Here is a 144179-nt window from a genome sequence, read left to right on the forward strand (position 1 = left end):
CAGTGGCTTATATGCACGCTCTAAAGATGATGCAGGAAAAATATAGCTTTATGAAGGTAAAAATGCCCATGAAAGGTAAAAATCTATTTCAATATATTGCAAAATATTAATTTCTATCACTGCTGTGAACTGTCCACCACACAGAATATAAAGAATATCAAAACTGTAGAAGTCAGCAGTCCTTAAGACACCAGAATAATAACAGTAAGTCACTGATAAAAAAAATTGTCAATATCGCACATCCCTCCACAATACCACTCCAAAATCAGATGCAATGCCCCAAAAGCAGTGTGATATATTCGGTGTGATTATGCAGTGGCCCGGGGGTGATGGAGCCCTCTGACCCGCAGCGCCGGGCCTCTGACAGCCCTTAATGACCGCCCCGCGGGCGAACTGAGGGCCAGAGGAGATCCAGCAGAGCTTTTATTCAGCTTAACCAACACTACAATCTGAGTAAACACTTAACTGTTTTCAGCTGAACAATGACGGTTCACTCTTGTCTTTTTTAGACCTGATTCACATCAACACTGAACTCTGTTTGAGTCAAGCATTATTTTCCTGTTTTTTAAAGTGAGGCTACTATGAAACGGTCTGTACTGTATACGGCACTATAGTTATAAATGTTACTGACTATCAAACAAGATCAAAATCTGAAGCATCACATATTTGAATCGATTTTCAACCAGCTCGCGGTTAATAGTTACATCCCTACAAGAGACAATCAGACGTGGCATGTTTCCAGAATAAAACTGACTGATGATGCATCAGTTTCTGTAGTTCATATATTGGAAATTTTAAACTTTAAACTCCAGGTAATGGTGTCAATTTAAACACATAATTAAACGCATCAATGTGGCACTCCACTGCTCAGTTTGAGAGACTATAGTGAGCCTGATTCTTCCTTAGTATCCATTATCATGAATTATTACAGGCTTCATCATTCAATTCCCACCAAAACCGAATGTAAAAAAGCCTCAGAAATGTCTGAACTCCAGCCAGACGCTACAGGACCACGATCCTGAGCCCAAACCCAAGCCACAGATACTGCTTTTCACCCTAAATCCAGGATCCAGAAGATCCGAGCAGTGATTTGTTGGTCTCGTGAGACACATATATGCTCATACATGCACAATGGATTGATAAAACATCTTGAAGAAAATACAGAACGGCGTGTTTGCAATATTTCACTGATCCGATCCGATCACAAACCTCAATCAATCACAGCCGTATTGACAGAAATGGCCACCGGCAAAACACATTACTGAACCAATCTATATTAATTCCATAAAACTGTTCTTCAATTATTCATTATGAGTCATGCATTATATCATAAAAAATTATAAATCTGCTTTGACTAACAAGATGCCTGTTTACAACTTACAAAAAATGCTACTTCCTGATTGTTTTAAAATAAATAAAATGCATATGTATGTGTCTTTAGAAATTATGCTTAGCCCAAAAAAAAACCACTAAAAATTATTATGAAATATAATATAATGAACCGTAAATAAAAAATCCTGTCGTGTAATGCACAAAATATTGCACAAATATTAGATTTGCATGATGTTTGTTTCTTTATATTTTAAAAAGGATGACTAATGAAAACATTAACCCAATACTTATTTATCAAAAAAAAAACATCATATGACCTGAATAACAGAGATTAAATTCTCATCTATTCCTTTACTCTGCTTTATGACAGTCTTCTAGTAAAAGTGTGACAGTAATGAGAGTGTGAACAGTCATTAACTAATTACTCTGCTGTCATTATGATTAAAGTGAGCTGATCTCATCTGGTCTGTGGGTTTGCATCAGTCTGATGAAGGATCTCAGTTCTCTTTAATAGCAGGTTATTAACGCTTGAACAACTTAAGGCCCCAGTGCTTTCGTCTCCTTGCTCAACAGCAATTGCTCCCCAATTAGGGAGGATAAATGGTCTTTAAAAATGAGCACACATGGACGGAGCTCATTACAGCTGCGATCACGTCCACACACAGGTCACTCACTGCCACATTAAAACACTTACTGAGACACCAGGATTCACTCACATTTAAAAAAGCTCACGGCTAATAAGACGGACAAAAAGATACAGTGTCAAACTCTACAAACTCTCAAACACTACAGTAAACTCACAATATGAATCAGTCTAATGTCTACAGTGTGAACAGTAAAGTGAGGTTCATGAACAAATGACTCTCTAACCGATTCCTTTGTAGTGAACAAATGACTAACTGATTCCTTGTAATGAATCAGCAAAAAAAGATTCAGAAACAGTGTCAAACTCACAATATGAATCAGTCTAATGTCTACAGTGTGAACAGTAAAGTCTGGATCACGAACAAATGACTCTCTAACCGATTCCTTTGTAGTGAACAAATGACTAACTGATTCCTTGTAATGAATCAGCAAAAAAGATTCAGAAACAGTGTCAAACTCACAATATGAATCAGTCTAATGTCTACAGTGTGAACAGTAAAGTCTGGATCACGAACAAATGACTCTCTAACCGATTCCTTTGTAGTGAACAAATGACTAACTGATTCCTTGTAATGAATCAGCAAAAAAAGATTCAGAAACAGTGTCAAACTCACAATATGAATCAGTCTAATGTCTACAGTGTGAACAGTAAAGTCTGGATCACGAACAAATGACTCTCTAACCGATTCCTTTGTAGTGAACAAATGACTAACTGATTCCTTGTAATGAATCAGCAAAAAAAGATTCAGAAACAGTGTCAAACTCACAATATGAATCAGTCCAATGTCTACATTGTGAACAGTTAAGTGAGGTTCACGAACAAATGACTCTCTAACCGATTCCTTTGTTGTGAACAAATGACTAACTGATTCCTTGTAATGAATAAGCAAAAAAGATTCACAAACTGCGTCAAACTCACAATATGAATCAGTCTAATGTCTACAGTGTGAACAGTAAAGTCTGGTTCACGAACAAATGACTCTCTAACCGATTCCTTTGTAGTGAACAAATGACTAACTGATTCCTTGTAATGAATCAGCAAAAAAGATTCAGAAACAGTGTCAAACTCACAATATGAATCAGTCTTATGTCTACAGTGTGAACAGTAACGTGAGGTTCATGAACAAATGACTCTCTAACCGATTCCTTTGTAGTGAACAAATGACTAACTGATTCCTTGTAATGAATCAGCAAAAAAGATTCAGAAACAGTGTCAAACTCACAATATGAATCAGTCTAATGGCTACGTACAGTGTGAACAATGGAGTCTGACACATTGACAAATGACTCTCCTTGTAATGAATCAGTCAAAAAGACTCACAAACAGTCTAAAATGCATAATTTGAATCAATTGTTTGACTATGGACTACTATTCCCTAACCAATTCCTTGCAACGAATCAGTAAAAAAAGACTCATGAAAATTTTAATGAACAAATGACTGTCTAACTATTCCATTTAATGAATCTTTCAGATTCACAAACAGTCTAAATTGCACAATTTGAATCAGTCTAATGACCGCAATGTGAAAAGTGGAGTTTTATTCATGAACAAATGACTCTCTAACGATTCCTAGTAATGAATCAGTCAATTAAATTTGATCAGTACAAATGAATACATTTAGATCAGTGGAGTCTGACTCATGCACAAATGACTCTCTAACTGATTCCTTTTAATGAATCATTCAAAAAGATTCACAAACAGTCTCAAACAGACAATCTTGACCCTAGTGTTAAAGGAATCATTTCTCCACACACAGAAGCTGGTTTACCATCTAATATCCTATTTTAGAAACACTATCAGCTTCTGCAGATCTTATGAACTCATGAAACACAAACTCCAGATCTCATTGAATCACTTCAGCGATGGACATCTGACATCAGGCATTCTCATGAGCAGATCGGGGGCTCGAGGGCCTGGAGGAGAGCCAGGTTCACGTCTAGACGCTCTAATTCATGCCATGAGAAGGGCTTTTATTGGCAGGAGGGCGGCTGGGGATCGTTCGCACTCACCAAATGGGAACGTGACGTTTCAAAAGCGAGACACAAAGAACAAGGGTGAAAACATGAGCAGAAGAGAAGAGATTTGGCAGCGGCCATGTCTTTACTGTCAGAGCGCTGTGAAAGGACGGCGCAGCTGCGATGTACATTGAGGAATGGGTCAATGAATGCTGACATGTCTGAGGAAAACCCTGAAGCTTCAAAAGACTCCGGCACACAACGGCCAACCCTTGAAAACACAAATAATGCGGCAAGAGAACGTCTGAAACCACTGGATATTACACATGAAAAATATGAAGAAACCCTATGTGAAGCTACATAAGCAAGTAACAGATTTCATTTAATGGTAACATTGAAATATGAAGATATTTACTTTTAAAAAGTACTCCAGCGATCTTTATTTTACTTGAACTAGTCTAAATATAATGCATCACTCTTTCAGTAGAGGATTAAAAGAATACACTACATTTGCTGAAGGAGAAATCCATGTTTGGTTTAGATAAATACATTTTTATATATTTTTTAAGTTATTAACATTATGTTAATGCAACTGAAATTCAGTATGCCAATATAATGGTGACATCATTGCTGAAGTCAAGAGACAATAGATTTTAAACTTTACTGTTAAATTGACATTTTTACATTTAAAAGTTTCTTGTTTTTAAATATTTGAATAGAAAAACTTTAATCTTGATTTTTTTTTCTATTAAATCTGAAAATTAAAAGTACCATGTTTTTTATTATTATTTTTATTTGGGATATAGTCAAATAAATGTTTCTAAACTTCAATCCTAAATGTAAAGTTTTAAAATTAAACGTAATAATAATTATTACTATTATTATTAGATAGTTTCTTACAAAATAAAATAATTGTATAAAACACACTGAATGACAACTGAAGTCCACTAAAGAATTTAAACTTTAATATTAAAAGCAACAAGTTTAAAAAAAGAAAAATTAAGACAAAAGAAGATTTTCAAACTTTAATCTTCAAATTAAATTCAAAAGTATCAAATTTTTATAAAAACTGAAATCCTGAGTCAACAGAAGATTTTCCAAATTAAACACCTAATACTTAATTTAAATTTATATTCAAACTTCAATCTTAAATCTAAATGTTTGAAATTAAATCTTAAATTTGAAAAAGGATCATTTTAATAAATAAAAAAATGCATGCATACTGAATAGAAGATTTTTAAACTTTAATCTTAAAGTTACCACTTAAAGATGATATAAAAATTTTTTAATGTTTATCTTATTACATAGTAAAATGAAACTGGGATAGAAATTAACAGATTTTAATTTGATGCTGCTCAGAGCTGCAATAAGATCAATGTGGGTGAAGATGAACGAGGTGGACTCACACACTCAGCTTTCATTTAATGAGCTGCTGAAGAATACAAACTCATCTGATCGTTCACAATGGCTGATTTGAAATCAGTCTTATATATTTCTACCTGGATGTATTACTGAATCAACATCTAGACTCATATTTGAACTGCAGGTTATTGTTTTGATTTCATGAAGCATCACTGACATGTTTGTTTTTATAATTACATTTTAAAAGTGTCAATTTAACAAGAGTATCAAATCTCAAAAGTATCCAGTTTAAAACAGAAATTGAACACCGAGTCAACAGACGATTTTTAAACTTTAAATTTAAATTTAAAAGTGTCAATATTTTTTAAAGCTTGGAATGTGGAATGAACGGGATTTTCAAACTGTAATTATACATTTAAATGTATCACATAAAAAAAGATGGAATACTGAGTCAATGTAACAGATTTCAAAATGTTTTAAATAACATCTAACAATGATACACTTTCTAATAATTAGACAATTTATAACAAAATAAAATAAATATAATAGTATCATGTAAAAAAAAAAAAAAAACGGATTGCCCATAAACACACACATAAGAGCAAATACATATAATGTGTGTCCTGCAGCACAGAAGCAGCATCAGTGTCACAGACGTATATTTGTAGAAATAGACAACAATACATTGTATGAGTCACAATTATACATTTCTCTTTTATGACAAAAATCATTAGGATATTAAGTAAAGATCATGTTTAATGAAGATATTTAGTAAATCTGCTACTGTAAATATATCAAAACTACATTTTTGATTAGTAATATGCATTGCTAAGAACTACATTTGAACAACTTTAAAGATGATTTTCTCAATATTTTTGCTTCCTCAGATTCCAGATTTCAAAATTGACACTTTAGACTGGTTTTGTGGTCCAGGATCACATATATAGCAGGAGAAGTCACCGCGTTAACCAGTTTTTACAGTTAAACTCACAGTGCACGCCACAGAAGCATCTGTTAAAGGAAGGAATCCAGAAGATGTGCCTGGAGGAGGCAGATATATTATTAAGCAGCTTTTCTGCTGATTTGAGCAGCATCTCCTGTGAGGAGCAGGAGGAGATCTTCAGCCGGCTCAGAGGACCTGATTTATTTACAGCACATTATTAATGGAGCGGGGTTAAGACTTTGATACGGCCCCTGTGTCCGCTTTGATGCTACACACACACACACACACACACACACACACACACTCGCGGCTCAGTGCTTTGTTAAAACAGCACACGTCTGTACAGCTTGCATTCGCTGGAGCTCCAGACTGACAGCGTGTTTTTGTTTATCCTTCAGGAAGGCATCTAGAGGCATCATGTGAGCAGAACAGCAGGAGAACAGACACAAATATCCCTGAAAATCATCTGTGGGGCCTGGATCTCAGAGCACTCGATATTCAGAGATACGTCAGAAACCTCAGATTTACTCCTTTAACACGAGCATCACCAGAGAACTCGTTAAAGAACTAGAAAACATTCACTATTCCATATGTATGCGTGGAATGGTGCGCTGTGATTGGTTGTTACCGTTTACAGTGCATGTAATGGTGCGCTGTGATTGGTTGTTACCGTTTACAGTGCATGTAATGGTGCGATATGATTGGTTGTTACCGTTTACAGTGCATGTAATGGTGCGCTGTGATTGGTTGTTACCGTTTACAGTGCATGTAATGGTGCGATATGATTGGTTGTTACCGTTTACAGTGCATGTAATGGTGCGATATGATTGGTTGTTACCGTTTACAGTGCATGTAATGGTGCGCTGTGATTGGTTGTTACCGTTTAAAGTGCATGTAATGGTGCGCTGTGATTGGTTGTTACCGTTTACAGTGCATGTAATGGTGCGATATGATTGGTTGTTACCGTTTACAGTGCATGTAATGGTGCGCTGTGATTGGTTGTTACCGTTTATAGTGCATGTAATGGTGCGATATGATTGGTTGTTACCGTTTACAGTGCATGTAATGGTGCGATATGATTGGTTGTTACCGTTTACAGTGCATGTAATGGTGCGCTGTGATTGGTTGTTACCGTTTACAGTGCATGTAATGGTGCGCTGTGATTGGTTGTTACCGTTTACAGTGCATGTAATGGTGCGATACGATTGGTTGTTAGCGTTTACAGTGCATGTAATGGTGCGCTGTGATTGGTTGAGCGGATATATCGCATTATATAAAAAAAAGGGAGATTGCTGTTCGTCGCTGTTTTGAAAAAAAAGGGTACCAGATGCAATACTAAAAATGGCATTTTTTCGCATTTTGAAACCAAACTCTTCTTATTTTATATATAAATATACAGTGTGCGTGTGTGGTTGTGTTGTACGTGTGTATATCTGTATTTAATAGTATTCAGAGTGTGGATGGAGGAAAAGAGAAAAGGGAAATGCATATTTAAGAAAAGATGCATTTCATGAGATGTGCAGAATGCTGCTCATTTAAGCAACATCTGTAGAGATGATCAGCAATGAGACATGATTTATACTACAATATCTTTCATATCAGACAACACAAACATACCGAGTCTGTCACTGGATACTCTAGTGTGCACTAGTTCGGTCATAAGAGCCCTGTTTGCAGGAGATCAGATGTGGATTTAGACGAAAGCACCTGCGAACACACAGTTTTATCTCCACTCCTCTCAATGCCACAGGCTGCTTCTGCTTTTACTCCGGTCGGTTTCTCCGATCCCAATTGCATTACGCACAGATACAGATCGATACTGAGCCGCAGCAGACCTGATGCCTTCAGGAGCTGCTTAACAAACACAGAACGAGAGAAAAACACAGGAGGACGAGCGGCACACCTCTGCGTCTCACAACACACTTCAAATAAACACCAAAGCCTGACAGCGTTCACAACAAACCCCATGCATGCAATACATTTTTTATATATTCTGTATGCAAGCTACTATTCAAAAGTTTTGGACTTGTTGATGACAGAAGCTGCATTTATTTGATAAAAAATACAGTAAAAAATTTTTATATTATTAGAGTTTTAAACAGCTGTTTTCTGTGTGAATTAAAGTGTAATTTATTTCTGTGATGCTCCGCTGTATTTTCAGCATCATTCCTCCAGTCTTCAGTGTCACATGATCTTCAGAAATCATGAAAATATGATGATTTACTGCTCAAGAAACATGAAGATTATTATCAGTGTTGAACACAGTTGTGCTGCATGATATTTTTGCGGAAACTGTGATAATAATTTGTTTTTCTCAGGATTCACAGATGAATAAAAACAGTTCAAAAGAACAGCATTTGTTCGATGCAATGGGAATCTTCTGTAACATTATCAATGTCTTTACAGACACTTTTGACCAGTTTCATGCGTCCTTGAAAAATAAAAGTATTCGTTTCTTCAAAATGTGATGAAAGGTTCACGATTAACACCAAAAAACATGAATTAAGGAAGCAGAGTGACTCAATATCAGCACATTAAGTTCATGAAGTCAAACTCAAGTGTTCATGTCATGTCATGAGAAAGAAAACGCAAGCGATCGATATATTGTCCTTATTATATCATATCTATTGTCTGCTACGAGCTTGAGCATGTAGGCTTTAAATATTAATCACTTTGGGGATGAATTATTAATGGAAAAGCAAACAGAACGGGGATTGAAATGACTTTGGGGAGGTGAAACTACTAAAGGACTAATGAAGCAGACACTGAAGAAAACTGCTGCACTGAAGCAACCAGCAACTGATGGAAAACTAGAGGGATTTCATACAAAAACTGAAAATATATGTCTTAGAAATCACAAGCTCAACTCAGACATCCAATAACTTTACAAACTATATAAAATAGATTTAACAATTATATATTTTTTCTTCTTTAAGACAAAGAAACATTCAATCAAGTTGAAAAGTGGATAGATTATCTATCTATCTATCTATCTATCTATCTATCTATCTATCTATCTATCTATCTATCTATCTATCTATCTATCTATCCATCCATCCATCCATCCATGCATCCCTCCATCCATCCATCCATCCATCCATGCATCCATGCATCCATCCATCCATCCATCTATCTATCTATCCATCCATCCATCCATCCATGCATCCATCCATCCATCCATCCATGCAACCATGCAGCAGTGAATCCATCCATGCATGCAACCATGCATCCCTCCATCCCTCCATCCATCCATCCATGCATCCATCCATGCATCCCTCGATCCATCCATCCATCCATCTATCCATCCATCCATCCATCCATGCATCCATCCATGCATCCCTCCATCCATCCATGCATCCATCCATCTATCCATCCATCCATCCCTCCATCCATCCCTCCATCCATCCCTCAATCCATCCATCCATCCATTCATCCATGCAACCATGCATCCCTCCATCCATCCATCCATCCATCCATTCATGCATCCCTCCACCATACATCCATCTATCCATCCATGCAACCATGCAGCAGTGAATCCATCCATGCATGCAACCATGCATCCATCTATGCATCCATCCATGCATCCCTCCATCCATCCATCCATGCATCCATCCCTACATCCATGCATCCATCCATCCATCCATCCATGCATCCATCCATCTATCCATCCATCCATGCATCCCTCCATCCCTCCATCCATCCATGCATCCATCCATCCATCCATGCATCCATCCATCTATCCATCCATCCATCTATCCATCCATGCAACCATGCAGCAGTGAATCCATCCATGCATGCATCCATCCATCCATCCATCCATCCATCCATGCATCCCTCCATCCATCCATTCATCCATCCATCCATTCATGCATCCCTCCATCCATCCATGCATCCATCGATCCATGCATCCATCCATGCATCCCTCCATCCATCCATCCATCCCTCCATCCATGCATCCCTCCATCCATCCATCCCTCCATCCATCCATCCCTCCATCCATCCATCCATCCATCCATCCATGAATCCATCCTTCCATCCATCTATCCATCCCTCCATCCATCTATCCATCCATGCAACCATGCAGCATTGCATCCATCCATGCATGCATCCATCCATCCATTCATGCAACCATGCATCCCTCCATCCATCCATCCATCCATCCATGCATCCCTCCACCATCCATCCATTCATCCATGCATCCATCCATGCATCCCTCCATGCATCCCTCCATGCATCCATGCATCCCTCCCTCCATCCATCCATGCATCCATCCATCCATCCCTCTATGCATCCCTCCATCCCTCCATCCATCCATGCATCCATCCATGCATCCATCCATCCATCCATGCATCCATCCATCCATCCATCCATGCATCCATCCATCCATCCCTCCATCCATGCATCCCTCCCTCCATCCATCCATGAATCCATCCTTCCATCCATCTATCCATCCCTCCATCCATCTATCCATCCATGCAACCATGCAGCAGTGCATCCATCCATGCATGCATCCATCCATCCATCCATGCAACCATGCATCCCTCCATCCATCCATCCATCCATGCATCCCTCCATCAATCCATCCATCCATGCATCCCTCCACCATCAATCCATCCATCCATGCATCCATCCATCCATCCATCCATCCATCCCTCTATGCATCCCTCCATCCATCCCTCCATCCCTCCATCCATCCATCCATGCATCCATCCATCCATCAATGCATCCCTCCATCCATCCATGCATCCATCCATCCATCCATTCATGCATCCCTCCATCCATCAATCCATGCATCCATTCATCCACACAGAAAATATTTTCAAATAACATTTTAAACCACATTTTTATCAGAAATTTACATGCCATTTTCTATGAGTTATAAACTTTTTCTTCTATTAGACTTTATTTAAAAACCCAGTCACCGAAGTTGCAATCAAATAAAAGGCAAAAGGTAAACAAAACTTTTTTTCTGAACTGTACGCTGAAAAATAAATAACTATATTTGGTCCCAAAATAACTAATTACAGCTCAAATCTGGCAACATTGTTACTCAGTCTGCCAATCAAAGATCTATTTTATTGTAAAGATCGCTGATAAAAACAAAAACAAAAACAAATAATATATTTGAAAAGATTTTGACATTTTGAATTGGACCAACTGCAGGTAAAGCACCGATAAGTCATTAAAGAAATTGCATTTAGTTTGTTTTAATTACTTTCATGATTTCATGTTTATTTTAATAAAATATATATTTTATTTTAATGTTCACGGATAAAAAAAAACAAAAAAAAAAACACGAAACTTTTTATTTTATTTTTTTTATTTAACTATTATTTTGAGATTTTGAATGGATAAACTAAAAGTGAAGCATCAAAAAAATGCATTAAGTTTATTTGAGTTATTTCCATAATTCCAATTATATATGTAAATAAACCAATTTTTGAATGCATTTAGAAATGAATTTTAAAATAAATGCAATAAAATAAAATAGTTTCAGTGTGAGGGATGAAGGACATCAGCACGTAATTATCAGCGCTGATATATGATTATCAGCGCGACACGCAGCTCGTTCAGAAAGAGTTAATCATCGCCTAGTGCTGAGATCAGACCGCTAAAGCTTCTCCTGCTGAGAAAAGAGAAAGATGCATTAAAAGAGAGAGGAATTAGCCCTGTAAGCTCATGAGTGACAAGGGCATTTCCCAGCTCCGCTGCATTAATCACTCGCTCCGAACTTAATAAAACCTGAGCAGGTAACAGACACCAGGAGAAAAGATGAAGCTCAAACACAAAACTCTCACTTCACTGCTGCACCAAACCAACACAAACCAATACGACACTGGATTTATACAAAATACAAATATACACTGTGTGTTTCAGAGTGAAGTGTGCCACTGTGTTCATTTATACACCTCAAAATAAAAGTGTGCTGGTTTAACATTTAAAAATGCAGAAATGTATAGTCTTATTTTAATTTTTGTAACAAAATTGCATAATGTTTGTAAACTTGTATTTCATAAATGTTAAATTATTATATTATTTAAATGAATAATTATTATAATTTTTAAAAATGCAAATAAAATAAATATTTTGATTTTAAAAACTTCACTTTTTAAAATCATTTTAAATGCCAATTTTATCATGCAAAATTTGATTTTCCCCCACAATTTTCATACAGCGTTTACCAATTAGCAATTTTCTTTTAGTTGTTTAATTAGTGACACATATAAGTATATATATAATAATAATAATAATAATAATAATAATAATCCAGAAAATTCCCAAACTAACTAGATGAGGATTGGATATTTTATTGTATTTCCTTTTCTGCAGGCGAATCTAAAACATGCTAATTATTACTGACACGTATTCATTCAGCCGCTCTTTATTCTCTCCTATTGAAACGATTCGGATCAAAGCCACAGAAACACAGGAAGAGCAGTAAAAGAGCAGGAAGGAGTGGATGAAACAACAGCAGCTAATCAATGAGCTCCGTATCAGCGTCTAACCTTTATAATAGCTCCATTAAAAATTGAGGCCAAAGTGCTGCGAGCGACGCTGCAGGCGAGACGCATGAATTTTTAACATGAGACGAACAGAAGCTGACTTCAGACGGAGAGATTAGCCTTCAGCTCTCAGGTGAGACGAGAGATCCAGCTCCAGAGAACCTCGCTCTTAATCACGAGAAACACCTCGCTTCATGAGAGAACCACATGAGATTAACAGGAAACAGATCCCTTATAAAACCATTCAGTGACGAATGATTTCTGAAGATCATGTGACACTGAAGACTGGAGGAATGATGCTGGAAATACAGCGGAGCATCACAGAAATAAATTACACTTTAACACACATTCACACAGAAAACAGCTGTTAGAAATCAGAATAATATTTCACAATTTTACAATATTTTGTATTAAAAAAATGAAGCCTTCCTGGGCACAAGAGTCTTCTTTAAAAATAATAATAATAATTCAATTAAAATCTCACTGATGCTTCGATTACTAAGCTTCAGGACCTGGAGAATTACTTTAATAATAATATCTAATAAATAAATGCACTAGGATAAATAATTAGTACAATTGTGTCATTTTTTATCACACTGGTAAATAATTACAGTTCAGCGTTTATAATTTAAATGGAAAAATCCAGACTGGTAAATGGTTTCCAAGGTTTATAACGTTTAGTAATAACTATAGATATATAACACCATAAATAACTCCTACCTGAGACACATTGTTTTTCTTAAAGTTTAAATAAAGTAAGAAGTATTTCAGCGATTGAAGGATCTTCTCCATTGACTTCCATTCGAAATCTGTCAAGACGGTGGCTATTAATCATGCTAAATTAATTTTTTTCAGTTTTAATATTTCCACGTCTAAATTGACCAGAATCCATGTGTGTTTTAAAAAATTAACAGTGTTTTAGACTCCATTAGCAAACAGATGCATCTGAGTGCAGCATGAAATAATGTGGTCTTTCACCGCGGTAAAGAACGGTGTCTGCTTTTCCTATTAGACTAAAACTCATTGAGATGGTTTGCATTTTTGCATTCATCCCCAAAGACAAACACAGACCTTCAACCAAACCACAGCCATAGCTACACATAAATAATCTCATAAAATAAATATCAGTTTTATAAATAATTATAATGGAAAATAAATATATTAATTAATAATCAGTCAAAAATTTTTCATCAAATTAATGTTAAAAAATGATAAATGAAAACTATTTTCATATTTTTTTTTTTTGCTTTTTAGTATGCATTTACTTGTTGTTTTTGTTTAAAAATAATTAATTAGAAATCAAATCAAATATAATATTTAATTATTTATTTGTTTGCTATTGATTATAAATGTTTTAGTATTTATTTGAACATTTTTGTTTTGTTCATTAAATAATAATAAAAAAATTAATAAAACAAAATAAATAGTAAAAAAAAAAAATTAATCAATAATCAGTTTATTTGGTATTTTTGACACTGTGTGCATCAAATACTGTGACTTATAAGAAAAATTCTTATGGCATTCTTCATTTGTCACTCTGGATAAAAGCATATGCTAAATTAATTATTGTCAATATAAATGTTGTATATATCTACAATATCTGCTATTATTTTCGTTACTGGTCATTAAAAAAAATGAAAAAATAATCAGCTATTAATGTCAAACGTATTATCTGTGCTTTACTTTAGATTTATGCATATATTAGATGTTTATTTTTTTATCCAAAGACATGTATATTGTCCCAGTCAGAGTAAAAGTAAGTGGTACTATAGTAAAACCACAACAAAGCACATTTATCTGTGAAAACAAAGCGCTTATTGGACAGAAAAACAATGAGAAGCCTCATAGAGTCTACAAGCACCTTATGGAAATCTAGAAGGCTATTATTATTACTATTATTATGAGAGGTAAAGGTTTGCAGAGAAAGTTGTGCTGAATTATTCATGCATATAAAACCTCCTCACTCCTGAGAACCATTGAGGAAAGTGCTGAATAAAAGTGCATTAAAATCCCCTGGATTTGCTGACACAAAGCAAGCGTCCCATCAGGTACATTAGCCCGGATGCACAGCATCGAGCCCATAAATACTGCACTAAATGTTAACAAATTCATCCACATGATTAAAAGAGCCATATGCAAAAGAGAATGAGCGAGTGCAATGAAGAAAAAAACAAGCTGTCTAAATATAAAGCTTCTGTTGAGTGACACCAATGTATGAGTGTTCACATCTGACACTGGCAGAGAAGAGAGTGAAAAAGTGCAAGCGTTCACAGACGGTGGCTCAGACCGGGTGAAGTTTGAAGTAATTGAGCACAGCACGAACAAAAACACAAAAAAATGAGGTTAAACAGGGTGTGCTGTATAATGTGAGCATCTGATGACTGATAGTTAATGAGAAACTTGACCTCTTCCAGGTTCAGTAAAGTGAGGCTTTTAATTTAGTCAGTGTGTCCCGCGAGAATCAATCAGCCGCTGTATTAATGCATGCAAAATCAAGAGAGGAACATCGGATTTGTCTTTTCATGTAGGCTAGCTTTTACACATCCCATCATGCATCATGCATGTTACAATGATTTCAATGCACCTCTATCTTGTAAATAGTTATCAACCGATACTGATATATTTCTGGGTGATGCCGATATCTTAGGAGCAGGATGATGATATATTGATATATATATCATGTTTACATCTGTTTGTGTGTGTGTGTGTAAGTATATACACATTAGCAATATATATGATATTAAAATAAAACATCAGCCAAACTTTTTTTTTTTATGGCAAATATCGGCCGATATATCGGTTGACTAATGCTTTAGATCCTCTGAAAAATCAGTTTATAATGTCATTTTTTGAGTGATTCTTATTTAACTGTTTCTGTACAAAAAAGGAATTTAAAGATATACATTGAAAATTATTTTATTTTCTCCTAATTTCAAGTAATAAATTTTTGTAAATATACAAAATAAAATAAAAAATTATGTAATATACAAAATAAAAAAGGTATTTGTGACTTTTTGTCCCACAATTCTTTTTCCTCTCATTTGCACATTTATATCTTACAATTCAGACTTTTTATTGAGAAGAGTCATATCCTGCAGTCCTGTGTTTATATATCATAGTTGCAAGTTATAAACTCAGAATTGTCAAATGTTAACTCACAATAAAAAAATAACTTTTTTGTATGTAATATAACAAATCATGGAGTTAAAGAATAAATAGTGCAGGACAAATACTACGAAAAAATGTAACAATGTATCAAATAATTCCGATAAAACCAAAAGTCAGAATTTCAGGCAACACTCTCTCTCTCTCACATACTCGCTGTTAATGTCTTGAAAATAATTTTCATATGATTTACAGATGGGAATTATTTTCCATTTATACTCCAGAAAGCAGAGTATGAATGCAGCTCTGGATTCATGAATTCACACCAGAAATACACACGGATCCAGATTCATCAAGAATGACTGAAGATCATGAAAAGATCTTGAATTATGTGTTTGAGCTGAGCACAAAACCAACATGATCACAAGCGCTCAATGCAATAAACAAACAAAGCTGCAGGAGCAGAAACTGCCAGAACAACAACAACAACAACAACAACAACACGCATCTCATGAATATTCAGCCGTCTGGATTCTAATTCAAATCACAGAACAGTACAGAAAGAGCAACATAATTTATGCAATTTGAAATAGTGTATGCTGATATTTACGATTGGATGAAAACATTAAGAATAGATATGTGAACACAGACTGTAAGACTGCATCCAGACGAACAATGATGCTTGAGATCAGACTGAACTGACGTGCCCACACACCAACACATCGCTATTTATTCCATTTTTGTGTAGACATTTTATCTTGAATTAAACTATACGACCATAAAAAATTCAATGATTGGCTGGTGTAGTGTTCAGGCTGATTTATCTGTCACGTTATCTAACTAACAACCAAATAACAATTGTACAGTCTTTCAAATATGGAAGAGTAAAATAGTACAATGCAGTACAATATAATATAAAATAATGTAATGTAATAGCCACCCTGTTATTTAGATATAAGTATCAGCCATTAAATAAATAAATAAATAAATCTCCAAGTCTTATCAGTAAATAATAAAACTTGTTTTATTTGGGGCAATTCTGAACAAATACTAAATATAAAAATGTTAATCTAAACTATTCTAATCTAATAAAAAAAAATGTTTTTGGACTAAAATTATTAACTTTTGAATGATTGTATAATATAATATAATATAATATAATATAATATAATATAATATAATATAATTTAATTTAATATAATATAATATAATATAATATAAGAGTTTCTCTCTAAATCTTCCTTGTATCAGGTGCCTGCTGTCTAGATAGCAGTTTCAGCTATTATAAATAAATAAATAAAAAGTCTGGAGACGGATGCGCTTGGAAACAGCCGCGAGCCAAACTCTCTGTATACACACACACACACACACACACACACACACACAGAAGCGGCTTCTCTCATCGAGTGTGTTCATCTCAGGAAGGTAAATGTCAGTGCTGTGTGTGTGTTTGGTGTTCAGGGATGAGAAACACCCCTCAGCAATCAGCGTCCCGCATCAAACTCTATTGAATTTCAGTTCACCGCGTCTGCATTTCCATACGGCCCACATTTAACACAGGGTAAACAATTTAACACACTTCAAACAGCCACTTACACCTTATCTACATAACCTAAGTGACTGTTTGCCCACTTCTCAATTTTCAAGAATATAAGAATTAATCCCAAAATCAACTGAGAGGCTTGCTTTAACTATTCAGGAAAAACGAGGAACACACACACACACACACACACACACATATATATATATATATATATATATATATATAAAATCAGATTTAACTTTACCGTCATGTCTTACAAAAAGAGAAACTTCAGGACAAATAAACAAAATAAAAGTTTAGTTTAACTTGGAGAAATTGTGATATATAAATATTACTATTTTACAGAGTGATCTCTCTATGTAAATATTAATTAATAAATTAATTTAATAAATTCAATCATTAATAATAATTAGTATTGTTATTATTAACAATTATCTGAACTCTAACCCTGCCAACAAAATACAAAATAAAATAAATTTGCCTCCATTGATAACCACTGTTTTTGATAATAAATTTATAAGAATTCTTTACAAAAAACATTAAAAATCTTACTGTCTAAAAATTTTGACTGGTAGTTTAAATCCAGTAAATAAATAATTATTTTTTTTATAAATTATTAGGTTTTAAAGTTTCAACTTAATTAGACATGCTTTTTGATTATGAAAAATTTTATAAAACATTAAAATTGAATCAAAAAATTAAAACAGTAACACAACTTGGAAAATAAAAACATGAAACCATTTCATAGGGCCTAAAAACAAGATTTAAAAATAACTTTTATTATTGCAATCGATTAGACGTTTTTTTTTTTTTTTTTTTGTAATACTGCAAATATTTTATTTAACCATTAATTTTATGTCCAAAAAAATAAAAAATGAATGGAAATTTTTATTTGGGAAGCAATACCAGATGTCACAAGAACTTAACTATTCAGCTCAATTCAGATTCAATGTTGATTCAGTTTGGTTCAATAACAGTGTTAACGTTGCAATATTCATCAGTTATGAAACAAATTAAATTGCAGCTCTACAGAAGACAACAGTGTTTTCTTATTCAGATCAATTCAGTTCAAGTTCTCTTCTCATCCGATAACGTCACTGCATTCAAATCAATAACATTACAGAATATTAAATGCCTTTTAAAACCAAATGCAAGAATGCAAACACTTCAAGAACTCAATTTTGAGTCTCAAGACCACGATTCATGGCACGAGAGTTTCCCGCAGCTGCTCAATCAGTCTGAAGAGAGTCGTAACGAGCTGCATTGTGTTAGTCGAGCGTCACACACTTACACACAACGTCTGAACCCTCGGCTCGTACCTGCGCTCTATTAAGGGCTCCACTCGAGCGTGAACCAGTCATTTCAATAACGCCTCGGGTTGCAACACTCCTTGTTTAATTAGCTCGTTAATGGGACGGCAATTACAGAAATCCATTTCATTCTCACTCTTCCGTGGAGGAAAAGAGTGATGCAGGAACTGCTAGAAATCACCACTTCAACAGTAAAGTGCAAGAAAAACAGTAGTGATGAAAACGCACTGGTAACCAGCATCAGACGTCTGATTCATACAAATACTCTCATAGATCAACAACTTTTCCTATTATATTTTATTATATATTTCATACATTAAAATAAAATAAAAACTGTATTAAAATGAATGAATTAATAATTTATAAAATATTTATATAATATGTAAAAATTATAAATTACAATAAATAATTGTAATAATATATTTTGTTATATATTTTATACATACAAATAAGATTTAATTAAATTACTGAATTATAAATAAATTATATGAGATTTATATAAAATAAATTAATGAATCACTTATAAAATATTTATATTATACTGTATATATGTTATAAATTACAATAATTTTACTAATATATATCATGTATTTGATACATACAAATAAAATGTAATTAAAAATGAAATAATTATTAGATTTATATTAAATAAATTATAAAAATATAACATTAATTAACAATTATTTCGATTAGATATTTTATTGTATATTTTATACATTAGTGAATAAGTAAACTGCATTAAATATAATAATTTGACTTAAATGTAATTTTAAATTTTGCTATATTATATATGTACTTAATATATAAAAATAAAAATAAATTGAAATTAATGAATACATTATATAACTAAATATATATATATATATATATATATATATATATATATATATATATATATATATATATATATATATATATATATTTACTTTTAATTCATAAAAAACAATAATAATTTAAAAAAATATATTAATGTTTTTAATAATAAATAATTTATAATTTATAATAATAATAATAATAAAAATAATAATAATAATAATTAAATATTATAATAATTTCTATAACATATTTGATTCTATATTTACATATAAAACTAGATGAATTAATAAATAAATAACTATTTTACTGAATATTTTATAGAAATATATTTTGCGCCAACGTGAACAGCTTTTCTTACCTTTGAGATTCAGAGCAGCTGATCTCCCTCGTATAAAACTAAATGTTTGTCTGATTCTGGAGTTTGTGTTCAGATCAAATCAAGTCCAGTCTTTGTGCTCTTGAAGTGGACGAGTAACTCTCTGCTCTGCTATCATCAGGACAGCAGGAGGCTGGACATCTATCCCTGAACCTTTGACTAAACTCTCATTTAAACACATGATGACTGGGATTCAGGCCACAGTTTCTACAAGTCAATAAACACCGGCTAAAGAAGGCAACAGCGTCCTAGCAGCTCAGTTATATATATACAGTACAGACCCAAAGTTTGGAAACATTACTATTTTTAATGTTTTTGAAAGAAGTTTCTTCTGCTCATCAAGCCTGCATTTATTTGATCAAAATACAGAAAAAAAAAAGTAATATTCTGAAATATTATTACAACTTAAAATAATTGTTTTTAAATGTATTATACTTTAAATGATCATTTATTTCTGTGCTGCAGAGCTGAATTTTTAGGATCATTATCACATGATCCTTTAGAAATCATTCTAATATGATGATTCATTATCAAAGTTGGAAACTGTTCTGCTGCTTAATATTTCTTCAGAACATAAGAAAATAATAAGAAAAAAGAAGCTATGTTTTTAAATATAAATATTTTGTAATAACAATAATATACACTACTGGTCAGTAATTTGGGGTCAGTAATTTTTTTTTCTTTTTTTTTAAATAAAATCAATACTTTTATTCAGCAAGGATGTGTTAAATTGATAAAAAGTGATAGTAAAGAAAATATATTATTAGATTTTTTATTTTTGTTTTGAATAAATGCAGTTCTTTTGAACCTTTTATTCATCAAATACAATAGACAACATTAAAAATAGTAATGTTTCCAAACTTTTGGTCTGTACTATATATATATATATATGACTAATAAATTATAGGAATGACAAATAATATAAGACAAATTATAAGACAAAATATATTACAAATAAATTATATTTTTTTCTGCTTATATATTTTGTTTTATTTATTTATTTAAATAATTACAATTTAAACAAAAAACTTGAATGAATGACTAAACAAAAGAAAAAGCATCAATTCTGAATAATTTATAACACATTGAAATAAAATAAAATAAAATAAAATAAATTAAATGGTTTATTTACTGATAATGAGAAAACATTTATAATTTGTTTTCCTTGCTGATTTTTTTTTTGATCTGATTCCTCTCAATGAACAAAACATCCAGAACAAATATAAAAACAAAATGCAGAATTATTTATACATTTTATGAACACATTTGAGATGTATTTCTCTAGCCATCTAACCCAGCTGTGCTTCAAACCCAACACTTGAAGAAAGTCTCCGAACACAAAGCGTCGGTCTTCTTTGTCCTGTAAATCTGCGCGGGGTTTGATCAGCGCTGATCTGACACCTGGATCCAGGAGGAGAGCGGTTCACATCCGCGCTGTCAGCCGGGATAAAGCCTATTGTTCAGGGATTAGAGCACTGCCAGCTCGTCTGGAGCGTCGCGACCCTTATAACCTCTCCTCACCCGACACACACTACAATAGAGGAAAACACAGCGACTGGCAAGCGCTCAAATCAGACGCTCGTATCCCTTTATCCCAGCGAAACAAAAGCCCACGCAGACTTTTAGCAGATTCCAGCTACACTTTTTCCAAAGCTGCTCGGGCAAAAGAATCAAGTCTTTTGTGTGTGGAGGGTTACAGAGACGCTGCCAGACACGGATCAGACCAGAGGGCTTGTTAGGTCAAAACATTAACCGTCAATGAGACGTTTCTCACCAGAAACACTGTGATGATGAACCTCAACAACTGCATACGAACTCAGATATATCTACCAAATTATTACTGATCCCATATCACTCACTAATGCAGGAATGATTAGAACATGTAATATATCTGAAGTATGGAAATATACGCCAGAATCTGGAGACACGGATACCACGCAATCAGTTGAGCGTTGATATGTAAAGAGTTAAACTCACTAATCGACCCAAAATCAGTCTCCACTGCCTGTGTTTAAAAATAAAAAACAATTTTATTTAAAATTATTTGATTTTATCTGAAATAAAATAGAAAATTAACTTAAAATTAAATTAACAATTATTTTACTTTATCGTAAGTAAAAAATAAAAAGGTTAGTTAAAATAATATATTAACCTTATAAAATAAAATTAATTTAATTAAAAATTAAACAAGATTTTAGTTTTATTTAAAAATAAAATGAAATACATTTTCTTTTACTTTATCGCAAGTGAAATAAAATACAATAGTGAAATAAATTAATGTATACAAAATAAAATTGTATATTTATTTCTACTTTATCTTAAATAAATTTAATTAAAATATAAAAATAAAATTGAATTAATTTAAAAGTATTCAAATTGTATTATGTACTCATCAGTCAACAAAACGTAAAGCTTTGATCGGGTGTATTTCAAGTCAACAAATATAATCAATCAAAAGTGCTGGAAAGTTAGAAAAAATATAAGATGTCTAAATATATATAAGTATATAAATCATTATAATATGAAGATTTACTGCTCAAGAAACATTTCTGATTATTATCAGTGTTGACTGTTGACTTTACGGTCACTTTTGATCAGTTTAATCCATCTTTAATAAATAAAAGTATTCATTTCTCATGGATGATCAAACTTTTAGACTATTTTTACACTGTTTGACAGAAAAGCAAGGCAAACTAATGCCAGATATCCACTGCGTATGCTTGCATTCTTGAAATATGACACAGATATGCTGCGACTTTCCCTAAAGTACGAGTTCAGAAAGTTCGAAACTCTTCCCTCACATAAGTCCATCCAATCAGAGCCGCGCCGACGACACACATCACGTCTAATAAAGCAGTCTGGCTTTCTAATAAATGATCTCTGTAATATTTTGTGTCAGCAGAGCTGTGGATTCCCAGTGCAGTAATACAGAGACGCTGTCCTGAACCGATGTCTTCATGTAATGAAGGAAGTGTTCAATCAGCCGTGCATGTGTTAGGTTTGAGCAGCGATCCCGCAGGACAGATCTACTCCGGCTTTATGATCCCTGCGTCTCGCTGACACCATAACAAGCCCAGCTGGGAGATCCAGACGGCTGTATATCTACAGGAACGAGCGTTTCACTGAGATCAAACAACGACCCAGAGTTTGAGACACTCAGTAAAGCTGGATATGATCAAACCTGCACACAACTGAACAACACACTACTGACTGACACGCCATTAACAATAATTACAGTAAGAAAACAAAATTTTTTAAACCTTTATTTTTTTGTTGGTTTGTTCATTCAACAAACTTCAATTTTAGTAGATAAAAATATAAATGTAATTATTTAAATGAAATGTAAAAAAAAAAAAAATTGAAAGTGAAATTTAAATAATATTTAATATGCTTCTTTTTATTAATATTTATATGCGTGACCCTGGAGCACAAACCCAGTAATAAGGGTCAAATTTTTTGGAAACTGAGATTTATAAATCATCTGAAAGCTGAATAAATAATCTTTCCATTGATGTATGGTTTGTTAGGAGGACAATATTTGAAAACTCACTTTAAAGTTGCTCAAATTAAGTTCTTAGCAATGTATATTACTAATCAAAATTGAAGTTTAATAATTGAAGTATATATATATATATAAATAATTTGACTCATACAATGTATTGTTGTCTATTGTTACAAATATACCCCAGAGACTTAAGACTGCTTTTGTGCTCCAGAGTCACATATATTTGATATATTTTACTTTCATGAATTATTATGATTACTATGATTAATATTATTGTATAGGCATATTTACTAGAGCCCGACCGATATGGGTTTTTTGGGGGCCGATGCCGATATTAGGAAGTAAAAAAAAAGGCTGATACCGATATATCGACCGATATTCTTTATGTATAGGCTATATTATAGTACAGTTAAAAGTTTGGACACACTTCTCATTAGTTTTTTTGCAAGGATAACTCAAATGTTATGATACAAAAACTTATCACATTTTTATATTATTATTATAATGATGTGACAAATATATGCCTATGTAGTGGAGGCAGGGTATATAACAATTATTCAAAATGAGTCTGACATCAGTGCACTTAACAGTAAACATATTATAAATAACTTAACACAAATACAACAAAATATATAAAACTTGATTTAAGAAATGAAACAAGGTTACTGTGTAGGGCAAGCAAGCTACTGCCAAACCAACAGGGGCAGGTTTATCCAGGAAGCACAGCTTTTACAAATGTAAATTAATAAATAATAATAATAATTAATAAATAAAAAATTCACAAACTCTGTGTTGTGTACTTTCTGGTAATCCAATGAACATGCAGAACATTCATATTTAAACCATCTTGACATTGACCTGTTTTTTATTTATTCATCAAAAATAAGACAAATTCCATGAAATTCAGCGCTACACAGTAAATTCTGTTTTTATGACTGGATTCCATGATTCCATCCATGTTTTCTGCATCGTGGAAATCATATGGCCCTACTAATGTAGCAAATTAATATAAGCTCATTGTGAGAGTAAAAGATGGGGACATTGTTGACACTGTGTCTGCATCTCAACAGAACACGACAAAGCGGGCCTTGAGAATCATGTGAACTTCTGTCAGCACGTCATAAATAGAACGAAGCATCGGTTTACTGCATCCAGAGTAGACAACATCACTGGTTATTATGGGTTCTATTGGCTTCCAGTTTGTTCAGAAGCATTTCATGTGCATTATATGTTCGGTAAAAAATAAATTCATATCGGTGGCATATTCGCAGATACCGATATATCGGTGACAGGCTCATATCAACCGATAATATCGGCTAAACCATATATCAGTCGGGCTGTAATAATTACATTAATTGCATTTTAATAATTTTTAGCAGTTAAAAAAAGTAATCATTTAAATTAATCTCTATAACTCTACAGAGTTTATTCTAAGTATAAATAAAGTAACAAATCTACAGTGAAACTAAAGCTCAAAGAGCAGTACTGTGCTGTGATTTTCACTTTTTCTGTGTTTTGTGATTATGACACTGTAGGCTCGTCCAGCTAACCTTTACCTGTCAATTCATAATATTAATGACCTTTTCGAGAACGAGTGCCAGTTCACATCTGCTGTCCTGCTTAGAAATCAATCACTCGAAGACGAGCGGGTTTCCTGAAATACAATCACAGGAGGGGAACACTCACAATCCAGCAGGATTCGATAGTTCACACATACAGCCCGGCGCGGTTATGAATTGCTCACTCTATGATATTTATTCAGTAATCCAGTTGGAACCGAGAGCAGGACTGTGGAGCTGCTCCATTCAACTACAGCAACACGTGCAAAACACCTTTACTAACTTATCAGCAAAAGAAAAGCTTTAAAAGCTTGCATATATTCAGCTACACAGGTCTCTTGCTCTCAGTTGTGCTATTTCTACCAACCATTTATTGCTTTAGATATGAAATGCAGAGAGACGTATAAACCACGCCCTCTTCTGGAGACAGGGCGGGAATATGCAGCCCATTTGCATTTAAAGAGATAGATAAACAGCTCTTTAAAAGACACAGCCCAAAAATTAAATTTTCCGGTTTTTATAATAAATAATCTGTGGGGTATTTTGGGCTGAAACTTATTATTATATTCTTTATAAAATAAATATTATAAATAAATATTATTTATAAAGTAAAACGACAATAGTGATATTCTTATTTTGCTTTTAGTAATTTATTTAGTTAATTTTTTATATTTTATTTATTTGTAGTAGCTCATTATCATTATTCATAATCATTATTTTTATTATTATTATTATAATCACAAATATTTGGCCAACTTGTGCATCCCAACAAACAAACAGCAAACATGGATTTTTTTGTTGTTGTTGTTGTACTTTAAATACAAATAGAAATTAGTTATAAAAACAAATAAATATTTTTTAGAAATAATTATATAACAATTTTATATATATATATATATATATATATATATATATATATAAAAAGATTCTCCAGACAAACTTTAAGCTAAACCAAAAAGTTTGTATGAAAGTATGAAAACGCATTTATTAAGATCTTATTTTATGTATTATTATTATTACTACTAATGCTACAATTTTTATCAAAAATGTAAAAAAAAAATTATTCTGCACCCCCCACACATATCTTATGGACAGCATTTTATGTGCATCTCTGACAGATTATTAAATGGTAGTCATTGTTTTAAGTGAACTAATTTCATCCAAATCACAATGAGTTCAATCCGATAATGCATTAAAGCTCTGAGGAGAAATGCAAATATTGCATACATTTAATGCCATATCCCTCTAAATAAAAAATACTAGAAATAGATAAATGTTCATGAATTACTGCATAAAAATTGCATGAGGAGCACTAAAGTAGTGCAGTCACTGGTGAGGGTCTGTTTCAGTTCATAATGCTGTCTTATAAGTGTGTGCGTGTGTGTGTGTGTGTGTGTGTGTGTGTGTGTGTGTGTGTGTGTTGGTGATAATAATTCACAATTTTATAGTTTTTACTGTATTTTTGTTCAAATAAATGCAGTCTTGTTTAGGAGAAGTTTATACATTTAAAAAATGATTTTCTACAGTATAATGTGCAGGGATGAACCAATTATGAAAGCAGAAACAAATGGTTAATGGATTTCATGTTGATTTTAAACTTTAGACTACCAAAAACTACCAAAAGTACCACGGTATGAATACGGTAGTCATTCAGTTCTACTGTATTAACAGCCCTGCAGATTTAAAGTACAGTCTAGTGTCCAAAAGAGCCTCAACATTAATGATTTGATCTCAAACAGACAGAGCCAGTGAAGCAGTAAATGCACGATGATATCCAGGAGAGAACTCAAGTGTTCATCTTCTTCTCTTTACGCGAGGTTTGGGCTCAGAAACAAGAGCGCTGATGAGTCTGTGTGAATCTGTGCTAATGGAGGCTATTCCTCATGACCAACTAACGATGGAGAAACCAGTCCACGGCCATCACACCGCAGGGACAGACTTATGAGCGTATGAGACATAATAAAATACAGGCATAAACCGCACAAGCAGCATTACTGATACGCCACCAGAGAGCGGCTTGAAGACGGAAAACTTTCCTGATGCAACTTCACAGCAACGTTTAAAAGGGACTATTAGAAGTTCTCTTCATATTTAACATTTTATTTTCATGCACTATAAAATTATATGATCAGTAAGTCACGCTAATTCATCGAAAAAGTCGAGCAATGTAATATTTTTTTTTTACCTTGAAAGTTTACTTTTATAAAATTACTGATTTTAGACATATTTATTAATGTTAACCCTTATGTGTTGTTGGGGACGTTTTCGTCCACTAGGAGGTAAAGTTGAGTCTTATTTTGGTCACAACTTTCTCTGTGTTTGAGCTAATGGAATGATTTTTGGTGACAAATCTTATTTTATACTCCATAAAACTCCATATACAAGCCAGAAACTAAGCCTTTTTTGCAAAGGCATATCTAAAGGGTTAATAGTCCCACCTAGTGATCAACTGTAAAAATAACAAATTTTACCTCTTCCCAAAAGGGAAAACCACAAACAATCAAGAATGCATGATTATATGGTGTCATGGCTTTGCAATCAAAAAATGTCGTTATAATGGAAGTCAATGAGGCAAAAACAGCCACCAACAACAAATGAGGGAGAAACAAATTAAATCTAATGCTCCACAAAAACTAACAATGCATCAAAGCCAATGTTGCTACTAATCTTTGACATGCCCAAGACTGTTATAAAAAGTAAAAAACAAATCCAGTTACAATTACTTTTATATTGAAAATAAGTCCTTTTGTGTGTTTCCCCCCCCCAAATCAGTGACATCATTTATGAACTTGGAAATTAAAGAGTTAAAATGTTGGATTTTTTTAAAAACATTTGGTAGTTTTGATCAGGACTAAAGTTGAAAAAAAAACAATAGACAAAAAAATATGAATTTGATATATTTTTACAGCAGTTTAATTGAGTGGATGTTTTATAACGAAAGGGTAGTGAATTTGAACAATGCACAAGGGTTAATAAAAATGCTAAAAAGTAATACTTTCTAATTAATAACAAATATAATACTTTTTATATTTATACATCAAAAATATATTTATATATAGATAAATATACATATTTTAAATTGGTCAAATAAAAAGGAGTTGCAGTGACTAAACATTAAATGGTAACATTTTACAGTTTTTAATAAAGGGAATGTTGCTTGGATCATGTCATAATTGTGTTTTAAAGTAAAAAGTCATGATCTTGTCTTGATATTCGTCTTTCATTCTCTACATATTCACGTCACCAGCTGCTCATAACAAACAATTCAGTCAAAATATAATGCAATATATAATAATTATGACTAAATAAATTATATATTTATATATATTTTTTTTTTTCTTCATGACATTTTGAAATCACAATTTTTCTCCAAATGGTGCATCCAAACACTACTAAAAGACTGGAGCACTCATTAGTGACCTGTCTCTACTCAAACCAAAGAGTCGAGGTTATTCACCGAGATCAAGAGGCATCTGAGGTCAAGTTTTATCTCTGATGCGTCCCGTTTCTCTGTTAATTACTCTGCCTGAGTGCACCATTAATCGATTAGACATCTCTATGCAATATCTCATATCGTCCTGAACGCTGCTGGAGGAAATATGAGGCTTTTCTCAGCCACAGACTCGGTTTACGCTCACCTTTCCATCTGAATGACAAGCGTTGGATAATACACCTGTGAAAGGGTCAGGACGCTCTGAGATCAAGCCCTCGTCTTCAGCTGTTAGACGGAGGAACGACGGGGACGACCTCGTTAACTTCTCCAGGCTGGGTGTCTGTCACACCTTCATTAACCACATCGACCCACGCGCTTATTAAAGCCATGCATTATTCCTGCAATCGAGCGCTGCTAATGAGCTTTAGAGAGCAGAAGACACTGCTAATGCAGAACTAGCAGTGTACAGTAATGAGTGATGATAAAACTAAAATCTGACTATGAGATATACATACAAACAGTATATATAAGGTTCAAATGTATGAGAATTTATTACTAGCATGTTGTTAGCATGATTAGCAAGTGACTAGCGTGTCACTAGCATGTTGTTAGCATGATTAACACGCGACCAGCATGTTGCTAGCATGATTAGCAAGTGACTAGCATGTCATTAGCATATTTCCAGCAAGACTGGCAAGTGACTAGCATGTCATTAGCATGATTAGCAAGTGACTAGCATGTTGTTAACATGCCTAGCAAGTCACTAGCAATGTCATTAGCATGATTAGCAAGTCACTAGCATGTCATTAACAAGTTTCAAGCATGTTACTAACATTATTAGCAAGTGACTAGCATGTTGTTAGCATGATTAACAAGTTGCTATACATGAGATATACATACAAACAGTATATATAAGGTTCAAATCTATGAGAACAGCAGTTTAAAAAGGCTTCTAGTGAACATTTTCTGTTTTCTGTGTGAATCTGTGTTAAAGTGTAATGTATTTCTGTGATGCTCCGCTGTATTTTCAGCATCATTCCTCCAGTCTTCAGTGTCACATGATCTTCAGAAATCATGAAAATATGATGATTTACTGCTCAAGAAACATGTCTGATTATTAGCAATGTTGTGCTGCACAATATTTTGCCCAATACACACACAAGGAGTGCAAACTGACAAACACGACAATAAACATCTTCAAGAGAGCAAAAATATATGAAAAAGGCATCATGAATCAATTATGATGATGTCATTTCCTCCAGTCATTTCAAATCAAAGCACTTCCTGTCCATCCCAAAAGCCAGCGTGAAAACACTTTTACTCCTCCAGAAAGCACTCGCATCCCTTCAGCTCATTCAATTACTGAAGAATATATTCTTTACGATGCATGGCAGGCCACTATATGACCAATTCCTGGAAATGAGCACTCACCGCATTAAATAAGAGCATGTACACGGTTACACACACACACTCAGAAGTGCACACTAATACACAGAGAATCTCTTAAGGTTACAGTAACAATTATCAAATCAAACTACTGATATTACTAAAGCAGAGCTGCATATCAATGAGTCGTCATTTTTTTATCTGTAGAAGCAGAGAGAATTTCATCTGATGCTGTCAAAAAACACAACTTTCATTTAACGTCACATCTTCAACGTCACACCACAATCTTTACTTAATATCCTATGGAAGCCCGTTTCTGCATGCATCATTATCAAGTGACTAGCCTGTCACTAGCATGTTGTTAGCATGATTAGCAAGTGACTAGCCTGTCACTAGCATGTTGTTAGCATGATTAGCAAGTGACTAGCATGTCACTATCATGTTGTTGGCATGATTAGCAAGTGACCAGCATGTTGCTAGCATGACTAGTAAGTTACTAGCATGTTGTTAGCATATTTCCAGCATAACTAGCAAGTGACTAGCATGTCAGCATGATTAGCAAGTTACTAGCATGTCACTAGCACGTTTCTAGCATGATTAACAAGCAACTAGCATGTCATTAACAAGTTTCAAGCATGTTACTAACATCATTAGCAAGAGACTAGCATGTCGTTAGCATGTTGTTAGCATTATTAACAAGTTACTAGCATGTTTATTACATGATTAACAAGTGACAAGCATGTCGTTAACATGATTAGCAAGTGACTAGCATGTTGTTGGCATGATAAGCTAGTAACTAGCATGACGTTAGCACTATTCTACTATTTAGAAACATCAGTGTTACTTTAGCTTCAGTGAGATACTATTATATTATGAATTTGATTTAATTCTTATTCTGCTTTTATCTTAGTTTTAAAGTTTTAGTCTTTTTTTTTCATTTTATTAGTTTTTGTTGTTTTTAAATTATAGTTTAAATTTCAATTTAATAATTTTTTATTTCAGTTAAATATGTTTAAACTGCTTATTCACACAAAGTGACAGCCTATTCTAGCCTTTTAATTTGTTAATTTAAAGTATTTTTGTTGCGTTTTTTTTATATATATATATCTATATAGTTTTGGGTTGTAGTTAAGATATGGTTATTTTAGAACTTCGACTTAAACTTTTATCTTAGCTCCAGTTTTTTTTTTTTTTTTCTTTTTTTCTATATCAGTTGATGTTTATTTTATTTCAAGTAATTAATTTATTAGAATTTATTATGGGCTTAGTTAACAATAATAACTTATCCAGTGAAAAAGTGCATTTCCTCCAGTCTCTCAGAGATTAGTTTAGATCTGTTTAAACGCTGCTTGATCTGTGCAGATTTCTCTCCTGATTCAGACCAGAACACTTTTTCACTGGAGGAAGTGTTATTCTGGATTATAGACTCTATGTGTTTGAGTTAAAATCATCTTAATGCTGGATGTGTTTCAGGTTTCGTCTTCTCCAGATGTTCACTGATGGACTGGAGTGCTGTGGATTATTGTGATGTTTTTATCAGACTCTCATTCTGACGGCACCCATTCACTGCAGAGCATCCACTGATGAGACACTGATGCAGTGCTACGTTTCTACAAACCTGATGAAGAAACAAACTCAAACTGATCTCTGAGAATTAACACATTTAGATTTTGAATGAACTCCTTTAAGGCCATTTATATAAGGAGTAATGCAACTCCTAAAATAGTTCCTAAAACCAGGTACTGTTTTATCCAGGTGCTAAGTGGGATGCTCTCGTCTTTCGTCACATTCAATGAAAAAGCAGAATCTGTGAGAATTGACAGCAGTCATTACATCCTCCGCTCTCGTTGCCTCAATTTAATGCAAAACTTTTCACCGCTCTGTTCCTTATTATTCCTTAGATGCCACTTCAAAAAGCCAAATAATCCCATGAAGTGATACGTGATATTTAATCATCGACCAGTGATGCTGTCGGCACATCTGACATCCCGCACACACGTAATTAAAGGCAAATTGAGGGCTCTCTAATCTATTTTAGGTCATCAACAATTCCATTTACAGTAGACATTTAGGCTAATTAAAAATCAAGCTAATCAGATGGACGTGTGCATGATCGGGGACATGTGCACATCTCTAAAGAGTTTCTGGCAGATCAGAGAACATTACAATCCTGCACTTCCAGGAAAGATTCGGGCAAAAAGAAGAGAACAAGCCTTTCATGCAAAATTAGGATTAAATTAATAAACTTCTGCTGGCAAAAAAAAAAAAAAAAAAAAAAGCAAAGCAAAAAAAAAAACAAAAAAAAAAAAAAAAACTTGATATTAAATAGATTAAATTACACATTATTTAAAAAGTATTTTTTTTTAAATGCTGATAAATAATGAAAATTTAGCTTTGCAACAGAAAGGGGTTACATTTTACAAAATATTCACAGAGAAAGCATTTATTTTAAATTGTAATAATATTTCATAATATTAAGATTTTTTCTGTATTATTTGTCAAATAAGTGCTGCATTGTTATGCATAAGAGACTTTAATTTTATAAATGTAATTTATTATTTAAAAAAAAAAAATTAAACCTTACACAACCAAAACATTTCAAACGTAGTTCATAGATTTTTTATTAATTTATTATTTCTGTTTTTTTTTATCAATAATACAGCTGTGTGATATGGTTCTGATGATGTTATTCCAGATCTACCTCCTGGAAGACATTAGCGAGACCCGTCTGCTAGCACTCACAACCACTGACAAAAACAACACAGGAACACAGAAAATATTACAGAGAATTGTGTGGTTCTTGGATGCTCTGATGCGATCAAAGGCAGCGCTTGTCCTGAAAGCTGTGAGAAGCGCTCATCTAAAGTTACACTGAATAAAACGACTCCCACAAGCTGGCATTCAGCTCGGAGACATTCAAAGAGCTGGACTCCCGCAGTTCACCGGTTCAGACCTGACAACGAGACAAGTGGCCAATCTACGAGAAACCCTGGCCTTAAAACTACAGATTCGATTTGGAAGCCATCATGGGCCGGGAAAGAGACTAAATGTGCTGCATGACTGCTTTTAGTTCTCTGGCTACTCGGCTTTAAAATGTGGAGAGCCGGATCATTAAAGATGAAGATAATCACAGAAAACACAATGCAACTGGTTCTCTGGAGCACAAAAGCAGATATAAGTAGCACAGCTGTATTTGAAGCAATTGCTAACAATATTTTTTGTTATAGATCATGTTCTGTGAATGCATTTAGTAAATCTTCAACTGTAAATATATCAAAACGTAATATGCATTGCTTAGAGCTTCATTTAAACAACTTTAAAGATGATTTTCTCAATATTTAGTTATTTTGCACTCTCAGATTCCAGATTTTTTAACAGTTGCATCAAATATTGTCCTCGTGCATCAATGGAAGGATTATTTATTCAGCTTCAGATGATGCATTAATCTCAGTTTCCAAAAAATGTACCTTATGAGTGGTTTTGTGATCTTCTTTTAAATTCAAAACTGTTTGATATTAAGGCTGGATTTTTACCTTTTGTGTTTGAAGTGATACAATTAAAATGTTTAAGATCAAATGTTTCAGAACAAGTTAAATAAAAACATCTTTAATGCATTTCTATCCAGTTTTAATCTGTATTTGTGTCTCGTTTTAAGCATAAACCTAAAAAGACAATATATTCTTTATTAAGATACAATGCTGTATGTTTAGACTTGGTTTTAGATAACATATATTGAAGTATTTACATTGTCAGCATAATCTATCAACATTTGAATCATGTTTATGCTTAAAAAGAAACAAATAAAGATTAAAACAGGAGAGAAATTAATTGTTCAATGGAAAGGAGCATAAAAGCGTCTTAAAGAAACAGTACACACAAATATTAAAATCGCTGCGTCAAACAAAAGGGTAAAAATCCTGCCTGAAAACTGCTTATTATCTGTCAACACATGTCTGTGGTTCATGCATAAATAGACACAAATATACTCTAAAAGATGACAGAAATGCAATTTAAAAAAATAAGTTGATGCATTTATGTAACCTGAACAGAATAGAGTCTTAAAGAAACAGTTCACCTAAACTAAAAAATAAAATATACACTGAAATGTATTGCAAAAGAGTTAATCGATTGCATCTTTAAAGCATAAACGATGACAAATACAGATTAACAGGATATAAATCCTAAATATGATATGCATCTAAAAAAACAATCATTCAGCTTTCTTTAAAACAAGATAAATCTGCTCCTCCTTGATTTAGTATATGATCTAAAACAGTCTATTCTTAAACTTTTATTAATGTTTATGCTTTTAAAAGTCACAAACAGAGTTTAAAAGAGAATGCAAATGCAACTCAAAACATGCATTAAAGCATCTTAAAGAAACAGTGCGTGCTAATTTAAAATTAGCATCAACAAAAAAAATAAAAAGGTAAAAATATGAGGTTAGGTTTGAAATGGCCAGCATTAGAAGAGTCCAGTGTTTAAAGGAGAAGCTCCGAATGCACAGCGTTTTAATTCCTCAATTATCCGAGCGAGGACGAGTGGATCAGCCCTATTCATCATTGATTGGGAGAGACAGACGCGGGATCGTTTTAATCCATTAGCAGCGGGGCCCTTTATTCTGAATGAGGCACGATTGTGCGATCTGTCACCGAAAGCATCGGATCCGTCAGGAGAGAGAGGACTCAGATGTCATCAGGAGACGGAGCGGAGCCAAAGACAAGTTTACGGTTTCTGACCATCACATTACAGCGAGGAAACACCAAAGAGACAATACTGATATATACTTCAGATTTCACTCAAGACACGCTCTCGTAGTTTGATCGGTGCTTGGTTTATAACTTCAGTCATCGCTTGAACGGTTTCAGATCTATTCATCTGGATTTTCACTTCATGAGAAGGTCTCGGTTTCTCACACTTGAATTATTTCGATCGTTCAGTCCCTAAAGTGTGTTAATCTGAAAACACAAAACCACTCCACAACCAACATTAAATGCTTTATCCTCTAAGATACAAGTCTTTAAAAGAAAGAAATTTGGTTTATCAAATCAAAAATTGGGGAAGGTTATAGAGATATTGTGTTAAAATTGTATGTAGTGCTTTTTTAATTTATGTATTTTATCTATATATTGTTTTATTTGTTTGTTTATTTATTTCTGCCCTGGGACTACAGATAAAATAACACACTGCCTAAATCTGCCAAGTTTTTTTTTACTTTATTTTTTTTACACTTTTAAATATTTTTATAAATATGTAAAAAAATATATATAGTTTTTTACATTTATTTACATATTTTTATGTATTTATTTTTAGGTTTTATCTTTAAAATGCATTGTTTTTTTATGTATTTATTTTGTTAATATTGTAATTTTTTTTTACTTTTAATTACAAATAAACACACAAATACTCTGAATATTTTCTTAGGGTATATTCAAACCAGGAAAGTCTGCTAGTTGACTTGCTTTGGTCCAGACCAAATACAATGTTGAGATATATATATTTTGTGTGTGTACAGCTTTATTGAATAACTAATTTCACTCAGAAGTACATCAGATCACAAAGTAAAAAAGGCTGAGCACTCAAAATAACAACACATCATCAGTTCCCCACTAATATTCACACATCTGGAAAAGCCTGACATACTGAAATCTGATTTACAATTAGAGAAATCGATAATTATTAGTTATTTGGAGTCCTTTTGTTCTTGAAGTGGCTGGAAAACTCTCTGAATCTCAGTCTGCTGCTCATCTGACAACATCGGGGTCTAAGACACATCAAGCCTGCGTCTCGTTACAAATAATGTCCAAAGGTGTGTTTTAAAGCACCTTTTCTCATTAGAGGAACAACAGTGACCTCCAGCGGCTGCAGACAGACATTCACCAACACTGTTCAACAGCTTTAAAACAAACGCTTCCTTGAAAAGCAGATTTGTGCATGCAATATAAATATATATAGAAGTGCTGTCAAATGATTAATTGTGATTCATCACATCCAGAATAAAAGTTTCTGTTTACATAATACATGAGTGTGTACTGTGTATATGAAGTATGTATGCACAATTCTAAAATAAACTAGTTCCTATGTAATTATTCATATGGGAATGTAATATATGACATACAAGATAAAGCCCTATATTGAGAGGTAATGCCTTATGTGTTAATTGTAAGGCCATGATTTAATGGCCGAAGGCCGAAGTTTATAATGTATCCAAATTTGATTATGGTAATTTTATATGATTATGTACATATAATGATGATTACTTTATATGTTATTTTATGCATGCAGCAACCATATATGCCAATATATATATATATATATATATATATATATATATATATATATATATATATATATGCAACTTTATTAAATCAACATACAGTATTTACATAAATCTGTATGTTTATGCATATTTATCTTTTTTTTTTTTTTTTTTTTTTTTTGCATGACTCAGTCTATAAGATATGGGGGCAGAAATGTATATTTTGATGCCACTTCAGATAGTCAATCAATTTTTTTCTCCAAAAATGGAAATTATTACAAAAAGAGATGTTGCTTTTTTTTTTTACAACAGCTCAATTAGTTAATTAAGAGACTTGTGTTTTAGACACAATATTTCCCATTTAAACAACAAAAACAATTCCTAACAAACACAGTCACATCGCTGTTTTGAGTCTCTGAGCAACATGAAGGTGATTCGTTGGAATGAAACAACCGTTTAAAATGATTCGGTTCAGTCGCAATGACTCACTTATGAACACTGACGTGCTGCCACCTACTGGCGGTTCTAATTCTACATTAAAGTATCTATTCAGTGTTTACGAATAACACGTGTCCCATGAGCACAGAAGCCGTCATCAGTGTCACAGACGTATATTTGTAGAAATAGACATCAATACATTGTATGAGTCATAATTATACATTTCTCTTTTATGACAGATCATGTTCCATGAAGATATTTAGTGAATCTGCTACTGTAAATATATCAAAATTTTATTTTTGATTAGTAATATTCATTGCTAAGAACTTCATCTGAACAACTTTAAAGATGATTTTCTCAATATTTAATTTTTTGTGATCCCTCAGATTCCAGATTTTCAAATATTGTCCTCCTAACAAACCAGACATCACTGGAGAGATGATTTATTCAGGTGATGTATAAATCTAAATGTCCAAAATTGATCTTATGACTAGTTTTGTGCCCCAGGGTCACATATATGAAAACATTATTAATGCATTTGTAACTGCAGGTTAAATGCATTCATGTCTAACATCTAAATGCCTCTTCAGACGCAGCTTCTGTGTTTCCTCTGCGCTGCAAAGATTCATTTATGGTTGCATTTGCTCAGTAATAGCCCAAACGTTTTATCATTCTAATTCACAGATTAAATGTAAGAATTTGATTCAAAACATAATGCACACTTTCAGAATGTAAAAAAATGCCCATAAATGGTCAAAATCGATTCAAACATATTTAAAGATGAATTTGTAACAGTGTGAACCGACCTCGACACAGAATACATAAAGAATATCAGAAACTGTAGGAGTACAGCTAAATATCATCTAATTTAATTCTATCTGCCAGTCTCTCAGACTCTTCGGTCGATGCACGTACCAGTTTGTTCTCCTGCATGTAGATCCTCTGTAGTTTACTGCATCCCTGCGCCAGCGCCACCAGACCCTCGTCACTGATGCTGTAGCACTGGCCGAAATGCACATCCTTCAGCTCTTTACAGTGTTCCCCCAACTGCACACGACACACAAACATGCATTCGCTTCAGAACAGACATATGACTGCATGCAGAAGAGATGCACAGAGCCCAACCCCTTCCAGATACAGTACTAGATCAAATCAGTCCTGCTGTCAATCGATTAATATATAATAATTATGCAATATATATGTGTGTGTGTGTGTGTGTGTGCACTGTGTATATTGATTATGTATATATAAATATACAATCATACAGAATATATTTTAAAAAAATTGACATCCTTATATTTATATTTGTATCATTTATATGATATATTCATACATGTATACATGCATGTGTGTGTATTTATATATTCATAATTCATATACACAGTACACACACACACACACACACACACACACGTGACCCTGGACAACAAAATCATCTTTAAAGTCATTCAGATGTAGTTCTTAGCAATGCATATTACTAATCAGTAATTAAGTTTTCATATATTTACAGTAGCAGATTTACTAAATATCTTAAAGGAACATGATCTTTACTTAATATCCTAATGATTTTTGGCATAAAAAATGTTTGATAATTTTGACCAATACAATGTATCGTTGGCTTTTAATTTTATTTTTTAATAAAATTATAAGCATTTAGCAACACATTGGTATTTTGGTTCTGTTACACCTTTGCCAAAGTCAAATTCAAGTATAAATGCATATTCTTCTCCACATTAAATCAGATGTTACTTATGCAGATCTGCAGTTTTGCTCAGATATATATCTTTTTTTGTAAATATACATTATGCAATATTAATTACTAATGATGATATAATATAGAGATTATTCTGGATTCTATTGTAAGCTTTCTGTAATTACAGCCAAGATATATAAAGCGCAAGCATCCTAACCATATTATCTTGTTATCTAAAACACACACTGTTTAGTCAGAGAATTGAATTTTTAGAATGAAAGCAATGAAATTACAATTTCAATCACTTTAGCAAAAAATCTAGAGTTTTTCAAAACTTTAATACATGGAAATGCACGAATTTTCAAGAATTTCCAGCTCCTGTATGAACCCTGGTCAGATAATAATTACATGTGGGTAAACATATAAAATATTTATTTTGAGTGATTTATTTTGTTTTGATTTTTTATATTTGTAAAATATTTTCAACCTATTTTTCTATATATTTTTTAAATATTTTATTTTTAGAACTGTATTTTTATTTAAAATATTTTATTATTTTATTTTCTATTTTAAATATTTAAAAAAACTATTTTTACTCTTATTTAAATATTGTTATTTTATTTTCAAGTTACAGTTTTATTATAAAAATTTAAGTTTTATTTTTATTTACTAATTTAAAACATCTGTTAAATAAATAGAATTAATAACAATTTTATCACAATATCCCAAAATTTCCATTAGAAACAAAAGTGATTTTATATCCATAGAAAGCACATTAAATGCAAGAAAAGTGTCTACTTTTAATATTTCAAATTAGCTTTTTTAGGATTAAGTTTCAAAATTAGTTTATTCAGTATAACAAAATATTTAAGTAAAGATTCAAACAACATGCTTATTCATTATTGTACACATCGATATAAATAAAATAATAAAGCAGCAATATTTTACAAATGTAAAATTACACATTATTAGTATTTGGGGTGAAAGTAAGTATTATTTTAATATGTCATAAATTGATTTTTGTAGTAAATATGCCTGACAAGACCATTACACTAGTGGGTGTCTTCTGTAAATCATATTTGATTTTTGCACAGAAAAACAAAATTGCAATTAATGAAATTAAATGGAAAACTTTGAACATCTCTTTTGGGAAAACAACAACAATTTTTTTTTCAATGCTTAAACCCTTTTTTGTCTTTGACTCATATTTCTCTCATGCACGCATCAGGTGAGTGTAGTCTCACCAGTCTGAGCGCGTGGTCAGTGAGTTTGTCCTGGTTCCCGGCGTGCACTTTCTGCAGCAGCGGGCAGTGGATGGCCACGGTGCACAGAGACACATCGCTGAGCTGCTTACAGCGGTACGCCGTGTATTTGATCAGACCGGGACAGCTGGACGCCAGAGAGCAAACGCCGTGGTCCTGAACGTTACGACAGTCGGAGATGTTGATCTCAGTCACGTTCTGCCTCCGGGACGCGATCTTCACCAGGAGATCATCTGTAACCTGCTCTCACACAGACAGAAATCTCACTTTAACATCATTATACACTACTGAATCCCACCAGTCACTAGAGAGACCCTTCATTTATAAAGCTCTGATAGAAAACGATTGGGCTTTTAGAGCATTTTCTGCAAATATGAGCAGTTTTCCGTGCTTTGTGCAAACTGTTTTATGGATGAATTGGATCAAGCACAAACCTGCTGGAGGCCGCTGAGGTCGATCTGTTTCCAGAACTGGAAGTCTAAGCAGAGATCGCGCCAGTATTTACAGACCAGAGACGCACCCAGACATCTCTCCTTCACCGACAGGTGAGAAAACACCTGAGAACACAGCACACATGGCTTCATCGACTCATCATCACTTTATACATGAATCTAGATTATAATCCAGAATAACACTTCCTCCAGTCTCTCACAGATTAGTTTAGATCTGTTTAAACGCTGCTTGATCTGTGCAGATTTCTCTCCTGATTCAGACCAGAACACTTTTTCACTGGAGGAAGTGTTATTCTGGATTATAGACTCTATGTGTTTGAGTTAAAATCATCTTAATGCTGGATGTGTTTCAGGTTTTGTCTTCTCCAGATGTTCACTGATGGACTGGAGTGCTGTGGATTATTGGGATGTTTTTATCAGACTCTCATTCTGACGGCACCCATTCACTGCAGAGCATCCACTGATGAGACACTTCTACAAATAAGGGCTCATATTCACAAAACATCTCCTAAACAGCAGTAAAAGAGTTTTCTCTTTAAATGTGTTCACAAAGCTGCTGAGACACAGTAATAGAGAGAAGAGGAAGGGGGCGGGGCTGAGCTCGTGGCTGTGGATGATGTCATCATGCTTCTGATTGGCTGATAGTCTCTGTCAGAGATTCATTCATAGAAATATTGTATTATACTGCCATATTCAAATAAAGGTTTTAAAGGTATAAAGTGATGCCTTTATAAATGTCAAATCTGTCTCAGATGTTGTCGTTCAGAGGCAGATTCCCAGCAAACAGCTGGTTTAGGAGACTCCTCTTCACTGCTCCTCACCTTTCACACATTTAGGAGCTAGTTTAGAGCCCAAACACCTCTCAGAGCAAACATTTAGAGCAATATTTTTAAGAGTTGTGAGCTACTTTTAGCCTGAAGATGTTTTGTGAATAATCTCGGAGGAGCACATCTTGGTTTGAGTACAGACCTTGAGCAGTATAGAGGACGGCAGCTGGTTGATGTCTGTGTTTTCAGCGCTCTTCGTCTCCTCCGAGCTCTCGTTTCGAGACGACTGACAGCAGCAGGAGGAGGAAGAAGTCGAGGCGCTGCCTGCATCTGTGTGCCGTCCCGCGCCGGAGCCGTCCTCCTCCGAAGGAGAGGAAGAGGAGGAGGATGAAGGCAGTGAGGGAAGGAGGCAGCGGCGGTCTCCTCGCTCCTCTCCGTTCTCCATGTCCTCCTGGAAGGCACAGCGAGGCTGTTTGCGGGGCGTACACCGCTGCAGCTCTGCACACTTACGCTTGCACACCATTTCCGAATCGTCCGCGGCACAGAAGCGCGCCGGGGGCCCGATCAGCTTGGAGAGCAGACTGCGACCCTGAGCCTCCCAAACGGCCCGCTCTCCCGGAGAGAGGAGGAACCTGGCGCACTCCTCGGGCGAGTTCAGCGAGACGAGTTTGGACACCGCCGCGCTCTCGAAGGGCCAGTCGTCCTCGACGCTCCCGAGGAAGCACAGCATGCAGGGACCCTGAAGGAAGCAGTTCCTCCTTTTCTTCTTCTTGCGCAGCTTCCGTGATTTCGTCTTCAGGCCGTCACCATTTCTTGAGAGAAAATGGCCCATATAGATGATTCACGGTGACTCTGGGGAACGAGAGAGCGACAGAGGAAAATGAGAGCGTATATAGAGTGAGCTGGGGGCGGGGCTATCTGTTTGAGTGACCAATAGCAGACGGGAGGCGTGTTTGGGAAACACGTTTGACAACAGTCATTATATACTTATAATATATTTAGGGTACTGCCAAGTCATAAGTTTTCATATTATATGTAGTTAGTGCTTGATAGTATTTGTTTCTTTTTGTGTTGTTGTCCAAAAAAAGAGAGATAAAAAGAAGTGACAGACGAATCGTCTTTTGCTGAACAATAAATATGCGCTTAAAATAGATTTTGACTCACTTGCATCTACACAAAACCATATCAGATTATATTGATGGCTGTTGCATTGTGGATTAGTTACTCCAGGTGTCTCAAAATCACTGTGACATACCAAAAATTATAAAAACACATTCTTCGGATGTTAAACTAACTAGACACTTGATCACACAGAAGTCTTACCAATGGTTTTATAAAGTGCACAAGCATGAGGCATAGCAAGATCAATATTGAAGTTAACAAATACTACTACTAAGTTAACAAATATATGAACATGCAATCCATTCGCACTACAGTCTATATATCTATAGCATAACTGAGCCAAGGTATCCCCACAGTACTATATGCAATGGGAAATAAGTATTTAGGACAGCATGGCTGCATTATATGTCTCAGATATCATGTGTGATGTGTTAGTTAGGCTCTGTGCTGCTGTTACGTGTCAGAAGGGACCGTATAAACATTCCCAAACACTGCTGTCACTGTTCACACACTCGTCGAGGAGTGTTGTTGTGTTTCATTGAGTGATAGCGGCGGACGACGCCATTAAAGTCCCTCGCGAGAAAAGAAGCAACAGCGAATATGTGTCATAATAAAACCTGCCCATCCTCACCAGCTCACGCGGCCCTCGGCGCCTCCTTCCCGCGCTCTCATCCTCCGCGCGACACACAAACAGAAGCGAACGCACCGCAAACGCGCGCTCGCTGTGTCAAGCTGCTACAATCTTTCAAAACACTTCCGGATTTCGAATAACAGCGGAAATCCCGCCCAAGGCTCGAGATGAGAGCGGGCGTTCATTGGCTAGATCAACTGTCTGTGAGGACACGTGGCCAATCATTGGTGATTTAAAGGGAACTCTTTGTAAACACGCTTAAAGCGAATGCATAAATAGTTGCACTGCAACAGGACGGACTCTATATCGTACCTCACTTTGTTAACCGTCAACACTTAAGAATCGTGAAAGCGGTTTTGTTTTGAAACTTTCGCAAACGAGTGTTTATGAATCTGTACAAGTCATCTACACATATTCCAGCCAAAAAAAAACAAAAAAACACACGCGTTCTTCATTGTTTGCAGCGTCGTGAGTTACGATTCATTCTAGTGAGTCGGTTCGGATGATTCATTCCAATAACGCGCGATTCAATGTGCATGAAGAATCATATTAATCTTTCCCAGTTTTGTAATCACCTCGCACTTGTGAAGAAAAAGTCAAGTCAGAATTACTTCTACATGTGCACCTCAAAAAAGGTCTTTATTTTATTATATTTTCGTATATCTTAGATTCATTGCACACGATCAATTACAATTAAAATCACGATCAAATTATTTTATGACGTCAGTCAAGCGTAAAGATAAAAAAATATATATATGTAAAAGGTGTAATAATTTTAATAAGGCACAATATTGTTACCACCTCACTGTCACTATTTACAAGTAAAGTACATTTTTTGAATGGTGCTTTCTTTCCTTTTTCTCGTTTTAGCGAGTCGGTTCATATGATTCATTCCAATGAACCGCTATACAGTTCTTTAAGGCGTCGTTCAAACATAGGCTAAACATGAAATTTTATAATGTTACCAGTGTCATACAGCAATTAGCTTAATTATTTATCATTATTTTACCACCTAGCAACTATACTAGTGGAAAATGTTAGCTTCCTGAAAGTCAAGTCAAATTTGCTTTTTTTGTTTGTTTGTGCTCGGTCATTTTAGACTCGGTTCGTATGGTTCATTCATTCCATGAAACCGCGAAACAATTGTCATTATCCATGAATAGCCTAATAATAATTATAATTACCATCTGACAGTTTGCCTGCGAAAAAAATCATGAAAAAAGTCACGAGTCAACGAGTCGGTTCGGAAGATTCATTCCAATGAACCACGATATAATTATTTTTAAGCGACACTCTAACATAACAAATAATACAGTTTATTATTACTATGTTACCAGTGTCCACGGATAATATTATTAGCCACCTATTCTCTATCAGAAATGAAGTCGTAAATCCCTGTGTATTGGTGGATTGGCTGGCTCGTGATCCCGCAGGAATGGGCGGAAACTTCCTAAAATAACTCGTCTTGGAAAAGTGCACGCAATGGCTGGCGTTCTCCCGATAACGCGCCAGATCGCGCGCTCCGTCCAGGAGAACAAACGCGCTTCACACGATCTGTGCGTGTCTGAGGTCAGCGACTGTCTGATATTTGATCGACACGGTGTCTGTAAAACCTTCAGCAGTTTGTTTCAACACAACAAAGCCATCATTGTCTTCGTGAGGGTAAGAGAGCTTCTCCAGCAGATCTTGCTTGACTTTGTTTAACTTTTTTTTTGCCATAACATTTGTCACAGAGATTCTGTGACCTTTTTATATCTAGCTAACGCTTCATGATTTTTCATTTATTTTTGTTTTGTTTTTCATTCTTTTCTTGTGCACTGCATAATAAGGCTATGTCTATTCCACAAAATAATATTGTTTTATGGTTTATTTATATTTATGCATGTGTATTTTGTTCACATTTTATTGTTTTTATCGGTGTGGTGTTGTTGTCTGTGTGCACAGGAAGCTTCTGACACTTAAACGAGTTCCTTGTATGTGAAAAAAAACATACTTGGCAATGAAGCTCTTTCTGACTTCTAATATTTTACAGAACTTCTTGTGCTACACATGCAAAGAATATGTGGAGGATTTGGGAAAAATACCTCAGCAAATGTTGCAGGTAAAAGAATGATATTAATATAAAATCAGCATATGTTCAATGAATGTGAAGAAAAGAAAACATTTTTCCCCCTTCTCATAAATGTAGGAATCGAATGTCAGATTAGTGGTGATTGGACAGTCATCGTGGCGTCATATAGAGGTAGGATGAGTTTATTAATATACAGTTAAAATACAAAAGGCTTGAAAACTTCGAGTCAAAGAGAAACTGTGGCTTATGGAAGTCTGTTTTGTTTTTTCTTGATGAATCAAAAAATTTTAAAAGTTAACTGCAACTTTTTACACAAAGTTTCAGAATTTAAGTGGTTCGTTATATTTAATATGAGATATATAATGATCTTAAAAATGAATTTGAAGCATAATTTCAAAAAGATATTTTGTAGTGCATGTTTGACCTGAGTTTGTGTTGTAGTAACACAGTTCTGACAGCAGGCGTCGCCAGTGTGTGGCGTTCCGAACGCTTCGAAGCAGTGAGTCATGTTGATTCAATTGATTCAAAGCTTCGAAAAGAGTCGTTTCTGCCAGCACTACTGTTAATCTCGCAATTCCTGTTTGCATCTCAAAAATTATCTAGTCCAATCAAGTTTGAGTAAAGTTGATTGAGAACATTTTCAATGTTTTTTGTGCAATGTAAAACTACTCAAGGTTGTCTTATCTCTGCGATCTCTTCTTGTTTTAGGCTTTCTGCTCCCTGACAGGCTACTCTCATGAAATATATGTTGATCCGGAGAGACAAATTTACAAAAAACTTGGGATGAGAAGAGGAGAGACATTCATGGAGACACGTATTGTGCTTGATTTAGTCACTTCTTGTGTGTTACATTTACATTACATTTATTCATTTAGCTGACGCTTTTATCCAAAGCGACTTACAATTGCTATATATATCAGAGGTCGCACGCCTCTGGAGCAACTAGGGGTTAAGTGTCTTGCTCAGGGACACATTGGTGCCTCACAGTGGATTCGAACCCGGGTCTCTCACACCAAAGGCATGCGTCTTATCCACTGCGCCAACACCACCCGTGTTAAATGTCAAAAATAGCTGCTCTGTTGAAGAGTTCACTAATGTTTTAATCATAAATTGACTGCCTGAAATAGATGCATAGCTTATTTTGTCATTGTATACACACATCTCCATGCTTTAGAGTGATGTGTCTGACTGAATGTGCCTGTACTCTTTATGTGCAGCGTCCAGCAGTCCTCATGTGAAGTCTGGGCTCGTGATCGGGAATCTGCGGAGCGTGTGGCGTGCCGTGAACAGCCCTGCGTTTGACTTCCAGGGAGATCCGCTGCAGCAAGGAGGCGCTCTCATCGTAGGCCCAGGTCACACACACATTCTGATTCTGCTTTCATCTCTGTATCTTGACTTGATCTAAACATTCAGTGTTTTATTTCTCAGCTCCAGAGGTTCATTTTGCTCATTTTGACATGAACCGGTTGGACCACATGCCCATCAACTGGTTGCTTCAGTTAGCAGGCCTTCAAACGCTGGACTTCAGCGGTTCACACAAAATCATTCACATCTGAAGGGAAAGGGAGCTTTTAAGAGTTAGACATGATGGAAAGGCGCTCGATGCTTTATAATGCAATGCTGGTCTTTGTTTGAACTATGTAAGGGTTCACAATTGTTGTTTTTTTATATTTATCATTTGTGTTTAATAGGAGCAAGCCATTCCACTGCTAGGGACCCTTGATTATATTTGATACATTACACACACACAAAAATATCTGTCTATCTGTCTGTCTATCTATCTATCTATCTATCTATATGTACGTATATACACAGGTCATATTGTGGTATAAAACACTTGTTTCAGTGTAAATCTCATATAAATATGTCCAAGTTGTGTTTAATTCTCAAGAAATGGATTTACCTAAAGGAAATTATAGGACAATTATTATTATTATTTTTACATTGTGCATTGTTTAAATTATTCTCATTATCATTGGAGTCTACAAAACAATAAAAAACATTTTAAATAAATATTTATATAAAAGACTATACAAAAAATGTTGCCATCATGTGTAAATGCTTTACAATTATTTTTCTATTTATTTTATTATTATTATTATTATTATTTTGTTTTTGCATTATAGCATGTAAAAAAAAACAACAGCATTATAATTGAGAAATACTAGTACTTATTTGATTGTGGATCCCATATAATCATTTAACATTAACATTTTAACCTATGCACATTGTGCATTGTTTACTTACTGAAGTATTACTAACTTCTGCACAAATTACATTTAAGTCATTTAGCACGATTACCATAATGCAGAAATAATATACGGTTTAAATAATATATTTTACATTGCATTTATGTGACAGTGTTTTAAACATGAAAACATAATGCAAATAATCTTAAAACCGATTTAAGTCTCGATTTTTGTGGATTTCGGGAGCATTGGTTAGAATTCCCGCAGGTGCCCGGATGTTGTGGCGCAGTGACGTCACTCGCCAAGCTTTTAGAAACTTGCTCTCTCTACGTCACTGGCAGGACAACTGCCTCGAATATACTTTGGTCTGCAGCATATGGAGTCGTTTAAAGCCAGACTATGCAAACTAAAGCGCAGATCCTGCTTCTATCGCACCTTCGCGTCTGAAACGCCATTTTCTCGCGCGTAAGAAAGCATGAAGCGCAAGAGCGAGCGTCGGAGCGAGTCGAGGAAGAGACTGTGCGCGTCTCTGAGGGAGCAGACGGAGTCCAAGCGCGAGATTTACCTTCGAATCACAGGTAAACAAACCACAGACGGAGTCCAAGAGCAATCTAAAGGGTCATACGAGTCCTGTCAGGGGTGTGTTTGGCGGTCTATATACACGAAACCACATACTAAGTGTTGTTTATGTCGAGATTAGCGCTGAGTATACGTCAGGATGACTCTTAAATTGCATTATTAACAACTAAAATTGTCTTTCTGGAGACGAAACTGTTTTCTTTGTTCTGTTTAACGGCTGTAAATCACCGAGAATGGATCAAAGGGTTCAGTCAGAGCTAAATGAGATTCTATTGGCTGATCGGTACTTCTCTCCTAGCAACGGCTTGGGCAGCGTGCCAATTAGAGTGGAGTATTGGCTGCTGCTCGATTTAAATCCTGTAGGGAGGGGCTTAGTGTGATTGACGTGCCACCGTCAGCCAATCAGACGGCTGGGAAAGGTTTCAACGTCGCGTTTGATTTTAAACTCCGCTGGACTTAAATTTTGGAGGGAGGGGCTTAGTGTGATTGACGTGTCAGTGTTGCGACCGTCAGCCAATCAGGTGGTGGGAAAGGGTAATTTAACGTCGCGTTGGATTTAAACCAGACTGAACTTTATTCAGACTTCAGGCGAGAATAATAAGATCGCTTGTGTTTTGTGGCCTTTAATTATTTACAAAATTTAATCAGAGGGATAATTCTAATCCATAATTTTTAAATACAGGTTTTACTGTATAAAATAGGTTCGACAAGGGGAAAAAATATTTTGCTTTTTTTTGTAGTTCGATGCATTTCTTGAACTTGATTTCTTCATAAACTGTCGAGGGAAGTTAGTTAGCTTTGGTTGAATGTGTAAACGTGTGTTGACTTTAGATTTAGTGTTACGTCTTTTTATTATTAAGCTATCCTAAATCAAGATTAAAGCATGTTCCGGAACGACGTTGCAATAGAAACGTGCGATCTGTCGAACTGCATCGAGTTCATTAAAGGTGAGTGTCATACTTCTGTGTTTTCTTCTTAATTATTATACACATGTTTTGTTGTCTCGCGGTTTGTCTGAGAACTCACTTCCGGTTCGCGGATTCAAATCTGTTGATTCAAACCATGCAGACTCTGCAGGAAGTGCGGTCATTACTTTATAATTTTGTTTCTTGTGTTTTTCAGATCAGCTGTACTTTGCTCTTCTTCATCAGAAGGTGAAGAGCACTCCTGACAGACACTGTTTCTGCATCGATGAAGAGCTTTCCTATGAGAAGTGAGCATCTAATTGTGCTTTCCTTCTCAAATACTGATATCAGCCTTTTTTTTTTGGTTTAGATGTTCAGTATTAAGAGTTTTCTTCCATGCATATGGTTTTTATGGATTGCACCAGGCTTTTATCAATAATCTCTTCGATTTTTATATTTGAACAGCTTCTATGCGGACTTTGGCCCGCTCAACCTGGCCATGTTTTATCGCTTCTGTTGCAAACTCAACAAAAAGCTGAAGGTAATGATGTTCTAATAAATACAGCGTTTGCATGCAAGCATCTTATGCTTGTTTTTATAATATTTCAATGTTTAATTGTATGTTCTGTTCTAACTCAACAGTCTTGTGCCCTTGCAAAGAAGACGATTGTGTTTTATACCTGTGGTGACCGAAAGAAACAAGCCAATGCTGCGTATTTGATCGGCTCTTATGCTGTAAGTTTTCCCTTCCATCTATAGACTTTGCTTTTATGAAAGTTCAGCCTGTTGCAATGCTCAAATATATATCTTTTAATGGTTTTGCATGAACTTTGCATCTAGTTAGGTGTGAAATAGTCACTTGTTTGTCCTCTTTTGTAGGTAATGCATCTACAGAAAACACCAGAAGAAGCGTACAGCCTTCTAGTCTCGCAAAATGCATCTTATTTACCTTTTCGGTAATTTTAATCTAACCCCTACATGCATTTTTGATTAGATGCATGTTTAAATCAGAAGCATTTTTTTTTTCATTTCTAGATTTCATCTTTGACTTTATTTATTGCATTCAACAGAGATGCATCTTTTGGAGCGTGCATGTACAATCTGAATATCCTCGACTGTCTGCTGGCCGTTCACAAGGTGATCAGGAGTCTCTCTGGAGCTTTATCTGATGTGTTTGCCGGTCCTATATTCCTGCTGATCGCATGTTGTGTGTTTCAGGCTCTACAGTTCGGCTGGCTGGATTTCTCAAAGTTTAATGTGGAGGAATATGAACATTATGAGGTGGGTTTTTGCCTTAAAATGGGTGTGGACATTTGCAAATTCCGATATAACACATTATACGTTTTAAGATCTGTCCGTGCAAGATTTCAGCCGCACACTGACCGACTCAACGATGCTTTAATATCTTTTCCAGCGTGCAGAAAATGGAGATTTCAACTGGATAATTCCAGGGAAGTTTTTGGCTTTCAGCGGCCCTCATCCAAAGAGTAAAATTGAGAATGGTGCGTATGTTCACCCATTAAACCAATGGTTTCCAAAAATGGGATTCTGTATAGATTTTTATACACTTTCCTCTTTCAGGATACCCTCTTCATGCCCCTGAAGCGTATTTCCCCTACTTCAGGAAGCACAACATCACCACCATCATCCGGCTCAACAAGAAAATGTACGACGCCAAGCGTTTCACAGACATGGGCTTCAAGCACCACGACCTGTTCTTCGTCGATGGCAGTACGCCCAACGACGCCATCGTCACCAAGTTCCTGAACATCTGCGAGAACGCTGACGGAGGCATTGCTGTCCACTGCAAAGGTTGGGGGTTTTCAAGCCTTAATAGACGTCATATTACTTAATATTTCCTGTGTTGTAGTATATTGGACCCTGGAGCACAAAACCAGATTTATACATCATCAATAAATAATCTTTCTATTAATGTATGGTTTGTTAGGATCGGACAATATTTGGCCGAGATGCAAATGTTTGAAAATATGAGGGTGCAAAAAAAAAATCTAAATATTGAGAAATAACAATAAAGTTGTTCAAATGAAGTTCCTAGCAATACATATTACTAATCAAAAATAATATTTTGATATATTTACGGTAGGAGATTTACTAAATATCTTCATGGAACATGATCTTTACTTAATATCCTAATGATTTTTGGCATAAAAGAGAAATGTATAATTTTGACCCATACAATGTATTGTTGTCAATTTCTAAAAATATACCTGTGATTTTGTGCCCCAGGGTCATATTTATTCATTTAGCAGATGCATTTCTCTAGAAGGGACTTATGCTGAGAAATGAATTACCCACAAAAGATCATTTAAAGTCATTGTTGTCGTGTTGGATGAGAAAAGCATTCAATAGACATTTATAAAGAGCCTGAAAGAAAGCCTTTGATTCTACATTTCGATTTTAACCAAGAGTACTGAAATATTAAATTAATACTTTAAAAAAAGAAAAAGGTGGAATAGTTATTCCAACTGATTTGTTCAGAAGCAAGTGACTCTTTGAGTGAGTCACTGAATCATTGACTCACTTGATTCATTCAGTTACAAATCGCCGCTGTTTTTTGATTGGTTAGAGACGCTCTACAGTTCTGCAGTTGCTTTGGAAACATTTACATCTGCAAAATTAAGCAAAAATGAACAATGTTGACTATTGTTTAAAATTTAACCGTATTCTTGTTTATTGAACTGCTGTATAGAATCAATATCACCGTTGCATTCATGCAGATTTGGGGATAAACTGCACTCTTGCTAGTGTGATATTGCTAAATTATATAATGTGATATGATTTGTTTTGCACCCATATCTTGAATGTTAGGCTTGTATAACTGCATTTCTAATATGCTTCTTGCAATCAGAAATTCTGTGTAAACAACCTTATAATTGTTTTTATTGCCTGATTCAGCAAACCCACCTCAGTTCATCTGTGGACATGAGTCTTCCGGGTTTAGTTTTTCAGTGTCATGAAGTAGAGTTGTTAACGGACCAATCACGGTGTGTTTCAGCCGGTCTGGGCCGAACAGGGACACTGATTGGCTGTTATATGATGAAACACTTCAGACTGACTTCAGCTGAAGCCATCGCATGGATCAGGATCTGCAGACCCGGTTCAGTCATCGGACCTCAGCAGAACTTCATCGAGGAGTGAGTCTTCGATATGAGCTTCAAAACATCACGATAATTCCTGGGATTCACTGTGATAATGCTATTTCTTTAGAGAGAAGTATTATCTTTGCTGTGTTTAGTGTGTTGTGTGCATTACGGAGTACACGTGATGTTTAATTCATCCAGGACACCAGAGGGCGCTCTCACACAGAAACACCACATGCATCACAGAAGTAATAACACTGAAGACACTCCCGAATATGGACATATCCAGTTATCATTGAAAAAACGCATATTAGAAATAGAGAAATTTGAACTGATGAAACATGAAGACAGTAAACATAAAAATATATGGTCTGTCTTTGTTCTTTCAATCATTCTTGGCTATTTTTTTTTAGGAAGGTATATTTATAATGCAATACTGTATATAATCTGTAATATAAAACCATGTCTGGACACACAAATAAGTTGATTCATACACTCGACTGTGATATAAACTTAATTAGGAGATAAAGCATATAAATGCTAATGCTAATGCATGCTCTGATGTAACAGGAAGCAAGCGAGTCTGTGGACCGAAGGCGATCTGTACCGCCAAAGAATAAACGAGCAGGAAAACGGCTCGAGTAAATCGGCAGTGGCTGGAATCCTGTCCGGAGTGGAAGATATCTCCATTAATGGGACAAACAAGAACATTTCACACAGGAAAACAGCCTCTGATATGGTGAGTGAATCTATTTGTTCTGGAACATCCCGTGCTTGAGAGTAACAGCAACAGAGTTACATGGGTCACAAAGATGCTGTTGTTTTTCTGATTGTTAACCAGGTTGTGTTTCTCATTGGTTAGCACACGGAGGAAGAGGAAGAGGAGTGCGGAGGACTCACACAAGGTGATAAACTAAGAGCGCTGAAGAGTAAGAGGCAGTCCAGAGCATCCACGGGCTCCGTATCGTAAGTGTTTCTCTTTCTACACGTAGCCATCGAAGAAGAAATCTGCTCCTGACGCTTCAGTACAGTCTGTGATCGGGTTCAGTACACTGCTAATAAAATATGATTTTTATCACCATTTCAGAATTTCATTTATTTTTGCAATGATTTCAGAAAAATGCTTACTAGCCTTTATTCTACATTCCCATGTTTAAATAGTATTTTTATTTAAATCTCAGTCGTCCAATAAGTGTTATATCACTGCAGTTATTCTGCTGTTTACTTGATAAAAAGCGTTTGTACAGTTACACTAAACGTCTAAACTATCAATCAGACGACAGAAGTGTGGATTCGATTGTGTGCAACAGGGAAGTTTTAATCATGTTGATTAATTTAAAAGCTGTATAGGGTTTAGAGCTATATAGGCAGCACTTTATAATAAACTTTTCACACAATTTGAATCATTAATACAGTAAACGTGTGAAGAGCATCTCGCACGTGGATGGTTTTTGATGTAGGTTCATGTGTTTGCTGTCAGAAGATCAAGGTTTCTCTCTCTCCATCCAATCGTCTATTAAAGTGTTTCTGCCTCGTGTGGCTCGTTTGATGATGTGAAGAGTGTGTGAACATGTGATTGATATCCTGTGTAACAGAGAGATGGCGAATCATTCTGTGGCTTCTCTCTCTGCATGTGTGACGCAGGACACCGATGCATCTTATCTCTGTGCTTTCTTTTGTTGTTGTTGTTGTCCTTTTGCATGTTTTCATCGCACTGAACTTTTTGTTTTTTCTTTTATCTGCAGGTTAGAAGAAAATGCAATACACTCCAAATCAACATCAAGGTCATTAAGGTAACTTACTTTTTTTTTTTTTTTTTTTTTTAATGCATAAAGGTAACTTTTTTTTTTTTTGTTTCATGCATTTATTTTATTTTATCATAATTTGTGTATTTTTCATAAAATGCATTTTATATTGTGCATGTTTATATAATTGATATAGTAATGATTATATTTCATTATAATGCATGTTTATTTTATATATATATATATATATAAAAAAAAATTGGTATATTTTTCAAATAAGTTATTTTATATTTAAAAAAATCTATTATGCATAATGTATATTAATGTTTTTATTTTTATGATTTTTTTTTTTTCTTTTTTTTAACTGTTATAGTTGTTCGACGAAAGAGATTATTTATAAATTAATGGGTATATATATATATATATATATATATATATATATATATATATATATATATATATATATATATTTATTTATTATTATTATTATTATATTTTTTTTACTGAATTATTCAGCAATTATTTGTGCAGGATTGTAAATCTATCAACAGTCAGTCTTCATATAATCTGTAAAATATGTTCCATGCAGCTCAGACAAAAGGAGAAGGACTCGGGCTTCCCTTGGATCCATCAGAGCCACGAGGTAAGCATCTCACTGAGCTTTTAACCCTTTTGCATTAAACTCGCTAAAGCGACTTTGCTCAAGTCTGACGTTCATATTCACGGTTGACGTTTTCCTTTCACAGCCCTTTACATTCAAGGCTCGCTAAATCTTTAGGCAGCTTGCACGTAACGGCCTGTGAAAAGGATCCGGTGTTTTCTGTTAGCGCTGGCTCAGTGGCCAACAGTAATTTCATCAAGCAGTCGAGCTTAAGGCACTTAAGTCCAGTGAACGGTCAGAGATCACTGCAGCTGTATGGCCTCGGCTCAGTAAGTGTACAGCGGCCCTCGTGACCCGGCGTCTCTCGTCTCTGCTTGCACACTTTCCTCTGCTGATGATGATTCATGTCAAACGACTCTCACAGAAATCACAAGCGCTCTCGGTCTGCGAGTGTGACTCTGAGCCGTTTACATCTGGATGTAACGAGCGTCTCGTATTCATCAGATAGATGAAGGATTTCAAAGCTGAGAAGTTTCAAATCCTAGTTTCAGCATCGAAGTTTGGAATTATATATGCTCAGGAAAGCTGCATTTATTTAATCATAAATGCAGTAAAAATGTGATATATTATTATAATTTAAAATATCAGTTTTCTGTGTGAGTATCAGTTAAAGTGTAATGTATTTCTGTGATGCTCCGCTGTATTTTCAGCATCATTCCTCCAGTCTTCAGTGTCACATGATCTTCAGATTTATTTATTTATTTTTCCTCTGGATGCGTTCAAAAATAGAAAGCTCAAAAGAACAGCATTTATTTCAAATATAAATATTTTGTTACATTTATAAATGTCATGTTTGATTACATTTAATGCATTTTTTTACTGTTCAACTGCTAATAATCAGAAATGTTTCAGTAAATCATCATATTTTCATGATTTCTGAAGATCATGTGACACTGAAGACTGGAGGAATGATGCTGAAAATACAGCGGAGCATCACAGAAATACATTACACTTTAACACAGATTCACACAGAACACAAATATTTTAAATCACAATATTTTACTGTATTTCTGGTGAAGTAAATGCATGCTCGGTGAGCAGAAGAGACTTAAGAAACGAGACGTGTGAGTGCCAGCTGTGAACGTGCCTCTATTCTGAATCCGTAACAGAATCAGAGATTAGTTTTAACGGCTTTTTATCTTTTCACTGCCTTGACCATCTCTGTCCCGAAGAAGGAAAGTGCTTCACACAATGCCATCGGTGCGCTTTCACAGACCATGGTATCAGATTTCCTCCTTTAACTTCTTTCTGCTTGGTATTCATAAAGCGTTTCTGAGCGTCTGTCTGAGTTTAGAGCATGTGCATGATCGCTGCTCGTCGTTCTTCTCGCATGGCTTCGGTCTGTAATGTATTTGTTGTTTTACAGTAACTCGATGTCCAAAGCTCGAGCTCCTCTTCTCCGCTGAACCTGGATCCAGTGAAGATCACTCCAGTTTTACTGCTTCATGGTTTCGTCGAAGTGATCTACTACTATAAACCAGAGTCACACTGTTTTTTGGGAAATCAGCAGATGTTAAGCATTTTTATTTGATCAAGAGAAAGCAATGAATTTTATTTTTAAATCTGAGAGCTTTAAGCATATGTGAAGTTTGACTTTTTATGCCATTGTAAATATCATGAGTGTCGGAAGCTGCCTTTGTCATCATGCATTGTTACTAAAAATGTATTTTTTTTTTTTTTTTTTTTTTAAATACTGTATCTAGTACTTTTATTAATACTTGTGCTAAGCATGACTGAAAGCTGTATATAGCCTGGAGATTTTTTTTTTTAATACTGTAAATACAGCATACCTTTTTAATTTTGATCAAATTTAAATCATGATTATTTCACATGTCTATATATACATATATATATATATAATAGGAAAGGATTTGAGTCATATCCCTTTTAATAAATCCTTTCTGCTATTGCACATGTAGTTGTTGAATGAACATTATTATATATTTCTATTTACTCACATTTAAAAAAAAAAAAAAATCATTTAACTTAAAATGCGAAATCCTTTATTCAAATGTATAAATTGTGTAGGTTAACTTGACTATACACACAAAATTAATAAAACGGTTAATTAAAATTGAAGATGATTTTTTTTTTAAATATTAATAAAAACATAATCATTTATTTACATTTATATTTTCATGTAGGTTAACTTGTACTAAAATAACTAAAAATTAAACTGAAATATGTTAATAAAACCATACGTAGACTAAAAAACTACTAAAAAATGGTAAAGCTAAAATGAAAACTACAAAAATATGTGTAATTGTTCAAGTTAAGCTAATCTAATAAACTTATTTGACTAGAAATTTCTTTATGACTGCAATCTCCGAAATTAAAAGTTCTATATTTAATATTAGTTTTGGGTGGAACAGCTCTTATGGCAATTAATTTAATTTGAATTCTTACAAAAAAAAATTAAGCATGTATGTCTCACAAAAAAAAATGCAATTCTATATGAAATACTTAATAAAGGTATTTTATTCTTCATTTCCTGAAAAAAAAAGAACCATCCATAAATGGCACACATTAAACAAAATAGAAATGTGGAAATGATTCTGAAGTCTTGGGACCTGAACTCGAGGTCCTGAGAGAAATGCAGCAGATGTTACTGAAACACTGTTTCACGCGGGAGGCTTTATCTTAAACCGAATCAAATAATGCGGGTTTTCTGTATGAGACAGCTGCTGAAACAATGAAACAAAAGACGGTTTGATGACGTAACTTTCGCGCCACCGTCACCGCCCGCCTTTCCCTTTAAATCGATGTGAATGTAAACATTATGCGCGGGAGACGTTAAACTGCAAGAAAGAACGCACGCGAACCCACTTCCTGTACAGCAGGGTTGCCAGGTTTAGACAACAAACCCCGCCCATCTGCGTTTCCTTGTGTGTCTCCCAATTTAAAGAGTAAAATCTTTTTTTTTTTTTTTTTTGGCGGGGTTCCTCTGGTAACATTCTCATTTTAGGTGATAAATATCACGTTATTGGGGTCGGCAGCAACAGTGTAAAAGTATCCCAGTTCCCGCGGGAAAACCGCGAACTTGGCAACACTGCTGTACAGTAAAACAACGAGCCATGTGATTGGACGGCCGTTGTGTCCGTCAGAAAGAGCGCGCTCTGCCATGTTTAAAAAGTGACCCTGCGTCGAGCCACGATTTGCGATTTGTGATTGGCCGCGCGGAAGTCACAGCGTCAGTCATTGGTTCGTTCTCTAAGCTCAGTGACATCCTCTTCGCTGATTGGTTGGGCGCCGCGCTCGGGCGCGATTTCCAACGCGGGAAAGTACCGATTGAGCTCGGATCACTGTATCAGCTCCTGCCAGTGAGAGGAACGGAATCAAAGGCGCCGCGGTCTGGAACATTGATACATGTAACATCGGGAATGACTGCCTTTATTACACAGCGACTAACGGCACGTTAACGGCGGGATATTCCTCCAACTGCACTTATTTTCACACATTTATTTTTAACTAAACGGTTTTAAACTTCATTTTAACGGAACGTTATTAGCGATGGCTGACAGCAAGCATCAAGTGATATTCTGTAACGACTCGCCGAAGAGAGTTCTGGTGTCCGTGATCAAGACGACTCCCGTTAAACCGAGAGCGGACTCTCTGGTGCCCGCCAGCCCCGGATTCAGTGACTTCATGGTGTATCCGTGGCGCTGGGGTGAGAACGCGCACAATGTGACTCTGAGCCCCGGGTCTGGCAGCGGAGCCGCCTCACCGACCGGAAACAGCGGCTCTCCCGCCGAATCAGACGTCAATTCGTGCCCTGAACACCTCCAGGTGAGAGTCTGTACCAGTAATAGTTAAGCACACTGTATTATATCACACACGTGCACTGATATATTTTTATTAGCACGTGTTATTGCAGAACGAAGTGATTTTGAGGTTCAGCACGTATATAATCGTTACATTAACACACCGTTAGTAAAAGGCGCGCTTTGAATGGGATTTTAAATTCTCCTCCTGGAAGTTAGGCGTGACGTCACACGTGCGCGCCAAAATGTGAGCGATTATGCTTCTAGAAAACTCCAAACGTTCCCTCAAACTGACTGTTAACACGATGATATAAACGTGTTTTGTTAAGAGTGTCCTGCTTTAAATGATACGTTTTAACTCAAAACGTACATTAATATTTATTTATTTATTTTTGTGGACGTTTTACCGTGGGAAAATGTAACGTTTTTTATTTAATCAAGTATCAGTTTGATATATTGGGTATAATTGTTATTTTGAATTAACTTATATATTTATAGGTACAGTTATGTGTTATAGTCAGTGAAGTATTACAATTGATAATATTTTAAGTTTTATTTTTGAGTTTGGCCTCAAGTATGGCGTAAAATTATAAATAAATATATCACATTTAACTAATTATGACTATCCATATGATGTTGAATTTTATATTATCATTAAAATATTAATAACAAAGTGTGGTGTTATTTTAGTATGTGGTAACCCTATTTTAAGGTGTTTTTGTTAGACTTTACATGTAACGTTACTTACTATTGTAATAACAAATAAATTCTGCATAATTAAATACAAGTAACCCTAACCATATAGTAGGTACATGTAATTAATTAATATTACTCAGTCCTTAAATGTATTATTACTATGTAACCACAATGGTTTATTTGTTTATTACATATAGCACATTTCATTATTGGATCATTGTCATTATTTGTATTTAATATGTAATTTTTAATAAAAAAGACACTTGTCTTATTCAGTGTTTCTTTGTCTGAAGTAAAACAAATTTATTGTGTTTTCACTTATTTCATTTTATTGATGTATTTTGTATTGCAATGTGTTTTTACTTTTTGCAGAACGCTTTGAGATGCAACTTTTAATGGAGCTATAAAAATAAAGTTAATAGTTATAAGTAAAGCAATGTTACACAATACAGATTGTTTCAAAGCAGTGTTACAGTATCAAACAAGAAATAAGTAACATTTTAAATGTTGCAAAATGTATCAATGATAAAAAACAATCTGAATTAGAATTTTGAACTTTCCGTTGATGTCTGGTTTGTTAGGAGAACGATATTTGGAAATATTTACGCTAGGAAACGTACTTAATGGAACATGATCTTTACTTAATATCCTAATGATTTTTGCCATGAAAGAGAAATGTATAATTGTGACTCATACAATGTATTGTTGTCTGTTTCTACAAATATACGTCTGTGACACTGATGACTGCTTCTGTGCTGCAGGGACACATGTGTAGCGTTCTGTCTAACATGTTCCCGCGGTCTTATTTCAGGATGGTATTCGGCGTGGACGCCCGCGGGCAGACACCGTCCGAGAGCTGATCAACGAGGGCGAGAACTCCAGCAGCCGCATCCGCTGCAACATCTGCAACCGCGTCTTTCCCCGCGAGAAATCTCTACAGGCGCACAAACGCACGCACACAGGTCAGCGCTGCTACAGTGAGCCGTGTTTGTGTCCAGATGTCAGAACGAGAGCGCTAATGTTCCTCTTCTCGTCTCAGGTGAAAGACCGTACCTGTGTGATTATCCGGACTGCGGGAAAGCGTTCGTCCAGAGCGGACAGCTGAAGACCCATCAGCGCCTCCACACCGGAGAAAAACCCTTCGTCTGTTCGGAGAAAGGTGAGCATTAGCGCTGTCACGGATTCGGCCCTGAATAAATGTCTAAAAGTCTAGATTGGATCATCACTATAAATAATTCTACATGATAAAAAGAAAGCTTTAAAAAGATGGGTATCTGTGATCGGCCTCAAAAATCCTGATCAGAGCACGTCTAGTGTAAACCTTAATCATAATATTGTCTTATTCAGAATACACAGGTAATAAAAAACCAAACAAATGAAACGTAATCAGTGATGCTCAGAAACACTGGTTGGTTGGTGTGTGTTTCAAAGCTCTGTTTTTCTCCTCGTGTGTGTGTGTGTGTGTGTGTTGTAGGTTGCAGCAGTCGATTCACGCACGCTAACCGTCACTGTCCCAAACACCCGTACGCCCGTCTGAAGCGTGAGGAGCCCGTGGGGGGCCCCGGGAGATCACAGGGGGCCGACAACAAGGCTGTGGCTGAATGGCTGGCAAAGTGAGTACAACATCGACACACTCAAAGTACTGGCGAAAAAAAAAAAAAAAAATTAATTTCAAATATTGGTAGAAATTAAACCCTTTTTTTTTTTTTTTTTTTTACCAGACATTTTCAAAAGATGTGTCATTAGTCACTCGTTGAAATAAACATTTATAATTTTTTGGAAAAGTGTGTGGAAAACCCCCCACAACCGATATTTCTGCAGTCAAATTTTTTTTATATGTGACCCTGGACCACAAAAATACCCTGGCCTATTTTTTGAGCTTGCGATTTATACGTCATAAACAATCTCTCCACTGATGTATGGTTTGTGAGGAGGACAGTACAATCTGTCATTTTAAAGAAATTATAATAATTTAGTTTTTCTTTTAGAAATATAGATTTGTCTCTTTTTTTTTGTTTGTTTTTTTTTGTTTATTTGATATAGTTTAGCTTTTTTATATTTTATATATTTTATTTTTGAAACTAAAATTATAAAGAGTAGGTACTCTTAAACTAGTTTATTTTTCAAATGTTTCTTTATACTTTTTTTATTAGTGATTAATCGCGATTAATAGCATCTAAAAACGTTTTTGTTAATGTGTATATTTATAAAGACACACACATACTGTAAATATTTATAAAATATTTACATGTATATTTTATATATATATATTTAATTTATAGACATAACATTTTTCTTAAATTCTGTGTAAATTTCTATGTATTTATATATGAACATAATAAATACACAGTACACAAACAAAACTTTTATTTGGGATGCGATTGATCGAGTTACTCATTAAAACAGAGAGTTCAGTCCTTGATTCTGATTGGCTGAGCCGTGTTCAAAGCTGTTCTAAATGACTCTACAATGTAACAAACACCTTTGTTTACTTCTATGTGTTGCTCGGCAACTACTTTGTAGCAACCACAACTGTTTCTGAGGAGCTACATTGTTTGGTGGAAGAATAGTGTTGTTATTAATATCATTACACTTTATTTTCTCTGTTTTATTTTGTGTAACCTTACTACGTGTATGGAATAACCGGTTTATAACAGCAGTAAGCCCCGTGAAGCCGTGGTTTACAGTGAATTTATATCAGCTAACAGTGTTTCAGTCAGCCTCTTGTGGCTTACTGCTTTATTTCATAGGTTTAGTTTTTCAATAATGAGCCTGAAGGACCAGAGTGACGGTGTGTGTGTGTGTGTTGTCAGATACTGGCAGACGAGGGAGCAGCGGACGCCCGCGCAGACTAAAGCTAAGACACTGAGTAACACTGCTATAGAGGACCAGGAGCAGCAGGATCCTCTGGACTTCCTGCCGTCTGACGAAGGTGAAGAAGAGGAGCAGGACGAAGAGAAGAGCGGCGGCAGGCGTCTCCAAGAGCAGCGCGAGCGTCTTCACGGCGCACTAGCGCTCATCGAGCTAGCTAACAATCTCTCCGCATGAGCGACTTCCCTCGCGTCCAGACCCTCCCGGGCTTATATAAGCTACAAGCACCTTACTTTGCTTCCTGTTGTACCTTTAGGCTGCTATGATGGTAGTGATATCATTATATGAAGAATGTGGTCGTTTTCTCAGCTTGTTAAGGAGATGATGAGACGTCTCGTGTTTGTTCCGTCGTGCACTTTTGTTGGAAAGAGTGTGTGTGATGTGATATCAGTGTGTGTGTGTGTGTGTGTGTGTGTGAAACAGGGTGCGGTGACCGACCTGCTAAAGATGAAGACTTACTGACGGCAGATGGCATAGCGCTTTTATACATTAGTCCGGTTGGCTTCGTACGCCGTCGTCCATCACATCGGTCATGTTTAATCATGTATTTATTCTCTATTTAAAGCCACCGGCTCAGGCTTCGCAATAACGTTGATCAAACTAACCAGCTTTAAAGATGCCGCATTGGTACACGCTTCTAAACTAGTGTATGAAGCACTTACCATATTAATCTACGACTGTACTTCCAAAGATCAAAATGAGATTCTGGATCCTAAAAAAAAAAGCACTTCGGTGTCGATCCGTAACACTACGTTTTATTTCTCTCTTCGTGTGCTTCAATCGATTCGTTTCGGATTACGATGTTTCATGGATTCGTTTGGAAACTGGAAGATGTTCGTCATTGAAAAAAAACTCATTTTATAATAACACCCCCCCCCTCCTGAAATCCTTGGGAAAGCCGTGCACGAGCCGATCCGGTCTCGACAGCAGAATGTAATCGAGCGTTTTATTCTGAGATGTTGTTCGCTGTGCTCAAAAGACTTTGTACAGATGTGTGAACGGGCTTTTCCTCATTAGTTTTAGCACTTCAAGTCTTCATTAAATGATATGAATCCTTCCTGGTTGATGCATTTGTGTTTATTTATTAAAAGAAGTACACAAGAGAAACTGAAGTAACGTGAAACTCCTGGTTTTCCGAGCAGCGAGGGATTTTTAAAATAATGCATTCGATAGGCAGAGCATCACGTTTTCTCCTCCAGATGACTCTCTGTGACGTGAACGCTCGGGGGATCTTCTGCCGCTTTGACGTTCGACTCGGAGCCGCTGTGAAACGTGATGTAGGAGTAAATCAGAGCAGCCGAGATGCTGAAAACAGGAGGAACGCAGCGTTAGAAACACAATAATGCACTGGAGACTGTTCTAGAAAATCAAGTTTCCTACCATATGTTCAGACCAAGGAAGTTCGTCCATGAGAAGATGTAGTCTCCACCGATGAACATGCCAATATACATCACAGCCACGTTCTGAGAGAAACACAAAGCGCTCTATAAGCACAGGACGTTACGTTTCTCAAAGTGAGGTGTATTGCATGTTCTGTACGATTAGTTATAACTTCACTTTATTATATACAGGGTTTCTGCAGGTTAATGAAGGCAGAAGAAGAGCAAGAAAATAAGGAATAATTCAATGCCTAAAAGTTTTCAAATACATATTATAATCAAACTTTGTTACTTTTTTTTTTTAACAAATTTTGCAAAAAAAAAAATTTTTTTTTACTTTGATCACTGCAAAAAAGAAATGGTCTTGAACCTTTTAAACAATGATTTACTGGAGGAAAAAAAAGACTTGAATATTAAGTCTAGTTCAAATACCTCAGAATAAATTGAGTTTAGACAAGTATCTCAATTCAAATGAGTATTTAATCCTCTCTGACAAATACATGAACCTAAATATTTAGTTTTAGATTTTGCTTCGCAAATAAACGTCTTGATTTAATGATGTTTAGATATTTGTATTATTATTTTGCAACACTTAATGACACGACTTTATGAATTCAAGACCTTCTGCTCTTATTTTAGTCCTTTTAAGGCCTTCGTTTGTAGGACATCAAGACTTTGAGAACCACAGAAACTCTTTATAATACAATATATTATAGTACAAAAAATACTGTATATTTAGTTAAGATACTTTAATTGCCCCAACGACTGTGGTAGTTAGTGCTGTGTTGTAGAAACTGCAGAGGATGATGGAATACATCAAAATAAACCTGAAATGAGAAAATACTGGAGTTATATATACACACACACACACACACACACACTATCAGTCAAAAGATTGGGATCGTTCAGACTTCAAAAGAGGTCTCTTCTGCTCATCAAGTCTGCGTTTATTTGATTAAAAATACTGAAAAAATACAGTAATCTTCCAAAATGTTATTACTATATAAAATAATGGTTTCTGTTTTAATATCTTATAAAATATAATTTATTTCTGTGATGCAAAGCTGAATTTCCATCATCATAACTCCAGGATAAAGTGTCACACAATCTTCAGAAATCATGAAAAATAATGATTTATACTGTCAAATAATGATACTTTTTTCAGGATTCTTTGATGAATAAAAAGCTACAAAATAACAGCATTTTTCCAAAATATAAATCTTTGCTATCACTTCTTAACAATTTAACACATCGTTGCTGAATAAACATTTTTATTTCTTTTAAAAAAAGAAAGAATAAAAATGTACCGACCCCAAACTTTTAAACTGTTGTGTATATTGTTCGAAAATATTATATTTTAATTAAATGCTCTTTTTATTCATCAAAGAATCCTGAAAAAAGTATCAAGTGTGTGTAAAAAAATATTAAGCAGCAGTTTCAGCTCTGATAAAAAATTCAGTATGTTAGAACATAATATTTTGACAATATATACATTTTGTAACTGTATTTTTGATCAAATAAATGCAGCTTTGAGCAGATGAAACTCTTGTAAAAACATTAAAGATCATTATGATCCCAAACTTATTATATACATTTAAGAACCATAAATTGCATGATAATAAAATACTAAGAAGGCACGAGTTGGACTCACCCCATGACACAAGACAATAAAAAATGAAATATGAACGTAACAGACATCCATCCTTCGAAACTCAGAGCCTGAACACAAGAAAACATGAGATGAAGTTCTGATTTCTACAGTTGAATCTTCTTCATCTCTGTCCTCGCTCACCTTCTGTAGATCTCCGGTGTAAGCGCTCGCCAGCACCGTTGGGATGATAATGATAAAAGCGTTATAAAACAAAACCCCATATTTACCAAGACCCTGAAACCACAGACAGCGAAAGCTGAGGAGATCACACCTAATGACTATCAAGAGTATCTTCAACCATAAACACAATGAATCTGTGTCATCTGAGTCCCACAGATATCTGACGGATGCCTCATCATTAATCAAACACAGATGTACCTCCATCCCCAGCTTCTTCTTGGTGTAGACTCCGCTGGCGGCCGTGAAGACGTCGTTGAGCAGAACAAACGTGTATCCTTCTGCATTGAAGGACAGGTCCGAGCTGAAGCGGTCGGGTCAGAGTTATTAAACACCTGAGTCTGTATCATATATGATATTATTATTGTTATGAATGATCTGTGTTCATGTACCTGGCTGCCACCAGAGCGCCTACAACTATAGCCAGAACGCTGCAGACCAGCGGCCGAGCGAAGCTTTTCCTGAAGACACAAACACAGACTCACTCTGGCCCTTAACATAGAGACGTACAGGTTGCTTCCAGAGGAACGCCACATTAAAACTCTCGAATAATTCAAAGAATATGAAATATATATATTTCTGAGCAGGTAAGAACTGATTGAGGTGTTTTTTTTTTTTACAGCTGACAATGAATGACTGTTCATATTCATATCAGATAACCATATCTTCAACATCTTTATTTACGGATATGACACACGTACAGATGAGTTATGAAAATAAGTTTCCAGGGAAATACATCACACACATGTATATGTGTGTGTGTGTGTATATATATATATATATATATATATATATATATATATGTGTGTGTGTGTGTGTGTGTGTGTGTGTGTGTCCCTGCAGCACAGAAGCAGTCATCAGTGTCACAGACGTATATTTGTAGAAACAGACAACAATACATTGTATGAGTTACAATTATACATTTCTCTTTTATGACAAAAATCATAAGGATATTAAGTAAAGATCATGTTACATGAAGATATTTTGTAAATTTCCTACCAGAAATACACACACATGTATATATATATATATATATATATATATATATACATAAATTGTGTGTGTATGTGTGCTTATATATATATATATATATATATATATATATATATTTTAATGGATTTCAAATTCAAAAAAATATGTTCAAAATGCAAAAAAAAAAAACTTAAAAATATTTTCCAACGAAATATTTTTTTTTGTTGACATTTTTTTGTATATTTTGTATATCAAGCCCCCGCTATAACACTACATGGTTATACGTGTATTTTCCTGCCTCAGAAAAATATATTTTGGTATATGAAGGTTTACTTTTTTTGTTTTTTTGGACGTATAAGCGACTCATATATTACAAATAATGATATGCTTGCTTACCTTAGAGCAAATAAAGGGGGGGGGGGGTTACAGTCTACTCGCTCAATATTTAATTATTCAAACGAAAAAGTGACACTGTAGCTTTAAGGCATAATTCAAATGCATAACTACAAAATTCACTGAATGAACATATATACCTCAGTATCCTGGATTCCATGATCATTGTGAGTAAAATGGTGAATTTTCTGAGCACAGTGAACATGGGTAAGCTGAAAAACACAAAATACAGGCTTCCAATGAGTTTATCTTGATGCAAAACTCTTTTGAGTTCTCTTGTGTTTCTATTGGTTCACCTGAGTTTCTTAGTCCCGCCCAGTCCTGTCACGTGGTTCCCCATGTACAGCAATGGTAAGGGAAATATCTACAGATCAGAAAAGGAAACAATCATGACAATGCGATTTAAAAAAAAGAATGCACTTAATTCATTATAAATTACCTTCCCTGGAATACTTTTGTCAAAGTCCTGAAATTGGATGGTTTTGCTCATTTTGGCAACGTAGAGAATGATGATTGTAGCTGTCATCTATGAACAAACAAAACACTATCACTGAGACTGGTGCACTTTTTTGCCTGTGTTTATTAAACACGGGTTTAATGTTTCTCACCTGCCCAATTCCGAGAAACATAAACGAGGGAAACCTATTAAATGAACACACATTATGGTTATAATTAAGCATATGTTGTTATTCTGATATGGAAACCGGAAGCGGACACTCACTTGTACTCAGTTAAAATGCTTTTATTGACCACGATGATAAAAAACGAGCAGAAGGCGTAAAACGCGGCGGAAACGAACTTCATGAGTCTCGCGCGGTTCACCTCGGCGTTTAACGTCATTTTCGTTGTTTCGGTTTCTTCAGTCCCGAACTGCTTCAATCCTCGCAGTTTTATCTTCTTTCGCCGGTCTGGAGACCAACATGCTGGATTAGTGTCTAAAACCAGTCCAGAGAAACTCTGAATGAGTTACATAATCAAAAATCTGTTAATAATTAATTAAACGACTGGCACTGAACGACAACTGAACTAACATGACAAGGGGGCGGGGTCTCCTGGAGGGCGGGGCTTTGTGGTGCGATAACGGTATCTGATTGGCCGAGTTGAACGTGTCCTGCTTTACACATTAACCGTGCCTATTACAAATAAATAATTGTACTCATAATTAAAAGTAACTGTTTATCTCCTTTAACAAACTCATGGAAGCTTTACAAAGGCATTACAGAACGAGAAAGCATAAGAAACTAATCACAGATCAATGAGAAAACAGATGGGTTTCCTAAAGAGATATTAAAAGATGCTATGAGATGAAACTGTAAATGTTGACCTGTCGTCCAGAAAAACTGGACAAACCTGAAACTGGTCAAACTAGTAACTAAGGTTACAGTTGGTAATTTTGTTAACTTAATTCGGTTTTCATTTTTGAAACATAAAAACATTATCTTTACTTAATATCATAATGATTTTTGGCATAAAAGAGAAATGTATAATTTTGACTCATACAATGTATTGTTGTCTGTTTCTCCAAATATACCTGTGCTCCTGATTAGTTCGGTCTGTTCGTGAAGCCGCCAGTAGATGGCGCCCGATGCCGAGAAATCACCGCTATGCTCTTCTGCACTACACAGCATGTAGTGCGCACTATATAACTAGGGTGTAGGGAACGAACAACAATAGTGTAAAAGTCCAACAAAGAAGAAAAAAGTAAGATTCTGGGGCCAGTTTCTTAAAAATAGGCTATGTATATGTTCTTAAGAACTATAGTTTGACCGATTATTTAGTTCCATCGCATATAAGTAGACTACAAGACCAAAAGAACAAAGCAGGTATAAAGCAAGGCCATACAGTTTAAAGCATGCGAGACAGAATAACAACAACAAAACATAAAATGAACAGAAGCATAATAAAGAAAAAATACAGGCAAGATGTAAAAGTCCTGCTTAAAATATTAAAGAAAAGCTATGACTAACTTTTTATCATGTGACTCTTGGTGCACTTAAACACTTAAATGTTCGTGTTTCAGTTCATCTTTCCACATAAATTACTCATCTCTTACTCATCTTGACCCAAAAACGAAAGTCTTGGTTACTCATCCACCCTCCTGGCATTCCAAAACCTGCAAGTTAATCAACCCTTTAATATAACATTTAATTAAGGAATTTATGTATTTTTTTTTATATATTTTATTTCACAAGTAGGACTAGTCTAGACATTTGGACCATTACAGCTCTTTGTACATCAGTAGCTATGTTATACAAAGTGTACACAGAACAAAAATAGGGACATAAAAATAGACAAAGAACAGACCATGTGTAAAAATAATACTTTAATATAGTATTAGAAAAGGGTTTAGAATATAAACGTCTAATCAAAAGAGTATTTTTTTTTTCAGCATTTTACTAACAGTTCTTATATTTGTTTATGTCTGAAACTGAAGTACTGAAACTGCCAGCAGATGCATGCATTATAAGTCTTTGCTTAAATCCGTTTGGGTTTGTGATTCTTCTTGAGTTTCTTCAAGCGCTTCAAGACTCCGAGATCAGCACAGAACCGCTTCTTTCCGACGTATAATCTGTAGAGAAGTGAACACAGTTAAAGCAGGAGCACAGGACTGATCTGTGTTTGTGTTTGTGTGTTAAACACTCACATCACTGCATCGATGTCACAGACACCAGATTTGTGCTGGATCATATATTCGGAGACCAAACGGATCTGGCGTGGATGCATGCCCTTTGAAACTCTCAGGCAACAACTGGGAATGGCATCCACTGCAACAAAAGAAACATCTGCCATTGAATGAAAGTTAAATATCCTCCTAACAAAAGCACACACTTCCTCAGGAAAGAAGGGCAGACACACACAAGTCTTGTTTTATAGAGAGGGCATGTCTGATGTTCGTATAAAGCAGAGAGATGCATGCCATGACAGTGTCTCTACTGGCCGCAGTGACTCACCATCTATTCAAGCTGCTAAAGGTATGTGTGTCTCTGGCGATCAAACAAATGACTTTACAGACAGGAGCTTACAGATGTGAAGTGCGTGTGTGCATCGGAGCGACTGCAGTTTTATGTATTAGGAGGTTATATGTATTGGTCCCCAAATTTTTTTCTTCAGTTCAACTCGCTCTCAGAGTGTAATAACTTTGAGGACATGAAATAGTGAAATATAATGTGCAAATATGAAATCTATTAACAGCTATAGTATAGCTCACTCCAAAAATCATATACATGGTACAGTCTACAGAACAAAAGAAGAATAAAATAAGAGTATATAAACCCAAAGAAACCAAAACAATGGGACGTGACATCTCCGTTCCGTCTTTCAGGGAACGAGGGTTACCGTACATAATCAAGACGTTCCCTTTTAGTCGGTCACTCTCGAATTGGGATTTCAACCGACGGACCATAAGAGTGTCCCGTAGACAGTGCTCTTGCCGAAGTGATGGTGTCTACTACCTCTTGGGATAGGTCACCTAGAACCTCCGCTTCCTGTCCAGGGTCCAGATATGAAGTTTCGGGGAAACGGGGTGCCGTAGGGCACGAGGAGCACCAGTTAGATCCAATTCAGGCATTGCCAAGGTCCCGGATGGTGGTAGTGCAGCCGAATCTTCCTAAAACATCTCTCCCTCCGATGCAGTGATCGACATCCTGAACAATGTTGTGCTCGGCTCTAAAGTGAAAATCTGGTATGGATTGCACCTGCTGCCTTCTTATACTTATAAGTAGATTGGTCTATCAAAACGATATCTCAATTCATCGGTCACCACGTGATGTCGAGAGTGACTGACTGAAAGCGAAACTGAAAGTACCAGGCATTAATTGTGCTCACCTACGTCTCATTCGGCTACGTCACAACTACGTCACAAATCCTAATGTATTTTAATGAAACTATTATTTATAATGTAGAAGCTTTGTACTTTTGTATACAGACAAATATGAAAAAAATTAGCAAAAATGTGCTTGGCATACAAAGAGAACCAGTTATACAACGGACTACTTAAAACAACCTTTTATATTTTTGGTTGACTGTATTGTATTTTGATCATGAACAAACAGTGATGTTACGTTTTTGGCATTAAGGATTTTGTAAAATAAAGCAAGGATGTGTGTTTAATTAAAACTGTTATTCAAGTCAGATATTTTTCGCATATTTAAACCTATATGGTTTAATTAAATTTTAATGATTTTTTTTATTTATTTTTAATGCATTTTAGATGTGTCCTGATTAAATTAATGCAGAAACTTGGCAACGATGTTCTCTTATAATTGTGGAATCAGTGTTTAGTGACGTCATGGAATGTTCCAAGAAAACTTCAGTGTCGGTCACATCGCCTTTTAATTGCTGTTTTGCATCCGGCAATTATTAATTTACAAATTAATCACTGGTCACAACCTTTAATCCAAATGTGCTCATTGCATTACTGTAATCAACACTAAACTGATCCGAATAACAATACTTGTGTTTTTAGAGCTATTGCAGAACAGAATATGTGTTGTATGAAGCATTATAAAGATAAATGCTAATGGATTTAAGTAAAAGCAGCAAATGCATAACCCAAAATTGCAAAACCTAAACATTTAATAAAAGTCAGTATTACATTTTGCAGATTGCACCAATAACATAAAGTGGTAAACGTGATTGAGATTTAGCAGATTCTGACCTTCAGTGCTGGTGAGGATGATGAAGGTGATGCAGACGAGCAGCAGCACAGACGTTGCTTTGAGCTCCATGGTTGAACAGCATTGAGTGTGAATGAACAGAGGAAAGCTCATTTAAATGCCGTTCCGCCCCCATCGCCCGGGCTGCCCGGACTCATCACCAATTACACCAAAGAAAACAATTTTATGAATTGGTTATGAAATCTCTTCTATAGCAGAAATGTTCCCTGCAGCGCCTCATCCAGGTGAATGTCAGGAGTGTTCTGTTGATTTGTGCTGTTCTTCTCTGTCAGATGCGTGTCTCTGGGTGTGTTCAGTAATTGCACTGGATGTTCAAGCTTGTCTGTTTTACTTTCTCGATATTGTTACAGTGACCTCACAAGAAATCGCACTTATTAGAATATTAAAATCATATTCAGGTCAAAAAATGGGTGCAGAAGAGCGAGTCATCTAAAAGGATCAATTAACTTATATTTTATATGGTTTAATTGAGCTTCTAATTTTACATTTTGCAATTGTGTGTTTTTATTTCTGGCATGAAAAAAAGTTTTTTTCTCTCACAATTCTGACTTTTTTTCTTGCAACTCTGAGAAAAAAAGTCTTAATTTATACATGGATATATTAAACAATGACTTTTGAAAAATGTTACGTATTAATATTTATAACATTTATTGGTGAAATGTATGTCCAGTTTTTGAGTGAAGATTGTTTCCACACCAGTTTTTCTATTATTGTACATAATTTGAAAATAAAATATTATATATGTATATTTTTATCATAAGCACCATTATTATCACCATCATCATCATCATCATTATTTTCGTTATTGTTATAGGTGTTTGCAACGGACCAAAATAATATCTTGTCAAGATGAAACAGGTGGCACGTGTTTGGCTTTAATTCTTTCACGTGCTTCTGTCACTTTCCTTTTCTTTTGTATGCAACTCCTTCCTCTGGTTTTCTGACATGTGTTCTGAATGTTTTTGGCTTCCGGGGTTTACAGTGAGAGAAAAAGCAGTGGTTCTCAAAGTGTAGGGCGCAGGCAATCAGCAGAATAAGATAAAGAACTCAATTAACAGCCAAAGGATGTAGCTTAGAATGAGATATGGATTGGTTTGTTAAATAGAAGAGAAAATATATAAATTAAGTTGCACAGACCCAGGCAGATGCTGGTCATTCACAAACTAAATGCAGAAAATATGATGAGGCTATCTATCTCTGTGAAACAGCTCTACTGTACACTAGACAGCAGATATTTTGAAGGGGGCGTGAACAAAAAAGTTTGAGAACCACTGGATTAAAGCACAAAGCTAAATATCGTGTATACTTAAGTCATCTTTAATAAAAGGATTTCAAACCTGATCTGCAGGATCTGTCAGGCTCAGAAATACAGTTGGAGGATCTACAGGAGCCACCAGAAAGGCCACAGGCTTCTTTATATGTTAGTTGGGTAATTACTCTAAGAAACCTCTGCATTATCATCACACAAAGGCAGAAACGGATCACGCGGCTTCTGGGAAAGTAAACTCAAACCAAAGCCCTTGCAATAACAAATGTGCAAAACAGATTGACTTTCATGTCTGTTTACTACATGCAGTATTTACACAGCACTGAGTGACATATGTGTGAATGAATGATTGGATCAGAAGGGTCTTTGTCTCCGAGTGGATAGATTGAGCAAACGCAGCAGCATTTCCCCAGAAACACCCTTCAGAGCCTCTCTGTCTTCATCATCTCAGTTCAGTTTAAATAGTGTCTGTGCAATCATCTGATCTGGATACAGACTGGATCTGGTGGCAACGGTGACCTCGGAATAAGAGAGAAATATTAGCGTAGATGCCATTCTTCTAATGATGTAGCAAGTACATAGGGTGTTATGGGAAGTGTTTCCGGTTCCGGTTTACCTAATTAATGCAGCCTAAAAATCCTTTAATGGATTTGGATATTAAAAGCATATTAGTATGTTATGTGTAAGCCAGGTTAAAGAGATGGGTCTTTAATCTAGATTTAAACTGCAAGAGTGTGTCTGCCTCCCGAACAATGTTAGGTAGGTTATTCCAGAGTTTAGGCACTAAATAGGAATTTAATATATTAATATATTTAATATATTGATATTCTAGGTATTATCAAATTGCGAGTTTTGAGAACGTAGCGGACGTGGAGGATTATAATGCAAAAGGAGCTCATTCAAATACTGAGGTGCTAAACCATTCAGGGCTTTATAAGTAATAAGCAATATTTTTAAATCCATACGATGTTTGATAGGGAGCCAGTGCAGTGTAGACAGGACCGGGCTAATATGGTCATACTTCCTGGTTCTAGTAAGAACTCTTGCTGCTGCATTTTGGACTAGCTGTAGTTTGTTTACTAAGCGTGCAGAACAACCACCCAAATAAAGCAGCGTTTTTATAATTAACACCTCTTTTAGTTTTATAATTTAGGTCCTATAATTAACACCTCTGTTTTTCAGAATTTAGCAGTAAGAAATTACTCGTCATCTAGTTTTTAATCTCGACTATGCATTCCCTTAGTTTTTCAAATTGGTGTGTTTCACCAGGCCGCGAAGAGATATAGAACTATCATCAGCATAACAGTGAAAGCTAACACCATGTTTCCTGATAATATCTCCCAAGGGTAACATATAAAGCGTGAAGAGTAGCGGCCCTAGTACTGAGCCTTGAGGTACTCCATACTGCACTTGTGATCGATATAATACCTCTTCATTCACTGCTATGAATTGATGACGGTCATCTAAGTATGATTTAAACCATGCTAATGCTAATGCCAACAAAGTGTTCAAGTCTATGCAAAAGAATGTTGTGGTCAATTGTGTCAAACACTAAGATCCAATAAAACTAATAGAGAGATACACCCACGATCAGATGATAAGAGCAGATCATTTGTAACTCTAAGGAGAGCAGTCTCAGTACTATGATACGGTCTAAATCCTGACTGGAAATCCTCACATATACCATTATTCTCTAAGAAGGAATATAATTGTGAGGATACCATCTTTTCTAGTATCTTGGACAGAAAAGGGAGATTTGAGATCGTTCTATAATTAACTAGTCATTTGGGGTCAAGTTGTGGTTTTTTGATGAGAGGCTTAATAACAGCCAGTTTGAAGGTTTTGGGGACATATCCTAATGACAATGAGGAATTAATGATAGTCAGAAGAGGACCTATGACTTCTGGAAGCACCTCTTTTAGGAGCTTAGATGGTAGAGGGTCTAACATACATGTTGGTTTAGATGATTTAACAAGTTTATACAATTCTTCCTCTCCTATAGTAGAGAATGAGTGGAACTGTTCCTCAGGGGGTCTATAGTGCACTGTCTGATGTGATACTGTAGCTGTCGGCTGAATGGTTGCAATTGTATCTCTAATAATATCGATTTTAGAAGTAAAGTAGTTCATAAAGTCTATTACTGCTGTTGTGTTGGGAAATGTCAACACTTGTTAATGCTTTATTTTTTGTTAATTTAGCTACTGTATTGAACAAATACCTGGGGTTAGGTTTGTTTTCTTCTAAAAGAGCTGAAAAGTAATTGGATCTAGCAGTTTTTAATGCTTTTCTGTAGGATAGGTTACTTTCCCACCAAGCAATACGAAATACCTCTAGTTTTGTTTTCCTTCAGCTGCGCTCCATTTTTCTGGCTGCTCTCTTTAGGGTGCGAGTATGCTCATTATACTATGGTGTCATACTGGTTTCCTTAACTGTAGCGTAAAGGAGCAACTGTATTTAAAATGCTAGAAAATAGAGAGTCCATAGTTTCTGTTACATCATCAAGTTGTTTTGAGGTTTTGGATATGCTAAGGAATTTGGATACAGGAAGATAACTTAAAAAGCAGTCTTTTGTGGTAGAAGTGATGGTTCTACAATACTTATAACAAGAAGTAGAATTTACAGTTTTAGCTATATGAAGTTTGCAGAAAACTAAATAATGATCTGAGATATCATCACTTGTGTGAATAATTTCAACACTATCAACATCAATTCCATGTGACAGTATTAAATCTAGAGTATGATTTCGACAATGAGTAGGTCCTGAAACATGTTGTCTAACCCCAATAGTGTCACACCTGGACTCATTTAGTGTGTTTTTGCCCGTGACCCAGTTTCTGTCTTTCCGTGTTTTGGTTTGATTAGTTCCCAGGTGTGTCTATTCTCTTCCTCATGTGTGTTAATTTAGTGATTCCATCCACCTGTGTTTCCCCATTATCCTCTGTACATAAGCCTTGTCCTTTCAGTTCTGTTTTGTCGGGTCTCTTCATTTGCTACTAACGTGTGTCTACCTCTGTGCTCCATGTTGGATATCCCCTGTGTTGGATATAATAAAAGCCTTATTTCGTTTATCCTCGGCTCCGTGTTCCTTCAGGCAGCGTAAATCTGTGACAAATAGAGTTCAGAATGTCTATTAATGCTGATCCCAATGTATCTTTTTCATTATCAACATGGATATTAACCAACAATTAGCACTTTATCTGCAGCCAGAACTAACTCGGATGTAAAATTACCAAACTCTTTAATAAAGTCTGTATGGTGGCCTGGTGGCCTGTATACAGTAGCCAGTACAAACATCACAGGGTATTTATCATTAACATTGGTTTCTCTGGATAATCTTATATGAAGCACCATTACTTCAAACGAGATATACTTGAAGCCTGCCCTCTGAGAAATCCTGAAAGCAACACCTCCCCCTTTACCTTTTGGATGTGACTCATGTTTATAACAGTAATCTTGGGGGGTGGACTCATTTAAAATAATGTAATCATCAGGTTTTAGCCAGGTTTCTGTCAAACAGAGCACATGTAGATTATGTTTATAGAGGAGGTGTAGTTTGTGTGTAATGTCACACGGTTTATCACAGCAGATGTCTGTTTCCATGGTGAATCGTAATATCGGAGCTCCATTGATCATGGCTTTTCATAGTTGTGGTGCTCGTGCTATACTCAGAGTCAACCTACTCAGAGTTGACTGAACTTACACAATTCAACTGTTCTGAACCTGAAAACTCAAAGAGTTATCCATCTCAGAGTAAGTCAACAGAGTTCAAGCTTTAACTCGGAGTTGGTTGAACTCCTTACTGAAACGGGCCCCAGGTGTCTCACTCTAAATCTCTGCCCAAAATAGATCAGTGTGTAAAAATAAGACTTGAATAATATATTATCAGAAAAGTGTTTAGAATATAAACATATCAATCAATCAATCAATCAATCACCTTTATTTATATAGTGCTTTAAACAAAATACATTGCGCCAAAGCACTGAACAATATTCATTTGGAAAACAGTGTCTCAGTAATGCAAAATGATAGTTAAAGGCAGTTCATCATTGAATTCATTGATGTCATCTCTGTTCAGTTGAAATAGTGTCTGTTTTAATTTGCAATCAAGTCAACGATATCGCTGTAGATGAAGTGACCCCAACTAAGCAAGCCAGAGGCGACAGCGGCAAGGAACCGAAACTCCATCGGTGACAGAATGGAGAAAAAAACCTTGGGAGAAACCAGGCTCAGTTGGGGGGCCAGTTCTCCTCTGACCAGACGAAACCAGTAGTTCAATTCCAGGCTGCAGCAAAGTCAGATTGTGCAGAAGAATCATCTGTTTCCTGTGGTCTTGTCCTGGTGGTCCTCTGAGACAAGGTCTTTACAGGGGATCTGTATCTGGGGCTCTAGTTGTCCTGGTCTCCACTGTCTTTCAGGGCAGTAGAGGTCCTTTCTAGGTGCTGATCCACCATCTGGTCTGGATACGTACTGGATCCGGGTGACTGCAGTGACCCTCTGATCTGGACACAGACTGGATCTGGTGGCCACGGTGACCTCGGAACAAGAGAGAAACAGACAAATATTAGCGTAGATGCCATTCTTCTAATGATGTAGAAAGTACGGTGTTATGTGAAGTGTTCCGGTTCCAGTTTACCTAATTAATGCAGCCTAAAAATCCTTTAACGGATTTGGATATTAAAAGCATATTAGTATGTTATGTGTAAGCCAGGTTAAAGAGATGGGTCTTTAATCTAGATTTAAACTGCAAGAGTGTGTCTGCCTCACGAACAATGTTAGGTAGGTTATTCCAGAGTTTAGGTGCCAAATAGGAAAAGGATCTGCCGCCCGCAGTTGATTTTGATATTCTAGGTATTATCAAATTGCCTGAGTTTTGAGAACGTAGCGGATGTAGAGGAGTATAATGTAAAAGGAGCTCATTCAAATACTGAGGTGCTAAACCATTCAGGGCTTTATAAGTAATAAGCAATATTTTAAAATCTATACGATGTTTGATAGGGAGCCAGTGCAGTGTGGACAGGACCGGGCTAAAATGGTCATACTTCCTGGTTCTAGTAAGAACTCTTGCTGCTGCATTTTGGACTAGCTGTAGTTTGTTTACCAAGCGTGCAGAACAACCACCCAATAAAGCATTACAGTAGTCTAACCTTGAAGTCATAAATGCATGGATTAACATTTCTGCATTTGACATTGAGAGCATAGGCCGTAATTTAGATATATTTTTGAGATGGAAAAATGCAGTTTTACAAATGCTAGAAACGTGGCTTTCTAAGGAAAGATTGCGATCAAGTAGCACACCTAGGTTCCTAACTGATGACGAAGAATTGACAGAGCAACCATCAAGTCTTAGACAGTGTTCTAGGTTATTACAAGTAGAGTTTTTAGGCCCTATGATTAACACCTCTGTTTTTTCTGAATTTAGCAGTAAGAAATTACTCGTCATCCAATTTTTTATATCGACTATGCATTCCATTAGTTTTTCAAATTGGTGTGTTTCACCGGGCTGCGAGGAAATATAGAGCTGCGTATCATCAGCATAACAGTGAAAGCTAACACCATGTTTCCTGATGATATCTCCCAAGGGTAACATATAAAGCGTGAAGAGTAGCGGCCCTAGAACTGAGTCTTGAGGTACTCCATACTGCACTTGTGATCGATATGATACATCTTCATTCACTGCTACGAACTGATGGCGGTCATATAAGTACGATTTAAACCATGCTAATGCACTTCCACTGATGCCAACAAAGTGTTCAAGTCTATGCAAAAGAATGTTGTGGTCAATTGTGTCAAACGCAGCACTAAGATCCAATAAAACTAATAGAGAGATACACCCACGATCAGATGATAAGAGCAGATCATTTGTAACTCTAAGGAGAGCAGTTTCAGTACTATGATACGGTCTAAATCCTGACTGTAAATCCTCACATATACCATTTTTCTCTAAGAAGGAATATAATTGTGAGGATACCACCTTTTCTAGTATCTTGGACAGAAAAGGGAGATTCGAGATTGGTCTATAATTAACTAGTTCTCTGGGGTCAAGTTGTGGCTTTTTTATGAGAGGCTTAATAACAGCCAGTTTGAAGGTTTTGGGGACATGTCCTAATAACAATGAGGAATTAATAATAGTCAGAAGAGGACCTATGACTTCTGGAAGCACCTCTTTTAAGAGCTTAGATGGTATAGGGTCTAACATACATGTTGTAAGTTTAGATGATTTAACAAGTTTATACAATTCTTCCTCTCCTATAGTAGAGAATGAGTGGAACTGTTCCTCAGGGGGTCTATAGTGCACTGTCTGATGCGAAACTGTAGCTGACGGCTGAATGGTTGCAATTTTATCTCTAATAGTATCGATTTTAGAAGTAAAGTAGTTCATAAAGTCATTGCTGCTGTGGTGTTGGGAAATGTCAACACTTGTTGAGGCTTTAGTTTTCGTTAATTTAGCCACTGTATTGAATAAATACCTGGGGTTATGTTTGTTTTCTTCTAAAAGAGAAGAAAAGTAATCAGATCTAGCAGTTTTTAATGCTTTTCGGTAGGATATGCTACTTTCCCGCCAAGCAATACGAAATACCTCTAGTTTTGTTTTCCTCCAGCTGCGCTCCATTTTTCGGGCTGCTCTCTTTAGGGTGCGAGTATGCTCATTATACCATGGTGTCAAACTGTTTTCCTTAACCTTTCTTAAGCGTAAAGGAGCAACTGTATTTAAAGTGCTAGAAAAGAGAGAGTCCATAGTTTCTGTTACATCATCAAGTTGTTCTGAGGTTTTGGATATGCTAAGGAATTCGGATACATCAGGAAGATAACTTAAAAAGCAGTCTTTTGTGGTAGAAGTGATGGTTCTTCGATACTTGTAACAAGAAGTAGAATTTACAATTTTGGCTATATGAAGTTTACACAGAACTAAATAATGATCTGAGATATCATCACTTGGCTGAATAATTTCAATACTATCAACATCAATTCCATGTGACAGTATTAAATCTAGAGTATGATTTCGACAATGAGTAGGTCCTGAAACGTGTTGTCTAACACCAATAGAGTTCAGAATGTCTATAAATGCTGATCCCAATACATCTTTTTCATTATCGACATGGATATTAAAATCACCAACTATTAAGACTTTATCTGCAGCCAGAACTAACTCGGATGTAAAATCACCAAACTCTTTAATAAAGTCTGTATGGTGCCCTGGTGGGCTGTATACAGTAGCCAGTACAAACATAACAGGGGATTTATCATTAACATTGGTTTCTCTGGATAATGTTATATGAAGCACCATTACTTCAAACGAGTTATACTTGAAGCCTGCCCTCTGAGAAATCCTGAAAACGTTATTATAAATTGAAGCAACACCTCCCCCTTTGCCTTTTAGACGCGGCTCGTGTTTATAACAATAATCTTGGGGGGTGGACTCATTTAAAATAATGTAATCATCAGGTTTTAGCCAGGTTTCTGTCAAGCAGAGTTTTAGTGATCTCCGACTGGCGAAGTCGAACATCATTAGCGCCGGCATGAATAACAATCTTACTGTATTTACGTTTAGCATTAGCCAGCACTTTTAAATTTGCCAAGATGTCAGGCGCTCTGGCTCCCGGTAAACATTTGACTATGGTGGCTGGTGTCTCTATATTCACGTTCCGTACAACAGAATCACCAATAACTAGAGCACTTTCATCAGGTTTCTCAGTGGGTGCATCACTGAGTGGGGAGAACCTGTTTAATGTTTTGATCGGAACAGAAGAGCGGTGTTTGACCCACGACTACGCTGCCTCACCGTCACCCAGTTGCCCTGCTGCAGGGGCTCTGCTGGAACCGGACAATGTACAGGAATCCCTGAGCTAGATGCATCCAAAGCCATATCTAGAGCCCTAACATTCTTACTGTCCTCAATTAAAGTTTGGATGCGTGTCTCTAATTCTGAAATCTTCTCTGTCAGCCTAACTGTTTCCCTGCATTTGTCACGGAAGAGTGAACGATCCATATAAAAAATAAAAACAAAAAAATTATTTTAAAGCATTTGATAACTCACATTAGCTATTTTATAAGGTTCAAAATCAACCAATGTAGAGTCAAAACTCGAAAAATACATTTTATTGCATTAAAAAGCAGAGCATACAAAGATTTTATACAGTTTATTGTAGGAAAAGAAGGACTTTTAAAACATGCAATCTATAATTAATGAAACTGCTGGTTAGATTCATGCATAATAAGACTGATGAAGATGTTTATTCAGTCTTCGCTTAAGTCCATTTGGGTTTATGATTCTTCTTGAGTTTCTTCAAGCGGTTCAAGATTCTGATATCAGCACAGATTCGCTTCTTTCCGACGTATAATCTGTAGAGAAGTGAACACAGTTAAAGCAGGAGCACAGGACTGATCTCAGTTTGTGTTTGTGTGTTAAACACTCACATCACGGCATCAATGTTACAGACACCAGATCTGTGCTGGATCTCATATTTGTAAGCCGAACGGATCTGGTCATCACGGATGCGCTTTGAAACTCTCAGGCAACAACTGGGAACGGCATCCACTGAAACAAAAGAAACATATGCCATTGAATGAAAGTTAAATAGTCTCCTTAAAAAAAGTATACACACACTTCCTGTAGGATGATTTGAGTTCAGGAAAGAAGGGCAGACACACACAAGTCTTGTTTTATAGAGAGGGCATGTCTGATGTTCCCTTAAAGCAGAGAGATGCATGTCACGACAGTGTCTCTACTGGCCACAGTGACTCACCATCTATTCAAGCTGCTAAAGGTGTGTGTGTCTCTGACGATCAAACAAATGACTGTACTGACAGGAGCTTACAGATGCCGCATGGGTTCCAATCCCAGGGAATGCACATGCTTTACTTTATGCTAATCTGGCATTTCTGGACAAAAATTGCTTGTACTAAACCTCTCATCAAGCTTTTTTAAAAACAATTGAGCTGAGTTCATGCACCTCAGTTTTTGAGGTAAAAAGGTATTGTTTGTGGATGACTTCGGCTCAAAAAATCCTCTCTGAGTCAGAATGACTGGAATGCAAGCTTGTTTCTGCCATGAAATAAAAAGAGATTTTTTTAAAAAAAATCTAAATTCTGACTTTTTTCATAGTTTTGATGGGAAAAGTTGTAACTGAGTCAAAAAGTTGCAATTTCCAATTACCTTTATTTTTTATATAATATAAATTATTTATAATATAAGTTATGATATATAAACTCATTAGAATGTAATATAGAATTGCAAGATCAAAAAGTGTATATATTGTAGTTACAGTGAATGAGTTTGCAATTGTTTTTTATTTATTCTAAAAAAAGATAATGAAAAGTTAGCCTAACCTTATTTCCCAGTTCCAATTTATTTATTTGTTTATTTATTTATTTTACATATATACATATAAACCTAAAGAAACCAAAACAAAACGAAACTGAAAGTACCAGGCATTAATTGTGCTCGCCTACCTCTCATTTGACACAAATCGTAATGCATTTTATTTAAACTATTATTTATAATGTAGAGGCTTTGTACTTTCGTATATAGACAAATATCCTCTTCACATGAGCAAAAATGTGCTTGGCATACAATACTTGTGTTTTTACAGCTATTGCAGAACAGAATCTGTGTTGTGTGAAGCATTATAAAGATAAATGCTAATGGATTTAAGTAAAAGCAGCAAATGCATAACCCAAAATTGCAAAACCTAATCATTTAATAAAAGTCAGTATTACATTTTGCAGATTGCACCAATAACATAAAGTGGTAAACATGATTGAGATTTAGCAGATTCTGACCTTCAGTGCTGGTGATGATGATGAAGGTGATGCAGACGAGCAGCAGCACAGACGTTGCTTTGAGCTCCATGGTTGAACAGCATTGAGTGTGAATGAACAGAGGAAAGCTGATTTAAATGCCGTTCCGCCCCCATCGCCCGGCCTGCCCGGACTCATCACCAATTACACCAAAGAAAACAATTTCTGAAATCGGTTGTGAAACCTTTTTGCTGCAGGTTATGCGTGACTCTGTCATTAGGAGTGTTCTTCAGGAGTGTGTTGATTTGTGCTGTTCTTCTCTGTCAGATGTGTCTCTGGGTGTGTTCAGTAATTGCACTGGATGTTCAAGCTTGTCTGTTTTACTTTCTTGATATTGTTACAGGAGTTTCACCCGTAACCTCACAAGAAATCACACATATTAGAATATTAAAATCATATTCCGGTCAAAAAATGGGTGCAGAAGAGCGAGTCATCTAAAAGGATCAATTAACTGATATATTATATATGGTTTAATTGAGTTTCTGAGTTTACATCTTGCAATTGTGGGGTTTTTTTCGGCCATGAAAAAAAAAATTCACTTTCTATCTCACAATTTTGACTTTGCAACTCTGAGAAAAATGACATAATTTTGTTATATAGAAATATATGACAGAGACTACTGAAAAATGTTAGCAATTAATAATGAAAACAATTATTTTAGAAATTTACGTGCAGTTTTTGAGTGAGGTTTGTAGGTTATTATATTATTATATATAATCTGAAAATATCTGAAAATAAAAAAATCCTTTTCTTTTTGTACGTAACTCCTTCCTCTGGTTTTCTGACACCTGTCTTAAATCATCTGAAGGGTTTTACAGTGATTAAAGCATAAAGCTAAATACACTGTATACTCAGTTCTTCTTTAATAAAAGGGTTTGAACCTGATCTGCAGGATCTGTCAGGCTCAGAAATACAGTTGGAGGAATTAGGAGCTGGTTTGGAGATTATATGTTAGTTGTGTAAATACTCTCAGAAATCTCTGCATTATCTTCACACGAGGACAGAGACAGGTCAATAAACTCAAACCAAAACCGTTGAAATAAGAAACAAGCAAAACAGATTGACTTTCACGTCAGTTTACTACATACAGTATTTACACAGCATTGAGTGACACATGTGTCTGGATGAATGATCGAATCAGAAGGGTCTTTGTCTCCGAGTGGCTAGACTGATCAAACGCAGCAGCATTTCTCCAGAAACACCCTTCAGAGCCTCGCCGTCTTCAGTCAGATGAGATCCCACGTCTTCAGAGCAATCTGGATCCAGAACACAGCTCTCTGGAAAACAGAAGACATGCACTGGAGCGTTAGAGGAGATGTAGTTTGTGTGTAATGTCACATGATGGGATGTTTTGCTCACCAGAGTCGCAGCAGACTCCAGGAGCCGCGCATCGGCCCCGGGCCCCGCAGGACACCCCCTCGGTCTCACAGGGACCCGGCTGCAGATTCTCCTCCATGCAGCTCAGCGTCTCCGGAGACCCGAGCAGACAACCCAGACCGGCCCCGCAGCAGATACTGGGGCCCAGACAGCGTCCCTGATTCCCCGGACCACACGCTGGACACTACACATACACATATACAGTACATAAACATATACATATACATATACATATACATATACAGTACATATACAGTACATATACAGTACATATACATATACATATACATATAAATATACATATACATATACATATACATATACATATACAGTACATAAACATATACAGTACATAAACATAAACATATACATATACATATACATATACATATACATATACATATACAGTACATATACATATACATATACATATACATATACATATACATATAAATATACATATACAGTACATATACATATACATATAAATATACATATACATATACATATACATATACATATACATATACATATACATATACAGTACATATACATATACATATACATATACATATACAGTACATATACATATACATATACAGTACATATACATATACAGTACATATATATAAACAGTGCATACACATATACGTATACATATACATACACATATACATATACTTATACAGTAGGTACATATACAGTAGGTACATATACAGTCCATATACATATACAGTACATATATATATATACATATACATATACTTATACAGTACATATACAGTCCATATACATATACAGTACATATACGTATACATACGTATATTAATATATACATATAGTACATATACATACAGCTGACAAATATAATGAAGAGCAACAACTCCATAAATGCAGTTATGCCCAAAAAATCAAGATGTTGGTGCAGAAATTCCCCGTATGTATATATGCCTCATAATTATATCATGAAGCAGTGAGAGGAGTATTACACGAGTGCTGTTTGTTATGAATATCACTGCAGTCCGTGACTTTTTTGTGTTAACAATTTCTATCATAAGCGAGTACACCATGTATCAATTTTCCAAACTCTGTTTTTGGCTTGTCCTGAATCACTACTGTACACCTTTAATAAGTGTTAATATTCGGACTATTTAGACTGGATTCGGAGGAGCACAATACCTGTGTGATTCGCCATTGACTTAAACATAGAGAAGTAGTTCCGGCTACAATGTTCCTCCGCGAGACTCACGCAGTTCTGTTCATTAACCGCTAGAGCGCCAAAAGTTACGGATTGCAGCTTTAAACGTGATTTTAAACTACATTTCAGTTAATAAAAGTTGATGTTGTGTTATATTTTAATCACAATATTATTATTATGTTGTTTTTGTTTTTTGTTTTGCATAGTTAACTTTAAAGCCACAGCAGAACGTTTGTGTATCTCTGAGCAACACAGCAGCTTTTAGTTTCTGAATTAATCAAAATAATTTTGAATGAATCGAGTGAATCAATGATTCAAAGCCGTTCATAAAGAGAGCCGTTTACTTCATTCCTGAATGAATCAGTCGTTTGAACGAATCGAATAAAGACATTTTCCGCCATCTCCTGGCAGATTTAGTTTCTTATTTAAAGTATCATTAACAATGATAATAATACTATTAATAATAAAAACATTAAAGGGATATTTCGATAAAGAGTTTCTAATGAGTAATGAGTTTCAAGGCATGAACAAACGAGATGTTTCTCAAATGATCTTCTTTTATGTTCCATATTTTATGTTTGGCTGTTATTGAATACATTTTTCATTATTTTTTTATTATTTTTTAAATGTCACACAATTTTTTATTAATTTTATTTAAAATTGTATTATTTTAATGCATTAAGTTAAACTAAATATATCTTAGAAATGTTTCCCTGTGCAACTAGCTGAAATAAAAAAAAGTTTACGCCTTATTATTTATTCTATTTTCAGATAATGTTTCATTTTATTCCAAGTAACAAAAACATAAATGTTATGGTTTTAGTTTTAGTAAATACAAAGTAAATACAAGAGTGAAACATGAAACAGACGCTGTAATACATGAAATATTAATGAATATTTTTGCATGCTATAATTTTGAATATGTGAATATGAATGTTTCAGCTCATTTAAAGAAAACATTTCCCTGCAGGAAGTCTAGCAGATGATCTTGAGATAAAAGACATTCTGAAGTGTGTCAAACGTCTTGTAAAGCCTCAGTGAATGTGGTCAGTGTTGGTGCTGAAGGTCTGGTCTGTACCTGTCTGACGGGCTCTGGAGGGGATCTCTTGCCTCCTCGAGGGCAGTTCTGGATGTAGCAGGCGGATGAGAGCGCCAGCAGACAGAGGACACAGGTGGGCAGCAGAGAGTCGGACATCTCGACACACACTGATGCTCGGATGCTCTCGGACGCTTATATAGAGCTGCAGCATCAGCACCAGAAGAGCTCCTCCTCATCACCGCTGCTCCACTCTCATTACTAACAACACTTTCAGTTAGTTTACACTCTCATTTTTGCTCTTTTGAATTATTATAGTTTTTGTTAAATATGTCTATATCTGTCCCTGGAGCACAAAAAGCAGTCTTAAGTTTGACTTTGTAGCGATAGGCAACAATACATTGTATGAGTCACAATTATACATTTCTCTTTTATGACAAAAGTCATTATAATATATCAAATCTTCATTTTTGATTAGTAATATGCATTGCTAAGAACTTCATTTGAACAACTTTAAAGATGATTTTCTCAATATTTAGATGTTTTTGCTCCCTCAGATTCCAGATTTCCAAATATTGTCCTCCGAACAAACCAGACATCACTGGAGAGATGATTTATCTAGACATTTGACTTTTCTTTCTTTTTTTGGTATCTTGGGTAATGAAAACACTTTTGAAATGGTTTAATGTTTTACACACGTTCTGTATTTTAGAAAAAATATCAGCTTACTTTTTATTTTATTTTATTTATTTATTTTTATTTTTTTTATTAATATTTTTTATTATTTTTTTATTTCACTTAACATTCATTTATAGTAATAATTTGTATGTGTTTTTTTATGTTTTTATGAAAGGTTTAGTAATTTTGTTGTGTGTGTGTTCTATTTATTTTTTTCATTAGTTTTCACTTCAAAAAACTCTACATTTAATAAATTTTATTTCAGTTTATTTACTTTAGTACATAAAAATAACCTTTATGAAAAGAAAAGAAAAAAAGTGTACATATATATATATATATATATATATATATATATATATATATATATATATATATATATATATATATATATATATATATATATATATATATATATATATAAACATAGAACGGCATAAAATTATTTATTTTTTATTTTTTTGCTTTCATGTTATTTAGTATAATTTTTAGTATCTATTTATTTCAATATGTCTGTATAGTTTAAGTTCATTTAGGCATGGTAAGCTTTATTTGGTTTTATTTCAGTTAATTTTATTTTCCAATAAGAACTCATTTAATGGTATTAATTTTACTTTCAGTTACTCTAATAAACTCTGTTCAGAACATCATATTTCCACTTGAAAAATTATGAAGAGTGACGTTTAATGAAAATTCGGCTGAACAACATCATTTGACAAACTGATCCTGACAAAATAATTTACACCTTCACCTTCAAGAACGTGTTTGAGCAACATCAGCCGTCTGATGCATGAATTCAGTCCTAAATGTGTATTATTACCTCAGAAACTAGAATTTAATAATTACTTTCAGTCTTTTGTTCCAACATGAGTTACACATCCATCATCTTCACAGGAGACAGTCCTTTGGGTAAAGGTCAAAGGTCACAGTGTGAACAGCTATTCATCAGAAGGGTTAATATAATATTGCTATTTTGCTGCTATGAAGACGTCATATTTAAATATATACTTCTTGCACTGATTGTAAAAAGAAAATGTTAAATAAAAACAAATTTATTGTAATTTATTTAGTGTAATTTTTATATATTAATATTTTATTTTACTTTATATCAATCCATTAAAAATTATATTATTATTATAAGCGTTTATTTTTATATACTTTTCCGGTTTATTTTTACATTCTTGTGAAAGTTTTAATAATTTAGTTGTGTGTGTTTTTAATTTTTTCACTAGTTTTCACTTTTTAAAAAATTATATTTTATTATTTTTTATTTCAGTTAGTTACTATCAAGAAAACCTAAATAAAAAAATAAATATTTTTTTTTAACTTTATTTATTTTATTTTTTCAATATTTATGTTTATTTTCCCACTGGTTCAAGTTATATATATATATATATATATATATATATATATATATATATATATATATATATATATATATATATATATATATATATATATATATATATATATATATATATATATATATATATATATATATATATATATATATATATATATTTAATTTGTCAATTTTTTTATTAGTTTTTATTTTGTGTTAAAAATGTAATCTAATCAAATCTATATTTAAAATATATTTTTATATATTATAAATTGAATTAAAACCAATTCTACACATATAAATAAAACGAATCTAAATGGTAAGTGACTCGTGGCGTGTCTGTCTCGGGACTGAAGGGGTTAATGTGTAATACTAGCGGGTGCAAGGTCAAAGCTGAGAAATAAGAGATATGAGATTCATCTGAACGCAGGACTAAACAGCAGAAATGCCTGCTCAGTATTCACAGCTCACAAACACTAATATAATCCAGCATTTCCATATTGTTTATGTGCACACAGCCCAACAAAAGAACAATTTCATCCAATAACAGCTGGAGAAGTCAGACGTGCTTTGAGGAGCATCGCGTCTGTAAATCTGAGAATATGAGTGATAATAAACTCATCAGCGTCCCGACGCAAACGAGGCCTAATCAGACAGCACAGAGATCACTCACCTTATTCAGAAGCAGTGCTTTAATAATGCTCATAATCAAATGCTGCACATTCACTAAATGGAAATGTTGTTGAGCTGCTTGCAAAGTTCGTCATTCCCTGAGAACATCAAGTACATTTTCACTTTAGGCCTTTCTACATTTGCATCAAAATATTTTTTTGACCCCTCAGAATACATTAGATTGTTGAAGACAGTGGGCTGGCATTGAAGTTTATTGTTTAGGTTATTATGGTCTGGTTTGTGTGTGTGTGTGTGTGTGTGTGTGTAACGTTACAGTGGGGTCAGAGCTTTTCAAACACACACACAAAGCGAGTTCAGCCTTGTGCTTCTTCATCAATCTCCTGCCGATCATTTCCACCGAACACAGCGAGCTCAAGGATTCTTCATTCACTTCTCCAGACAACGGCAAACACATTCAACAGCTTCCTATGGAAAATGATTTGAGATATATCATTTTAACAATTATAAAAAACATTTTTTTAAAGAATACATTTATTTATTAATCAAGAATACATGTAATTTATCAAAAGTGAGCATTTTTTCCACTCACCCTGAATGTGTTTATTTCAATAATGATAAAGTAAAACAATTAAATGTTTTTACTATTTAAAACAGCTGTTTCTATGGGAAAATCTCTTAAAATATAATTTATTTTTGTGATGCACAGCTGAATTTTTAGTCTTCAGTGTCACATGATGTTCAGGAATCATTCTAATATACTGATTTACTGCTTGAGAAACAATCTGATGATTATTAATGATACTGAAAATAATTCAACTACCTTTCAAATAATTAAAAAAAATGTATCAAGAATGCATTACAATTATCAAAAGTGACAGTATGGACATTTATAATGTGCAAAAGATTTCTATTTCAAATAAATGCTGTTCTTTTGAACTTTCTGTTCATCTGTGAATCTTGAAAAATAAAGTGCATCAGTTTTCACAAAAGTATGAACTGTGTTCAACATTGATAATAATCAGAAATGTTTCTTGAGCAGTAAATCATCATATTATTCTGATTTCTGAAGATCATGTGACACTGAAGACTGGAGGAATGATGCTGAAAATACAGCGGAGCATCACAGAAATAAATTACACTTTAACACAGATTCACACAGAAAACAGATGATTTACATTAGAATAATATTTCACAATTTTTACTCTATTTTTGAAGTTGCACATAAAACAAAGATTTTTAGAAAACCCGTTTTGCCAGAAAATACTATTTCAATGTTTCAGCTTCAAACTTTGTGCAGTTCATTGTCACTGAAATGTACGAGCAATTTACTTTCGGTGTAATATACGATTGAATGCACTTGATTGGAGACGTTTAATCTTCAGTGTATGAGGATCAGACGTGTGTTTCTCTGAGATGAGCGCAGGACAGAGAGTATGAGGAGTAAACCATCAGAGAACAAGAGCTGAACACACAGGAGAGACCTGGAAAGAACACAAGAACAAGATCATTACAACAAACTCATCAATCACTTTAAATGCATAGTGATAAAGATCAGACGTTACTGTACTATAAATCATACTCAAACATTCTGAACACTAAAAGAACATTTACAGAAACATGACAGCAAAACATGACAAGCATCATGCATTACCACAAATCTGACAACATTTAGGATTTAAACAAAAATCAAAATAAATATCTGTCAACAGGGTCAGAAAAAAAATCACTTTTATTCAAAGAGAATTATCATTCGTCACTGACAGAGGATAGTTGCTCTTGTTTTAAGCATAAACTAATTTTGTTACATTTCTCTGAAAATAAGAGTGTTTGGAGTTTTGAGAATATTAAGATTTTAGAAAACAAAGCAAAAAAACTGATGAAGAAAATAAAGTTTTAAAGTTTAACATTTAATGCCACAACTTCATGTACAGACCAATTCAGGGCATCTAAAAAAAGAAGAAAACACTGTCAAAATGTTACATTTCATGAAATTAGGCATGCACACATTTTTTAAATTAAATTCTATAACTATAGTTATGTAAAAAAAAAAAAAAAAAATAGTTAAGGACTAATTTCACGACTTGCAGACAAAGTAACTATGATGTCACCAGTGTTGGGGAGTAACCAGTTACATCATTTAATTAGAAAATAAATGTAATTGTAATCAGTTACAGATACTGAAAAAAAATTAGAATTGCGAGAAAAAAGATACAAACTATGGGATGTAAACCAAAAATTGAATTGAATTGTGAATTGTGAAACAGAAAGTAGCATTATCTTATTTTATTGTAGCAGCTTCGATACAAACCTGAAGGAAAGATGTGGAAGGACCAGAGAAGGACAAGAACACATATAAGATTGTCACAGACGTGTTTTCTGTGTAGAGAACATCACAAGGTCAGCTCAGACGCACACAAGACACAATACAGAGATAAACTCTCGTATTACTCACCATCAGGTTATTTAAAGGAATCTCAGAGAGGGGTTTTACAATGACAGTCCATGTCATGCATCTCTTTTTCTTCCATCGAACATTCTGTGCTTTTTTTTCATGAGCAAATAATTTAAATTTAGTTCTTGCTGAATGAATATATATATATATATATATATATATATATATATATATATATATATATATATATATATATATATATATATATATATATATATTTACAGTTCTTTATATTTTTATATTTTGCATTATTTTTCACCTTGCTCTAGCAATCCTTGTTGTTTAATCTTATGATAACGGGGTTTAATTAAATAGCAGATAAGAAGATTTATCTCAAATTTTTTTAAACGTTTATAATGGGATTTTATTGTGCAGCAGTTTAATTTAACAAAGGCCAATCCTCTGTGATACAAACATGCAGTTATAAATAATAATCAAGCAATTAGGATTCTTCAATAAACCCGGCTTGTTTTTATCATCAACACTTTGCCTTTTGCTTTCTGCTCTTCTTTGGCTTCTTTGATCAAACTCTCAAGCAGAGCTAAAACTTCAGTAATACGTTTTAGGTGTCAGATGAACTCTGGTTTTGGAGACCACCGAGACTGGTTTCAATGCAATTTAATCTAACAGTTGCTTACACAAAAGTACTTTGAATAAAGAGCACATATCATATGATGAAGTTTATTGTAGTACATAGAATGTTTAATGTGACAAACATTTAAAAAGAATATATATATATATATATCTTATCTACCATCAAAACCTACAGAAACAAACAAGCGCTTGCAGTGTGTGAAATTTAATTTAGACCAAAGTACAAATTAGGACATTTCCTAAGTAAATATATTGACTATCAGTCCAATATTTAGAATAATTATAATTAGTTTAATGTTTTTGAAAGAAGTTTTTTCTGAAGAAGCTTTATCTTGCATTTATTTGGTCACAAATACAGAAAATTGTTAAATATCATTAGTAAACTTGATACATTTGATTTTTCAGTGTTCTCTGATGAACAGAAAGTTAAAAAGAACAGCATTTATTTGAAATAGAAATATTTTGTAACATTATAAATGTCTTTACTGATCAAATGAATGCATCCTTGATTAATAAAAGTATGTAGGCTATTTTTAGACATTACTTAAAAATATGATCAGCTTTGTGGATCTTTTGATTCAGATGGGAACTTCAGAGCATTTATCAAGAATCATTTGATTCAGATCTCCGGAGTGAGTTTGTGGATCATTTGATTCAGATCGGGACTTCTGTGTCGCGAATCATTTGATTCAGATCGGGACTTCCGGTTCGCGAATCATTTGATTCAGATCGGGACTTCCGGTTCGCGAATCATTTGATTCAGATCGGGACTTCCGGTTCGCGAATCATTTGATTCAGATCGGGACTTCCGGTTCGCGAATCATTTGATTCAGATCGGCACTTCGGTGCTGGTTTGCGAATAAATGGTTCGATCGGGATTTGGTGCGGGTTCGCGAATCATTTGATTCGGATCACGAATTCGGTGCGGGTTCGTGAATCTTTTCATTCGGATCGGGACTGTTGGTACTTGGGTAACATTTGTGAATTCACTTAAATGTTATTTCTTTCCATTTATTGTTAAGCAGATATCTATGAGGCAAGGTCCATACTTTCTCCCAAGGTATGTTCTCCACAATGCTATTCCAGTAAACCCACAGAAACAAACCAGCGCTTGCAGTGTGTGAAATTTAATTTAGACCAAATACAAATTAGGACATTTCCTAATTTCCTAACAAATTAGGTCTGATTGTCATGATAATAAAGTAAATATATTGACTACCAGTCCAATATTTAGAATACTTATAATTAGTTTGATGTTTTTGAAAGAAGTTTTTTCTGAAGAAGCTTTTTTTGCTAGAGTTGCATTTATTTGGTCACAAATACAGAAAATTGTTAAATATAATTAGTAAACTTGATACATTTGATTTTTCAGGGTTCTCTGATGAACAGAAAGTTAAAAAGAGCAGCATTTATTTGAAATAGAAATATTTTGTAACATTATAAATGTCTTTACTGATCAATTGAATGCATCCTTGATGAATAAAAGTTTATAGGCTATTTTTAAACATTAAAAATATGATTAGCTTTGTGGATCTTTTGATTCAGATGGGGACTTCGGTGCGGGTTTGCGAATCATTTGATTCGGATCGGGACTTCGGTGTTGGTACTTGGGTAACGTTTGTGAATTAACTTAAATGTTATTTCATCCCCTTTACATTTACATTTCATCCCCTTACGTTACATTTAAGATTGATTTTAAAATACTTTTACTCGTATATAAGTCACTAAATGACCTAGGACCGAAATACACTAAAACACTAGTCACATTTAAATCTAGACATAAAACTCATCTGTTTAGCTGTGCATTTATAGAATGAGCACTGTGAGATGTCCGAACTGATTGCACTATATTTTCACTGTTTTATTTTATTTTATTTTTTTATGTAAAATCATTTTCTAACTGTTTTAAATGTTTTAATCATTTTAAAAGTTTTAAAATTGCTTGTTTTATTTTTGTTATTATTTTTCTTCATGATTATTTTACTTTCTTTTGTGTAAAGCACTTTGAATTACCATTGTGTACGAAATGTGCTATATAAATAAACTTGCTTTGCCTTGCCTTGCCTTGCCTTTATTAGTAAGCAGATATCTATGAGGTAAGGTCGATACTTTCTCCCAAGGTATGTTCTCCACAATGCTATTCCAGTAAACTGAAACAAACCAGTGCTTGCAGTGTATGAAATTTAATTTAGACCAAAGTACAAATTAGGACATTTCCTTATTTCCTAACAAATTAGGTCTGCTTGTCATGATAATAAAGTAAATATATTGTCTACCAATTATTCCAAAATTTAGAATAATTATAATTAGTTTAATGTTTTTGAAAGAAGTTTTTTCTGAAGAAGCTTTATCTTGCTTTTATTTGGTCACAAATACAGAAAATTGTTAAATATCATTAGTAAACTTGATGCATTTGATTTCTCAGTGTTCTCTGATGAACAGAAAGTTAAAAAGAACAGCATTTATTTGAAATAGAAATATTTTGTAACATTATAAATGTCTTTACTGATCAATTGAATGCATCCTTGATGAATAAAAGTATATAGGCTATTTTTAAACATTACTTAAAAATATGATCAGCTTTGTGGATCTTTTGATTCAGATGGGAACTTCAGAACAAGTATCAAGAATCATTTGATTCAGATTGAGACTTCGGAGTGAGTTTGTGGATCTTTTGATTCAGATGGGAACTTCAGAACATGTATCGAGTATCATTTGATTCAGACTGGGACGTCAGATAATTTATCAAGAAACATTTGATTCAGATCTTCGTAGTGAGTGTGGATCATCGGAACTTCGGTGTGGGTTCGCGACTCATATGATTCAGATCGGGACTTCGATGCAGGTTCGCGAATCATATGATTCAGATCGGGACTTCTGGTTCGCGAATCATTTTATTCAGATCGGGACTTCGATGCGGGTTCACGAATCATATATGATTCAGATCGGGACTTCGATGCGGGTTCGCGAATCATATGATTCAGATCGGGACTTCATTGCGGGTTCGCGAATCATATGATTCAGATCGGGACTTCATTGCAGGTTCGCAAATCATTTCATGCAGATCGGGACTTCGATGCGGGTTTGCAAATCATTTGATTCAGATCGGGACTTCATTGCGGATTTGCGAATCATATGATTCAGATCGGGACTTCATTGCGGGTTCGCGAATCATTTCATGCAGATCGGGACTTCGATGCGGGTTCACGAATCATATGATTGAGATCTGGACTTCATTGCGGGTTTGCGAATCATTTGATTCAGATCGGGACTTCAGTGCGGGTTTGTGAATCCTTTGATTCAGATCGGGACTTCTGGTTCTCGAATCATATGATTCAGATCGGGACTTCGGTGCCGACAATACAAACATTAAAATACTAAGGCAGTACACTTAAAATAATAAAAAAAAAAAAAAAAAAAGATTATACACACAGATTTGTTGCCAGGGTATCAACAACAAAAACAAGGTAATAAAATTACATCTTAAGAAGACACAAAAGACACTGTTTTCATAGCAACATAACTTTGGATAGTTTCCACATACTTGTCTAAGTCAAGTTTGAATAAAGAAAAAAGAGGTTTAGACCCAGTAAGCTTTTGTTTATGAATGTCAAATTTAGCTAAGGGGAAACATAAATTATTTTATATTTTCCAGTATTCTCTTTTGAATACTCAAACAATCCAAAGAATGCATCATTAAAACAAAAAGAGAAGTCACTTAGAAAATAAGACTGAATAAACCAAAAAGTCATCAAAATTTTTCAGTGTAGGAGTCTTCTTCAGAAGAATGACAAAATCAGCAACTCACTTCAATGTCTGACTTATAAAGGCTTTAGTTGGGTAACATTTGTGAATTAACTTAAATGTTATTTCTTTCCCTTTATTGATAAGCTGATATCTATGAGGCAAGGTCCATACTTTCTCCCAAGGGATGCTCTCCACGATGACTGCGGGTGTCGCTGTTGGACAGTGTTTTCTCTACTTCCTGCTGGCCTTTCTGTAGCTAATCATAGCTCCATGTAGCTGTTTTATTTCTCTCTAGTATCTTTATCTTACTATCACTCTGTGTTTTTTAAAGTGATAAAATATAACTTAATTCACGCCATATTTCTGATATTATCGATCAATCTTAGATTAATTTTGATCGTTCACTTATTTTATATCCTGGAGTGCCGTACACCTGCATTGCAGTAGCATTCCTTAGCTTGTCATTAGCGTTTTCATTGGTGTTCACCCGGCACCAGACGTCATTCGACGTCGTTTTCTGGTCTAAATCAAGTCGGCCAGTCATGGCTTTCTTTTAGACCAAAAAGCGAAAAATTCGTCTTCGTTTGGTCCGTCGGATTTGGTCCAAATTAAGCCCAAAAAGCGACATTTAATGTCTTTTTTTTAATCCAAATTTAGCCCAAAAATAGATGTAGATGGGCTTTAGTCCAAATTAAGCAGAAAAAACAATCATTTATTTCGGACCACAAAGCCATTAACATAAGCTAGTTTAGAAATATATTAGACATCAGATCTGAAGCACTGTTAAATATATTGAAATATATTTCGAAAACGCTTGATGGGCGTGAATGAACTGGAGCGGAGGACGTCACCATGGAAACAGGGGCCCAGCTCAACCAACACTATCTCACGGCGGATTCGTACTAATTCGTACGAATTAACCAAGTGGCTAAATCGTAGATATCGTACGAGCTGGGTCGTATGAATTCGTACGATTTGTTCATTGCATTTAATAAAAGCCCATCAAGACGAATTCGTACTAATTCGCACGATTTAATGTATTGGTTAAATCGTACTATATCGCGTGTCCCAGTCTAATGGCAGTTCGTGATTTGGTCACGTAATTTAATCTATTGATTTGTAGCAGGGACATATGTTTCGTTATTTTCGTGATTGCAGCATGTTTTTTTTATTTTGGTTCAACCGTCAAGCAGCTGAACGGAGGCTATTGTTTTCACTAATTTCAGGTAAGATTAATCCCTAAATTACACAAGTATTACATAAAAGTGTTCCTGGAACTTTCTTTCATTTAAATGACACGCTACCATTGAAAATGTACTTTATATATGGTCAGTGAAAAAGTCCGTTAGCATCTCAACCGTAAAGCTACTTTATATGCTTCTTCCACACTTTATCAGCATGAATCTGTAATTTTCGTATATATGTGTGTATTTATATAATATTTTCATAATGTGTGTGTGTGTGTGTGTGCGTGCGTTTGCCTGTTAAGTTAGTTATTTTGATGTCCACACTGTAAGAGAATTACTCGGTTGGTAAACATAAAACTTTAATTTCTGTTGTTATTATTCTTTCAATTTTTTTTTGTATAATCTCTAAATTTTTTCTTTTCTGCATTTCACCTCTGCTATAGTTTATTTATAATAAACCTGGCATTGTATAATAAATATATGGCCATGGCTCAAAAAAAGCATTTCAAACAACAGCGCTGAACACCTGTGTGACCGGTATACGCTGATATTACTTTGAGTGAGTTTAATGGAATTCACATTGGTTTGCAAACCATAGGAGATGACCACTAAACAACGAAACAAAGGCCAGTTCACACAGCAGCAGAACACGGTTTTCAGTCGAGTCCTTAATACGGTCATATACACACTTACGGTTATTTACGGGCATGACAACCGCATTCTATAAAAGATTCATAACTGCATCCTCAGAAATCATGCGCGGTGTGAACTCCAGCACAAACGCGCGTCTACATTGTGTTGCGTGTTTTCCCGTCAGTTTAGTGTTCTGTACACGACTCAAGTTCGCTCTCCACCCAAATGTAAAAGCTGCTGTCGGTTAATTAAGATATGAACGCCTCCTATGCTCATTTTAACCGGTAACGTAAGAATTTAGTATTACAATGTTTTTATTTATTTTAATCTATTTAAAAAGGTTTGCTGCATGGTTAAAACTCGCAATCCGTATAAAAAAGGTATTTTTTATTTTTTTTATTTAAAAAAAATTGTGGTTAGAAAAATACAGCATTAGTCACTATTTCATGAAGTCCTTATGCCGTGAAATGTTTACAAACATAATACATTTAGTCATTTATAGTTTTTTTTTTTTTAAGAATAGAATTAGAATAGTGAGTGCTAAAGTTAGAGGGTCAAATAAATATATGATAATAATAATAATAAACAAATGTAAACATAGGCTATTTAAGTTCCCCTTGCTCCACAACAAATCCTTTAAATTTAACAGTATTTAGAAAATATAATTAAAAGATATAAGAAGCTACGTAAATTCACAAGCCAAAACGAACGATCATTTTAGGCTAGAATGAAACTCAAACTAAAGTTGGGTCTCTCATTCGACACAAAATCACATTTTTCTGTAAATATTATGTACGTACTTCACTCGCTTCCAATATCAACATAAAGCAAAATGTTTTACATCAGGGCAGTAAGGTGATAACGCTTAACAGTACAGATTTTACTACATAAAAACTGAGCAGTGTGTTTGTGTTTAAAGTTACTGTTTTTTATTATGATAATGAACAGACAAAGCTTAACTGCACGCACATGCAGCGCCAGAGCAATCACTTGAACTTTTTTCCTTCTAACAGCAGAAGTACAATTCTCTACTTATAATAATTTTGCTAAATGGTAAAATAAATGTTCAGCAATATCTTTAAAATATATTTGAATTTTGGCACAAAAAAACATTGTTACATCTAATCCCGCATTAGTTTGTGTCTGCACACCCCATGGCAAACCAAAATATTCAAATAAGAGGTTGAAATTAGATCAGATCCAAATTAAGCTCTAAAAAACCATTCCTATCTTTAGAACTTTTTTTATGTAACAAAATATCTGAAAAGATAGGTGTTTTTGTTTGTAATTACAGATGCAGTCAAAATAGTGAAAGTGAAAGTGACATTCAGCCAAGTATGGTGACCCATACTCAGAATTTGAGAATGGCTTCATCTTGCTCTCAACGGAGGCGGTCGCATTTCTTTCCTCTCCTCCCTGCCTTTCCTTGCTTCGCTTGTTTTTTCTCTTGTCTTGTCTACTTGAGAGACTCTCTCTGCACTGCTCTCCTAAACTGGAATATGGATTTGATAAACTGGTCTCTCAACGCAATTGACACCATCTTCTCGACGAGAAGCCTGGGTTCGGGGGAACCTGAATGCCCTGCCGGAACGTTTGCAGCTGGCTACACGATGGACGCGTGGGCGAATTGGCGGGTCGTGTGTCTGGCGACTCTTTCCGTGGAGGACATTGAAGACATCTACCTATTCGGAACCATGATAACAGGTCTTCTGCTGATTGGATTAGGCTTTGCCCTGGGTTATCGGAAAATTAAGAAGACGGGAACAGCCGTCCAAAGCCTCACAAGGCTGCCCGTCATGATTGAAGTAGTGGGCAGAGCGGTCAGCATTGAGACTGAGACTATTAACCGCAATATGGATAACATCGTGAAGAAGCTCACGGATTTGGAAAAGAAATTGGAGAATTTGGAGACCAATGGACAATGAAAAATCATAGTGACCGTGAAAGAAATGCGGCTACTAGACCAAAACAACTGGTATCTTATCTTCTTTCGGCTCCACTACCAGCTTGGCCTTGGCTGGAAAACAAATTTCTCCTTGGAAAGCACGGCAGCGAGAGACTCTGCGTTCCTCACCCGTTTCCCCCCACACCTGTTGATTGTTGACTCTGTCTAGGACCTGACCAAGGCTGTCTCCATGGCAACTTGCTGTGACGCTGTATAATCTGCGGACTGAGGCATCTAGAGAGAGTCTCAACTCTCCAGGCCTACAAATACACAAACTCTTACACATATACAGATATGCATTCACCCTCCCAACCCCCATCCCCCGCCTTCGCCGCTTTGTTCCGCCAGTCTGGCAAGCGGGCCTGTGACCAGCGCTGTACTGGCTGTTGGACCGGATGCTGATTGCCTGGACTGGATCACCTCGACCCCCCAAATTTCCATCCCCAGTTGCTAGTCGTGTGTTTATGGTGTATTGATTATGTGCATTTGTGCTGTGGTGTTTTTACTGTTCTCAAACGGTGCTCCCATAGGAGCACAGTCTGGGTGCTGGTTTTTTTCTCCTCTCTTTCCTAATGTTTTGCTGTTATCTCTTCCCCTGTCCACTGTATTTCGTTGCCTTGTGCCCACATGTGCAATGACAATAAAGTTGAATCTGAATCTGAATCTGAAAAGTGGGGCAGCATAATATTTATTATTATTTATTTATTTTTCGTTGTTATGGCCTATATCTGACATATTATTAAATGTGTTTTGTTGTTACTTTTTTGTCAGTTGTCCTATTTTGAGAGTAATTATTAATGGGCTAATAATAGGCCAGACTCCTGATCTGAATCAAATGTTTGGCGAACTTGGTCGAAGCCAAGCGATTTGGAGTCCTGATCTGAATCAAATGTTTGTCGAACTCGGTCAAAGCCAAATGATTCGCAAAACGCCATTCGGAGTCCTGATCTGAATCAAATCTGTCGAAGCCAAATGATTCCGACCTCCTGTCTCAAATGATTCGCAAAACTCCCGATCTGAATAAAATGTTTTGCAAATCTGCTCCGAAGTGTTTGAGATGCTCAGCATTTGCAGGATTTCCTAATTCTGCCACCAGGTGTTTCCGATTACCGCTGTGTCGCATAGCAACAGTGCAAGAGGAGCACTGACGCAAGTACAATCCTGTCAGGAGAGGTGGAGACATAACTAATTGTTTTTGCTGTTATGTTTTACGTCATAATGGAGGAGACATTGATAGAACTCAGCCAAGACCGAGTCCAGGTAAATTACACTGGTTTGCTGCATCCTTTTGTCGGATTACAACTTTAAATGCAGGTACTGGTTTGGAGCTCACTTGAATAATGTAATGATACATATGAAAAACTACTAAATAAACAAACTCGCACACACACACATAGCAGTTCAAATGCTGACTGATATGTTACAAAGGTGCGATTTTATATAGTTTATTGTCTTGACCAAGGTGATCCTATGTAGACAGGTTTGCAACCCGTTTTTTAAGTAGTTAAAGCATAAAAATAAAACTGAGTACTCGACCGCGCCAGCGATGATCGATCAAGTAAACGAATATGGAAATTATTATTATTATTATTATTATTTCTGATTGATTATGGCAGCACGTTGGGCGGCGCCCTGATCTCTGATTGGTTAGCTTCCCACTTGATTCCTCAAAAGACGTAAGAAGACAGATAAGCATGGCCTCAAAGTCAAGTAGTAATGGCTGGCTTCCCTTTGAGAAGAACGATGAAAATACAGTTCAGGGTAAGCTGTGTAGCGCCAAGCTGTCACACAAATCTACAACAAATACAATGCGCTGTCATCTAAAATGCGTACCTACATAAAATATCTGGCGATAACAGAGCGGCAACTCAGACGAGCACTGAATCACTTGCAGTAAGACCTAAATGCAACGCATTAACTGAGAAGACGACAAAGCTGTTCGCTGAAATGGTGGTGAAAGATTTGCTGCCCATTAGTTTCAGGGACAGAGCACCCGATTCGAACGTTATCACTCGATTGAATGGGGCGTTATCAGCGGTTATCAGCCCATAGAAATGGGCCAGGAGGGGCCTCCTGTGCCTACTAGTAGGCTCAGAAGGCCGTGATCATCCATCCAAATGGTTGATCACCCACAAATATACAAGAGAAGACTCCAGATCCAATCCCAGAATTCCTGCTCACCGGTAATCGGAAGTCTACTGGACGAAAGCGGCAACGTTGCGATATTTCCTGCTTAATATTTTCAGGTAAGACTATTAAAATTATAAAAATGAGCATTTAAACTGTAACGGAAAACAATACGTACACTCGTATTGCGTGTCATTATTGCTGACATGAGATAACCGTATTGCGATGTATCTGCAAATGTTATCGCTAGACCATATTACGTTATTAGCCTGTCGTTATGTTAACGTTGCATGCTTTATTATGTGAGCATTAATGTTGCTAATATGAGTTTGTATTTACGCCTGAAGCTAATGGGGGAATTAAGTTTCTAGTTAAACTGTCAAAATTACTTTTTACACTCATACCGGCTTATTGCATATTGTGTATTCTCGATAACGCCTCACTGAAGCCAGATCATTGGACTAATGTAACCCATATTGACTTGAGAGAAATATTAAACACAAGACGTATTTTACGACTGTTTGGAAACCTTGGGATCTTGACTAGAGTGTAAAATAAAGTTCTGTGGGTTTGAATCAAGCTTGGCTGGATTTGATCCTATATCAGGAGGCTTTGGATCTGTCTTTCTATCTATATACCTACTCAAAAAAATAAAGGGAATACTTAACAACACAATATAACCCACAAGTGTTCCCTTTATTTTTTTTTTTAGCAGTTTATATATATATAGCTAGCTAGCTGTGTATCTATTTATATAATCTATCTAGCTCTATGTGTATTTATCTATCTATCTATCTATCTTGCAATCTATATATCTAGCTAGCTGTATCTAACTATCGCACCAAATATCCCTCATCTGACTGCATCCCATTTTCACTCATGTGTTTCTGTCTTTTAGGCTGTGATAAGAAGTACGGTACGGGTTGCACTTTACTTTATGTAATAATTGTCAAATATTTGATTTCAGATATGGGAAAAGCACTTAAGATGACCCCACGTTTCAGGAACGTTAAAATTAAGTTGGTGAGGAGGTCTATCGCTGGCCCTGCGAAGTTTTCTTACCTCAGTTAAGGTCTTCCCCATCCCAGCTACAAACAGACCCACCCTTCAGACCCTTCTATTACATCTCAACCTGCTGAACCTGATGATGCGACGCCGAGCTGTTCTGGGAGTGCATACAGTAAGGCAAAGAAGAGAGAGCTTCATGCCTGGGATGCAGTCAAGGATGAGATGCTTAAGGTGTCGTTTGAATGTTCAGCACAGATCACTACCCAGTGTGCTGTCTGCCGAGAACATGCTGATTATAGGTGCATTGAGTGCAGCTCCACTGCAGTGTTCTGTGAGGTTTGCCTGAAGAGGATTCACAGAAATTTACTGCATCTTCCTGAAAAGTGGAATGTAAGAACAATAGTCTTACATTGCTATTGCTATACTTGCATACAGACAGCAAACTCACAGTAATGTCAGCATATTCATTAGATACTTCAAATTGTTTTAGCACTATGCAGTATCAACTGTTAGTGTCACAAGTTTGTTGTTTTAAGAACATTAGAGCTATCCATCTTTCTTACAGAGTGTTTACTATGAGCCATCCTCCCTGGGGTTATTCCTATATTTACCTGAAGCCCATGGCACCCATGCTGTGTACACAAAGGACATGAAGGTCATTGTCAGCACAGGTTTGTCATTTTACCTGATACAAAATCTTAATGTATTTAATTTTATTGACAGGTTAAGGAATTCAATCCTATTACATGTGGAGTAATGATTTCCTTTAAGGAATTAATCAAATTTGTGACGCAATAAAAAAAAAAAGTCATGATAGTTATAGTTTATATACTATCATGATAGGTAAAAATGGATAAAAGCGTCTGCTAAATGCATACATTTAATTTAATTTATACTGATATGGTGGTCTCTATAGTAGTACTAGGTTATGTTTTTATGTTATTTTCCTCTTTATATTTGGCAGGACGGCTCTGCACCGTTACAGTCACCATGTGTGCGTGTTAACCAGAAACCTGTACTCTGCTGAGACATGGGCTCTGACCAGCAACAGCCACAAGCCCCAGACAGACAGCCTTCTCCATCCCTCTGCTAGAGCTTTCTGTTTCTCTGTCACTGGAGTGTCAGGTTTCTATTGAGGGTTTTTGCAACACCCCATATCCCATTTTAGGCATCACCACTTCCGACAAAGAAGTTTGGTTGATATTTGCCCACAATTAAATGATGGCACCATATGCCTAGCATGTCCAAAGGTTGGTTATAATTCCAGCGTGGTTCTTGTTTGATTAAATTAATGGCATAGAAATAAAATCTGAATTAATATCAAACTTAAAAGTTAATTTGTGTATGTAGTATTGTAATAGAATAGTAATAGTATAAATGTATAAACCTGGTGCGGGTACAAAACCAGTGTTACTGTAAGTGTTTGTTTTCCAGGCGGATGGAGATATGATTGTCACATTGGATGCCAACTTTGGCCTTGTGAGGAATCAAAGCTCTGGTACAAGTGCGGTTGATCCATTACACAGAACCCGCATGTTTAGAGGAATACCTGCTATCACATCTTGACAGCTCAAAGCCTCAAGAGGTTAATCATTGTTGCAGAATTTCATTAGAGTCCATGAAATATTAATTAAACTTGTGAAAAAAGATCACTATTCCTCTCATAAATCTATGTTTTCCTTAAATATTTAGGAAATTTTTAGGAATATTTAAGCTGCTCTCATTCAAGGTATTATAATATAATATAATATAATTACTTTACTGCATTACTTGTGCAGACATGTTGTTTTACTAGGTCTGATCTGTTTTAAAGCTTAGGCACTGTATTTAAGCATACATATCCCCACTAGTCTGTCTGTATGAGTACAAAATGAAAAAATAAACTGTCTATAATTGTTACTGTACAAGCACAGTAAAATATTTATATAAAAAATATTGCACTACTGTTATTTTGCGTAGAATACATTGTTCAACAATATTTTTGCACACTCATCCAACTGCATTTATTACCACTGTTCTCACGTTCCTGCTGTTCATAACATATATATAATCCTTCATTGCTCTGTTCATAATGTACATACAATCCCTACATTGCATTCATATTTATATTCTGTATATACTCTGATCAATATTGTATATAGCAACTCCACTGTACATTCTGTATATCATAGCTTCACTTACTCTGCACTTTTATGTATATAAAACACTATATTCTTGCACTTCTGGTTAGATGCTAACTGCATTTCATTAGCTCTGTACTTGTACTCTGCATAATGACAATAAAGTTGAATCTAATCTAATCTAAAAAAAAATGTGTTTACCATAATGTAATGTGTTATTTACTGTGATGTACAAATGTGGTCAATGTGTGGGAGGTGTTTTGTTTTTTGTGAGCTCACCATCAAAATCCCCTTCGACTGAGTTGAAATGAAAATAAATTATTGGATCTTGAATCCTCTGAAGCAACTTTAAGTTGTAAAAACATAAAATAAAAGGGAACATAGAAGTGTATTGAATCTACGAGTTACAGCCATGTTTTCAGCCATGGTGCTCTGCACTTATTCACAGCACATTTAAAGTCAATGAAAAGTAATTTACTTAATAAATAACATACAATGAATTTACAGTCATAATCAGGGCCGTGCACAGACCTTTTGAGGGGCATGTGCTGAAACTGAAAAAGGGCACCCCCTCCCTTTTTTTTATATCAATTATATATATTCTCTTTTTTAGCTATTCTGTTTGGTTTCATAGGCTAATTTGTATTATTTGGTTAACATTATTATGAATGACATTGAGAACAGGGGAAGGTGAGCAATGAGTCAAGTATTTTTGACAAACTTTTTTGAAATATAATTTAAGTAATTATGTCCAACTCAATTCCAGATTATAAAAACTATAGCCATACCGTTACTATAACATATCCAACATGTATCCGCCTTCCTGGCAAAAATTTGATACTGTGGTGGACCAGGGATGTTGGTCTCTTGAAGGTCTCTTATTCACTACACTTTCCCTAAAATAAGCCAGCAATGAAAAAATAAATGAAAATAGTGTGAAAAGTACAGTTGCAGTGAAAAGCATTTCTGAAGGATCACGTGACACTGAAGAGTACTGAACTGGAGTAATGATGCTGAAAATTTTTTTCACAAAAATAATTTACATTTTAAAATATATTCAAATAGAAAACAGTTATTTAAAATTGTAAAAATATTACATTATATTACTGTTTTTGCTGTATTTTGGATCAAATAAACGAAGCCTTGGAATGAATCATGAACTACATTCTGCATGATAAAATTAAGATTTTATAAGATAAAGATTTCACAGTGATCTTCTGTAATTTTTTTTAGTTACTACTACATTACTGTAGTAAAACCATGTTTTACTACATTTTATACAGAGAGTATATGGATAGTATACCATAAGATGATTAGCCTAAATGTTAATAAATTAAGTGTATCAGCAATCATAAATCAAAGAAGAAATTTCTTAGAAATATATTTATCTAGGTGATGAGGATCACTCGTCGCTTTGTGTAAGTTCCAGTACGAAACAGCGCGGGTGCGCACCTGTTATGATTTTCCGATGGTTAAAAACTAATTATATGTTGTTGTATTACTTATCAATATATAGTTTTTGACCAGCGAATGCGTGCAAATGTTATTTATTTATTTTTTGTCATTAAAACGGCGACGGTCTGCCGCTGCCGGCATCACATTACATTTTCATCTAACTACAGGTTACAAAATAGTTTTTGTAGCTATATAGACGGAGCGCTCAGTTTTTCCTGTGGTAAAATGCATTTGGCCAAAATCGCATTTTATAAAAGATGAAATGCTACTATCTGCACAGGCTATTTAAGTGTTGGTTATGTATTGTCTATGACTAGATGGCAAATGCTAGCCCTCTCTCTCTCTCAGGCGACGTCCCACATGTCTCAGTCAGTCAGACAGACATCCAATAAATAAAATATGAGCCTTTATAGACATAGTGTTTAGTAGTACTTATTCAAACAACAAGATATATATTTACCCTTCGCAAAACCATTCAGCTCAGCTGTTGTCTACTGTGCGGCTGCTGTGGAACTTCAGTTGATTCAATGATTCAATGAATATAGAGGGGGCGGAGTTATCAGCTTACTGACCGCTTGAGGATCAAATTAGATTTACACAAGCTCGTTTTAAGAACTTTCATTTGCTAAATATTTGTAAAACAGACATACAGATGTAAAGGGTGACCAATAGCATTGAAAAAAAAAAAACAACACCAAAAAAGGGCACTTCGGAGTGTAAGGCAAAAAGGGCATGTGCTCTGCACAGGTTGAGCCCTACCTGTGCACGTGCCTGGTCATAATCCGTATGTGACAGTGTGCCACATTCAGTATGTTCCTACATAACTGTTATTGGCTTGAAATTCTCCAGATCCAAGCCTGTGTAATTTAACACATTTTTTCTCTTCTTCCCATTGGCTGTTTTCGTTTTATTTTCACTTTCTTCTTTCATTGAATGTATATTACATTTAGTTTGTTCGTTGCCATGGTGGTTACGCTGCCATCGCTGAAACCACGTAGCTTGCATAACGTATTTCTGCCCAAAAGTATTTTATTCACAAGACACTTTTTTAAAAATGATGAATTCAACATTTGTCCACGAAAAAACAACAACAAACAGATAACTCAACAATAAGATATGTTAATATAACTTTTGCAAATTTCTCCTTCGATTCAGAGAAATACATTGTTGGTAGCAGAAGGTTACGGAAGTGCATTGTGTTGTGGGCGGGGTTTGCGCGTTCTACATTTCGGCTAAAAAGTCTTAAATAAACAAATATATTTAGATTTTCTTAACGTAAATCATCTAGATGCAGCGTAATTAATAGATTGGTTGTACTAGATATTTGATATATTCAGTAGATATATCTTTTTACAACCCTATTTCCAACCCTAATTTGCAAACCAGATACTACAACTGCAGTGCTTGATTTGTATCAAGCTGCACTGAGTAGCGATAGGGAATTGTAGTTTTAAAAAAATTCGTGTATTTCTTAGAATTTGATATTGCAAATAGTGAGTTGAGAGTACAGTTTGGAGTTTAGGCGGATTGTAAACATATCTATGTAAACAGATTTTAAATGTCTAAATTTTAAATGGGTTCAAATTACTTTTAACCAGATTTGACAATATCCCAAGCTGTTGACTATATTCACATCTTAAATGAGGACAAGAGCTCTCTATAACAGTTAGTCCCATGTGTGTAGCCCTTTTTATTGCTTTATTATAAGCCTTCAAATATGCACCAAGGTGATGTTTCAAAGGTCAGTATTTCAAAACAGGAGCCATGTAGAATCTTCATACTTACATATGTTACTCTCTGGGTCAAGACCTTTCTAACAATGTATGTGGTGTAGCTCTATGACAAAGTTTTAATTTTCTCATTTCACATGCACAAGCCATCTCGGGTGTAGTTTCAGAGAGCTATTTGAAGGCTCAATAGCCATAGCCTATATAAAAAGAAGCTATTTGCTTGTTTGTTTCTGACTTTGTAAACAGATTTATGAACCCACAACATGACAAATACCTTGTCCGCACACACACACACACAGAGAGAGACTCATTTTGCATTTCTGTTTGGTACACATGTGGCAAATCTAATTATGGGATGGTTCCCCCAAAAATTAAAATTCTGTCATCATTTACTAACCCAAACCTGTATGAGTTGCTTTCTTATGTTGAACATAAAAGAAGATAATTTGAAGATTGCTGGTAATGGCTGGTAAAAGTTAAAGTTTTTACAAGGTTTCTGAGCAGAAGATCATTAAATGTTTTCTCAGTCCATGTTACCAAAACTCGTGTCATTTAAAAAGCATGGCTTTACTAGATATTTTATATGTTCAGTAAATATATAATTTTACAACCCTAATTTGCAAACCAGATAAACTAATCAGATTTAAAATGTATAATTAATTATATATATATATATATATATATATATATATATATATATATATATATATATATATATATATATATAATTGACCGACAGCACTTTGAATTGAAATGTAGTCTACCCACGGCAGACAACTGCAAACAAAAGTGGAACACGCCAGTCCTCCCTCACATAAACTGACAATAAACTTTATTTATCTGAATCCAAGGAGAAACAATTGATACCCTTCACATTTTCTCTTAAATGTTTATCATTAAAATAAAAGCGTAACAGTAATTGTGAAGAAAATACTTCAGAGTGGAAGTAAGCAATGCCATGGAAACCATTTAAATTTAAAATAAATAAATTGTAGTGTTCAGCTGTATACCAAAGTTTCTACAAGTACCAGTAACCATCTTTTCAATATATTTTTTTGCCAAGCATCTCCTACTGACAGCAAAACTGTGAAAAATATAAAGTTATGTGAAGCATCTAATCATAACATGAAATCATACTCTGACCCACTGTTGTGAATATTAAGGTGAGGTCCTTGCTAAAACCCAGCCCTACTGAACCAATGATGAAACAGGTGTATATATATATATATATATATATATATATATATATATATATATATATATATATATATATATATATATATATATATATATATATATATATAAAAAACATGTAGACTCAATTCAGTACAATATAACTTTATTGGTCCCCACATAAGTCCTGTATAAAGGAGAACACATTGATGGTGCCAACAAACAACAATAATAAATAAAAATGGGGTGAATGAAAATAACAAAAAGATCACAATTTTCTTCTTACGTGTGAAGTGTGGTCAATACAATAAATTTGCAGCATATGTATGTATTGTGTGTGTGTGTGTGTGTTTGTATGGATGGGTTGGGGGCCGTCAACACAGTAAAAACAACTCAAACAAGTAACAAGATACATCTTCAGGGTGTTTGCATGGTGTCTTCACATTTGCAGTGAACGCACATGTTCTTTTTAAAGCCACATGCTGTGTGTGACCATGATTGGCACACTGTGCACTGAGACCATGAATGCCACTTCTTTCTTGCATTCTTCTTCTTATCATCAAAATGGATGCGGCAGACACAGCACAAATTGCCTCCATCTACCAAAGGAAAAACACAAATATTTTGAAAGTCAAGCCAGTTAGTTTAAATCATACTCATCACTATATTTAAAGCAACATCTCAAAGGCAGCTTGTTCATTTTTAACTGTTGCCAAAGGAATATGTGGGTATTGTACATCAATTCATCTCAGATCTTTAGGAAAACTCTGGGTTTTTCGTTTCAGAAATGGATGTAAATCAAACCTGAAACAGAGGGGTAACTACATTTTAATTTAACAAACCTCATGACCACTTTTTTCTTCAGCTGCTTCAAGTTTGATATGGTGGTATAAGTCTTTGACAATTTCTTCAATGTGAGAATATTTGATGTTGACAGCCTTGTAAACAAAAATCAGCTGGAATATTTTTTTGTAACAAACTCATTTGAAATTATAATAAAAGAGATAAACAATCCAGTTGTCTAACATAATGTTCTGCACACACCACAATTGCTGTTGATCATCCTTCCATCTAATACTTTAAGAATACCACTAATGCTTAGCAAATGAACCCCTAACTTCAGCTTCTTTAAGTGCATTTTAATTCGGGCATCCCTCACCTCAGGGTTTAGTGTCCAGTGCTGCTGCCTCTTGAATGTATTTCTGCTTTTCATCTTCCCCCAATGTGGCGCACCTGCCCTTAATATCATTCATTGTGCCTGAAGAAAAAATAGATGCACAGAAAACGTAACGCATTAGTCAGCATCTCCTTTTTAAAGTAAATTCATACAACGACAATCAGTACTTGGGTTGTGAAAACCATTTATCTGTAAAAACAAGATAACGTGTAAAGTAGATGCCCTGATGATTCTTTTCAATACACTCAGCATTCTTAAACTGATGAATGCAATTTGTGTGAGTGAAGTACTTCCCAAATACGATCATGAAAAATCTGTTTCATGACGTTTCATTAAACCTCATAAACCTAATGTCAACAAGGCCACCATGTATGAAAAGAAACAATTTAGTATAAAAAAAATAAAACTTTTAAACTTTTTAAGCCTTTAACTTTTGTTTCTCACCTTTGTTTTTGAATATGTCCCTATAAAAAAGATTGTAATGCGACAGCTCTCTAATGTGAACTTTGGCCTTTGATGACCGGGGCTCAGACGAAGCATTAGTCATTTGTGATCTTTTGTAATTACCAATCCAGTTCTGAAAAACAAAAAAATAGCAAAAGGGTATTACACCAATTAAACCGAATGTTAACAAAACACATCATTTATACAAGCAGTGCAGCAGAATGATATATTTATTTGACATGATGTTTGTTAGTGTGGCACAAAAGTAAACCTTATTTCTACGACACTGGTGTCCAAACCAGTAGTTGATGCAGCTCTTGGTAATAATTCTGAACCAACTCGTGTCATTCCATCCTTAAAAAATTATTTCAGGGTTTCCTTTTGATTCCCATTAATGGGAGTTCTCTCTTGGTGAATAACAACAAAGAAAGAAATAGATAGTCAGTAATAAATCAGTAATAAAAAAAAAGACAGTGTTGCAGATCATACCATCGTTCTCAGACACTCTTGCCTAATGCTTCTAGATTAGTAACTGTACGGCTTACCTCTCTCGGCCATCTTCAACCTAAAACACAAACAGAGAGAAACTTGCACGAGACAGATTTGTGAACAATAAATTCTAAACAGCCCAAAACCAAATTTTGGATAGTTCAACAAAGACATAGAGCATGGAAGTAATAAAACAAACTTGCCACAGAAGTCCTTGCAACCAGCTGGAAATGTATGCTGTAAAGGGAGACAAAAAAAGTTAGTTAAAGAGACATTAATGTAACACAGGCAGGCAGACAGACAGACCTTTGGGTTTTATTTTTCAAGTTCAAGATAGATAGATAGATAGATAGATAGATAGATAGATAGATAGCTAAATAATATATATATATATATACACAGCTAGCAAGCTTTAGAGAGAGTGAGAGAGAAAGAGAGAGACAGACAGATAGACACAGACAGACAGCTAAATATATATATATATATATATATATATATATATATATTAGATAAATTATATAAATATATACACAGCTAGCTAGCTAGTATAGAGAGAAAGAGAGAGACAGACAGACAGACTGACAGATAGAGCCAAACCCACAGAACTTTATTTTACACTCTAGTCAAGATCCCAAGGTTTCCAAACAGCCGTAAAATACGTCTTGTGTTTAATATTTCTCTCAAGTCGATATGGGTTACATTAGTCCAATGATCTGGCTTCAGTGAGGAGTTATCGAGCATACACAATATGCAATAAGCCGGTATGAGTGTAAAAAGTAATTTTGACAGTTTAACTAGAAACTTAATTCCCCCATTAGCTTCAGGCGTAAATACAAACTCATATTAGCAACATTAATGCTCACATAATAAAGCATGCAACGTTAACATAACGACAGGCTAATAACGTAATATGGTCTAGCGATAACATTTGCAGATACATCGCAATACGGTTATCTCATGTCAGCAATAATGACACGCAATACGAGTGTACGTATTGTTTTCCGTTACAGTTTAAATGCTCATTTTTATAATTTTAATAGTCTTACCTGAAAATATTAAGCAGGAAATATCGCAACGTTGCCGCATTCGTCCAGTAGACTTCCGATTACCGGTGAGCAGGAATTCTGGGATTGGATCTGGAGTCTTCTCTTGTATATTTGTGGGTGATCAACCATTTGGATGGATGATCACGGCCTTCTGAGCCTACTAGTAGGCACAGGAGGCCCCTCCTGGCCCATTTCTATGGGCTGATAACCGCTGATAACGCCCCATTCAATCGAGTGATAACGTTCGAATCGGGTGCGGCGGAGCATCAGACGCGAGTGAGGACCAAACACAGCAGAACGGTAGGAAACTTCACTCCTCTTATTATTTCTCTTTTATGATAGCGATTTATTTTTAGATACGTGATCTGAGTCTTTCATAGAGTTGTAGAGTTATTAGAGAAATAGAGTTATTTTTTACATTCTTTGGTCGAAGTTTTCAGATCGGGACTTCGGAGCCTGTTCGTTACTCTGTTGTTTCAGATCGGCACTTCGGAGCATGTTCGCGACTCGGTTGATTCAGATCGGCACTTCGGAGCATGTTCGCGACTCGGTTGATTCAGATCGGCACTTCGGAGCCTGTTCGCGACTCGGTTGTTTCAGATCGTTACTTCGGAACATGTTCGCGACTCGGTTGATTCAGATCGGCACTTCGGAGACTGTTCGCGACTCGGTTGATTCAGATCGGCACTTCGGAGCATGTTCGCGACTCGGTTGATTCAGATCGGCACTTCGGAGCATGTTCGCGACTCGGTTGATTCAGATCGGCACTTCGGAGCCTGTTCGCGACTCGGTTGTTTCAGATCGTTACTTCGGAACATGTTCGCGACTCGGTTGATTCAGATCGGCACTTCGGAGACTGTTCGCGACTCGGTTGATTCAGATCGGCACTTCGGAGCCTGTTCGCGACTCGGTTGATTTAGATCGGCACTTCGGAGCATGTTCGCGACTCGGTTGAATCAGATCTGGACTTTGGAGCATGTTTGAGATTTTTTTTATGTTTTATTCAGTATGTACATGGACCTACACACAAAGGTGGACACACTCTAGACTTGATCATCAGTAGGGCTCTAAACTTTTCATCCATTGGTATTAAGGACGTAGTGTCACAGATCGCAAGAGGCGAAGACTCAAGTGCAGGCAGATGGGAAGACTTTATTTATACATCACCAAAATAAACAAAAACACAACTGAAACCAGAGGAGCGTTCAAAGTTACGAGACATAGACTGAAGTCAGATTCCCAGTGAAATGCTTTCAGACAGCAAATGCAATGAGTTTGCATCCTTCTTTTCTGAGAAGATCATCCATATCAGGAAGGCGATTAGCACATCCTCAAGTAATGCAGTTAGAAGTACCAAGGGTTCACACAAAACAAGGGGAATCTGCTTTTAGTTTCTATGCCGCTCGCAGTTGGAATCAGCTTCCAGAGAGGTCAGATGTGCTAAAACACTAGTCACATTTAAATCTAGACATAAAACTCATCTGTTTAGCTGTGCATTTATTGAATGAGCACTGTGCAATGTCCGAACTCAATGCACTATATTTTCACTGTTTTTTATTTTATGTAAAATAATTTTGTAGCTGTTTTTAAATTCATTTTAATTAAGTAAATTTTTTAATCATTATAAAAGTTTTAAAACTGCTTGTTTTATTTTTGTTATAATTTTTCTTTATGATTATTTTACTTTCTTTTATGTAAAGCACTTTGAATTACCATTGTGTATGAAATGTGCTATATAAATAAACTTGCCTTGCCTAGTGTGTTAGTGGGTTATATATATATATATATATATATATATATATATATATATATATATATAACACACACACACACACATACACACACTACCGGTCAGAGTTTGGGATCAGAATGATTTTTAATGTTTTAAAATACTGTAAAACATGTAATATTGTGAAATATTATTAACATTTTTCTATTTTAATATACATGAAGGTGTAATTTATTCATTTGATGTGCAGCTGTATTTTCAGCATCATTTCTCCAGTCTTCAGTGTCACATGATCTTCAGAAATCAGAACAATATGATGATTTATTATTAGAATTATCAACAGTTTTGCTAATAAATATTATTTTGGAATCTGTGATACTTCTTTCAGGATTCTTTGATGAATGAAAAGTTAAAAAGAAGAGCATTTATTTAAAATAGAAGACTTTTCTAAAAATATTCACTACAGTTTAATAGTTTGGGGTCAGTAAATTTTTATCCTTTATTTAATAAGAAATTTTATTCTTTATTACATTTTAGAATCTTTTATTCAGGATGTGTTAAATTGATAAGAAGTGATATCAAAGATTAATATTGTTAGAAGAGATTTATATTTTGAATAAACGTTGTTCTTTAAAAAAAGATTATACATCGAAGAATCCTTAAAAAAGTATCGCAGATTCCAAAATAATATTTGGTAGCACACCTATTAATAGTTCTAATAATAAATCATCATATTTTCATGATTTCTAAAGATCATGTGACACTGAAGACTGGAGGAATGATGCTAAAAATACAGCTGCACATCACAGAAATAAATTATATTTGAAAGGATATTAAAATATAAACCATAATTTTATATATTTTATTTTGATAATTTTGAATTATTACTGAGATACAACCTTTTTTTTTAAACAGTTCATTGAACAATAATAAATGAAGTACCTGAAGCTGACAATGACGTAAATGTATAATAATTAGCAAAGATGGTTAATTTAGCGCTGTAAATGCGCGTATGAGGGGCGGAGACGCCTGCGGAGCGTCAGACGCGAGTGAGGACCAAACACAGCAGAACGGTAGGAAACTTCACTCCTCTTATTATTTCTCTTTTATGATAGCGATTTATTTTTAGATACGTGATCTGAGTCTTTCATAGAGTTGTAGAGTTATTAGAGAAATAGAGTTATTTTTTACATTCTTTGGTCGAAGTTTTCAGATCGGCACTTCGGAGCCTGTTCGTTACTCTGTTGTTTCAGATCGGCACTTCGGAGCCTGTTCGCGACTCGGTTGATTCAGATCGGCACTTCGGAGCCTGTTTGCGACTCGGTTGATTTAGATCGGCACTTCGGAGCATGTTCGCGACTCGGTTGATTCAGATCGTTACTTCGGAACATGTTCGCGACTCGGTTGATTCAGATCGGCACTTCGGAGACTGTTCGCGACTCGGTTGATTCAGATCGGCACTTCGGAGCCTGTTCGCGACTCGGTTGATTTAGATCGGCACTTCGGAGCATGTTCGCGACTCGGTTGAATCAGATCTGGACTTTGGAGCATGTTTGAGATTTTTTTTATGTTTTATTCAGTATGTACATGGACCTACACACAAAGGTGGACACACTCTAGACTTGATCATCAGTAGGGCTCTAAACTTTCCATCCATTGGTATTAAGGACGTAGTGTCACAGATCGCAAGAGGCGAAGACTCAAGTGCAGGCAGATGGGTATGGGGCGCCGTTTGTAAAGCTGCTCACGCTGAAAATAACAGCAACATTTTGTCACATTTAGCTTCAAACTATGTTTAAAAAACTGGTATGAATTTTTGACGGTCACTTTTTATCACATTTACAACAATATTTGTCAACTTAAAGATATTTTAAATAGTTAAATCTAAATATTAAATGTTAAATCTAAATATTAAATGTTACACCTAAATGTTAAATATTAATCTAAATGTTAAATCTAAATGTAAATGTTAAATCTAAATCTAAATTTTAAATCTAAATCTAAATGTTAAATCTGAATGGTAAACCTAAATGTAAATGTTAAATCTAAATGTTAAATCTAAATGTTAAATCTAAATCTAAATGTTAAATCTAAATGTTAAATCTAAATCTAAACATTAAATTTAAATCTAAATGTTAAATGTAAATGTTAAATCTAAATATAAATGTAAATGTTAAATCTAAATCTAAATGTTAAATCTAAATGTTAAATCTAAATCTAAATATTACATGTAAATGTTGAATCTAAATCTAAATCTAAATGTTAAATCTAAATCTAAATCTAAATGTTGAATCTAAATGTTTCGGGTGAAACTAAATATTTAACTAATATGCAAATTAAAAATGCCGACAACCGGAAGTGCCAAAATAAAAGCTCGAGGAGGTAAGTGTGTGTTTATAGCATCGTGTCAAATAAGAAACGAATAAAAACCATCTCATCCCAGGAAACTGACTCTTGGACATGGTTTATCGTAATAATAACTACCTAAAATAATAAACACGTTTGGAGAAACTGTATTTGAAGAGAAGATTAGTGTCATTTTAATGAAAAGTGCGGGACTTATGATGACCTGTAGCCATAATAGCCAGCCACAAGGGGTCTCACTTTGACTGAATGTTATGTCCTTCACACAGTCTGTGGTCCTCACTCATCATGCTCATCGTCACGCTGTCATCACTCTCTGTCGTGTTCGCATGCTAAAAGCCTATATCACCTCCCGCCCCTGACCAGGTACGGTAACTGTTCACGTTACTGTCGTTCAAAATGTCCAACGAATCGGCGTTAGCCGAGAGCATCGGCAGAGCCGTCCTGGCGGCTATTCAAAATGTTTCAACAATGACAACAACCGCCTCGGGGCCACCACAGGCCACCTCAGTAAGTATGTTTTCCAAATCACGTAGCATTGGATTGTTGTTAAGGCTAACTTAACTAAACTAGCTAACGGTAGCCAGTAGAGATTTGCTACTAGCACCAAATGCACTTTATGTGTAGCACATTTGTTTCTGTAAACGTAAAACTCACACCGGTTAAGGTAAGTGACGTAGTGGGAGGAACTCATGAGTAAATGTGAGTTTAAGATTATGTGAAGATTTTCTGAGCTGCAAAGCATGATAAATTATATAATTTAGAGTTACTGCTAACGGAGGCTACTTGTCACCCCTCAGGCCCACAAATGACACTGTAAATTGTTGTTAAAATGGAAATCTGCCTCTGTCCTCAGTCAGACATCTCTCCTTGGCTAAACTTAACGTTACCTGCTGGCCTTTACTCACAAGATAAAACCGTTCTCTGCTTGGCTAGAGAGCGAGAAATGCTAATGGAGGACAGAGGCAGTCACAATGATAAAACATTTAATTTAATGTGAATAAGGTACCAGAATCAGAGTGCATACTGTAAAAAAAAAAAAAACATAAAATGTATCTCTCTGTTTCCTTTGCCAATCTCAACCCTGCTTTGATTGCTGGGCATATAAGCATTAAAAGCAATTGAAATATAATGTTGCTAATATTTTGCTAATGTCTATTCAGGCTCCCACCACTTACAATTACACACCGGGGCCAGCCACACCCACCACCTCCACTGGGACATCATACCGCTCGGTATACTTGCATACTCATGTAACCTAGCTGGCTGTTTGTTGGTTTTTTTAATTTTTGATGTGTAATGTTTCAGCATTAGTTCCAATCATGATGGCATATTTTATACAACACCAGTATTTTTATTAAATAAATTGCTTATTGACAAAAAAAAAGGTTAATTAACCACCTAGTAATCGATCAATAGACATTTTACATTTTATTCATTTAGCTGACGCTTTTATCCAAAGCGACTTACAATTGCTATATATGTCAGAGGTCGCACGCCTCTGGAACAACTAGGGGTTAAGTGTCTTGCTCAGGGACACATTGGTGTCTCACAGTGGATTCAAACCCGGGTCTCCCACACCACAGACGTGTGTCTTATCCACTGCGCTAACACCACCCCTATAGAGACCCCATGATGGGGTCAGTTAACTGGTTTGCATCTACAGTTTGCATTCACAATTAACAAAAACTTATTGCTTATTGCACAAGTGTCTGTTTTCATTGATTTCAGGTTCCCTTTCCATCAGTTCATCAAAGGACTGCTACACACTCACGTTTTGGCAGGAAAAACAAAGCCTGCAAACACTATACAAGAGATGTTGTGTGCTTGCCTTTTTCGTCAGCATCAACATTCCGCATTCCAAGGGGAGACTCAAGAGCAAATTTAGCACGAGATGGCCTTATTGGGAAGATCTCCTTTACATCTGACTGGTCTGAAGCACAACTTAAAGAAGAAATGAGTGCCATTTTCAGAAGAACGTTTGCATTGTCTATGGGCCAGTCCTTCCCATTTGAGTATTTGAGTACAGTCAAGGGATGCAAAAGACTAATGAAACCAAACGTCTCAAGCAGTTTTCTGTGGGGTGGAAAAGAAGTTGCCTCGATTAGTTCAGCCTCTTGTCTCTATATAATGGCATTGATAAGCAAACCTTTACAGGTAAACAGTTTATATGACAGTACAGAGTTTCAGTTATGGGCAACATTCAATGTATTAGAAGTAAAAATATTTATGTTGCTTATTTTGCTTCTTTACATAAATAACATATACTTATTTTAGCTTAACTTAGTGTTAAATAGTTAACTACCTATGGCTTGATTTTTTTTTTCTCCTGGAGGAACCTGAGGAACTCTCCGATAGTGACCTTGAAAGTCCTGTGGGCTTGAGAAGGAGAGGTGGGTTTGAGAATTTGAAATGTTGTTTCGCAACAGGTTGTAGGCAGAGTCAACAGTTATTTTCTCACAGCAATGGGTTTATCATTCATTTATAAAAAAATGTATCTGTTCTAATTCTGTTCATCCCAAAATTCTGATAGGGGTAATTCATTAAAAATGTTAAGTACTTTGTTTCCAGTTACTGATATATATTTTCCCTTCTTTTGTCCATAACCTGTCATTTAGTTCATACAGTGTCACCTTCCACAAGTGAAAGTGAGCTCATCAGTCAAGGTAGTGAAAATGAAAGAATGCAAGAAAGTCCATCACATCAAAGAAGTAAGTTAACCTGTTATCTGTCACTCACGTTTTTGAAGATAGACATGAATGTGCATGAATTTTTATAATTCATGACTGAAAACATTTTGTAACATGATTTTGATGTGCCATTTACATGGTAATGCAATGTCTGATTTTAAAATGGGTTTTAAAGGATGAATTTTGAGATTTTATGTTTTCAAGTGATATATAACTTCTGATGATTTCTAAAATGTGATAGAGAAAAAGGCAACGAGGAAGTCTTTTTTTTAAACAAAGGTCAAAGCTCCTTTTGTAATGTAGATTTCTGAGGGTGCACTCTTGTCATAAATTCATCTATTACTTTTCCTACATAATTTTTAACAAAAAATATTGGTAAAATATATATTTGGGAGTCTTAGACCTTTCCAACGATATATAGTTTGTCAAGATTAGATTAGATTTGATTGTAATATAGTATAGTCAACGAAGGCGTCCCGTATACGGGACGGGGTGACATTTAACAGGTTAAAGCACTTTAAATTATATTTTCTATAGGCTGTATGGTAACTCGGTTCAAACCCCAGTCCAGCCCTGGTCCTTTCTGTGTGGAGTTTGCATTTTCTCCTGTATTTGTGTGGGTTTCCTGCACCATCAAAAACAGGCACATTTAGATTAATTATCCAGTCAGTGCCCTTGACCAAGGCACTGGCTCAGAATCTGGAGTTGGTTCATGGGTGCTGTGCTATGGTTGCCCTGCTCCTGGGATGGGTTAAATGCAGAGGACAAGTTTCACTGTACTAAATTGTATGTGTGATTAAAAAAAGTATTCCCTTGTCCTTGACAACTCAATAATTACTGCTTTATTACCTGCAAAAGTTGAGTTCACACTTTAGGATTGTAGCCCTGATTTTCCACTTGCCGAGAGCAATCAACGAACTTTTTAACCAAATGTAATGTGTGATTTCAGTTTTCCGGCTTGTGCTCAATCCGAAAAATTGTATAAAAAGTATATAATTTTTATTTTTTGTACTTCATAAAATGACCGATCGTTTCACTAGATTAGCCCCTAATCCTCAGATGGGATCATGCAGATCGAAGTTAAAGCACTTTAAAGACTTTTGAAACTGCATTTATCTGGACTTGAAAAACGATGGTAAAGAAAAATCCAGAAATGTTTTCCTCAAAAACTTAATTTCTCTTCCACTGAGGAAAAAAGACATTGATTTCTTGGATGGCATTGTGGTGAGTAAATTATTAGAAATTTTTCATTTTGAGGTGAACTAATCCTTTAAGACTTTGAAAGTCCTGTAGTGTGACCAAAGCTTAACAAAGGCCAAACTGACAGAATTTAACCACCAGTTATTTAATTTTTTTTGTCAGCCTCAAATGGATTTGGATTGGATGTCTTGATTCATCTACATACAAGTCATTATAAGAAGTGTAGACTGAGCTTAGTAGCACAATTCAGTCATTTCTACTGAAAGGAAAAGGCGACTCTCAAACCTTGCTCATCTCATTCAGTTTTGCTTAACCCTCGATCCTTAAAGGCTGCCTATTACATTTATTTTAAAGGAAAAATATTAAAAATGAAATTAGGGTTAAGTTGCACTTTAAATGAAATGAGATTAACATCATTACAAAAATATTTCCCTTTTACCTCCTTTTCTTTATGCAGTGCTGAGTACAGTTCCTTCATCACAGAGGGAAAGTGAGGCCAGATGTCAGGAGACAGAGAGCAGCACTCAAGAGAGTGAAAGTCAGGGCCAGGCAGAGGACCTGAGACAAGTGTTTCCTTATAATGTGGCAGAATTTGTGTAATATATTGTTTGGGCTTCATAGAAATACAGCAGTGTAGATGTTAGTCCGTTTACATTATGAACCTCTGATAAAAGTCTCTCTCTCTTTCTCTCTCTCTCACACACACACACTCACACTCTCTCTCTCTGGTTTCTGCTGAATTTTCTGCTGTCCCTATTTATCTCCATTTGCTCAGCCCTGTTTATCTGGAGGAAGATGAGGCTCTTGAAGAGGCAATTCAGCGTAGTCTGCTAGAAGAGTGGGATGTACCTGCTGTTAATACTTTAAAGTAAGAGTTACAAGTAATTTTATTACGGTAAATTACGTACACCAGTGTAAAAATCGCAAATAAAATCAAACAGTTATGTCATCGTGCACTGAAGGTAATAGTGAAGTAAATGCACAGATAATCAAAGGTCTGTTCATCTTTGTCATTTTTAATATAGGTCATCTGAAATGCTGAGCAAAGAAGAAATTGCAGGTCTTCTACAAGCTCACAGTGAGAGAGTTATTACATCGGGAACAAGACAGATCTATATCAGTCGAGCCAATGTTTGGACCACAGCCTTGCGTGTGTTTAAAAGACCCAGTTTTGCAGAAAGCTGTGACAAGCTCTATGTCACATTTACAAGCGATGAACATGATGCTGTGGAAGATGCTGCTGACCTTGGGGGTCCCAGACGAGAGTTTTTCCGTTTACTGGTGAAGGCTATCTTCCAGGACAGTGGAGCTTTTGAAGGTTTTATATATATATTTATTTTGTGGCTACCTGACCACAAATATTGGTTTGTAAATGCCAGAGAAAATGATACAGAATGTGCTGCTTAACTTATTTAATCTTTCAGGCACACCAAATGGATGCACACCAAGACTGAACATGCTCCACTTGCAAAATGGAGTGTATTGAACCATTGGCAGGATGATGTCAACAATAATAGTGCAAGGGGGTGAACCACCTGCATTCCTGTCCCCAAGTGTAGTGGACTACATTGTGTCTGGGGACATCCTTCAAGTTCACGTGTCACCTGATGATATAGGTGACCCTGATTTAAGGGAAAACCTCAATAAGGTAATTCTGATCTGAAGACTATTGTAGTAAGCCTTTGCTTTTTTTATTTTGGTAGAATGCATTATCAAAATAATTTTGATTTCATATTACCAAATAAATAACTAAAAATTCAAACTTTTCTTGTCATAGGTAAGTAACTATTAAGTTAAATGCACAGTCTACATAGTAATTCTGTTAATGTTGGTTAAATGCAGTAATTTGAGAAAATAACATTTGATCTGTAATATTTAGGTTCAACATGCAACCTTGCAGGATGATTTGGAGAAAGCTGTCAGCTGCTGTGACTCATGGCGATATCAAGTAGAGGGGCTTCCAGTCGTAGTCACCATGGCCAACAGAGATCTGTTTGTGAAAAATGCAGTTCTATATCATACTGTTGTGCAACGGCAGAGCTGTCTTGATCAACTCATTGATGGCTTGTCTCACTATGGAGTAAGATTTACCTCACAGTTCTGTATCATCTTTGATTATCTTTATGGCCTTTCATTTATGGTGTTGAATTTCCCTCCAGGTTTTATCACTCCTGAGAGAGAACCCCAGCTTGCGTGTGCTGCTTAACATACCAGGAGAGGACAAAGGTCAAGAAGCTGATTTTGTAGCTGGTATTCTCAAACCAAGCTACTCCGTACTGGGGAGCAACAGAAGAGCTAAGGAGGAGTTGATAGTGGTCAAATTTAGGGAGTTTCTCCAATGTGTTGAAAGTAAGTACTGGTATGTATTTGTAATTCAGTATATTATACAAGGCAATCCAGGAAATTTACAGATTACTTTTATTCTTTACAACTCATGAAGCTGTGCCTGTCTAATGTTTATGTACCACAAACAAGAATAGTTATCTGATGCTTTTCAGAATAAAATTGCTTTTTCACCAAAATACCTATACAGTCCATAACAATCCATTAGTCAATCAATTATTCATTGATTCAGGCTTTCTTAAACCGGAGTATTTTCCAGTCTCCAAGTCAACAATGTTTTCCCTTTGATTGTAGATAAAGAGCTGAGAGACACGTATGGGGACAGGACTCTAACCAACGATGAGGAGGCATTCCTGAAGATTTTGAGCCCTGGTCACATCCTGGCATTTGCTACAGGTAGCAGCAAAGTCCCAGCCATTGGCTTTCATCCAGCTCCTAAATTAATGTTTATTCATGATGAAAAAAAACATCTTCCCATTGCACACACTTGTGCAAATGAGCTCCACCTTTTTGTAAACGCAAAAACAATGGCTGATGATGATGAATTTAATTACTGCTTCCTAGTAGCTCTAATGAATGGATCTTTATTCAGCACCATTTAAACAAACAGTTCAACTGTTAATTTGTGAAAGAACCCTTGCAGTGTAATACACCACTGTTTAGTGCAGGGCTCCACATGTTTGTTCATAGAGGACATAGTTTGTCCATGTTATAAAGCAATGGTTTCAATTGCAGTACATAAAAAAGCTGAAAAATAAATACTTTAGATTGTGTTTTTCCATCTTGCTCCACACTCTTTGCCTTGTTTTCTTACAAAAAACGTTTACCTCTGTGAGGACTATCTGACCCCTTCTTTATACTGTAAGATGTTGTACTGTATGATTGGAAGGATATGGAATCAGTCATCGCAGTAATAATAAATTACCAATGTAGTTACTTTAACCCTGTGATGTGTGTGTTTTTTTTTAACAATGATTGTTTATGAATTTAACTACCATAGTTTTTTTTTTTTATATATATATACTGAATCAGTGGTGAAGGAATATAATATGTACATTTACTCTAGTAAGGTACTTCCGTAGAAATTTGAAGTACTTTTCACATTTAAATTTTGAATTCCCCTCCTCACCATTGAAAGGCTTGTATATTCAGATTTATTGCTGTTGAATATTTTGTGCTTAACTGAAGATTGTATGTTCATATGTTGAAAAAATTCCCACTCCATCACTTGACAAAACCTTTTGGATTAGCTGCAAAATGCAAAAAAATGTCTTACCTTTATGTACAGCCATCTTCTCAGAGATACATAATAAAGATACAAGTTATGTATGTAATATACAAGATATTAAAAAACACTGACAGGTATCGTTTTACTTCACGGAGTACTTTTACTTTGCATATTTAGGTACTTTAAAATCAGGAACAATGTAGTGGAAGACAGTTATGCATCAATACATCTGTAGAGCCCTTAAAAGTATTTTACTGTTCTTTCACATAACATGAGTCATCTTGTATTTATCCACACTACCATTGCTTTGGACTTGACAGAAAACTAACAGATGCAAAAGTACGTCTGTAGCCTTTTTAACACTGACATCATTTATGTTCCATCATGTAATTTTCAAAAATCTATATGCTTGCAAGAGGCTGTTAATCTTGTAGTTAAAGAAGCACAACAAAACATCAGTATTTGTTTCACAGTGTACTTTTGAAAGTACAATAAGGCTAATGCTACCCAGTTGTCCATGTCATGCTGAGATCACACATTTACAAGTTTCTCAAAAATAAACTGTTGTGTTCTCTGAAACAATGTTTTGCCATTGTTGTTGTCATTTTGAAGAGGGTTAATGGCATCATTCAGTTCTTGCAAATCCCTGTCATTCAATGGGGAAAATCCTCTTTGAGAGTTTGGTGAGGAACAAAAAACTAACCCTGCTGTTGAGAGTTCTGGGTTGTGAAAATGAGGCAAATCATTGTCCAGAGTAAAAAGCTGAACTGGTGTTCTATTTCCTTCAGATGATATAGAGTGATTGTTAAATCCAGCTTTGAATTCTTCCAAAGTGTGGTTGATTCTGGGTAGAAAGACATAATGGAGACAAAATAGGTCTGTTGCATTGTCTATGTCTAGGATACCCAGGGATTCCAGTTCATAAAAAATGGGTGCATAAATATGGCTGCAGTTTTTGTTCAAGTCTCGGTTAAAACGCTCAATCCTCTGGTTGTGTACAGAACTTCCTGTTAAGACAGAGCCTTCCCCCCTGCTCACATGCATGTCCTCCCAAATCTGAACGTTCTCTCCTCCGTGATCAGTCCTGATGTGCAGTGGTCTGCCAAACTGTCCAACAGCTGCAGTAAAGAGGTCTCTTACAGTTTCAGCACGATTATTGTTGGAGCAGTGAAGAAACATCAGCATCCTACTGTAGCCGTCTATGGCACCATGAACAACCAATTTCCACCTAATCAATTTATGATTTCCATCTACATGCCATATGAAATTTGGATGTGGGACAGAGTATACTCGGCGAGCTATTGCTGTTGTTCTCCTGGCTAGGACACCAATTGGGTCCATCCTTCACAGTGAATCTCTTACACGTTGTCTTTGGACCACAATGTTTTTGGAACGGAGATGCCCCATAAGCATCACTTCTCCAACATTTGGGTGTTGAGTTTTTATTTGTGACACTTCAAGATCCAACTGTTGATCACTGATGCTCTTAAATTTTGATGTTGGGATATTATAGTCTTGCAGTAACTTGTAGAAAGTTGGCCTTGAGATTGAAAGAATAGATGCCGCTTCGGTAAAGGTGGTTTTCAGTGAAAGAACATGTTCAAGCTCCTCTTTGGAAATCTGATGTCTTCCTTGGTAGTCATTCTAGAACACACCAAAGAATATGAAATTTTGAATGTTTATATAACAAACAAGGGTTATTCAAGAGAGAATTATAGACATGATGACCATTCACATCCACTCATTATCTTCTGAAAAAAAATTATAGATTGTACTGTACATTTACTTGAGGAATGTTTAAATAAAATGGACAATCAAAAGATGAGATGTTACTGAGAGTTAAATGAGAAATAAATCAAACAAATATGAACATGAATATTAATGAGTACTTACTGACAGACAGATCACTGGAGCGAAGTCTGTTGCTGGTAAAGGTGTGGTAGCGCTGGTGCTGGAGCCCTGAGGAGTTTTAAAATATAAACAAAATACCAAAGACGTTATCTTGTCACATGTTAGTGTTGTATAAAATATGCCATCATGATTGGAACTAATGCTGAAACATTACACATCAAAAATTAAAAAAACCAACAAACAGCCAGCTAGGTTACATGAGTATGCAAGTATACCGAGCGGTATGATGTCCCAGTGGAGGTGGTGGGTGTGGCTGGCCCCGGTGTGTAATTGTAAGTGGTGGGAGCCTGAATAGACATTAGCAAAATATTAGCAACATTATATTTCAATTGCTTTTAATGCTTATATGCCCAGCAATCAAAGCAGGGTTGAGATTGGCAAAGGAAACAGAGAGATACATTTTATGTTTTTTTTTTTTTTACAGTATGCACTCTGATTCTGGTACCTTATTCACATTAAATTAAATGTTTTATCATTGTGACTGCCTCTGTCCTCCATTAGCATTTCTCGCTCTCTAGCCAAGCAGAGAACGGTTTTATCTTGTGAGTAAAGGCCAGCAGGTAACGTTAAGTTTAGCCAAGGAGAGATGTCTGACTGAGGACAGAGGCAGATTTCCATTTTAACAACAATTTACAGTGTCATTTGTGGGCCTGAGGGGTGACAAGTAGCCTCCGTTAGCAGTAACTCTAAATTATATAATTTATCATGCTTTGCAGCTCAGAAAATCTTCACATAATCTTAAACTCACATTTACTCATGAGTTCCTCCCACTACGTCACTTACCTTAACCGGTGTGAGTTTTACGTTTACAGAAACAAATGTGCTACACATAAAGTGCATTTGGTGCTAGTAGCAAATCTCTACTGGCTACCGTTAGCTAGTTTAGTTAAGTTAGCCTTAACAACAATCCAATGCTACGTGATTTGGAAAACATACTTACTGAGGTGGCCTGTGGTGGCCCCGAGGCGGTTGTTGTCATTGTTGAAACATTTTGAATAGCCGCCAGGACGGCTCTGCCGATGCTCTCGGCTAACGCCGATTCGTTGGACATTTTGAACGACAGTAACGTGAACAGTTACCGTACCTGGTCAGGGGCGGGAGGTGATATAGGCTTTTAGCATGCGAACACGACAGAGAGTGATGACAGCGTGACGATGAGCATGATGAGTGAGGACCACAGACTGTGTGAAGGACATAACATTCAGTCAAAGTGAGACCCCTTGTGGCTGGCTATTATGGCTACAGGTCATCATAAGTCCCGCACTTTTCATTAAAATGACACTAATCTTCTCTTCAAATACAGTTTCTCCAAACGTGTTTATTATTTTAGGTAGTTATTATTACGATAAACCATGTCCAAGAGTCAGTTTCCTGGGATGAGATGGTTTTTATTCGTTTCTTATTTGACACGATGCTATAAACACACACTTACCTCCTCGAGCTTTTATTTTGGCACTTCCGGTTGTCGGCATTTTTAATTTGCATATTAGTTAAATATTTAGTTTCACCCGAAACATTTAGATTCAACATTTAGATTTAGATTTAGATTTAACATTTAGATTTAACATTTAGATTTAGATTTAGATTCAACATTTACATGTAATATTTAGATTTAGATTTAACATTTAGATTTAACATTTAGATTTAGATTTAACATTTACATTTATATTTAGATTTAACATTTACATTTAACATTTAGATTTAAATTTAATGTTTAGATTTAGATTTAACATTTAGATTTAACATTTAGATTTAGATTTAACATTTAGATTTAACATTTAGATTTAACATTTACATTTAGGTTTACCATTCAGATTTAACATTTAGATTTAGATTTAACATTTAGATTTAGATTTAACATTTACATTTAGATTTAACATTTAGATTAATATTTAACATTTAGGTGTAACATTTAATATTTAGATTTAACATTTAATATTTAGATTTAACTATTTAAAATATCTTTAAGTTGACAAATATTGTTGTAAATGTGATAAAAAGTGACCGTCAAAAATTCATACCAGTTTTTTAAACATAGTTTGAAGCTAAATGTGACAAAATGTTGCTGTTATTTTCAGCGTGAGCAGCTTTACAAACGGCGCCCCATAGATGGGAAGACTTTATTTATACATCACCAAAATAAACAAAAACACAACTGAAACCAGAGGAGCGTTCAAAGTTACGAGACATAGACTGAAGTCAGATTCCCAGTGAAATGCTTTCAGACAGCAAATGCAATGAGTTTGCATCCTTCTTTTCTGAGAAGATCATCCATATCAGGAAGGCGATTAGCACATCCTCAAGTAATGCAGTTAGAAGTACCAAGGGTTCACACAAAACGAGGGGAATCTGCTTTTAGTTTCTATGCCGCTCGCAGTTGGAATCAGCTTCCAGAGAGGTCAGATGTGCTAAAACACTAGTCACATTTAAATCTAGACATAAAACTCATCTGTTTAGCTGTGCATTTATTGAATGAGCACTGTGCAATGTCCGAACTCAATGCACTATATTTTCACTGTTTTTTATTTTATGTAAAATAATTTTGTAGCTGTTTTTAAATTCATTTTAATTAAGTAAATTTTTTAATCATTATAAAAGTTTTAAAACTGCTTGTTTTATTTTTGTTATAATTTTTCTTTATGATTATTTTACTTTCTTTTATGTAAAGCACTTTGAATTACCATTGTGTATGAAATGTGCTATATAAATAAACTTGCCTTGCCTAGTGTGTTAGTGGGTTATATATATATATATATATATATATATATATATATATATATATATATATATATATATATATATATATATATATATATATATATATATATATATATAACACACACACACACACATACACACACTACCGGTCAGAGTTTGGGATCAGAATGATTTTTAATGTTTTAAAATACTGTAAAACATGTAATATTGTGAAATATTATTAACATTTTTCTATTTTAATATACATGAAGGTGTAATTTATTCATTTGATGTGCAGCTGTATTTTCAGCATCATTTCTCCAGTCTTCAGTGTCACATGATCTTCAGAAATCAGAACAATATGATGATTTATTATTAGAATTATCAACAGCTTTGCTAATAAATATTATTTTGGAATCTGTGATACTTCTTTCAGGATTCTTTGATGAATGAAAAGTTAAAAAGAAGAGCATTTATTTAAAATAGAAGACTTTTCTAACAATATTCACTACAGTTTAATAGTTTGGGGTCAGTAAATTTTTATCCTTTATTTAATAAGAAATTTTATTCTTTATTACATTTTAGAATCTTTTATTCAGGATGTGTTAAATTGATAAGAAGTGATATCAAAGATTAATATTGTTAGAAGAGATTTATATTTTGAATAAACGTTGTTCTTTAAAAAAAGATTATACATCGAAGAATCCTTAAAAAAGTATCGCAGATTCCAAAATAATATTTGGTAGCACACCTATTAATAGTTCTAATAATAAATCATCATATTTTCATGATTTCTAAAGATCATGTGACACTGAAGACTGGAGGAATGATGCTAAAAATACAGCTGCACATCACAGAAATAAATTATATTTGAAAGGATATTAAAATATAAACCATAATTTTATATATTTTATTTTGATAATTTTGAATTATTACTGAGATACAACCTTTTTTTTTAAACAGTTCATTGAACAATAATAAATGAAGTACCTGAAGCTGACAATGACGTAAATGTATAATAATTAGCAAAGATGGTTAATTTAGCGCTGTAAATGCGCGTATGAGGGGCGGAGACGCCTGCGGAGCGTCAGACGCGAGTGAGGACCAAACACAGCAGAACGGTAGGAAACTTCACTCCTCTTATTATTTCTCTTTTATGATAGCGATTTATTTTTAGATACGTGATCTGAGTCTTTCATAGAGTTGTAGAGTTATTAGAGAAATAGAGTTATTTTTTACATTCTTTGGTCGAAGTTTTCAGATCGGGACTTCGGAGCCTGTTCGTTACTCTGTTGTTTCAGATCGGCACTTCGGAGCATGTTCGCGACTCGGTTGATTCAGATCGGCACTTCGGAGCATGTTCGCGACTCGGTTGATTCAGATCGGCACTTCGGAGCCTGTTCGCGACTCGGTTGTTTCAGATCGTTACTTCGGAACATGTTCGCGACTCGGTTGATTCAGATCGGCACTTCGGAGACTGTTCGCGACTCGGTTGATTCAGATCGGCACTTCGGAGCCTGTTCGCGACTCGGTTGATTTAGATCGGCACTTCGGAGCATGTTCGCGACTCGGTTGAATCAGATCTGGACTTTGGAGCATGTTTGAGATTTTTTTTTATGTTTTATTCAGTATGTACATGGACCTACACACAAATGTGGACACATTTAGACTTGATCATCAGTAGGGCTCTAAACTTTCATCCATTGGTATTAAGGACGTAGTGTCACAGATCGCAAGAGGCGAAGACTCAAGTGCAGGCAGATGGGAAGACTTTATTTATACATCACCAAAATAAACAAAAACACAACTGAAACCAGAGGAGCGTTCAAAGTTACGAGACATAGACTGAAGTCAGATTCCCAGTGAAATGCTTTCAGACAGCAAATGCAATGAGTTTGCATCCTTCTTTTCTGAGAAGATCATCCATATCAGGAAGGCGATTAGCACATCCTCAAGTAATGCAGTTAGAAGTACCAAGGGTTTACACAAAACAAGGGGAATCTGCTTTTAGTTTCTATGCCGCTCGCAGTTGGAATCAGCTTCCAGAGAGGTCAGATGTGCTAAAACACTAGTCACATTTAAATCTAGACATAAAACTCATCTGTTTAGCTGTGCATTTATTGAATGAGCACAGTGCAATGTCCGAACTCAATGCACTATATTTTCACTGTTTTTTATTTTATGTAAAATAATTTTGTAGCTGTTTTTAAATTCATTTTAATTAAGTAAATTTTTTAATCATTATAAAAGTTTTAAAACTGCTTGTTTTATTTTTGTTATAATTTTTCTTTATGATTATTTTACTTTCTTTTATGTAAAGCACTTTGAATTACCATTGTGTATGAAATGTGCTATATAAATAAACTTGCCTTGCCTAGTGTGTTAGTGGGTTATATATATATATATATATATATATATATATATATATATATATATATATATATATATATATATATATATATATATAACACACACACACACACATACACACACTACCGGTCAGAGTTTGGGATCAGAATGATTTTTAATGTTTTAAAATACTGTAAAACATGTAATATTGTGAAATATTATTAACATTTTTCTATTTTAATATACATGAAGGTGTAATTTATTCATTTGATGTGCAGCTGTATTTTCAGCATCATTTCTCCAGTCTTCAGTGTCACATGATCTTCAGAAATCAGAACAATATGATGATTTATTATTAGAATTATCAACAGCTTTGCTAATAAATATTATTTTGGAATCTGTGATACTTCTTTCAGGATTCTTTGATGAATGAAAAGTTAAAAAGAAGAGCATTTATTTAAAATAGAAGACTTTTCTAACAATATTCACTACAGTTTAATAGTTTGGGGTCAGTAAATTTTTATCCTTTATTTAATAAGAAATTTTATTCTTTATTACATTTTAGAATCTTTTATTCAGGATGTGTTAAATTGATAAGAAGTGATATCAAAGATTAATATTGTTAGAAGAGATTTATATTTTGAATAAACGTTGTTCTTTAAAAAAAGATTATACATCGAAGAATCCTTAAAAAAGTATCGCAGATTCCAAAATAATATTTGGTAGCACACCTATTAATAGTTCTAATAATAAATCATCATATTTTCATGATTTCTAAAGATCATGTGACACTGAAGACTGGAGGAATGATGCTAAAAATACAGCTGCACATCACAGAAATAAATTATATTTGAAAGGATATTAAAATATAAACCATAATTTTATATATTTTATTTTGATAATTTTGAATTATTACTGAGATACAACCTTTTTTTTTAAACAGTTCATTGAACAATAATAAATGAAGTACCTGAAGCTGACAATGACGTAAATGTATAATAATTAGCAAAGATGGTTAATTTAGCGCTGTAAATGCGCGTATGAGGGGCGGAGACGCCTGCGGAGCGTCAGACGCGAGTGAGGACCAAACACAGCAGAACGGTAGGAAACTTCACTCCTCTTATTATTTCTCTTTTATGATAGCGATTTATTTTTAGATACGTGATCTGAGTCTTTCATAGAGTTGTAGAGTTATTAGAGAAATAGAGTTATTTTTTACATTCTTTGGTCGAAGTTTTCAGATCGGGACTTCGGAGCCTGTTCGTTACTCTGTTGTTTCAGATCGGCACTTCGGAGCATGTTCGCGACTCGGTTGATTCAGATCGGCACTTCGGAGCATGTTCGCGACTCGGTTGATTCAGATCGGCACTTCGGAGCCTGTTCGCGACTCGGTTGTTTCAGATCGTTACTTCGGAACATGTTCGCGACTCGGTTGATTCAGATCGGCACTTCGGAGACTGTTCGCGACTCGGTTGATTCAGATCGGCACTTCGGAGCCTGTTCGCGACTCGGTTGATTTAGATCGGCACTTCGGAGCATGTTCGCGACTCGGTTGAATCAGATCTGGACTTTGGAGCATGTTTGAGATTTTTTTTTATGTTTTATTCAGTATGTACATGGACCTACACACAAATGTGGACACATTTAGACTTGATCATCAGTAGGGCTCTAAACTTTCATCCATTGGTATTAAGGACGTAGTGTCACAGATCGCAAGAGGCGAAGACTCAAGTGCAGGCAGATGGGAAGACTTTATTTATACATCACCAAAATAAACAAAAACACAACTGAAACCAGAGGAGCGTTCAAAGTTACGAGACATAGACTGAAGTCAGATTCCCAGTGAAATGCTTTCAGACAGCAAATGCAATGAGTTTGCATCCTTCTTTTCTGAGAAGATCATCCATATCAGGAAGGCGATTAGCACATCCTCAAGTAATGCAGTTAGAAGTACCAAGGGTTCACACAAAACAAGGGGAATCTGCTTTTAGTTTCTATGCCGCTCGCAGTTGGAATCAGCTTCCAGAGAGGTCAGATGTGCTAAAACACTAGTCACATTTAAATCTAGACATAAAACTCATCTGTTTAGCTGTGCATTTATTGAATGAGCACTGTGCAATGTCCGAACTCAATGCACTATATTTTCACTGTTTTTTATTTTATGTAAAATAATTTTGTAGCTGTTTTTAAATTCATTTTAATTAAGTAAATTTTTTAATCATTATAAAAGTTTTAAAACTGCTTGTTTTATTTTTGTTATAATTTTTCTTTATGATTATTTTACTTTCTTTTATGTAAAGCACTTTGAATTACCATTGTGTATGAAATGTGCTATATAAATAAACTTGCCTTGCCTAGTGTGTTAGTGGGTTATATATATATATATATATATATATATATATATATATATATATATATATATATATATATATATATATATATATATATATATATATATATATATATATATATATATATATATATAAAACACACACACACACACATACACACACTACCGGTCAGAGTTTGGGATCAGAATGATTTTTAATGTTTTAAAATACTGTAAAACATGTAATATTGTGAAATATTATTAACATTTTTCTATTTTAATATACATGAAGGTGTAATTTATTCATTTGATGTGCAGCTGTATTTTCAGCATCATTTCTCCAGTCTTCAGTGTCACATGATCTTCAGAAATCAGAACAATATGATGATTTATTATTAGAATTATCAACAGCTTTGCTAATAAATATTATTTTGGAATCTGTGATACTTCTTTCAGGATTCTTTGATGAATGAAAAGTTAAAAAGAAGAGCATTTATTTAAAATAGAAGACTTTTCTAAAAATATTCACTACAGTTTAATAGTTTGGGGTCAGTAAATTTTTATCCTTTATTTAATAAGAAATTTTATTCTATATTACATTTTAGAATCTTTTATTCAGGATGTGTTAAATTGATAAGAAGTGATATCAAAGATTAATATTGTTAGAAGAGATTTATATTTTGAATAAACGTTGTTCTTTAAAAAAAGATTATACATCGAAGAATCCTTAAAAAAGTAGCCTATCGCAGATTCCAAAATAATATTTGGTAGCACACCTATTAATAGTTCTAATAATAAATCATCATATTTTCATGATTTCTAAAGATCATGTGACACTGAAGACTGGAGGAATGATGCTAAAAATACAGCTGCACATCACAGAAATAAATTATATTTGAAAGGATATTAAAATATAAACCATAATTTTATATATTTTATTTTGATAATTTTGAATTATTACTGAGATACAACCTTTTTTTTTAAACAGTTCATTGAACAATAATAAATGAAGTACCTGAAGCTGACAATGATGTAAATGTATAATAATTAGCAAAGATGGTTAATTTAGCGCTGTAAATGCGCGTATGAGGGGCGGAGACGCCTGCGGAGCGTCAGACGCGAGTGAGGACCAAACACAGCAGAACGGTAGGAAACTTCACTCCTCTTATTATTTCTCTTTTATGATAGCGATTTATTTTTAGATACGTGATCTGAGTCTTTCATAGAGTTGTAGAGTTATTAGAGAAATAGAGTTATTTTTTACATTCTTTGGTCGAAGTTTTCAGATCGGGACTTCGGAGCCTGTTCGTTACTCTGTTGTTTCAGATCGGCACTTCGGAACATGTTCGCGACTCGGTTGATTCAGATCGGCACTTCGGAGCATGTTCGCGACTCGGTTGATTCAGATCGGCACTTCGGAGCCTGTTCGCGACTCGGTTGATTTAGATCGGCACTTCGGAGCATGTTCGCGACTCGGTTGATTCAGATCGGCACTTCGGAGCCTGTTCGCGACTCGGTTGATTCAGATCGGCACTTCGGAGCCTGTTCGCGACTCGGTTGATTCAGATCGGCACTTCGGAGCCTGTTCGCGACTCGGTTGATTCAGATCGGCACTTCGGAGCCTGTTCGCGACTCGGTTGTTTCAGATCGTTACTTCGGAGCATGTTCGCGACTCGGTTGATTCAGATCGGCACTTCGGAGACTGTTCGCGACTCGGTTGATTCAGATCGGCACTTCGGAGCATGTTCGCGACTCGGTTGATTCAGATCGGCACTTCGGAGCCTGTTCGCGACTCGGTTGATTCAGATCGGCACTTCGGAGCATGTTCGCGACTCGGTTGATTCAGATCGGCACTTCGGAGCCTGTTCGCGACTCGGTTGATTCAGATCGGCACTTCGGAGCCTGTTCGCGACTCGGTTGTTTCAGATCGTTACTTCGGAGCATGTTCGCGACTCGGTTGATTCAGATCGGCACTTCGGAGACTGTTCGCGACTCGGTTGATTCAGATCGGCACTTCGGAGACTGTTCGCGACTCGGTTGATTCAGATCGGCACTTCGGAGCATGTTCGCGACTCGGTTGAATCAGATCTGGACTTTGGAGCATGTTTGAGATTTTTTTTTATGTTTTATTCAGTATGTACATGGACCTACACACAAAGGTGGACACACTCTAGACTTGATCATCAGTAGGGCTCTAAACTTTTCATCCATTGGTATTAAGGACGTAGTGTCACAGATCGCAAGAGGCGAAGACTCAAGTGCAGGCAGATGGGAAGACTTTATTTATACATCACCAAAATAAACAAAAACACAACTGAAACCAGAGGAGCGTTCAAAGTTACGAGACATAGACTGAAGTCAGATTCCCAGTGAAATGCTTTCAGACAGCAAATGCAATGAGTTTGCATCCTTCTTTTCTGAGAAGATCATCCATATCAGGAAGGTGATTAGCACATCCTGCAGTTAGAAGTACCAAGGGTTTACACAAAACAAGGGGAATCTGCTTTTAGTTTCTATGCCGCTCGCAGTTGGAATCAGCTTCCAGAGAGGTCAGATGTGCTAAAACACTAGTCACATTTAAATCTAGACATAAAACTCATCTGTTTAGCTGTGCATTTATTGAATGAGCACAGTGCAATGTCCGAACTCAATGCACTATATTTTCACTGTTTTTTATTTTATGTAAAATAATTTTGTAGCTGTTTTTAAATTCATTTTAATTAAGTAAATTTTTTAATCATTATAAAAGTTTTAAAACTGCTTGTTTTATTTTTGTTATAATTTTTCTTTATGATTATTTTACTTTCTTTTATGTAAAGCACTTTGAATTACCATTGTGTATGAAATGTGCTATATAAATAAACTTGCCTTGCCTAGTGTGTTAGTGGGTTATATATATATATATATATATATATATATATATATATATATATATATATATATATATATATATATAACACACACACACACACATACACACACTACCGGTCAGAGTTTGGGATCAGAATGATTTTTAATGTTTTAAAATACTGTAAAACATGTAATATTGTGAAATATTATTAACATTTTTCTATTTTAATATACATGAAGGTGTAATTTATTCATTTGATGTGCAGCTGTATTTTCAGCATCATTTCTCCAGTCTTCAGTGTCACATGATCTTCAGAAATCAGAACAATATGATGATTTATTATTAGAATTATCAACAGCTTTGCTAATAAATATTATTTTGGAATCTGTGATACTTCTTTCAGGATTCTTTGATGAATGAAAAGTTAAAAAGAAGAGCATTTATTTAAAATAGAAGACTTTTCTAACAATATTCACTACAGTTTAATAGTTTGGGGTCAGTAAATTTTTATCCTTTATTTAATAAGAAATTTTATTCTTTATTACATTTTAGAATCTTTTATTCAGGATGTGTTAAATTGATAAGAAGTGATATCAAAGATTAATATTGTTAGAAGAGATTTATATTTTGAATAAACGTTGTTCTTTAAAAAAAGATTATACATCGAAGAATCCTTAAAAAAGTATCGCAGATTCCAAAATAATATTTGGTAGCACACCTATTAATAGTTCTAATAATAAATCATCATATTTTCATGATTTCTAAAGATCATGTGACACTGAAGACTGGAGGAATGATGCTAAAAATACAGCTGCACATCACAGAAATAAATTATATTTGAAAGGATATTAAAATATAAACCATAATTTTATATATTTTATTTTGATAATTTTGAATTATTACTGAGATACAACCTTTTTTTTTAAACAGTTCATTGAACAATAATAAATGAAGTACCTGAAGCTGACAATGACGTAAATGTATAATAATTAGCAAAGATGGTTAATTTAGCGCTGTAAATGCGCGTATGAGGGGCGGAGACGCCTGCGGAGCGTCAGACGCGAGTGAGGACCAAACACAGCAGAACGGTAGGAAACTTCACTCCTCTTATTATTTCTCTTTTATGATAGCGATTTATTTTTAGATACGTGATCTGAGTCTTTCATAGAGTTGTAGAGTTATTAGAGAAATAGAGTTATTTTTTACATTCTTTGGTCGAAGTTTTCAGATCGGGACTTCGGAGCCTGTTCGTTACTCTGTTGTTTCAGATCGGCACTTCGGAGCATGTTCGCGACTCGGTTGATTCAGATCGGCACTTCGGAGCATGTTCGCGACTCGGTTGATTCAGATCGGCACTTCGGAGCCTGTTCGCGACTCGGTTGTTTCAGATCGTTACTTCGGAACATGTTCGCGACTCGGTTGATTCAGATCGGCACTTCGGAGACTGTTCGCGACTCGGTTGATTCAGATCGGCACTTCGGAGCCTGTTCGCGACTCGGTTGATTTAGATCGGCACTTCGGAGCATGTTCGCGACTCGGTTGAATCAGATCTGGACTTTGGAGCATGTTTGAGATTTTTTTTTATGTTTTATTCAGTATGTACATGGACCTACACACAAATGTGGACACATTTAGACTTGATCATCAGTAGGGCTCTAAACTTTCATCCATTGGTATTAAGGACGTAGTGTCACAGATCGCAAGAGGCGAAGACTCAAGTGCAGGCAGATGGGAAGACTTTATTTATACATCACCAAAATAAACAAAAACACAACTGAAACCAGAGGAGCGTTCAAAGTTACGAGACATAGACTGAAGTCAGATTCCCAGTGAAATGCTTTCAGACAGCAAATGCAATGAGTTTGCATCCTTCTTTTCTGAGAAGATCATCCATATCAGGAAGGCGATTAGCACATCCTCAAGTAATGCAGTTAGAAGTACCAAGGGTTCACACAAAACAAGGGGAATCTGCTTTTAGTTTCTATGCCGCTCGCAGTTGGAATCAGCTTCCAGAGAGGTCAGATGTGCTAAAACACTAGTCACATTTAAATCTAGACATAAAACTCATCTGTTTAGCTGTGCATTTATTGAATGAGCACTGTGCAATGTCCGAACTCAATGCACTATATTTTCACTGTTTTTTATTTTATGTAAAATAATTTTGTAGCTGTTTTTAAATTCATTTTAATTAAGTAAATTTTTTAATCATTATAAAAGTTTTAAAACTGCTTGTTTTATTTTTGTTATAATTTTTCTTTATGATTATTTTACTTTCTTTTATGTAAAGCACTTTGAATTACCATTGTGTATGAAATGTGCTATATAAATAAACTTGCCTTGCCTAGTGTGTTAGTGGGTTATATATATATATATATATATATATATATATATATATATATATATATAAAACACACACACACACACATACACACACTACCGGTCAGAGTTTGGGATCAGAATGATTTTTAATGTTTTAAAATACTGTAAAACATGTAATATTGTGAAATATTATTAACATTTTTCTATTTTAATATACATGAAGGTGTAATTTATTCATTTGATGTGCAGCTGTATTTTCAGCATCATTTCTCCAGTCTTCAGTGTCACATGATCTTCAGAAATCAGAACAATATGATGATTTATTATTAGAATTATCAACAGCTTTGCTAATAAATATTATTTTGGAATCTGTGATACTTCTTTCAGGATTCTTTGATGAATGAAAAGTTAAAAAGAAGAGCATTTATTTAAAATAGAAGACTTTTCTAAAAATATTCACTACAGTTTAATAGTTTGGGGTCAGTAAATTTTTATCCTTTATTTAATAAGAAATTTTATTCTATATTACATTTTAGAATCTTTTATTCAGGATGTGTTAAATTGATAAGAAGTGATATCAAAGATTAATATTGTTAGAAGAGATTTATATTTTGAATAAACGTTGTTCTTTAAAAAAAGATTATACATCGAAGAATCCTTAAAAAAGTATCGCAGATTCCAAAATAATATTTGGTAGCACACCTATTAATAGTTCTAATAATAAATCATCATATTTTCATGATTTCTAAAGATCATGTGACACTGAAGACTGGAGGAATGATGCTAAAAATGCAGCTGCACATCACAGAAATAAATTATATTTGAAAGGATATTAAAATATAAACCATAATTTTATATATTTTATTTTGATAATTTTGAATTATTACTGAGATACAACCTTTTTTTTTAAACAGTTCATTGAACAATAATAAATGAAGTACCTGAAGCTGACAATGATGTAAATGTATAATAATTAGCAAAGATGGTTAATTTAGCGCTGTAAATGCGCGTATGAGGGGCGGAGACGCCTGCGGAGCGTCAGACGCGAGTGAGGACCAAACACAGCAGAACGGTAGGAAACTTCACTCCTCTTATTATTTCTCTTTTATGATAGCGATTTATTTTTAGATACGTGATCTGAGTCTTTCATAGAGTTGTAGAGTTATTAGAGAAATAGAGTTATTTTTTACATTCTTTGGTCGAAGTTTTCAGATCGGGACTTCGGAGCCTGTTCGTTACTCTGTTGTTTCAGATCGGCACTTCGGAGCATGTTCGCGACTCGGTTGATTCAGATCGGCACTTCGGAGCCTGTTCGCGACTCGGTTGATTTAGATCGGCACTTCGGAGCATGTTCGCGACTCGGTTGATTCAGATCGGCACTTCGGAGCATGTTCGCGACTCGGTTGATTCAGATCGGCACTTCGGAGCCTGTTCGCGACTCGGTTGTTTCAGATCGTTACTTCGGAGCATGTTCGCGACTCGGTTGATTCAGATCGGCACTTCGGAGACTGTTCGCGACTCGGTTGATTCAGATCGGCACTTCGGAGACTGTTCGCGACTCGGTTGATTCAGATCGGCACTTCGGAGCATGTTCGCGACTCGGTTGAATCAGATCTGGACTTTCCCAGATAGCACACGTACGTCGCGGAGACGTCTGTGCGATGTCGTCTTTTGCATCTGGCAGATGTATATTTTAGGGCGTTTGCTCATCTGGCATACGTCGCCGAGACGTCCCTTCCAGCTGTTAAGATGACGCCTAGCCGATGTGTTCCAGACGTAAATGAATCAAAACGTCTAGAATTAGCTCTTTAAACGATGTTAATCAGATGTTCAAACGTCTGCCAGATGTCTGATTGATGTAGGACAGACATCGTTTTATCAAAACTTTCCCCTCCCATTATTTTAATAAAATACTCTTGCTAGGTTTTAAATAATCTTCCGTCATACATGTCATAATTACCAAATATAATGAACAAATAAACCAAATGATCAACTAAAGAACATACATTTGTTGATTTTATTAAATATATATATAACAGGCAAAAAAAAGGTTTTTTTTATACAGAACAAGTTTATACAAACAACAATACACTATTAGTAAAATATATACAGGCATTCAAAAAAAAAAAAAGTTAAATCCTCCCTGGGGCCAAGCGTAGGAAATCTTTTATAAATTTTTCCGCGTCTGCTTCGGTTGGAGACAGAAGGACGGGGTTCCTCATAGCTGAAGCTGTATGTAAGAAGAAACAATTACAAAAATGTAAAAAATACTTACATTTAAAATGAACGTTAGATATTTTTTCTTTATCTGGTTCGTCTGAATAAATCGGACAAAGTTATCTAAATAGCATAAAGAACAAATAATTTTAGCTGCTGGACGCCAACATAAAAAAAAACAAGGAGACAGCACGTGAACTATGCACGTGATTTAGGGTGCGTGCCTCAAAGCTCTCCCCGCGTTATTCAGCCTAGAGCCTAACCATGTGCCATGCTGTGCAGAATACACGTCTAGATTAGTTGCAAGAGAAGATTTGCTTAAGGTACGTGTAGATTTTGAAAGTAATCGTGTTCTGCCAGCGATCGGTTTTATAATAACTTCCAAATTACGTTGTGTATGATGACTATCACCTGTTTGTTAATCAGCGAGTAACGTTAGGCCTATACCAAGTTGTTTCGCGTGCGTATTGGTTGGGCTAATGGATTTCTAAAGGGCTTAACTGATGTTTTAAGTCTAATTTAAGTGTTTCACAAGTTATTTTTTTCTAAATATTTTTAATAATGGCTGATACCACGTCAGATTATGTTTAACCAATTTGTAACCGGTTATACATTATTTCTAGTTGTTCTGACAGCTCCGCCATTTATTCAATTGTTTGTATTTGTGTAACATTATTGAACTTACCTATTAGGAGTGCTCCGATTTGTGATTTTCGGATCCCTCTTTTGTCTCCCCTCCCGCACCAGTTCAACTGCCGGGCGACGTCAGTGGAGAACACCTTGGAGCAAATCCTCCATACAGTTTTCTTCATGCTCGGCCAGCCACTGATGGATAATCTGTTCACCTTCAACAGGTACATTTTGAAGTAATATTTTAGCATTAAATGGACCTGTATTCTATACACATCTAGTTAAAAGATTTTTTTTTTTGAAAGAAGCCTCTTATGTTCACCAAAGATGCATTTATTTAATTGAGAATGCAGTATAATTTAATTTCATGAAACTATTTATATGAACTATATTTAAATATTTTAAAATCTAACTTATTTTTGTAATGCAAAGCTGAATTTTCTCAGCAGGATATGGATCAAATCTATATGCTGATTTGTTGCTCAAGAAACATTTATTATTATTATCCAAGGTGAAAATGGTTGTACTGTGTTTTTCTGTAAACCATAGTGCACTGTTCGAACAGTGTTGTGTACTTACATTATCCCAAATGTTTCGAAGAATGTTTAAATCCAGAGAAATAAGTAATTTTAACTAGTGACATATGTTTTAATAGACTGGTGATAACCGCACAGAGTGGGATTATAATAAAACTTTCAAATGCATCTACTATGATACGCCAAAATAATATATGATTTTAACCACTGCAAATCAGTTGTATTTCTATTTTTTAAAGATTCTTTAAAAATAGTTATGGTTTTCATAAAATTATAATGAGTAGCAAAAACAGTTTTTGATGATAATTAACACTAAGATGAACCATTATTAATAACTGCCATTAATAATTGCTATTAACTGATAAGCATATTCTAATGATTTTTTTCATGTGACACTGGAGGCTGGATTAATGAGTATATAAAAATATTTAAAAATAACAGCTCATTATTTTTCAATAATAATTTTATACATTAGCAAGTAAATGCAGTACGCATTAGAGACTTCTTTCAGCAACATTTCAACTTAATCATTCCATGATTTTGACTAGTAGTGTGTATAAACATGCACACACATGTTTGCACACAAACATTTTGTTAGTAGTTGTAGGTTTGACTGTTTCAGTGATCTTACCATTCTCTGCATAAACCCTCTGTCTGCCAGTCTTTGTTCCAGCCTATCTAGGTCTGCAATAGATGCTAGAGGAAAGACACCACCCTCTTCCTCTTCAGCCATCAGCATTTGGGGTACAACACGCCTGTTCCCCACTAGAGACTGGACCAGTGAAGTCAGATGGTTGATCTTCATGTCCATTTTCTCTAGTGTTTCCAGAATTGCCCTTTCTACAGCTGCAACACAGAAGATAATTAAATTTTTTATGTAGCTTTAATGAATTAAATTATGCATTTTGCAACTTATTTAAATTAATAAATAACGTACATGTACATTGATTTGTTACAGTACTCAAGACTGGATTTTCCTGTCTCCCACAAGAAGTACCTGTAAGTATAAATTTACTGTAAGGTTTTAAATATTAGATGTAGTGTTACATGCATCTGCCTTGAGGTTATCAGAAGAATGTCACATTATTTAGGGTAAAATGTTTACCATTTTCAAAAAAAAAAAAAACAATTATCCTGACCCTTATATGCATTTCAGTGCTTTCTGGTTTGCTAAAGAGCCTTACTGGAGCTCAAAAGGGGAGTTGGTAAGTAAAAACTTAAAGCTGCAGTAGGGAACTTTTGACGCTCTAGCGGTTAATAAACAGAACTGCTTGCGTCTTGCGGAAGAACATCGTAGCCGGAACTACTTCTCTCTGTTTATGTCTATGAAGAATCACAAAGGTACTGGGTTACTCTGCCGCGGTACCCCCGAAGCACAAAAACACGGTTTGGAAAATGGATTCATGGTGTACTCGCTTATTATGTTCATTTTTTCTACATTTTGAACACAAACAAAGTTACGGACCGCAGCTCTGATTGGTTGTTTCTCAACGGGAACGATGTATTTCTGCAAATGGTAATAGGACACTGGGAGGAGCCAGAGGAGCTTGATTTTTACACAGATTATCTGTCTCATATTCTACTGTCAGGACATAATGACAGGTTTAACATGTAAAAAAATATTTTTTTTTACAAAAGTTCCCTACAGCACCTTTAAAGTAAGCTAATAATGATAATTTCAACATCAGAAATGTAACCGGACAGAAAAGGTGTGCTCTATGGATTGAACACAAAATATTATGTTATTCAGTTTTAGATTGTGCCAAGGGCTGTGAATTAGTGTTTTCTCCTCCTTATTTCTATTTAATGTTCTTTTACCTTGTGTGTTAGGTGGATGAGCACTCCAGCCGTCTCCATGATGGTCTACCTGAAAGACGCCCACTGGAGCTGAGAAAGATGGGAGTGGGTAAAATTTGCTTGTTACCAAAACAAATAAATACACCGTAAAATTAAAACCAATTTTCAGAAAAACATAAAACATCTTTGCCTCTTATAATAACTGTAATAAGAGTTTAGTTCAATTATTTTTACATTGACATCGACCAAAAATCTATATTGGTATTCTGTTGACAGCATGAGGACTCTGATGTGAATTTCACAATAGGAATCAGGGCTCACAAAATAAAAAAATCCCTGGTAGCCCTTCAGACAGGTACTCTTCAGATTTTGGTAGCCCGAAATATAATTTAACTAGCCTAAATAAAAAAAATAAAAAAGATTTCTTATACCATATAACAACATAATTAAATCTCCAATACTCCAATAACTGACTTAGTTTATCATGGTTTACAATTATTGTCAAAGTTATAAATAGTGCTGGGTATCGAGTTCGATTCTTTTTAGGCACCAACCGAATTGCCACGATACCATCCAATATCGATAAAACCTCTTGTCATTCGATACCAAACTTTGTTACCTAAAGGCTTAATCTTGTCAACATCAGTGAGCCAATAAACCTGCAGCACTAGGTGTGTTCGACAAGAAGCGGCAACGATTGATGTTGACATCCGCAAGAGCAATTCAAAAACCTACAAATCAGTCTGCTGTAACTCTCTTGGTCCTGTGCAGAGCTTTGTCAAGTTGAACACACCTCTACTTGTTTATACTCAGAAAGATGTTGCTCATACGTGAGGCTGTGGCATGAAAGCAATTTAGATTTTTTTTTTTCTCCTGCTTTACTAAAATCATAGCTACCATGATTTCTAAACTGATGGTATTTACCAAATAGTTTTTTTTATTTTTGGCGTAACTTCATTTTAAATTATTTTTGGAACATGATTAAAATGAACAATAATGCTGTCATGTCCTATTATACCCTTAATGTTTATATAACATTAAATCATGATATTTACTATGATTTGAAATTGTGTGCAGTTTGATTTAGTTTAATTCTACAAAAACGTGCAGGTTATTATTGTACTTTCAGAACAAACAACTTCCTGTGAATGTAGCAGTCCATCATGTCTGTATTCCTGGACATTGTTCATGTTATCAGACATTGTGTTTTTCCCCTTCTTAACTTACTCAGTGTTCTTCCTTGGTGTGCCCCTGAGGGTCTCAGGACAGAAAAGGTGTGCTCTGTGGATTAAACAGATCATGCATCTTATATTATCTGGTTTTAAATGCTGTGAATGAAGTTTTTCTCATTTTCATCTACTTATTCTGTTTAATGTTCTTGTACCTTGTGTGTCAGGTGGATGAGCACTCCAGCTGTCGCTATGATGGTCCGCCTGAGAGATGCCCGCTGGAGCTGAGAAAGATGGAGTGGGTGAGATTTGCTTGTTACTCAGACAAGTAAATGCACATTAAAATTCTAGCTAATTGAATTTCAGAAAATAATAAAAACAAAGAAAAATATGTATTAAAATCTATTTTTAAAGTAAAATCATGGCATCAATGCCATCCAGAAGAAAATAAGTCAGTAAATGGTAACGTACACAGTCAAAGCTTTTTGAACCGTAAGATTTTTAATGTTTTAAATAATTCTCTTGTGTTAACCAAGCTTGCATTTATGTATGCCAAAATACAGTAAAAGCACTAATATTGTGAAATATATTTTTACTATTTAAAAAATATGCTTTATACAGTAAAACAGGCCTTAAAGTTCTTTGACACTGTGCCGGATTTCCGATGTGCAGCATTTAATCCTTCATAAAAAATAAAAATCATAATAAAGAATCTTGTTGATTGATGTCACTTTTGAGTCCATGCGTTCGCCTACCAATTGTATGAGAAGTGCAACTTTCACTCTCAACCAAACTAACATTAGTAGCCAGTCAGAATGTTTTGCTTTTATAAACACGAGATGCGCATAATAGTATTCAATTACAGAGTCAGAGCCCTGATGAATGGAGAAGCGTGACAAAAAGCTGTGAGGGCGAAATGGTCAAATATATCCATCTAGAGCA

General features: G+C 35.2%; 9 protein-coding genes and 2 long non-coding RNA genes across 16 annotated transcripts in view; 5 read left to right on the forward strand and 6 right to left on the reverse strand.

Moving 5' to 3' along the window:
- Window positions 1-37011: 37011 nt before the first annotated feature.
- On the reverse strand, window positions 37012-42552 carry LOC113106865 (F-box/LRR-repeat protein 17-like). Its single transcript, XM_026268878.1, has 5 exons — window positions 42399-42552; window positions 40848-41497; window positions 39861-39983; window positions 39409-39666; window positions 37012-37518 (listed from the first exon to the last, which is right to left on the reverse strand). The coding sequence occupies exons 2-5, from the start codon at window positions 41475-41477 to the stop codon at window positions 37324-37326; spliced, it is 1206 nt and encodes a 401-aa protein (XP_026124663.1). The 5' UTR covers window positions 41478-41497; window positions 42399-42552; the 3' UTR covers window positions 37012-37323.
- Window positions 42553-43832: 1280 nt separating this feature from the next.
- Window positions 43833-46226, forward strand: prxl2c (peroxiredoxin like 2C). The gene is made up of 6 exons (XM_026268879.1): window positions 43833-44060; window positions 44431-44499; window positions 44587-44640; window positions 45178-45283; window positions 45687-45821; window positions 45898-46226. Exons 1-6 carry the CDS (start codon window positions 43881-43883, stop codon window positions 46023-46025), a joined length of 672 nt encoding a protein of 223 aa, XP_026124664.1. The 5' UTR covers window positions 43833-43880; the 3' UTR covers window positions 46026-46226.
- A 704-nt stretch (window positions 46227-46930) lies between these two features.
- cdc14b (cell division cycle 14B) lies at window positions 46931-55563 on the forward strand. Of its 4 annotated transcripts, XM_026268876.1 has the most exons (17): window positions 46931-47236; window positions 48098-48184; window positions 48360-48450; window positions 48608-48683; window positions 48785-48877; window positions 49022-49098; window positions 49213-49279; window positions 49361-49423; window positions 49557-49644; window positions 49724-49954; window positions 51159-51297; window positions 51814-51982; window positions 52106-52209; window positions 52989-53036; window positions 53578-53631; window positions 53735-53918; window positions 55016-55563. In XM_026268876.1, the coding sequence occupies exons 2-17, from the start codon at window positions 48121-48123 to the stop codon at window positions 55016-55018; spliced, it is 1551 nt and encodes a 516-aa protein (XP_026124661.1). In that variant the 5' UTR covers window positions 46931-47236; window positions 48098-48120; the 3' UTR covers window positions 55019-55563. The 4 variants fall into 4 exon arrangements, with proteins under 4 accessions (XP_026124661.1, XP_026124659.1, XP_026124662.1 ...); XM_026268874.1 differs by lacking the exon at window positions 48098-48184; XM_026268875.1 differs by lacking the exon at window positions 46931-47236 and having other exon boundaries at window positions 47783-48184.
- Window positions 55564-56598: 1035 nt separating this feature from the next.
- znf367 (zinc finger protein 367) lies at window positions 56599-62034 on the forward strand. The gene is made up of 5 exons (XM_026268881.1): window positions 56599-57435; window positions 58918-59068; window positions 59146-59265; window positions 59581-59719; window positions 60920-62034. Exons 1-5 carry the CDS (start codon window positions 57160-57162, stop codon window positions 61152-61154), a joined length of 921 nt encoding a protein of 306 aa, XP_026124666.1. The 5' UTR covers window positions 56599-57159; the 3' UTR covers window positions 61155-62034.
- A 2-nt stretch (window positions 62035-62036) lies between these two features.
- On the reverse strand, window positions 62037-66595 carry slc35d2 (solute carrier family 35 member D2). The gene is made up of 12 exons (XM_026268880.1): window positions 66271-66595; window positions 66158-66191; window positions 65989-66075; window positions 65846-65913; window positions 65690-65761; window positions 64577-64645; window positions 64386-64488; window positions 64149-64241; window positions 64008-64075; window positions 63105-63183; window positions 62358-62440; window positions 62037-62282 (listed from the first exon to the last, which is right to left on the reverse strand). Exons 1-12 carry the CDS (start codon window positions 66387-66389, stop codon window positions 62159-62161), a joined length of 999 nt encoding a protein of 332 aa, XP_026124665.1. The 5' UTR covers window positions 66390-66595; the 3' UTR covers window positions 62037-62158.
- A 1262-nt stretch (window positions 66596-67857) lies between these two features.
- On the reverse strand, window positions 67858-70360 carry LOC113106698 (C-C motif chemokine 28-like). The gene is made up of 3 exons (XM_026268744.1): window positions 70207-70360; window positions 68194-68314; window positions 67858-68118 (listed from the first exon to the last, which is right to left on the reverse strand). The coding sequence occupies exons 1-3, from the start codon at window positions 70316-70318 to the stop codon at window positions 68025-68027; spliced, it is 327 nt and encodes a 108-aa protein (XP_026124529.1). The 5' UTR covers window positions 70319-70360; the 3' UTR covers window positions 67858-68024.
- Window positions 70361-82350: 11990 nt separating this feature from the next.
- On the reverse strand, window positions 82351-85110 carry avp (arginine vasopressin). The gene is made up of 3 exons (XM_026268745.1): window positions 84944-85110; window positions 82650-82851; window positions 82351-82567 (listed from the first exon to the last, which is right to left on the reverse strand). The coding sequence occupies exons 1-3, from the start codon at window positions 85058-85060 to the stop codon at window positions 82428-82430; spliced, it is 459 nt and encodes a 152-aa protein (XP_026124530.1). The 5' UTR covers window positions 85061-85110; the 3' UTR covers window positions 82351-82427.
- A 15055-nt stretch (window positions 85111-100165) lies between these two features.
- LOC113106700 (uncharacterized) lies at window positions 100166-102906 on the forward strand. Its single transcript, XR_003292548.1, has 5 exons — window positions 100166-100355; window positions 101204-101634; window positions 101810-101915; window positions 102209-102369; window positions 102679-102906. It is a non-coding gene; the product is annotated as an uncharacterized LOC113106700 (long non-coding RNA).
- Window positions 102907-107871: 4965 nt separating this feature from the next.
- Window positions 107872-109909, reverse strand: LOC113106875 (uncharacterized). Of its 3 annotated transcripts, XR_003292589.1 has the most exons (5): window positions 109889-109909; window positions 109615-109750; window positions 109344-109476; window positions 108882-108980; window positions 107872-108321 (listed from the first exon to the last, which is right to left on the reverse strand). It is a non-coding gene; the product is annotated as an uncharacterized LOC113106875 (long non-coding RNA). The 3 variants fall into 3 exon arrangements; XR_003292587.1 differs by lacking the exon at window positions 109615-109750 and having other exon boundaries at window positions 109833-109908; XR_003292588.1 differs by lacking the exon at window positions 109889-109909 and having other exon boundaries at window positions 109615-109826.
- Window positions 109910-114966: 5057 nt separating this feature from the next.
- On the forward strand, window positions 114967-120447 carry LOC113106870 (uncharacterized). Its single transcript, XM_026268887.1, has 9 exons — window positions 114967-115481; window positions 116135-116206; window positions 116703-117128; window positions 117307-117364; window positions 117590-117682; window positions 119319-119457; window positions 119637-119729; window positions 119887-120179; window positions 120286-120447. Exons 1-9 carry the CDS (start codon window positions 115371-115373, stop codon window positions 120345-120347), a joined length of 1347 nt encoding a protein of 448 aa, XP_026124672.1. The 5' UTR covers window positions 114967-115370; the 3' UTR covers window positions 120348-120447.
- Window positions 120448-140949: 20502 nt separating this feature from the next.
- The window catches only part of LOC113107906 (uncharacterized), a 7873-nt gene continuing 4643 nt past the window's right edge, over window positions 140950-144179 (reverse strand). The window contains exons 9-14 of the mRNA XM_026270746.1: window positions 143453-143521; window positions 143296-143349; window positions 142090-142158; window positions 141209-141268; window positions 141020-141117; window positions 140950-140955 (exon numbers count right to left, since the gene is read on the reverse strand). Of these exons, the coding sequence (XP_026126531.1) occupies window positions 140950-140955; window positions 141020-141117; window positions 141209-141268; window positions 142090-142158; window positions 143296-143349; window positions 143453-143521 (356 nt within the window). The remainder of the gene's footprint in view (window positions 140956-141019; window positions 141118-141208; window positions 141269-142089; window positions 142159-143295; window positions 143350-143452; window positions 143522-144179) is intronic.

This window comes from Carassius auratus, chromosome 8, assembly GCF_003368295.1.
Source record: "Carassius auratus strain Wakin chromosome 8, ASM336829v1, whole genome shotgun sequence".
Taxonomy (NCBI): Eukaryota; Metazoa; Chordata; class Actinopteri; order Cypriniformes; family Cyprinidae; genus Carassius; species Carassius auratus.

Excerpts from the sequence above, each read along its gene's own strand:
- prxl2c (XM_026268879.1), top strand. The coding sequence starts at position 43,881 with ATGGCTGGCGTTCTCCCGATAACGCGCCAGATCGCGCGCTCCGTCCAG. Across the intron at positions 44,061-44,430 it reads CCATCATTGTCTTCGTGAGG|AACTTCTTGTGCTACACATG; the intron begins GTAAGAGAGCTT and ends AATATTTTACAG. Across the intron at positions 45,284-45,686 it reads AGAGACATTCATGGAGACAC|CGTCCAGCAGTCCTCATGTG; the intron begins GTATTGTGCTTG and ends CTTTATGTGCAG.
- LOC113106870 (XM_026268887.1), top strand. The coding sequence starts at position 115,371 with ATGTCCAACGAATCGGCGTTAGCCGAGAGCATCGGCAGAGCCGTCCTG. Across the intron at positions 116,207-116,702 it reads CTGGGACATCATACCGCTCG|GTTCCCTTTCCATCAGTTCA; the intron begins GTATACTTGCAT and ends CATTGATTTCAG. Across the intron at positions 117,683-119,318 it reads AAGTCCATCACATCAAAGAA|TGCTGAGTACAGTTCCTTCA; the intron begins GTAAGTTAACCT and ends TTCTTTATGCAG.
- slc35d2 (XM_026268880.1), bottom strand. The coding sequence starts at position 66,389 with ATGACGTTAAACGCCGAGGTGAACCGCGCGAGACTCATGAAGTTCGTT. Across the intron at positions 66,192-66,270 it reads AGCATTTTAACTGAGTACAA|GTTTCCCTCGTTTATGTTTC; the intron begins GTGAGTGTCCGC and ends TTCATTTAATAG. Across the intron at positions 62,441-63,104 it reads CAGTCGTTGGGGCAATTAAA|AACGTGGCTGTGATGTATAT; the intron begins GTATCTTAACTA and ends TGTTTCTCTCAG.
- LOC113106865 (XM_026268878.1), bottom strand. The coding sequence starts at position 41,477 with ATGGGCCATTTTCTCTCAAGAAATGGTGACGGCCTGAAGACGAAATCA. Across the intron at positions 39,984-40,847 it reads CGTCCTCTATACTGCTCAAG|GTGTTTTCTCACCTGTCGGT; the intron begins GTCTGTACTCAA and ends CTGTGTTCTCAG. Across the intron at positions 37,519-39,408 it reads CTGACCACGCGCTCAGACTG|TTGGGGGAACACTGTAAAGA; the intron begins GTGAGACTACAC and ends TGTCGTGTGCAG.
- znf367 (XM_026268881.1), top strand. The coding sequence starts at position 57,160 with ATGGCTGACAGCAAGCATCAAGTGATATTCTGTAACGACTCGCCGAAG. Across the intron at positions 59,069-59,145 it reads GCACAAACGCACGCACACAG|GTGAAAGACCGTACCTGTGT; the intron begins GTCAGCGCTGCT and ends TTCTCGTCTCAG. Across the intron at positions 59,720-60,919 it reads GTGGCTGAATGGCTGGCAAA|ATACTGGCAGACGAGGGAGC; the intron begins GTGAGTACAACA and ends GTGTGTTGTCAG.
- avp (XM_026268745.1), bottom strand. The coding sequence starts at position 85,060 with ATGTCCGACTCTCTGCTGCCCACCTGTGTCCTCTGTCTGCTGGCGCTC. Across the intron at positions 82,852-84,943 it reads CTCCAGAGCCCGTCAGACAG|TGTCCAGCGTGTGGTCCGGG; the intron begins GTACAGACCAGA and ends GTGTATGTGTAG. Across the intron at positions 82,568-82,649 it reads TGGAGTCTGCTGCGACTCTG|AGAGCTGTGTTCTGGATCCA; the intron begins GTGAGCAAAACA and ends TCTGTTTTCCAG.
- cdc14b (XM_026268874.1), top strand. The coding sequence starts at position 47,134 with ATGAAGCGCAAGAGCGAGCGTCGGAGCGAGTCGAGGAAGAGACTGTGC. Across the intron at positions 47,237-48,359 it reads GATTTACCTTCGAATCACAG|ATCAGCTGTACTTTGCTCTT; the intron begins GTAAACAAACCA and ends TGTGTTTTTCAG. Across the intron at positions 49,280-49,360 it reads GTCTGCTGGCCGTTCACAAG|GCTCTACAGTTCGGCTGGCT; the intron begins GTGATCAGGAGT and ends TGTGTGTTTCAG.
- LOC113106698 (XM_026268744.1), bottom strand. The coding sequence starts at position 70,318 with ATGAGCTTTCCTCTGTTCATTCACACTCAATGCTGTTCAACCATGGAG. Across the intron at positions 68,315-70,206 it reads CATCCTCACCAGCACTGAAG|TGGATGCCATTCCCAGTTGT; the intron begins GTCAGAATCTGC and ends CTTTTGTTGCAG. Across the intron at positions 68,119-68,193 it reads TGTGACATCGATGCAGTGAT|ATTATACGTCGGAAAGAAGC; the intron begins GTGAGTGTTTAA and ends ACTTCTCTACAG.